This window comes from Chrysemys picta, chromosome 13 (assembly GCF_011386835.1).
Source record: "Chrysemys picta bellii isolate R12L10 chromosome 13, ASM1138683v2, whole genome shotgun sequence".
NCBI lineage: Eukaryota > Metazoa > Chordata > Testudines > Emydidae > Chrysemys > Chrysemys picta.
Genome location: NC_088803.1, coordinates 11280314 through 11396170, shown reverse-complemented (window position 1 = coordinate 11396170; position 115857 = coordinate 11280314). Strand labels below are relative to the sequence as shown.

The window sequence follows — 115857 nt, the reverse complement described above, 5'->3', positions numbered from 1 at the left end:
ACACACCCCAAATCACAGATAGTGTTGGACAGCCGGTTCCACACTGGCTGTGATTTCTTCCTGGAACTCTAGGAGAAAGCAGAGTTAATAAGACACATGCACCTTTAGACATACTACTGATTATATAAAAACTAACAATATGTTCCACATTCCAAGAACAATTTTTAACCAGTTGATTCTGGGAAACTTTCCCAGGAGAGTGTATCAGCCACTTTGTTAGAAGCCTCTGAAATGTATTGTATTTCAAAATCAAAATCTTGGAGAGCTAAACTCCACTGAAGAAGTTTTTTGTTATTCCCCTTGGCAGTATGAAGCCACTGTAGCGCAGCATGGTCTGTTTGTAGTTGGAAACGCCGTCCCCAAACATATGGGCGTAGCTTTTCCAGCGCATACACAATGGCGTAGCATTCCTTTTCGCTGATTGACCAGTGGCTTTCCCTCTCAGACAGTTTCTTGCTGAGAAACATGAAAGGATGGAATTCTTGATCCGGTCCTTCCTGCATTAAAACTGCTCCCACGCCCCTCTCGGACGCATCTGTGGTTACTAGAAACGGTTTGTCAAAGTCTGGGGCCCTTAGCACAGGGTCAGACATGAGTGTTGCCTTAAGCTGGTTAAAGGCCTTTTGACACTCATCAGTCCACTGAACTGCATTTGGCTGTTTCTTTCTGGTTAGGTCTGTCAGCAGGGCGGCGATTTGGCTGTAGTGTGGTACAAATCGCCTATAATATCCGGCCAAGCCTAAGAAGGACTGGACCTGTTTCTTTCACTTTGGAACCGGCCACTTTTGGATAGCATCCACTTTGGCCTGTAGGGGATTTATAGTTTCTTGACCCACCTGGTGCCCCAGGGAAGTCACTCTGTTTTGGCCTATTTGACACTTTTTAGCCTTAACAGTTAGTCCTGCCTGCCGGATGCGCTCTAAGACTTTTCCCAGGTGCTCCAGGAGTTCTGTCCATGAATCAGAAAAAATGGGCACATCATCGAGGTAGGCAACTGCAGATTCTCCCAATCCCGCTAGGAGACCATCTACAAGTCTTTGCAAGGTGGCGGGTGCATTTCGCAACCCGAAAGGGAGTACATTGAATTCATACACCCCTGCCTGGGTGACGAAGGCTGACCTTTCCTTAGCGGGTTCATCTAGTGGTACTTGCCAGTACCCTTTGGTTAAGTCTAAAGTAGAGATGAATTGGGCATGTCCCAATTTCTCCAATAGCTCATCTGTGTGTGGCAATGGATAGTTGTCAGGACGAGTTACAGCATTTAGCTTACGGTAGTCCACGCAAAAGCGTATTTCCCCATCTGGTTTGGGAACTAGAACCACTGCAGATGCCCATGCACTGTTAGAGGTGTGGATTATACCCATCTGTAGCATGTCCTGGATCTCCCTTTGTATAGCAGTTTGGGCATGAGGTGACTCCCGGTAGGGTGGGGTTCTAATTAGGTGAGCATTACCTGTGTCAATGGAGTGGTATGCCCGTTCGGTCCGTCCTGGAGTGGCTGAGAAAATTGGTGCAAAGCTTGTGCACAGCTCCTTGATCTGCTGTTGCTGCAGACGTCCAAGGGTCGCGGAGAGGTTCACCACTTCCACGCCACCATCCCTTTTTCCTTCATAGTAGACACCTTCAGGCCACTCCGCGTCATCTGTTTCCTGGGCTGTAAACTGGCAAACGTTTAATTCTCTGGAATAAAAGGGCTTAAGAGAATTAACATGGTATACCTTAGGCTTTATGTTGGAGGTGGGGGAGGCTATGAGATAGTTAACAGCTCCTAGGAGCTCCTGGATCGTGAATGGTCCTTCCCACGACGCTTCCATTTTATGGGCCTGGAGCGCCTTTAAGACCATGACTCAGTCTCCTACTTTGAAGGACCGTTCTCTGGAATGTTTATCATACCAGGCCTTTTGCTCTTCCTGAGCATCCTTTAGGTTTTCTTTAGCAAGGGCTAAAGAGTGTCGGAGGGTGCCTTGTAGGTTGCTTACAAAGTCTAGAATGTTAGTTCCTGGAGTAGGCGTAAACCCCTCCCATTGCTGCTTCACCAACTGTAATGGCCCCTTAACCTCACGGCCATAGACAAGTTCAAATGGTGAAAACCCTAGACTGGGATGTGGTACAGCCCTGTAGGCAAAAAGCAACTGCTGCAATACTAGGTCCCAATCATTGGAGTGTTCATTTACGAATTTACGTATCATGGCCCCCAAAGTTCCATTAAACCTCTCCACCAGGCCATTGGTTTGATGGTGGTAAGGGGTGGCAACCAAGTGATTCACCCCATGAGCTTCCCACAGGTTTTTCATGGTCCCTGCCAGGAAATTAGTTCCCGATTCTGTAAGGATGTGGGAGGGCCAACCTACCCAGGCAAAAATGTCTGCTAATGCCTGGCACACACTTTTAGCCCGGGTGTTGCTTAAGGGTACTGCTTCCGGCCATCGGGTAGCAAAATCCATGGAAATCAGTATGTACTGCTTTCCTCTGGGTGTCTTCTTTGGGAAAGGACCCAGAATATCCACAGCTACTTGCTGAAATGGGACCTCAATTATGGGTAGTGGCTGGAGAGGGGCTTTAACCTGGTCTTGGGGCTTTCCCACTTGTTGGCACACCTCACAAGACCGGACATAATTAGCAACGTCCTTGCCCATTGCCTCCCAGTGGAAGGACTTCCCCAACCGGTCTTTGGTTCTGTTCATCCCAGAATGGCCACTGGGATGATCATGGGCTAAGCTCAAGAGTTTTACCCGATACTTAGTAGGAACTACCAACTGTCTTTGAGGATGCCAGTCTTCCTGGTGCCCACCAGAAAGAGTCTCCTTGTATAAAAGTCCTTGTTCTACCACAAACCAGGATCAGTTAGAAGAGCTGAGAGGCGGTGGGTTGCTCTGTGCCGCCGCCCAAGCTTTCTGAAGGCTGTCATCTGCTTCCTTCTCGGCCTGGAACTGTTCCCTTGATGCTGGAGACATCAGTTCCTCCTTGGACTGTGGACTGGGGCTTGGTCCCTCTGGAAGCGATGCAGGTGCTGGGGCTGTTTCCATTGACTGTGAACCGCTGTCTGCTGGTGCACTATGTGGTATTTCAGGCTCTGGCTGAGCCTCTTGGGTAGGGTTATCTGCTGCTTCTGCCAGTTCAGGCTCACTGGTGCTCTCTGGCGTCGGCGTGGTAGACGGGTTTGCAAGCGCTGGACTCAGTGCTAGCAATGGTTCTGGTGCTGGTTGCGTTGCCAGTTCCGGTTCTGGGACTGGCTTTGGCTGGGTCTCTGGGATTGGATCCACTATGGCTATTGCAGTCGTTGGCAGGGGATCCGGTTCCACCACCTTTGTTTGGGTCTCTGGTAACACAGACGGGGCACTAGTGGACGGCTCAGGAACAGGGATGGGGGTGAAAGCTTGCTTAGCCTGGCTGCGGGTGACTATTCCCACCCTCTTGGCTAGCTTCACCTGGTTGGCCAAGTCTTCCCCCAGCAGCATGGGGATGGGATAATTGTCATAGATTGCAAAAGTCCACATTCCTGACCAGCCCTTGTACTCAACATGCAACTTGGCTGTAGGCAAGGTTACAGACTGTGACACGAAGGGTTGAATTGTCACGGAACCTCTGGGTTGATGAGTTTGGGGTCCACTAGGGATTGGTGGATAGTTGACACTTGTGCCCCAGTGTCCCTCCAAGTGATAACCTTCTTTCCGCCCACTCTCAAGGTTTCCCTTCACTCCGAGGGTATGAGAGAGGCATCTGGGTCTGGGGATCTTTGGTGTGATTGTGGTGTAATGAACTGTAATCGGTTGGGGTTCTTGGGGCAGTGAGTCTTTATATGTCCCAGTTCATTATATTTAAAACATCGCCCTGCTAAGGTATCACCGGGGTGATGTTGGTTGGTGGAGACTGGTGTGGTGGGGTGAGACGGCGTCTGGGGTTTCCCTTGGGATGTGGGTGGGGCCTTGGGTTGTCCCCGGTGGTAAGGTTTTGTTTCGGCTTCTTTTCTGCCACCTCCAGCCATTTGGCTCCAATCTACCCTGCCTCGGTTACAGTTTTGGGCTTCCCATCTAGGATGTACCTTTCTATTTCCTCAGGAACACCCTCTAAAAACTGCTCCATTTTTACTAGGGAAACCAGATCTTCCAAGTTACAGCAAACAGAGGTAAACACCCTAGTAAAAGGTACATTTACAAGTTGAGAAAACAAAAGTAAACTAACACGCCTTGACTGGCTGTTTACTTATGTCACTGAAATATCGGGTCCACCTAGCTGAGAGCCAATAACAGACAGACAGGGATAAGGAGGAGTTGCTTTATTCTGCAGAAGAAAGGAGAGCTTTGCACCTTGGTACAAAAACTCTGTCTTACACACATTTTACGGATCCTTTATACACATTCAAAGGTCCTTGCAGTGTTAACACTGGATTGGTGGTGGTCAGACCCGTGCTTTTGCTATCTGGTCAGTGAAAACCAGCTTGGGACCAGCTCCAACTACCTTAAGGCCTTGAAGGGAAAACAGTTGAAAAGTTCAGGCTACTGTGTTCTTAAGGTGTCTGCTTCCCCCTAATGGCCGCTGGCTAACATAACAACTGCTCTATTAACGGGGGGTCACTAGTAACTTTCACACTTACAAGTTTGAAATATGAGAGACTTGTTCAGAAAGATGTGGAGAGCCTGGATTGATGTCTGGTCCCTCTTAGTCCCAAGAGCAAACAACCCCCAAAACAAAGAGCACAAACAAAAGCCCCCCCCCCCCAAGATTTGAAAGTATCTTGTCCCCTTATTGGTCCTTTGGGTCAGATGTCAGACAGGTTACCTGAGCTTCTTAACCCTTTACAGGTAAAAGGATTTTGGAGTCTCTGGCCAGGAGGGATTTTATAGTACTGTACACAGGAGAGCTATTACCCTTCCCTTTATATCCAAACAGTTCTGATGGTGCCCCTCTATCCTGACCCTCAGCCCCTGCTACCACAGTCCTGGGCTCCCCATCACCACCGCAGCTCTCCTGGTGTCCCTCAATCCCAACCCGAATCCCCCCTTGCTATCCCACTTGCTAAAAGACATGTATGCCAGGTTTCACAGTGTAAGGAACGACAGATATTGGGTTGTTTCTAGTGTCACTGTTCCCATTGCACGGCCACCGTCTGTTTGTATCAATTCAGCCAATGCAGGAAATGAATAACTGGGGAATGAATGAGCCAATAGAGGGATAAATATGTGAGGGCATTTATTAATATATGGCTAAAGCAGAAGCTAGCAAGGCTAGCGTGATGCCTGGCTGTATGTGTGCTGAACTTCTCCTCATTGAGGGGTTAAACTAACAAAGAAGGGAAGGAATAAATAAATGACTGAAGAAAGAAAGTTATTAAACACACGAAAAGGGGGAGGTATAAATTAAAGGGAGAGAAGGATTTAATTAATACATGAAAAAAGTAATCTGTGATTAAAAGAATGAATGCATGGAAGTATCCATGAACTCATGGAAGAAATGAATGAACGCCCAGCTGTCAACATTGTCGTCAGGTGTTGGCTGCATGTTTGGTCTCTCTGTGTGCTGGGCTGGCTGTGGCCAAGATCTAACTGCCCAATAACCACAGACCGGTTTAGTAGTGAAGGTACCCGGCCAGGTTTGTTGTTAGCAAAGCACAGTCCTAACATCCTGCAGACTCTATAGGATCACTAACATAATAAAGGTTTTGTTTGTTTTACATGTCTCTTGTTTTCTGTAACCAATATTTAATACACAGATTAACTTAGTTTGTTTACAGTGCAATGGGGGCCAAGTATTTTATAACACAAACTATATTTTTGCAATTGTTGTATAGACATTCATTTTCACTTGAGGTGCATTACTAATATTTTATACTTAATATAGTGCTTAACTGCTAAAATAGATGCTCAACATCTTTTAGGTGTATTGCTGTTCACTGCTGAGCACTCTGTTTTAGCAAGAGTTAGCAACTGAATTTTTACCCAAGCTTTTTAGAGTTCATTTGCTTGTGATACCAATTCCACTTTTGTTAACTGTTTGGAAACACAAACTTCAGCAACCGCTGCTTCCCTTTAACATAACATAAAAGAGAATAAAAATTGAACAAAAATAAATTTTAAATGCTAGTCTATGTGAACACTTTGAGGGTATTATATTTTCATGACACTTTGTTGTCTTTGGGAGACAATGGTGGAAACCTGTTGTAATCATAAATTGTTGTTTTTAAATATTTTTGCCATGACATTCTCATATATATATTTTACACTTAATAAGGTGCAAATAAGTTTACAAAACCAAATCAAGAAATTGATGCTTTGTTCATATTACCTTTACCTCAATATTGAGGTTTCCCCTTACATTTTCTTCTTTGAATAAAAAAACCCCTGTGATTAATAAAAGAACATTTTTTTTTGTTTGCAATAGCATTATTTGTTGAGGCAGAAATATATGTATATATATTTATAATTGAGGCCTTTTTGATTTTTTTTTTAAATGGTATTCATAATATTATGATGGTTATACCCCAATCATAATATTAACATAATGTGGTACCACTTATATTTTTAAAAAAAATATAAAATTGATTCTTATTGCAACAAAATAAAAATAATAAAAAGTAGTCATGTGACACACAATACACAACATAGGACAAACTTACAACTAAAAACAAATGGCACAATAATTCTATTTATAACTATACAAGATAAAGCCTTAAACCCTTAGTTATTAAAGCAATGTAGTTTAAAAAAAAAACAGCCAAGTAAAAAAAAAAGAGTTAAACATTTAAATAAGCAAGTGATTACCTTTTAATTTAAACCTTTTAATAAACATTTATAAAAATTCATATTAAGTTATTTGCCAAATGTGTTGTATTGATTTAGTAACTTAAGGCTTTTCCATTACTTTATATTAACTTTCTTTTAAAACCCTGCTATATGCAAATAAGGAAAGCCCATATTTAAAGTGTCACTCAGTGGTTGGGATTAGACGAAGAGCCTGCATTTCTGTTGTTAGGCAACCCTATCTTCAAGAAAGTTACGAGTAATTCCAGCTGTTGCATTCCTGAAGGGTTAAAATAATTAATTTACTGGATTTAGTTAAAGTTTTACCTTGTTTTCTCTTTGTTTGATTGCTCTTTTGTTCTAGTTTCAATTACCTTATATTTTGGAGATTTCTGTAAAAACTATAACTTTTAAAACAAAGAGAGAGCTGAGGTGAGTAGAGGCAGGGAAGGAGCAGGGAAGAGCAACCTTGGAAGGTAGGGAGACCTGACCCAAGAGAGATTAACTCTATCAAGGTATCTTAAGGCAGTGGTTCTCAAACTTGGGCCACCGCTTGTTTGGGGAAAGCCCCTGGTGGGCCAGGCCGGTTTGTTTACCTGCTGCATCCACAGTTTCGGCCAATCGCGGCTCCCACTGGCAACGGGTCGCCGCTCCCGGCCAATGGGGCTGCAGGAAGGGTGGCCAGCATGTCCCTTGGCTGCACCGCTTCCTGCAGCCCCCATTGGCTTGGAGTGGCGAACCGCGGCCAGCAGGAGCCGCGATGGGCCAAACCTGCAGACGCTGCTGGTAAACAAACCAGCCGGGCCGGCCAGGGGCTTTCCCTGAACAAGCAGTGGCCCAAGTTTGAGAACCATTGTCTTAAGGTATAGGCAACAGCAGCAAGTTAGGAAACTGAGAAAGGATATCAAGGAAAACTTAACCAGTGTGCAAAAATGTTTGAGAAAGAAGGCTATAGTTTTAGTTCTGAATGAGTGGTGTGGCTGTGTGGGTTAAAGCAGTTGGGAACCCCCATCCCTGGTTTGTATCCTGGCTCTGGGAGGAGTCTGGAAGTTGTTACTTGCTCTTGTGAAACCTGAATTTGTTCCCCCATGTCCGTTGCTTTTGTGTGCATGCCAAATGGATTGCAAGAGTTCCCTCTTTGCTGCAGTTAACTGTTTTGGGCAACTCCATGGGATAATGCCTCAATTCTAGGCGTTGACCCGCTCAATTTTAGTTTTTCACTTTAATATTCTTTTTTATTTGCTCCCTGACGATAGTCACAGCTCGTCTCCTAACGTGCTCTGTGAATTGTTCCATATTTCCCGTCATCTGATTTACCAATCCAGTGACAGTATTGTTTGCTACTTCTCCCTCCTGGGCAGTCACTTCTCCCGTTCTGACAGGCACCAGTCTAAGTCTTGGTTTAGGTTTTGCCGGAACCTGGCGTTTGTTGTACGGTGGTGGTTGCACTGCCGTGACCCCCATTACATTTTAAATTTTGCTAAGGCTACCTTTTTTCCATGTCTGTCCCCATTCTTCAGGCACACGGTAACTACCTCAAGCCTGCTGTTCACCACCAATACGTATAACAGAGGACGGCACATCTCTTTTTGCAGATTCTTTCCAGCTGTTTCCAATGGTTTATTCTGTTGCTGTGCCTGCTGTAAGATATAATGTCTCTGGACTGCGTGCCGCCTTGCTGGGAGAGCGGGAGAGTTCCAGGGCTCTGTAGCTTCCCCTGCTTCTTTTAACTCTTCCTGTTTCTGTTACTTACCCTGCCAATGTTGTGGCATGTTCTCTTAACCATTTAACAGCCATGGCCATAGTTTGCAATATTCTACATTTCTTACTCTTATTTCTCAAGTCTCCAGTCTCTGTCCTAGCCTTACATGGTCCATTCCATGTTTTTTCCCCACTATCTTTTATAAATTCATATGGACATCTTTTGCTGGCAACCCAGCATGTCCAGACCTTATCAAATGCTGTGGGGATTTCCAGGGAGGGGCTAAGGGGTTTCCCTAGCACGTCGCTTTCTGCCATGTTAGATCATGATTCCTAGAAAGGGCAGCTCGCTTACTTACCAGATCAGCGGTTGAGGTCACCAGTGTTGTCAGATGATGGCTGCACGTGTGTTCTCGCTGCGTGCTGCACTGGCTCTGGCCAGATCGCCTGTCCAGCAAGCTCTGAACAAACTGCCCAATAACCGCAGACCCATTTATTAGCAAAGACACCCGGCCTGCTTTATCATTCATGAAGCACGGTTCTAGTACCCCGTAGACTCTACAGAACCACTAGCACATGTATGCCCATCACAATGGACCAGCTCAGTCAGTGGCGGGACTTTCCACTGCCCCCTAGGCCAGCCAGAGACACTCCCTCTGAGACTCCATGTTATACATCAATATAAACAAGCTACGTATTACCCCTCGGATGCAGTCAGTTACCACCCTCTGACTTGGTCCATTACCCCCATCTGATGCGGTTAGTTACCCCCATTTGATGTGGTTACTTATCACCCTCTACCTTGTACATGTTGGTTCAATCAAAACATCTCTAGTCATCACACTGTCATCCTGACCTTATCTTTAGCAGGGGTCAGTGTGTTCTTGTTATCTTGGGGGGGTGGGGTGTTTGTACCATATTGGGTATCGGGGTGTTATGGTACCACACTTCTGGAATGTATTTGCATGAGTGTCTTGTGTCTAGCACTTCTTAGGAATATGTGTATTTTTGCAGTCCCAGCTCTGTTCTTGCCACAGACAGAGCCGGCTGTATGCTCACAGCCTGACTTTTGCTAATTTTGCTTTATATTAGCAAGGCTTGACCACCACTTTAGTTCAGGCTTCAAGCCTCACACCAGATCTCTGATGCAAGGGCTTATGTCTCAGGTACCCTTTCTACTATAGCCGTGACTGAAGCCAGATGTGATGGCCATCAGGGATAAATGAGAAAATAATATAAATAAATGGACAGGTAAATAAATGAAGGAATGTAGAGAGAAATAAAGGAAGGAAAAAATAAGCAAATGCACATGTACATGAATTTATAAACACATATATAATGTGACAGACCCAGATCAGTGGGGTACAGGAGTCTGGTAGAGAGCAAATATACTGGTCACTGGATGGGTAGTTTTCTGTTCCCTGAGTGACCAGAGCAGGGGCTACCCCATACCTCTCATAGATGAGCTAGTGGACCGTCTGGGTAATGCCCGGTACTTGACTACCTTAGACTTGACAAAGGGGTACTGGCAGATGCCCCTTGCGGAAGACGCAAAGGAAAAGATTGCGTTCTCTAGACCAGAGGGTCTTTTTCAATATACTGTCCTCCCTTTTGGACTACATGGTGCCCCAGCTACCTTCCAGCGCCTCATGGACAAGGTATTACGCCTGCATAACAGTTATGCTGCTGCCTATTTGGACGATGTGGTCATTCATACCCCAGACTGGGAAACCCACCTGGAGAAGGTGGAGGCAGTTCTCGATACCTTCAGGCGAGCTGCCCTTACAGCAAACCCTGCCAAGTGCGCTGTAGGGTTTACAGAGGCCAAATATCTTGGCTACATTGTGGGAAAAGGTCTGGTAAAACCCCAAGTGAACAAGTTAGAGGCCATCCAAAATAGGCCCCGACCGAATCGCAACAAACAAGTCCAGGCATTCCTAGGTGTGGTGGGGTATTACCAACGATTTATCCCCCACTTTGCCACAAGGGCAAGCCCCCTGACAGACCTAGTGAAAGCCCGTGGACCTGATCTGGTGAGATGGTCTGACGCAGCAGAGGAAGCATTCACAGAACTACGGACTGCAGTAAGCCCGTACTGATAGCCCCTGATTTCACCAAGGAGTTTATCCTGCAGACGGATGCATCAGAAGTAGGGTTGGGGGCCGTTCTATCACAGATGGTCAGGGGGGAGGAACACCCAATTCTATACCTCAGTTGGAAACTCCTTCCAAGGGAACAAAAATATGCAGTGGTGGAGAGAGAATGCCTCGCTGTAAAATGGGCCATGGAAACATTGCGCTACTACCTGCTCAGGCGCAGATTTGTCCTCGTGACTGACCATGCCCCTCTTCAATGGATGCAGCGGAACAAGGAGAAGAACACAAGGGTGACCAGATGGTTCTTATCCCTCCAACCTTTCCAGTTCCGTGTGCAACACAGAGCAGGGAGCCGTCATGGCAACGCCGATGGCTTGTCACGTGTGCACTGTCTGGCGTCCCAAGCTGCCCAACCCCTTGGCGTTGAGCAGGGGGGAGGGATATGTGACAGACCCAGACCAGTGGGGTACAGGAGTCTGGTAGAGGGCAAATATACTGGTCACTGGATGAATAGTTTTCTGTTCCCTGAGTGACCAGAGAAGGGACTGCCCTAGAGTAATCAGGAACCTGCTAGAACCAGTTAAGGCAGGCAGGCTAATTAGGACACCTGGAGCCAATTAAGAAGAAGCTGCTAGAATCAATTAAGGCAGTCTAATCAAGGCACCTGGGTTTTAAAAGGAGCTCACTTCAGTTTGTGGTGTGAGTGTGAGGAGCTGGGAGCAAGAGGCGCAAGGAGCTGAGAGTGAGAGGGTGTGCTGCTGGAGGACTGAGGAGCACAAGCGTTATCAGACACCAGAAGGAAGGTCCTGTGGTGAGAATAAGGAAGGTGTTTGGAGGAGGCCATGGGGAAGTAGCCCAGGGAGTTGTAGCTGTCATGCAGCTGTTACCGGAGGCACTATAGACAGCTGCAGTCCACAGGGCCCTGGGCTGGAACCCGGAGTAGAGGGCGGGCCCGGGTTCCCCCCAAACCTCCCAATTGACCTGGACTGTGGGTTCTTCCAGAGGGCAATGTCTCTGGGCTGTTCCCCAACCCACATGGTGAATCTCTGAGGCAAGAAAATCCGCCAATAAGCGCAGGACCCACCAAGATAGAGGAGGAACTTTGTCACAATAATAAAATGTATAAATAATTGGGGAGGCCCTAGGGTGACCAGACAGTAAATGTGAAAAGTCAGGATGGGGGTGGGGGGTAATAGGAGCCTATATAAGAAAAAGACCCCAAAATTGGGACTGCCCCTATAAAATCGAGACATCTGGTCACCCTAGGAGGCCCTGATCTCAGTCTGGAACTGGCAGCACCTGGCACAATGGGGCCCTAATCTCAGTCAGGGTCTGTGCAGCACCCAGCATATTTGAAGATCTGACCTCAGTAAACCCTGGATGTTAGCTTAATTCATACAGTCATAGATTCTTAGATTCATAAATTTAAAGGCCAGAAACAACTGCTAGACCATCCAGTCGGACCTCCTTTATAATCCAGACCAGCGGATTTCACTCAGCTGCCCCCGTATTGAACACCATTACTTGTGTCTGACTAAAGCATCTTCCAAAAGGGTCTGGATCTGAAGACACCGAAAGATGGACAATCCACCTCTTCCCCTTGGGAGTTCATTCTAATGATGAACCAAACTCACTGTTAGACATTGGTGCCTTATTTCTATATTGAGTTTGTCTGGAGTTAGCATCCATCATTAGTTCTTGTTCTGCCTTTCTCTGCTAGACTACAGAGCCCTTTAGTGTCTGGTATTTTCTCCCTGGGAATGTCCTTTTATACCATTAGCAAGTCACCACTCATTGTGTTTTCTGAGAAACTAAAAAGCTTGAGCTCTTTAAATCTCTCACTGACAGCTTTTTCTCCAGCCCTCGGATTATTTTTGCAGTTCTTTTTGCCCCCACCCCTCCAATTTGACAGCATTCTTTTGAAAATGTACACCCCAGAGCTGGGCGTAGGATTCCAGTATCACTCTCACCAGTGCCAGGTACAGTGTCGGGTTCCTGCTCACTACAGCCCTGTTTGTACATCATAGTGAGTTGCTTGTATGCTCTGAGCCATCAATCCTTCTCTGACTCTAATTGCCAGGAGATAGTCCCCCGTTCTGTAGGCATGTGTAACTTTGCATTTTGCTGTACTCAAATACATTTTGTTCAAATGGGGCCTGATTCACCAACCAAGCCGGCTCACTCTGTGTGACTGCCCAAGCACTATTTACCACTCTGCCAATCGTGGTTTCAACTGCCTTCAATCACCAGTGATTTTATATTCACTTCCCTATCGCTGGTAAAGAGGTTGAATAGCCGCAGACCTAGATCCGATCCCGGCAGAACTCCACTAGAAACACCTCACGGGATGAGGAATTACCAATGACGACTACTGGTTACGATCTCTCCATTAGCCATCAATGCAGTTAACGTGGGCTCTATTGATTCTGCTAGTGCTAGCTTTTTCCAGAACGTTTTGCGGTACTCAGTTAAACGCCCGCCCCCAATACAAATAATAAATTATAATGATGTTGTGGGTCAATGTCAATCTTAAATCAAGTGGGGCTGTTTTTCCTCAAATTCAAACCAGCATGAATCCAGGGGACTCCCACGGCCTGTGTTATATATAGGCTCAGCAAAAGTCCATTTTTATTATCTAGATGGTCAATATCAAAGTTTATTTTAAGCACCTTTTTGGATGTTTAGCAATATACATTTTCACACAGGAAATTAGGGGGGAATCAAACAATGGGGACAATAATTATTTCATGATAGGAGATGCTGAGATTCAAAACATTCAAACTGTATAACCACTTAAATAAAAACGGTCAACATCACATGTCAAAATATACAAAGTAAATGTCCTTAAGACAAACACTAATAAGTTCTTAAGCAGCATTTTTCTTACTTTGCCTTTGTAAATTTGGATAATTATGCATGGAAATAGTCTGTCATCCGATTGTGTGTGTGCTTGGTGAAATCGACCTCAACCAACATTGCTTGATACAAATCTCACCTTTCCAAGCCTAATACAGGAGGTCCAACTATCAAAAGGATCACTTCTGGTGTTGGACTCTAGGAATCGGTGGCTGGGGCATAACTGCTGCCCCTCATTTAGGATAGGTGTGAGAGACAAAACAAAGGCAAATGTGAGTCCATCCAGGAATGGGAATTAAGTGGGTGGATGGCTTTGCTGGGTGTTGTTTGGGTAAGGGCGGGTGTTTGTGTGAGGAACAGGACAGAGAGATTGAAGGTGAAAGAAGCCGAGAGACTGAGCAAACTTTCAGGCTGGGGTGCTGGCTGAAAGAGGATTTGAGCAGTGATCAAAGACACTCTCTCCTGTTGTTTGGTTCCTCCTGTGTTCAGAGAAATGGGATTTATATGTTTTCTGTAACTATGCAGTATGGCATCAAAGAAATTATTGACTTCATCACCAAATTCCCCTCCCAACTGGAACCTTGATATTTTGGCTAAATGCTCGAGTCAACAATTGTAGGAATGATAATGTACCATGTGGGTGTGTTACAGGGATGGAGCGTGGAAACAGCACAGGGGTGATGGAGTTTGTGCTGCTGGGGCTATCCCAGACCCGGGAGATCCAGCTCTTCCTCTTTGTCTTGTTCCTCGTCTTCTACTCCATGATCCTCCCAGCCAACATCCTCATCATCCTCACCATCCAGGGTGACTCTCACCTGGGTTCCCCCATGTATTTCTTCCCGGCCAACCTGGCCTTTCTGAATATCTGCTACTGCTCCATCACCCCCCCGAAGATGCTGGCTGACTTCTTCTCCCGCCACAAAACGATCTCCTATGGGGGCTGCATGGCCCAGATCTTCTTCATCCACTTCCTGGGGGGATCTGAGGTTTTCCTGCTCATGGGCATGGCCTCTGATAGGTACGTGGCTATCTGCCATCCCCTGCGCTATGCCAGCATGATGAGCAGGGAGGTCTGCTGTGCCCTGGTTGGGGCTGCTTGGGCCGTGGGCTTCACACATTCTATCCTGCAGGTGGCGCTGATTATCCGGCTGCCATTCTGTGGCCCCAATGAGCTGGACAATTTCTTCTGTGACATCACCCAGGTGATCAAGTTGGCCTGTACCGATGTCTATGTGCTGGAGTTCTTCATGTTCTTCAACAGCAGCCTGTCCATCATGATGTGCTTCCTCCTCTTGCTCATCTCCTATGGGGTCCTGCTGGTCCGGCTGCGTGCGGGCGACCCCTCAAAGGGCACAAGCAAGGCAGCCTCCACTTGTGTCATTCATGTCATCATCATCTTCATCATGTTCAGCCCAGCCATCTACATCTACTGCCGGCCCTTCCGCAGCTTCCCCCTGGACAAGGTGGTGTACGTGTTCCACACCGTGGTCTTCCCGCTCATGAACCCCATGATCTAGACACTCAGGAACAAGGAGATCATCAGTGCCATGAAGAGGCGGCTGGGCAGACACAGGCTCTGCCAAAGGAAATAGAAGGAAGTAAAAATAAAAAAGTGCAGGATTTGGAATTATTTCAGGGAATTTATCTGACTTGTGTCTGACTAGATTATCACTATGGTCCCCTCTGCCCTCTGAACTGGTGAATTTATACATGTTTATCAATTTGAGAGGCCAGAATCTGCATTCAATTACACCAGAGTAATGCTAGAGTAATGTGGTAGGATCAATGGAGTTACAATGGAGCACATATGAAGTATCTATAGAGTAATTGTGGAGTAATTATACAGTATCTGTGGAGTAACTCTGTGATATCTACAGAGCAATTTTGAGGTAATGCTTTAATGTCTATGTGCTAATACAGTGATACCTATAAACTAAATTTCCATGTCAAAGGAGTAACTTTTTAGTAACAGTGTGGTATATGTAAACTAATATTGTAGTAATTCTGTTGTACATATGGAGTAACTCTACTGTGTCTGTGGAGAACCTCAGTAGTAAGTCCATAGTATCTATGGAGTAACTATAGAGTAACTCTGAATAAGCTATGGAGTAATTCTGCAGTAAATGTTGAATAAGTCTACAGTATTTGTCGGATAACTGTAGTATCTACAGAGTAATTCTGTAGTATCTATATAGAAATACAGTAATACTTAAGGATTTATTCTTTCATATCCATGGAGTAAACCTGCAATATTCATGGAGTAACATTGTAATGACTCTGTCACGTCTATGTAGATAATACTGATTTGCTATACAGTTCTTAAACAGACTTTATAAATTCACTACATAGATTCTACACAGGCATTACACAGGTTTTTCCCTAAAGTACTACTTATTTACTATAGGATTGTTCCACCAATATAAAAGAATTACTCCAGGTGTCCTACAAGGTTAGTATATATTTATTCCATAGACATACACGGTTACTACTGAGTTGCTCCATACATAATATAGAGTTATCTACATAGTAATTTTGTTGTAACTCTGTAGTATCTATAGAGTAATAACAATATAATAATTTTGTCATAACTGGGGAGTAGCTCTACAGTATTTATAAGGGAACTGTGTACTGATTGTTTATTACATGGGAGATGCTCTAGATTATTTCTGGAGTATCTTCTGAGTAATTACAGAGTTTACATCAGTTGTGAAGGTTGGTACATGAGAATTTCATCAAAAGCGTAGTGTGGGCTGAGAGAGGTGAGCAAAGAACTGTCAATATGGAACTATTTATAAGCAAATAAAACTTATCCCTTCAAATGTAACCTTTCCTCTGCCTCATGTGCCAATTTCTAGCAAAGTTTCAAAGCCCCAGAGAGCAAAGTTGCTTCTTTATATTCTTTTCCTTCTCAAGTATCCCTGCTTAAAACATAGGACACTCCATCCCACAACTGGCATTAAGAGAACATGAAGGCTGCACAATTAAAGACTCACAATTCAGGAAAATGTTGCACTAACCGTCTTAACTCTGCCCCCATGAGTCAGATTTTCAAAGCCACCTAGGAATGTGGCTGCCTCGTTCCCAGTAATTTTAATGAGATTGGGCCATCCATCTCCTTTACATGTCTTTCACTTTACCATTCACAGATATAATATATCACTGGTTTTCAACCTGTGGTCCACGGACCCCCCGGAGGTCAGCAGCCCATGTCTCAGATTTCCAAAGGGGTCTGCACCACCATAATTTTCCACAAATGAAAAAAGGTTGCAAACCACTGTGATAGATACAGGATCAGATACTCAGCTGGAGTAAACTGCCCAAGTTCCATTAAAATCATTCTTTCTTTTAGAATACCAGCTAAAGAAGCAACTAAAGATCAGCACCACCATTGTGCCAGGTGCTGCATAACCTCTGACTGAGATCAGGGCCCCCATCGTGCCAGGTGCTGCCCGTACCAAACCGATATTATGTTGGTTTTTGTGCTGGGCACTTTGCATGCATGGAGGTCGACTGGCATCAGCTTGCCCTGTGGCTACTTGAACTGGATGAATGGCTGATTTTTCAGTTCACAGGCAGTTTGGAAAAAGCTGGAGGGGAAAGAATTGGGCCAACCCAAAACGAGTTGAAAATTTTCAGAAAAAAAATGAAGTTAATTGGAAAAGTTGGGGTGCGAAAAAACCCACATGCAAGGGGAGGGTAGGTGGAAATATTTCGTTCAACCCGAACCAAAATGTGAAAGTCCCAGGTTCAAATCCCCCATCTCTGTGGTGTGAAGAAGGATCAGGAAGTTGGGTCTCTTGCTTTGTAGCAGCACAGCTACACCACTGGGCTATGGGATAACCTGGTGTGGGAATGTCTCCTGTTGAAGCCATTGCGTTATGGCCATTCCAGCAGGGATCAATAATTGGAGTGTGGGGACTGGACCTACTAATTCCCACCTCCAAAGCAGGATACCAGGATGACCAGAGGAGACACACAGGGGCCAGTGGCTTTCTCCTAACAGGGATCTTCTCCTTCGCTGCTCAGAGCCATCAGCTTTTGCAGCAAGGGATTTGAACACCTAATTCCCACCGGAACATCCTTGGGTTCTTCTGCAGCTCCCGGTGTCTCCTCTGCCATGCTGAGCATCCCACCTATCTTTAGTCCTCCTTCTCAGTGCTGGATATTGTGCCTCATGTATCACACCCGGATGACTCTGACCAGGGGGTTTGTGGGTGGCCAGGACATTTCGGGGTCTCCTGACCAGCTGGTAGAAGCTCCCTTGTTAGAGATTTTTTTGGCTGAGTTATGTCAGGCCCGGCTGCGAGGAGATGGAGCCTCAATTCCCATGGGGATATCACCACAAACATCACCCAGCCGCCACCTTAAAAGCCTACATCTCACATTTAGGCATCGTGAGATCCTAAAAAACCCCTGCTCAGCTGGCACCTAACCCCCTTAGGCAGATATGTGTAACAACCAGCAACATTCCCAAAGCACTGAAATATCTGCTGGTGGGCGTGTGTGGACGCGTCTTGGTCCTGATGCTACTACGGTGCTGTAGCTCACATCTCGGCCAGGGTGGGACCCTCCAGCTCAGTGTTGCTGTGGCTAGTTCGTCTCTGTGGCCAGTCCCTGGCCGTGCTCTGGGAGGGCAGAATTTTGTGGCTGGCTGCGCGGGGAGGGTGTCCCTGCTGCCCCTATTGGCAGGGTGAGCCCTGATCTGTCTGAGTGTGTCTGTCATTATAGCTCAAAGCCCCATGGGTTAAGCGCTCCTCTGGGAAGTCGGACCCCCCCAGTTGAAATTCCCCCTTCGGCTTCATTTGGGGCAATGACTTGTATTTAGTTGAGTGCCCTGGTTAACGGTTATAATGGCGTGGGGTAATCTCTCTGTGGGGTAATTAGGACTTCTGGGTTCCATTCCTGGGGCACCGTGACTTACCTCCCTTTCTCCGTGCCGCAGTTTCCCCACCTAAGGACAGCGGGACTGTGACACAGGGCCAGAAAGGGATACACAGCTAGCAGGCTAATTGACCTAGATTCAACCTTTATAGACGTATTAAAAGATATGTAAATGGTAATTAGAGCCATTCCATGTTACATGGACTAAAGCTTTGGAATGCAAACTTGTATTGTTAAAGAAGTGGAAGAAGATAGTGACGGTAGCAGTCTGTTTGCCTATATCTTATTAGAGGTTGACAATGTAACCAAATGGTTCCTATCGCTGTATTCTGTTAACATTTAGATGAACTGTGAATGTAGTAATATCATTGTTCTTGTTTTTCTTTGACGTATGTACTTAGCAACCAGTAAATGGCTGAAGATTGGTAATTACCTTATGTTAATCCAGTGATGCTTAGGAATTAGAGGTTACTTTAAAGCCACTATTGTTCACCCAAGGACTGCACAATAGCGATAGCCTGCCAGAGAAGTATAAAAAGGACTCTTGGGCCCTGATCCTTGCATCTAGGATCTGCTTAAGCTTCATCAGGAGAAGTTTGAGCCAAAAGACAGAAGTCTCCAGTCCCATCTGGATCACCTTGATATTGGACATTGGACTGTAACCTATGGACTAATTCTGAAATAACTCTTGGCATCTCTAAACCTCACCATCTCTATGATGAAACTGACCTAAGGACTCTACTCATGTCTGTTTGTATAACAATCTTTTAGCCAATACTCTCTCTCTTTTCTTTTTTAATAAAGTTTAGTTTAGTTAATAAGAATTGGCTGTAAAAGTGTATTTGGGTAAGATCTGAAATATTCATTAACTTGGTGGGTACTGTGTCCGATCCTTTGGGATTGGTAGAACTTCTTGTACGATGAACAAGATTTTCAGTAATCTTCATATTTGACTTGGCTGTCTGGGTGGGAACCCAAGGCTGGGTTGCCAGGGGAGCTGTGTTTTGGATTCTGGGTAACCAGTGATCTATTGTAGAAGCTGATTTGTTTCTGACTTGGGGAATCTAAGTATTAGAATAACCAGCAATTTGGGGGATTGTCTGCCCCATTCTTTGCAGTTTGCCCTAATTGAGCAATCTCAGCCTGGCCCCCCGGTACCCCGGTCACAGGGCCCACCTGACCGAACATGGGGATCGTGAGAGGAACAGCTCTGCAGCCTAGCAACATAGTTCCAGTCCCAGCTAACAAGGGCCCTAGGTGCTGAGCTACACCTGCTTCCCCCTCCCCACCTCTGCCAGCTCCCAGAGCTCCCATGGGGGCCCCAGAGGGGATATAGCAGGGGGTTGTTTGAGGGGAGAGGGACCGTGAGGCAGGCGGGGACAGAGATGGGACCTGGCCGTGGGAGGCAGCGCAGGGTGAGTGTCAGTCTGTCCTCCCATCTCCTTCTGCCCCCACCAGCCCTCCCTCTCCAGTTCTGGCTGCCCATCAGGCCCGACAGAACCCCCCTCCTACACTAAACCTCCCTCATCGGCTCTGCCAGTGCCCCTCAGTCCTGACCCACAGCCTCTGCTATCACAGTCCTGGGCTCCTCCCCAGCTCTGACAGTGCCCCCCACTCCTGATGCACAGCCCCCTGCTAGCCCAGCCCTGGGCTCCCCAGCTCCCCTCCCCTGCAGCTGCACTGGTGCCCCTCAATCCCAACCAAAATCCCCCCTTGCTATCCCAGTTGCTAACAGACTTGTATGCTGCTTCAGGAGGACAGATTTCAGGTTTCACAGCATATGCAACGGCAGATACCAGGGTGTTTCAAGTGTTGCTGTTCCCATTGCACGGCCACCGTGTGTTTGTATTGATTCAGTGAATGCAGGAAATGGATAACTAGGGATTGAATGAGCTAATGGAGGGATGACTATGTGAGGGCATTTATTAATACATGGCTAAAGCAGAAGCTAGCAAGGCTAGTGTGATGCCTGGCTGTATGTGTGCTGAACTTCTCCTCATTGAGTGGGAGAAAGAAAGAAAGAAAGAAAGAAAGAAAGAAAGAAAGAAAGAAAGAAAGAAAGAAAGAACAAGTTATTAAACACATGGACAGGGGGAGATATAAATTACAGGGACAGAAGGATTTAAATAATAATCAAACGAATGAATCCGTGATTAAAAGAATGAATGAAAGCTGGAATCCATGAATGCATGGAAGAAAAAATGAAGGAATGTTTAGCTACCGACATGTCGGAAGTCAGACATGGTGGCCGTCAGGAATAAATGAGAGAGAGAAAAAATAAATGGACAGGTAAATAAATGAAGGAATGTAGAGAGAAATAAGGGAAGCAACAAGTACACAGATACATAAATTAATTTATAAATACATGAATAATAGAATGTATAAATAATTTGGGGGGGGGGGTCTGATCTTGGTCGGGGTCTGTACAGTGCCCAGCACAATAGAGGCCCTGATCTCAGTCAGTGTCTGTGCAGCACCAGGCATATCTGGAGGTCTGACCTCAGTAACCGCTAGACGTTACCATAATTCATACATTCATTGATTCTTAGATTCATAAATTTACAAGCCAGAAACAACTGCTAGACCACCCAGTCTGAGCTCCTGTATAATCCAGACCAGTGGATTTCACCCAGTTACCCCTATATTGAGCCCCATCACTTGTGTTTGACTAAAGCATCTTCCAGAAAGGCTGCATTTGAAGACACCAAAAGATGGACAATCCACTACTTCCCCTTGGGAGTATTTTCCAATGATTAAACAACCTCACTGTTAGAAATTGGTGCCTTATTTCTAAATCGAGCTTACCTGGTATTAAGTTCCAGCCATTAGTTCTTGTTCTGCCTTTCTCTGCTAGATTAATGAGCCCTTTAGTGGCTGGTATTTTTTCTCCCTGGGAACATTTTTATATAGTGTAAGCAAGTCACCTCTCAATCTTCTGTTTGAGATGCTAAAAAGATCAAGCCCTTTAAATCTCTCACTGCCAGGCATTTTCTCCAGCCCTCGGATCATTTTTCCAGCTCTTTCTGCCCCTGGCACCTCCAATTTGCCAGCATCCTTTTTAAAACACGCACCCCAGAACTGAATGTAGGATTCCAATATCACTCTCACCAGTGCCGGTACAGAGGGAAGGACCCCTGCCTGCTCCTGCTCACCGCCGCCCTCATTATACTTCACGGTGAGTTGCTTCTCTGCTCTGAGCAGTCAATCCTTTTCTGTCCCTAACTGCCAGGCAGGGCCGGCTCCAGGCATCAGGCAACCAAGCACATGCTTGGGGCGGCAGCTGGTAAGGGGCGGCCAATCTTGGGGTGGTGGGGGGGCAGCGCAGCAGGGGGGCGGCACGGGGGGCGGCGCTCGGGGGGGGTTCCGGCGGGGGGGGGTTCGGGGGGCGGCGCTTTTTTTTGCTGCTTGGGGCAGCAAAAAAGTTAGAGCCGGCCCTGCTGCCAGGACCCAGTCCCCCATGCTGTAGGCATGTGTAACTTTGCATTTTGGCTGTATTCAAATACATTTTGTGCAAATGAAGCCTGTTTCAGCAGCCTCAGCATTATTTACCGCTCTGTACATCTGCTGTAATGATTAAGTTTATTTTTAAGCACCTTTTTGGATGTTTAGCAATATACATTTTCACACAGAAAATTAGGGCGGAATCAAACAATGGAGACTGTAATTATTGCATGACAGCAGATGTTGAGATTCAAAATGTTAAAGCTTTATAACTGTTAAAAGACAAATTGTCAACATCACATGTCAAAATATACAAAGTAAATAAGCTTACGTCAAACTCAAATAAGTTCTTCTACAGCATTTTTTTTACTTTGCCTTTGTAAATTTTGATTGTTATTGATGGAAATATTTTTCATCGGGTTGTGTGTGTTCGGTGAAAGCAGCATCGACTGACATTGGCCGATAAAAATCTCACCCTTCCAAGCCTGATACAGGGGATCCGACTACCACAGGATCCCTTCTGGCTTTGGGCTCTGGGAATCGATGGGTGGGACATAACTGCTGCCCCTCGTTTAGGATACATTGGAGAGACAAAACAAAGGCAAATGTGAGTCCATCCAGGAATGGGAATTATGTGGCTTTGCTGGGTATATTTTGGGTAAGGGGGGTTGTAAGGAGCAGGACAGAGAGATTGAAGGTGAAAGAAGCTGAGAGACTGAAAGAAGTTTCAGGCTGAGCTGCCGGCTGAAAGAGGACTGGAGCGGTGATCAAAGACACTCTCTCCCATTGTTTGGTTCCTCCAGTTTTCAGGGAAATAGGACTTTGCATCTTTTCTGTATATATGCAGGATTGCATCAAAGAAATTCCTGATTCGGTCCCCTAATTCCCCTCCTAACTGAAACTGCCTCCTAGACCCTGAATATTTGTCAAACTGCTTGGGTCCTCAATCGTAGCAGTGACAATGTACTATGTTGGTTTGTTACAGGGATGGAGCATGAGAATGGCACAGGGGTGACGGAGTTTGTGCTGCTGGGGCTATCCCAGACCCGGGAGATCCAGCTCTTCCTCTTTGTCTTGTTCCTCGTCTTCTACTCCGTGATCCTCCCAGCCAACATCCTCATCATCCTCACCATCCAGGGTGACCCTCACCTAGGTTCCCCCATGTATTTCTTCCTGGCCAACCTGGCCTTTCTGGACATCTGCTACTGCTCCGTCACCCCCCCAAAGATGCTGGCTGACTTCTTCTCCCACCACAAAACGATCTCCTATGGGGGCTGCATGGCCCAGATCTTCTTCATCCACTTCCTGGGGGCAGCTGAGGTCTTCCTGCTCATGGGCATGGCCTTTGATAGGTACGTGGCCATCTGCCATCCCCTGCGCTATGCCAGCATGATGAGCAGGGAGGTCTGCTGTGCCCTGGTTGGGGCTGCTTGGGCTGGAGGCTTCACACATTCTATCCTGCAGGTGGTGTTGATCATCCGGCTTCCATTCTGTGGCCCCAATGAGCTGGACAATTTCTTCTGTGACATCACCCAGGTGATCAAGCTGGCCTGTACTGATGTCTATGTGCTGGAGTTCCTCATGTTCTTCAGCAGCGGCTTTTCCACCGTGATGTGCTTCCTCATCTTGCTCATCTCCTATGCGGTGCTGTTGGTCCGGCTTCGGGCAGGTGACCCTTCAAAGGGGACAAGCAAAGTGGCTTCCACCTGTGTCACCCATGTCATCATTGTCTTCATCATGTTTAGCCCGGCCATCTACATCTACTGCCATCCCTTCCACACCTTCTTCCTGGACAAGGTGGTGTCCGTGTTCCACACCGTGGTCTTCCCACTCATGAACCCTATCATCTACACGCTCAGGAACAAAGAGATCATCAGTGCCATGAAGAGGCTGCCGGGCAGACACAGGCTCTGCAGGGGGAAATAGAACAAAGGCAGAGTAAAGAAGTGCAGGGTTTGGAATTTTTTCAGGGCATTTCTCTGTCTTGTGTTATACAGGAAGTCAGACTACATTATCACAACGGTCCCCTCTGACCTCTTAACTGATTAATCTAAATAGATTTATCAATGTGTGGGGCCAGAATCTGCATTGATTTACACCAGAGTAACACTGGAGTAATGCAGTAGAATCTATGAAGTAATGAAGGAGCAAGTTTCATGTGTCTATGGAGTAATTGTGGAGCAATTCTGTAGTACCTGCTGAGTAACTCTGTAATATCTATGGAGCAATTTTGAGCTAACTCTTTAATGTCTATGTACTAATGCTGTAATACCTATGAACTAATTTTCCATGTCAGTGGAGTAACTTTCAAGTAAGTGTGTAGTATATGTGAACTAACATTGTACTAACTTTGTTATACATATGGAGTAACTCTACTGTGTCTGGCGAAACTTAGTAGGAAATCTGTAGTATCTATGGAGTAACTATATAGTAACTCTGTATAAGCCATGGAGTAATTCTGCAATAAATGTGGAATACGTCTACAGTATTTTCGGGGTAACTGTAATATCTACAGAGTAATTCTGTAGTATCTATATAGAAATACAGTAGTACCTATTGATTTATTCTTTCATATCCATGGAGTAACATTGTAATGATTCTGTCACATCAATGGAGGAACTCTGTGTTATGTGTGAGGCAACACCGTTGTAACTGTAATGTCTATGAAATAAATATATACTAACCCTGTAGGATACATGGAATAATTCTTTTGTATCTGTGAAGCAATTCTTTAGTAAATAAGTAGTATCTCGAGGAAAAACTGTGTAATTACTGTAAAGTATCTATTTAGTAAATTTATGAAGTCTGTTTAAGAACTTTGTAGCAAATCAGTATTATCTCCATAGTAACTTTGTTGTAACTCTGTAGTATCTATAGAATAATAACAAGGTAGTTATTTTGTCAGATCCATGTAATAACTCTGTAGTATCTATAGAGTAACTGTGTACTGTTTATTTATTCTATATGAGGTAACTCTAGATTATCTCTGGAGTATCTTGTGAATAATTACAGACTTTACATCAGTTGTGAAGGTTGGTGCATGAGAATTTCATCAAGAGAGTGGTGAGGGCTGAGAGAGGTTACCAAAGAACTGTCAATGTGTACCTATTTTTATGAAAATAAAAAATCCCTTCAAATGTAACTTTTCCTCTGTCCCATGTGCCAACTTCTAGCAAGGTTTCAAAGCCCCAGAAAGCAAAGCTGCTTCTTTTTCTATTTTTCCTTCTCCAATCTCCCTGCTTAAAAACGTAGGACACTCCATCCCACAACTGGCATTAAGAGAACATGAAGGCTGCACAATTAACAACTCACAATTCAGGAAAATGTTGCACTAACAGCCCTATCTCTGCCCCTATGAGTTAGATTTTCAAAGCCACCTAGGAATGTGGCTTCCTAGTTACCAGTATTTTTAATGAGATCAGGTCATCCATCTCCTTTAGATGCCTTTCATTATGCCACTCACAGATATGATATATCAGTGGTTTTTGGCCTGCAGTACACAGACCCCTCGCGGTCTGCAAATTATGTCTAAGATTTCCAGTGGGGTCTGTACCTCCATTTTAAATATTTTAGAGGTCCACAAATGAAAAAAGGTTGAAAACCACTATGATAGATACAGGATCAGATACTCAGCTGTATCAAACTTCCCAAGTTCCACTGAAATTATTCTTTCTATTTGAGTAACGAATAAATAAGCAACCAAAGATCAGAGCCCCCATTGTGTGAGGCGCTGCACAGACTCCATTTGAGATCATGTCCTATTGTACCAGGGGATGCACAGGCCCCAACCAAGATCAGGGCCTCCATTCTGCCGGGTGCTGCCTGTACCCAAACCAATATTGGGTTGTTCTTTGTGGTGGGCACTATGCGTGCATGGAGAGCGAATGGCATCAGCTTGCCTGGTGGCTACTACATCTGGGTGAATCATTGAGTTTTCAGATCTCTGGCAGTTTGGAAAAAGCAGACGGGGGAAGAAATTGCATCAACCTGAACCGAGTTGAGAAAATCCAGAAAAAATTAAGGGAAATAGAAAATTGTAGGTAGGGTAGATGGAAATATTTCATTCAACTCAAAATGAAAAGTGAAAGCCCCAGGTTCAAGTCCCCCGTCTTAATGGTGTGAAGAAGGATCAGGAAGTTGGGTCTCTTGCTTTATAGCAGCACAGCTACACCACTGGGCTATGGGATAAGCTGGTGTGGGAATGTCTCCTGTTGAAGCCATTGCGTTATGGATTAATAATTGGATTGGAAGGGACTGGGCCTTCTAATTCCCACCTTCAAGGCACGTACCTTGACAAATCAGGCTCTGGAGTGAGGCTGTTGCTGTTGCTTTCTTCCTTTAGCCCAAGGGCTTCATATCAAGTCAGTTCATTTCCACAGGAGCCACTGAAGGGCTTCCGTGCCAGAATATCCCAATAGCTTTTAATAGCAGAGACCCAAGTTCAAATCCTATCTTCCCATCAGCAAGGGGGGGACTTGAACTGTGGCTCCCACAACCCAAGTGTGTTAAGCTTTGGGCTAACAGATAAAAAGGAGACAACAGCCCTTCTCCCTCTGGGCATTTGGGTGAATTCATGGTAAATCCATGGATAGCTTTGGGTCACTGGAAACTGCATTTTTTGGCTCCAGTGTCTCCAGGACTTCAATTCAGGGATCCTGGGTTCTGTTCTCAGCTCAACTGGTGGTGGGGTCCAGTGGTTAGAACAGAATAATGGGGTGCGGTGAGTTAGAAAGGGCAGTTTGGGAGCCAGGACACCTGGGTTCTATCCTGTCTCTGGGAGGGGAGTGGGGTCTAGTGGGTTAAAGTGGTTGGGGCTGAGATCCAGAAATCCTGGGTTCCATCCCCAGCTCTAGGAGGGCATGGGGATCGAGTGGGTCAGAGCAGTGGGGTCTGGGAGCAGTGGCGGATTAGTCACTGGTTTGACTTGGCCCATCCTCAGTGGCCCCGGCCAACTGGGGGCCCCAGAAAAAATCCACTGGGTGGTGGAAGCCCAGAGCCCTGGTCACAGGATGGGGGAAGCCCCCACACCCGACCCCACTCCCCAGCAGCAGCACTGGGCAGGGCAGTTGAAGCAGGGAAACCCTAGTGTTCCAACCCCATTGTCAGCACAAGCCGAGGAGCAGGGGAAGTCCCAGCCTAGCATGCCCCAACCCTGTCCCCAGCAGAAGCCGGGAGGGGCAGGGGAAGCCCTCACTGCCCCGTCCCTGGCAGAAGCTACAGGGTGGCAGGGGAAGCCCCTGCACCCAACCCCACTCTCTGGCCTAAGAGCCTGGCAGGTGGGGCAGGAGACACCCCAGGGCCCTGACCCTGGTCCCCTACAGAAGCGCTGGGGGTGGTGGAGGAAGCCCCAACACCAGGACCCCTGCTGCGGCCCTGGGACTGGAGGAGCTCTCGCTATCGACCGCAGCCTCAGGGCTGGGGAAGTTCTCACTCCCTGCTGCAGCCCTGGGACCATGGCGGGAGGACAGAGCTTCTCTGGTCTTGAGGTTGCAGTGTGGGGGGGACAGAGAGGAGCAAACGGGTTGTGGGGCCACGGTGGGAGGACCCTGGGTGGAACAGGGTGGGGCCCCAGGGAAGGGGCAGAAAGATGTGGGGCCGTGGGTGGGGACACAGGAGGAAGGGGCGAAATGGGCACGGGACTATCACTGCAGGTGCATTTGCTCTGGCCCAGGACCCCAAAAACCTTAATCTGCCTCTGGCTGGGAGCCAGGACAGGTTGCATCCCCAGCCCTGAAAAGGGAGTGGGGTCTAGTAGTTAGAGCAGAGGAAGTGGGAGGCCAGGCATCAAGTTGTATTAAGCACTGGCAGTGTGACTTGGTTCATCTCCCTTTTCTCCCCTGTCCCCATGTTTCATTCCCAGTCCCCCCACAGAAGGGGATCCTGCAGCACCCCCTGCTGGGGGGACACTGTCTTGCTGGAGCCCCGCTGGCCTGTCCATTCCCCATCCCGCTCTTCCCACCCTTCCTGGCAGCTGAGATCCCTGCTCCCCCCGGAGTTGGTGAGTTTGCTCAGTGCTGAATTAAGCGAGCTGCAGCTGCACACACCGCCCCCCCACCCCCCGCCCCCCCGCAGTGGGGATTGGTGACGCCCATCCCAGCCAGCGGGGATATAGCCGGGGGCCGTGTGGCTGCAGGGGATGAAGATGGCACTCGGCTGAGCACCTCTCACTCTACCGAAGGCAACTCAGGGTGAGTCTCCACCACTCGCCCTCTGTCTCTTTTATTCCTCCTTTGCTCTCTCTCCATCTGGCATGGTGCCCTCCATTGCCACCTGCGGGTGCAACTTCCCTACTCCTGGCCTCCTGCCAGCCAGGCATGGGCTGGGGGTAGTGCCAGCCCGCAGGATCCTGACAGGCCTGTAGTTCCAGTGCAAAGATGTGCTGCCCGGGCATGGCTGGGCATGAATTCACCAGTGCCCCCTGCACGGCCCCTACCACAGCCTGGGATCCAGCTGCTTCTCCTTCCTCCTCCCCAAAACTCCCACACATCCGCATCCCAATGGCAGTGCCTCCTGCACCAGCCCCCTGCCCGCCGGCCATTACAGCACAGCTGCTCTGTGTCCCCCTGGCTCTGCTCCCACCTCACTCCCAACCCGCAGCCCCTGCTACTCCAGCCCTGGCCTCCCCCCACCCACAGCCCTGCTGATGCCTCAGTCCCAACCAGCAGCCCTCTGCCCACCTAGATTCGCACCTGGGCTGCTCTGCGGCTTTGCCGAGTCCTGTCAGGACCATGCATGGGCAGAGGGGCTGCATGGGGAGCCCTGTGCCCCATCAGTCGCATGGAGATGTTGTCCATCTCTGAGCCCTGATGTTATTCCGGTTCCTCTCTACCGGAGCATCAGGTGCAGCCAGGACACGGGGCCAGCTGAGGGGACATGATGGCAGAGAAGGAGCTGAGTGTGGGGGGGCACCGAAGTGGGGACCTGGCTAACTGCCACCTGACTCCCTCTGCTCGACACACCCCTCCACCCACTGGTACCCACGGTTGTGACCCCGGGTTCCCCTCCTCAACTCCGCTCATACTTTCCCCTCCTGACAAGCTGCCTCCGTTCAATGGCTGAGACGCTGCGGTCCAGATTTCCAAAGGTACTTAGGGGCATTCAGATGCATTGGGACTTTTCAGAAGCAGCTCAGGCACCGAACTCCCATTGGGCGCACCTGGATTAGGTGTCTAAATCCCTTTGGTGTTCTGGCCCCAAAATGAGACAGCAAGTCTGTGGCAGAATAGGGAGTTGAACCCACAACCTAGGCTAGTGGCCTCACTACAGGGCTACCCTTAGACTTGGGGGGCTGGTTACTGAGCAACATCTTTGCTTCCTGTGCATGTGTGTGTCCAGCACGATGGGACAAGCAAACTGGACAGTGGTGACTACATTCGTCCTCCTGGGCTTGTCCCCTGCCCATGAAGTCCAGCTCATCCTCTTCTTCCTCTTCCTGCTCTTCTACACCGTCATCCTCCCGGGCAACGTCCTCATCATCCTCACTGTCTGGGGTGACCCCCGCCTGGGCTCCCCCATGTACTTCCTGTTGGCCAACCTGGCCTTCCTGGACATATGCTACTGTTCTGTCACCCCCCCAAAGATGCTGGCTGACTTCTTCTCTCGCCGCAAGACCATCTCCTACATGGGCTGCATGGCCCAGATCTTCTTCCTCCACCTCCTGGGGGCGGCCGAAGCCTTCCTCCTTCTCACCATGGCTTATGACCGCTACGTGGCTGTCTGCCAGCCCCTGCGCTACACTAGCATGGTAAGCAGGGGGGTCTGCTGGGCCCTGGTGGGGGCATCTTGGGCAGGGGGCTTTATTCACGCCATCATCCTGGTAGGGTTGATTGCCCAGCTCCCATTCTGTGGCCCCAACGTTCTGGACAACTTCTTCTGCGATGTGCCCCAGGTGATCAAGCTGGCCTGCACCGACACTGCCCTGGTGGAGATCCTGACCTTCTCCAACAATGGGCTGGTCATACTGCTGTGCTTCCTTCTCCTCCTGGTCTCCTATTCCCTCCTCCTGCTCAAGCTCCGGGCATGCTCTCCCCGGGGCCAGAGCAAAGTGGCCTCCACCTGCATCACCCACATCATCGTCGTCTTTGTCATGTTTGTGCCGGCCATCTACATCTACTGCCTTCCCTTCCGCGCTGTCCCCATGGAGAAGGTGGTAGCCGTGCTGCACACCGTGGTCTTCCCCCTCACCAACCCCATGATCTACACCCTCAGGAACAAGGAGGTGAAGTCGGCCATGAGGAGGATGGTTGGCAGATATGGGTCTTGGGGAAGGGAACTGAGCAAGTAATCATAGAAAATTGCAGACTTTGGGAATGTTTTTCGTACATGCATGGCCAGGGTCTTATTTCAGTTACAGCTGAGCATATTTGTACTATCTAAGGAGTAAATCTGTAGTAGTGATAAAGTTATCGTGGAGTAAATCACTAGTATCTATGGACTAACTGTCTAATAATTTTGTTCAAACTATTGAGTCATTCTGAAGAACCTCTGGAGCAATTCTATACTAATTTTGTAGGATATATACAGTGTAGCCCAGATCCTCAAAGCTATTTAGGTCCCTAACTCCCATTGATTTCAACAGCAGTAAGGAGCCTGGAGTTATTTGAAGATCTGTGCCTAAGAGTGCAGTGTTTCTGTAGTATCTACCGAGTAACTCATTACTAATTTTGTAAGTGTAGGGTCTGTAATGTTGTTTTCTATGTGTAAACTCAGGTTCTGGTCTCATTTACTTTGGTGTAACTCTTCAGTATTTGCTGAGTAACTCTAGATGGAGATAGATGGAGTAACTCCATAGTATCTGTGGAGTAGCGCTGTAGCAGTTACAGCATATCTGAAGAGCAACTCTCTTGTCCTTTCCTAATTGCAATGAAATAATTGTGTAGTATTTACAGAGTAACTCTATAGTATCCATGGAGATGACCTGTATGATTTATGGCATACCTCTGGTGTCATTCCAGAGCTAAACCAGCTCTGAGATGATTATTTATTGGCACGTTTCAGTTAATAGTAACAAGGTTTATGTTACTTTGACCACTCATGACAACACACAGCAGGAAATGTGGCATAGAGGGCATGTGTCAAGGACTAAGTATGTTTTTTCTGGAGTTTCTACCACCTGTAGACTCCCCAGAACGTCCGTGCCCTTGAATACCATGTTTCGCTCTTAGTGCATGTGTTGGGATCTTTCTATTTGCTCCACCCGTTCAGCTAGAGTCAGCAGAAGTAGGAAAACATTTGTCTAAATGTGGCTCTTCTTGCTTAGGACCAAACAGAGTTTTGCTGGCAGTTTCATGGGGTACAAACAAATTCCGGCTTAGCTCGAATAAATTCAGTATGGCCAACTCAGCTTCTGTAGCCAGCATGGATTCTGTATTGCAGGAATATGAGCAGTTTGATTTCATGACAAAATGCTTCCATGGGATTTATCAGCCAAAGATCTCAAAGCACTTCATGGATACTGATGTACTGAGCATTTAAAACCCTCCAGGAGGTAAGGAAGTGTCATTAGCTCCTTTATAAATGGGGAAACTGAGGCAAAGAGAGGGGATAGAGCTGTCAAAACATCACACAGAGGGTCTGTGACAAAGCTAGGATTAGAATCCTGGAGTCCAAGCTTCCAGCCCCATCATGCTTGAACTACTAGACCCCACTCCCCTCCCAGAACCAGCGACAGAACCCAGGAGTCCTGGCTCATGGCCTCCACGCTAACAGCTATAGCGCTCTCCCTATTGGCTATTTTAATTTCAATTATGAGGTACATAAATACGTTGTATTATTGTACAGTTTATAATTGTATTATTATTACTAAGAGCTGGGAGCTGATTTTCTTTCAGATGGGCTCCAAAATATCCCCTAGATCAGTGATTCTCAAACTTTTGTACTGGTGACCTCTCTCACACAGCAAGCCTCTGAGTGCGACCATCCCTAATAAATTAAACACACTTTATAATATATTTAACACCATTGTAAATGCTGGAGGCAAAGCAGGATTTTGGGTGGAGGATGACAGCTCGCGACCCCCCCACATAATAACCTCACAACCCCCTGAGCGGTCCTGAGCCCCAGTTTGAGAACCCCTGCCCTAGATCTTCTAAACGCTCCTAGTCCTGAAGTTTGGCCCCTGAGTCTGGCATAAATCAAGCATTTCAAACCAAGAAAGGGGCTGGTTTTGTTCGACCAGAAGGAAAAAGGGAAAGGGTGGTTGGCAGCGCCTCAGGCCGCCACTAGAGGGCAATAAACTACTGAGAAAAAACCTCGGCTGCTTCCACCCAGAGCGGCTAGTGACCGGTGCGTTTTGCAATCGGTCCTGAAACCGGCCTGGCCTCGGGGCTGGGAAACACGGATCGGGACATTCCCCAGCAAGAGAGGGCGTCTTTCTGTCTGTCTTTCCAATTTCCAGCCCAAAGGAAGGAAGAGACGCAGCTCCATAATGATTTCTTTCAAACTCGCATCCATCTTTTTCCTTTGTGGAATTCTCTCTGAGTGACCCGGTTGGTGAGGTGATAAGTTTTCTTGGACCAACATCTGTTGATGAGAGAGACACATAGGTTGGGCCAATAAAAGATATCACCTCACCCACCTTGTCTCCCTAATATCCTGGGGCCAACACTGGAACAACAACACTACAATCTGTCTATCTATCTGCCCATACATCCCATACATATCCCTCTATCTCACTATCTGTCCCATATCTACTTATTTAACTATCGATATTGCACATATCCCTCCTTCTTTCTCTCTCTCTCTCTCTCATGTACTTTATAGATCCATCTGTCTATCCAGTCATCCTTCCTAGGTGGAATTAGTTCAGTCGCTCTCTCTCTGTCCCTCTGTCTCTCTCTCTGTATCCATCCATCTATTGCTCTATGTGGTGTTATCTGTCTCTCTCGCCTATCTGTACTTATTCATCTATCCAGTTCACACATATCTCTCCCTCTCTCATATGTACTTTATCTACCTGTCTATCATCTTACTCTTATATTGTAGTATCTGAAGGAATACTTACCTTGGAAAGTTCCTGGTGCTAATATAATTAATTGAAATCCCATATCACTTTTTATTAATTTTGATCCTATTCCTGTTGGTTTCGTTTAGAGCTTTCTTTTGATGCATAGAGTTGTATAATAATTTTAAAATGCTTGTACTCAGCTCCAAATCATAAAAAAAATTGTTACATATATTTTAAGTGACCTCAGCAATAAAAATATACAGCTCTTTTAAATAAATATGCATTAATAATAACCATATGTATAAAGTAACCTAATTAATATCAATATATTTGATAATATGTATTAATAATCATGACTATAAAAATCTAAATAATAATGTTAATCTTTTGCAATCATGTTTCGATTACAATAATATTTATAAATCATTCAAATACTGTTCCAATTCCTTATAAATATTTATTAATAGCAAATGCATTGTTTACAGCTCAACCTACTGTTATTTCAAACTGTTTATGTACATTTATTTAAAGCAATCAATGTGTTTATAAAGCAGTCTGACAACACTTCAATCAGTTTCCAAGTGTTTATTAGAAGCAATCATATTATCAGTCAAAGAGCATTTCATTCAGTTCACACACACCCATTAAGAGCAATCAGGGTGTTTAAGACAATCTATTCTCATTTTTTCCTACTTCTACACATTAATTAAGAGCAAACATAATGTTGAAAAGAAATCTAATGATGCAGATCTTTATAAGCATTTATTATTGATAAGAAGAGGAATAATTAAATGCAAATCTTTAGTATTCTTCTTCTTCTTCTTCTCCCTAGCCCCAACTATATGTGGCTGGCTCTTTTCAGCTTGGAAAAGAGACGACTAAGGGGGATATGATAGAGGTCTAGACAATCATGACGGGTGTGGAGAAAATAAATAAGGAAGTATTATTTACTCCTCTGTACAGAATGTGTGAGAAAAACGAGTTCTCACTCTGAGGTTGGTTGCAACATCCCAGAGGCAGCTTTATTTTCTTTAACACTTCCAAGGGGAAAGTACTCACGGGCAGGTGTTCCCCTCCCGAGGCAGGGCTCCATTAGATAAATAATTAAGGCAAGTATTTATACCTTTTGTGACATACAGTAATGATCAACAACTGCATTTTGTTTATACATATTCCTTCCTGATATTTTACTTTTTTCAGCAGTTCTTGCTATAGTCTGCGTTCCATTCTTATCTAACACAAGGTCAAAACAACCTCTCTTACAGTTCTTTTCCACTAACCCAGTCCCTGCATTAAAGTCTCACATTATTAAATAGAAGAGTTAGCCTGACTCTTGCTCTTCCTGGAAGACTAAGATGTGTGCGCTTTTCCCAACTTCCACAAGAAGAACTAAGAGTCACCAAATTAAATTAATAGGCAGCAGGTTTAAAACAAACAAAAGGAAGTATTTCTTCAACAACGCACAGTTAACCTGTGGAACTCCTTGCCAGAGGATGTTGGAAAGACCAAGACTATAACAGGGTTCAAAAAAGAACTAAATTCATGGAGGATAGGTCCATCAATGGCTATTAGCCAGGATGGGCAGGGAGGTGTCCCTAGCCTCTGATGGCCAGAAGCTGGGAATGGGCGACAGGGGATGGATCACTTGATGATTACCTGTTCTGTTCATTCCCTCTGGGGCACCTGGCACTGGCCACTGTCGGAAGACAGGATACTAGGCTAGATGAATCTTTGGTCTGACCCAGTATGGCCATTCTTATGTTCTTATGTTCTAATAACCTGTGTGTTCTGTTATAAACACATATTGGTAATGCTAGTATATTTACAACCCAATCTAATGCGCCTTCATCTGTTTATACACATACATTAACAGTATTCTCACTTTTATAGCTCATTAGAAATAAACCTGGATCTCTTCATAAATATAAATCAAGAATTAGGTTGGCATAGCAATCTCATTGAATTTAGATCTCTATGTCAATAAACATGAATTACATGAATTAATAGGTGCAGAGATATCTTAATAACAGCATTTTATTAAATAAATAAATGAATTAAAACAAATTTAAACTAGTACAATTTAGATCTCGTTATTACTGCTTAGATTTCTACATAAATGCATATTTCTCCTTATTATTTGATCTTTACAAACTATAACATCAGATGACAAAGAATATAGACATTAGTACTTGTGCAATTAATAATAATAAATAATAATTTCTTTTGTGATAGCAAAAAGGACTCAATTGTTATTATTTCAAAGCTATCTCTGTCTAATTTTCATTCAAGCCAGTTGGGATTATATTAGAAAAGAGATTTTATTTTTACAGCATCCAAATTGTACTATTTATTTGCTAAATCAAATGCTTTCCAGATGAAAGATTGTTACCAAGTTCAATAAAAAGCAGCCACCAACTCTGATCATTTATATAGAACAAAAGCTCAGAGAAAAATGAACTTTTAACATTTATATTTCCCATCCACCATGTGGGATAACTGGTCCCTGCAGAGTCACAGATCTCTGTTAATGTTGTTTTATTAATGATCTTTTATTAATAATGGCTAGTTATGAATGTTAATCATTAACTACTAGCTCCTGATGAATGAATTATAACAAATGGCAACAAATCAATTGATAACTGATATGTGTTCATTATTTGATAATGGATGGATGGTCATTAACTGATCATTAATCATTAATCCAGAACAATTGGTATTCATGCTGAATAATATGATTGCAACATATTGATGTGATCATTCCCCTCTATTCAGCATTGGTGAGGCCTCATCTGGAGTACTGTGTCCAGTTTTGGGCCCCACACTACAAGAAGGATGTGGAAAAATTGGAAAGAGTCCAGCAGAGGGCAACAAAAATGATTAGGGGGCTGGAGCACATGACTTATGAGGAGAGGCTGAGGCATAGGTGCTGACTCCGTGGGTGCTCTGGGGCTGGAGCACCCAGGGGGAAAAAATGGTGGGTGCTGAACACCCACCGGCAGCCCCCCTATCAGCACTTCTCCCTTCCTCCCCGCACATCCCGCGGCATGCAGGAGGCTGGGGGGAAAGGAGGAGGAGTGAAAATGTGGAACGTTTGGGGGAGGGGCCAGAACGGGGCGGGAAGACGTGTAGCGGGGGTGGGAAGAAGTGGGGTGGAGGCAGGGTAGGGGTGTGGCCTTGAGGGAAGGAGTGGAGTTGGGGCGGGGCCTGGGGCACAGTTGGTGCTAGTCGAGCATCTCCCGGCACAATGGAAAGTCTGTGCCTGTGGGCTGAGGGAACTGGGATTATTTAGTCTACAGAAGAGAAGAGTGAGGGGGGATTTGCCTTCAACTAATCAAAAGGGGGTTCCAAAGAGGATGGATCTAGACTGTTCTCAGTGGTGGCAGATGACAGAACAAGGAGTAAAGGTCTCAAGTTGCAGTGGGGGAGGTTAAGGTTGGATATTAGGAAAAACTTTTTCACTAGGAGGGTGGTAAAGCATTGGAATGGGTTCCCTAGGGAGGTGGTGGAATCTCCTTCCTTAGAGGTTTTTAAGGTCAGGCTTGACAAAGCCCTGCCTGGAATGATTTAGTTGGGAATTAGGTCCTGCTCTGACCAGGGGGGTGGACTAGATGATCTCCTGAGGTCCCTTCGAACCCTGATATTCTATGTTTCTATGATATCTTTCATGAAGGATGCAGAGTTAATTCCAGATTCAGAACGCGTCCCTCATAGTAACTTATCCACCCTAATCATTTATAATGTGCAGTTAGTAATTAGCAGCTGATCGTTAATTATTAGTGAGTAATAATTTTGAAACTTACTGGTCATTAATGATTAGTTTTCTGATCTCAAGGGTGGTGTATTGCTAAGCATTGTTTATTATAGTCTTACAAGTATATATTAGAATGATAAGACTCATTAATGAGGATTCACTTTCATTTATTGGTATTAATGGGGTGGTTAAGGGCATCAGTGTCACAGAGCCGGAAAAGTCCCCAAGGCAAAAATCTCATAAACTCACAAGTCTGCAGAGGTTGCACCTGGGATCCAAATTCAGCTACTGCTACCAAGGGAGAGAATGTTACCCTCGCTTAGTAGAAGTGACGTTCACATTAATCTGGCTCATCCCAGCGGACAATGCCTACGAAACCGTCTCCTGTTTAAGACTGAAAAATGTGGAGAGCTCAAATTGTAGGCGATTGCTTCATTCGCTCAATGTATCTGGCACAAATGGCTCCGAATTCAGGCTGGCTGCCTTTCTGGAGCATGCGTGAGTCAAACACAAGTTATCGGGCTCGGTATATGGGGAAATGGGTGAAATTTGCCAGCCCGTGCTATAGAGTGGGTCCAACTGGATGATCTAATGATCCTCTCTCCCCTTAGACTGATGAATCTATGTGAACAGGGAAATTCAAATCTCAAGATGCCATATTGTCTCAAAGGACTTCATAATAGCTGTGGTAACAATCATTTATAGTAATACATAAAGCGCCAGATCCCCAGATGGTGTCAACTGGTCGTAGCTCCATTGGAGTCAACAAGCCAGTTCCCCCGCTGGTGTCAACCAGGTGTAGTTCCATTGGAGTCAACAAGTCAGTTCCCTGGCTGGTGTCAACCAGGTGTAGTTCCATTGGAGTCAATGGGCCAGATCCCGGCTGGTGTCAATCGGCCATAGCTCCATTGGAGTCAATGGGCCAGATCCCAGCTGGTGTCAATCGGCCATAGTTCCATTGGAGTCAATGGGCCAGATCCCAGCTGGTGTCAATCGGCCGTAGCTCCATTGGAGTCAATGGGCCAGATCCTGGCTGGTGTCAATTGGCCATAGTTCCATTGGAGTCAATGGGCCAGATCCCGGCTGGTGTCAATCGGCCGTAGCTCCATTGGAGTCAATGGGCCAGATCCTGGCTGGTGTCAATTGGCCATAGCTCCATTGGAGTCAATGGGCCAGATCCTGGCTGGTGTCAATTGGCCATAGTTCCATTGGAGTCAATGGGCCAGATCCCAGCTGGTGTCAATCGGCCATAGTTCCATTGGAGTCAATGGGCCAGATCCTGGCTGGTGTCAATTGGCCATAGTTCCATTGGAGTCAATGGGCCAGATCCTGGCTGGTGTCAATTGGCCATAGTTCCATTGGAGTCAATAGGCCAGATCCCGGCTGGTGTCAACCGAAGCTCCGTTGAGATACAGGAGCTCAAGAATTTGGCAGAGGAGTTTTATACAATTTGTCACACAAAGAACACAAACACTTTACCACTGGGGAGAGACACAAAAGAAGTTACGAGACTTGCTCAATGCTGCATTGGAATAGAACCCAGGAATTCTGCTTCTAGCCCCCCTCCGTTCTTTAATCATTAGACCCCACTCCCCTCCTGAAGCCACCCCTTCTCTAACCAGTACCTAATTTCATAGCAAGTCATCTATGACACCCATTCCTCTTTCTATGCCACTTTCCAGATCCCAGCGCAGAACCTTGAGGATCTCCTAAGTCCCAAGTCCTCAGTTGAGATGGATACCCCAGGTGATTATCACTCCCCACCCTCTTGGTTGCAATCTTACCCCAGATTCACCCGATGGCAAACGTCCCACCCATGTCCCAGTGTCCATTGGTTTGCCGTTACATCAGGGACATGGCCAAGCCAATGAGGAGCCTCCACCTTTCCCACCAGTGGCCAGATTTGAATAGACATCCTCATAAGACGTAGCTTCTCCCTGGATCATCTCAGTTCTGCCCTAGAAACAGTGGGACGGTCGGCCATCCATCCACTCCAGGGACTCCTCCTCAGATGCTTCTGTTCCTCCCCATGCCCAGAAGAGGCTGTGGATTCTGGGGCCAAGGACAGCCCAGATAAACAGACTGAATGAATGATGAAATCTATCTATCTATCCCCATACAGCCCCTCTATCTATCTATCTATCTATCTATCTATCTATCTATCTATCTATCTATCTATCTATCTATCTATCTATCTATCTATTTTCAAAATCTCTAGTTATCTACTGATCCTACAATCTGTGATATCTCCACATCTAAATCTCTCTATCAGTCCATCTGTGATATCTCCCTTTCTCTCTCTGTCAATCCACCAATATACTGCTCTGTGCTGGGCAAAAGGAGTACAGATAATGTTCTGGTGTATTATGTGCACCTAGATGGTGCCAAAACATCTCCTTCAAGGACAGCTATAATGAATAAAGGGCATTAGGGGGCAGCAGAGGGTGAGGAGCAGGAAAGGGGCTGTTATACTGTATAATGGGCACTAGGGGCAGCAGAGGGTGGGGTGGGGAAGGAGCGGCTATACTGTATAATGGGCACTAGGGGTAGCAGAGGGTGGGGGTGGGGAAGGGGCGGCTATACTGTATAATGGGCACTAGGGGCAGTAGAGGGTGGGGGAAGGGAAGGGGCAGCTATACTCTAGGGGGGAGGGATAGCTCAGTGGTTTGAGCACTGGCTTGCTAAATCCAGGGTTGTGAGTTCAATCCTTGAAGGGGCCACTTAGGGATCTGGGGCAAAAATCAGTAGTTGGTCGTGCTAGTGAAGGCAGGGAGCTGGACTCGACCTTTCAAGGTCCCTTCCAGTTCTAGGAGATAGGATATCTCCATTTATTTATTTAAAATGGGCACTGGGCGCAGCAGGGCCAGGACTAAATACAGCTACATATTTTCAAACCAGTCCCAGACCCAAGCAAACCAGGCCGTAGATTTCCATCCCAGGCCCGTGAGTCCCAAGGCAGTACAGTGCCTGACAGCCCATGCGCAAGGGCAGGGACATGGGGTTGGCCCAGCCAGCCCCACCCTGCAGCTCACTTGTCAGCCCTGAGATCTGGTCTCTCGGCTGAACGACCAAGCGCTCCAAGGCCCACCTGGTGTTTGTTTTCTGGGTGTTTTTCTCCTCTTCTCGTTCAGCCCTTAGTTTATTTTCTGCCCTTCTCGGTGTTGTTCTGATGCGCAGGGACTTCCCGATGGACACCTGCTTCTCCGGAGCAGGGCCGAGGGGACGCCCCGGCACTACAAATAGACCCTGTTTTCTTCCGGGAACTGACATCGGGAGGGGGCCGGAAGGCAGAGATGAGACCAGCCGAGATACCACAGTGACCGCAGGCAATACTCAGTGGCCAGCTGCTCTCTCATGATGGGGCTCGTGTCCTTTGCTTGTCAGGGCCACGGCCCTTTGCTGTCAGTACGCCAGGGTCAGCATCACATTCCCATGGGATCCTTGTTTCCAGATACCCTGGGAAATCTCAGTTCAAGCGGCCATGTGTCTTCTCATCTTTCCCAGGGCTTGGGAGAACTTTGCCCCTTTTTCTGTGGGTTCTCCATGGGTTTTGGGGTCCTGACTCCCAGAGACTTCCTTGGAACTCCCAGCCACTGACTCTGACCTTCACCCACGGCTTGGAGCCACCCCACTGGAGTGATCAGAGCATAGGATCTGCTAAGCCCAGCATGCAAACTGGACTGCAAGGTCTGAGTGGAAGGGGCAGAGCCACCCGGCGGGTTTTCATAAGGCACCAGAGCAGCATTCGGAATTGAGATACTATGAGATCATTCCCCGGCGCGTGTAAGGCAACGAGTGGGGAATTCCTGCTTCCCCCGTGACATCTGCCATCGGCTCTGATAGTGTCAATGAAAACTCATAGGATGTGGCCTGCTATCCAACCAGGCCTAGATCATGGGCTGGGGACTACAGACCATAGGGACACGTCACTGCAGCAGAATTTCAGCTCATTTTCATATACAAAGCAGTTTCCAGCTGGGGGCCAGGACTCCTGGGTTCTATTCCCAGCTCTGGGAGGGGTTAGAGCAGGGGGGCCTGGAAGCCAGGACTCCTGGGTTCATCCCCAGCATTGAGAGGCGAGTTTTGGCTAATGGTTAGACCAGGGGGGAGTCACTGGGCACTGTCATTTCTCTGTGTGACCTGCTGCCCCTTCTCTGTCCTGTTTGTGCCTCACTCTCACCATATTTATTTCCCCATCCCACACAGAGGGGGTCCCGCAGCACCCCTTGGGGCTCAGATCCTGGCTCCCCCCCTCCTGGGAGTCCCACTCACAGCTCCCTGGGCTCTGTGCTGACCCCTTCACTCTCCCTGGCACTGAGTGTAGTTTTGCTCCCCACCCTCTGTGCCCCACAGCTCCACCCTCACCCACCCCCAGCCACAGGGACACCAGCTCCAGCCCAGCCAGAGGGGACCCAGCTGGGTGCAGGAGCGGATCTGCATGAGGACACACACACACACACACACATGCTCCAGCCAGGACACCAAGGAGCAGGTCTCTCCAACTCCCCTTCCCCAGCCCTCTTTCCTTCTGCCCGATGGTTCTGTCCCACCAGATGCGGTCGCCCCATGGGGTAGATTTGGAGCCGCGTGTCACAGTCTCGGTTCAGGGGCCGACATGCCTGAAGGATCCCGATCTGCCCCGACACTGAGCAGTGGGGAGATGAGAAGAGTCCCCAAGTCTCAGAGGGGCCCGGACCCATGATGTGGCAGAGGAATAGTCCAGGGGGAATAACCCATCAGGATAACCCTGAATATTGACGGGTCTGTGAGCTAGGGACCCCTTCCCCCATGGGAAAACACAGGTGACCTCCTGCTCCATTGGCATCCATTGGAGTTTGGCCATTGCCTACGGTGGGGCCAGGACTGGCCCCCCTGTATCTGATCCCAGTGGCTCTGCAGACACCTCCGTCCGAGGGGCTGGGGGGAGAATGTTCCCTGGGCCACAGATGGGTCTGAAACAACAACAGCCCAGAGGAAGGAGGAGACGCGGCTCAATACACCCCGGGGTGATTAGCAATAACAGCACTGAGCGCTCACCCCACATGGTGCCCCTCCCCATAGCACCAAGACTGAGCAGTTAGCCAGCACAGCACCTGGCAGCCAGATACAGGACAGCTAATATCCGTCTGTCCGTTCTCTCTGGAATTATGTCTCTCTAGCTCTCTGGTTGCGTATCTGTGAATCTATCCATCTGTCTGTCATATATGGAATTATCTAACGGTCCCCATAAACACACATCTATTTATCTATCTGTCCATACTATGTGTAATTACATCTATCTATCTATCTATCTATCTATCTATCTATCTATCTATCTATCTATCTAATGTGGAATTATCTCTGTCCATCTGACCATGCTATGCAGAAATATCAATCCATCTATCTGTGCTATGTAGAATTATCTATCTGTCCATGTTCCTATACTTGTATTTTTAGTATCTGAGTGAACATTTGCCTTAAAAAGTTCCTGGTGCTAGTCCAATTAATTGAAACCCCCGTCTCGCTTATTGTTCTTTTAATCCAATTGCTTTGTGTTGGATTTAGAGCTTTCTTTCGTGAAGAGATTCCTGCAACACATCACAAGTGTTTGTAGAGAGATTTCAGTCCAAATATTTCACTTAGGTATTTTTAAAATGAGGTAAAGGATGGTACATGTTACGCAGTTCTTGTAAATAAATATTTATTAATAATGACTATCTTTATAAAGCAATCCTGTTCATATCAATAGCTTTGAAATCATGTCTTAATAGTTATAACAGTTATGAAGGAAGCTATAGGTCTACATATTGATCTCTTGTAATCATACAAGATAACATAACATCATGTTATAAACCAGTAACATCACATATATTATAAACCAATAAAATAACATCATATTATAAACCAGTCAGATAATATTCATTTTCTTTATAAATAAGTTTCAGTAGCAACTGTATTGTTTATAAACCTAATACTATACCTTTATTAAAAATATCATTATCATTGAAACAATCTACTATTATTTCAATCTCTTTCTACACTAATAATAAATAATAACATTTGATCTTTTATAAACACACGCTGATAACAGAAATATATTTACAGAGTAATCTGATCTGACTTTCACTTTCTTCTATGTAGCCACTAAGATTACTTTATTTTTCCTATATCTCTTCTGAAGTAAATATGGATCTCTCTATAAGTATTTATTAATAATTATAATGTTGTATATGTGGTACATATGCTTATACAGAAATTTCATTTTCCTTAGTTCTCTATATGTTAATATGAATTCTCTTACAATTAATATGTATAAAGAGATCCTAATCACATTCAATGAAATAGAAAATACATTCAAATTAGAAAACTAAAATTCCAAGTTAACCTAATAAAATTTAGATCTCTTTTTAGTCTTACCACTTAGATTTCTTTACGCAGATACCTTTCTCATTAATTTTTAATGGTTATAACATTGTAAAATCAGGAGAAAAAAAGAAAAAGAGAAAATAAAATTATTATTATTATTATTATTATTATTATTATTATTATTATTAAATAACGAAGAAATCACAAAATAGCAAGAAGTAGATCATGCTTTTTTCCAACCTAGCTCTTTCTAAATCACTTCAGAACAATAAAGATTCTATTAGAAAAAAGATTTGACCGTTATTGTCTCAGCATCTAGCCGATAGTATTTATTTTCAAAATCAAACTCTTTCCTGAGAGATTGGGACGAAGAGAGATGCAATGTGATCATTTTCACGCAGCAGCATTTCAGATTGAAATGCTCTTCAATCATTTATATTTCTCCTACACATAATGGAGTCAAACTAACACATAGGGTCATCGATCTCTGTTAAAATTATTTTATTTGTGATCAGTTAATAAGAATTGTTAATCATGATCTTTAACCACTAATTTACTAGTTTATTAAAGAAAGATAAGGCATTTCCCATCACGAATTCAAAACTCATATGCAATGATTATTCAATAATCAAACTTTTATTTTATTTAAATATATTTGGCATTTATATTCATACTTTGTAGTAAGATTGTAGCATATATCTGGCCCAATAATTCTATCTCCTATTCTTGATGTGTCCCTCATATAAGGGACTGAAGGGGGTTAATTAATAATGATAAAATTATTATTAATAACTAAAAAGTAATGAAGCATTCATAATTTTGTTGTACTTTAATTAAAACATGTTGGTCATCTATTATTATTTCCTGTTCTCAGTGATATATACGTAAAAACATTATTATTATTTTATTTCATGTTGATATTATATGTATATTATGTATTAGCTATTAATGAGGAGCTAATATTACCAATTATGATTATTCATTTATTAGCTATCAATGGTATTAGCCATTGTGGATCTCACCCCAAGTGCAAGAGACAAGCAAGTTATGAACAGACACAAGGATCTTACACTCTTGGGATCCTACATACATCCCCAGTTTGACACCAGTTTAACTGGTAACTGTTTCAGCTAGTTCAAAGGGAGGGAATTCCACCCTTGCCCAGAGAGGGATTTTGGCATTAAGCTGTGTCTCAAATGCCTTCTGGGGTTGAAGAGCGAGAAGACAATCCCTGGTTTGATGCTGAAACACACCGAGGGGTTACAAACAGTGAGAAGAATTTCTTCACGTCTTCACTCTATCTGGTACCAATGTGCAGGGCTGATTAAAATCCCCGCTACAGCACCATCCCTATGGGCCGCCACACAACGGTGCTAGCTGCTCTTTAGTATAATAACAAAAACATTCATTGGGCTGGATGCCCAGCCGGCGTGAATTGGCCGCAGCTGCGTTGGAGTCAGTGGACTGGATCCCCAGCTGGTGTCAATCAGCGGCTGAGTGACACCGCTTGAGGAGTTGACCCTATATTTTATACAGCACTTCTCGCCCAGTGAACGCCAATGTGTTCCCAACAGGGACACGGAGACACCAAAGAAGTTATGTGATCTGATCAAAGCTGCATCAGAATAGAGCCCAGAGGACCTGTCTCTCAAAATCCCCTTCTCTAATGCATAGCCCCGCGCTCCTTTCCTGGTGGTGAGCATGGAACCCAGGCGTCCTGACTCCCAGCCTCCCTGCTCCACCCAGGAGCTAATTTCCCAGCTCATCGTCTGGTATCATGAAGCCCGTTCTCTGCTCTCCAGCTCCCGGGGCAATACCTTCAGGATCTCCTAAGTCCCAAGTCCTCAGGCTGATAACCCAGGTGACTTTGGCTCCTCAACTGGAGGGTTATAATCTAAGCTCAAATACACCCAACGGCAGCAGCAGGGTCATTTGTGGACATGACAGACAGAGACCGTCCAGCTCAGCCTGGAGGAACCCATAGGCAAATCTCCCACCCATGCCCCGATGCCCATTGGTTCGGCTGCTGCACCAGAGTTGCGGCTGAGCCAATGAGGAGCTTCCTCGTTTCCCATCGGCAGCTGGATTTGAATACGCGGCCTCATAAGATACGGCTTCTCTCTGGACCATCTCAGCTCTGCCCTGGGGACAGCGTGAAGGTCGGCCATGCATCCGCTCCAGGGACTCATCCTGCTGCTCTCACTGGCCTGTGAGTAACCCCCATGGACACTCCTGCTCCTTCCCCTGCCTGGAGGAGGCTCTGGATCATATGGTCCAGAACACCCAAGGAAATCTATCTAACTACTAATCAATTTATCTATCTATCCCCATGCATATCTCTCCCCCATCCATCCATCCATCCATCCTGATGCATATCTATCTATCTATCTATCTATCTATCTATCTATCTATCTATCTATCTATCTATGTGCAGTATTTATTTTCCATCTCTCCATCTCCAGAATCTCTAGCTATCCGTTCCACCTCTCATTGGTGATATCTCTCCATTTCCATCTATCCTTCCACCCATCTACAGTCTCTCTGTCAGTCTACCAACCTACTGCTCTGTGCATGAGCAAAAAGGAGTTTAGATGACGTTCTGGTTTCTCTCGTGCAGGTGGACGGTGCCAATATGCCTCCTTCAGCCAAAGCCCTTCTGAGATCTCGGTGTCTCCTGGACAGACGGTGGCTCTGGAATGTGCTGTGGCAAACGTCACAGCGGACAAGGTCAATATGAACTGGATCCGGCAGAGCCCTGGACAGAAACCTGAAGGGGTGCTGTTCTTCAAAAAGGATCTGTCCATTTACCGAGCTCCGGGGATCCCGGAGCGATACGTCCCCTCCAGAGACGCCTCCAACAAGAAGTTCCTGCTCACTATCCGTGATGTCCAGGAAGGAGACGACTCCATCTATTTCTGCTTCGCCTTTTATACAGAGGGAGTCCAGACGTGGGGAGAGGGGACCCGTGTGCGTGTGCTGAGTGAGTATGAATCTGGTTGCTGTCATTAGAATAGAAGGATGATCCAGGGGTCAGGATCTGGCTTTGGGAGATCTGAATTTGATGCTGCTTCTGCTACGGCCTCCATGTCTAACCTTGGGCCAGCGTCTCTGCACCTCAGTTCCCCCTCTCAGCAATAGGGAACAAGCCCTTCCCTACCTCCCAGAGGTCGCGTGGCTCAGTGAATTGGAGCATCTCCGATATTAGGGTGATGTTGGTCAGACAGGGACCTGTCCCTTATATGACCATACTGAGGTTGGCGGAGGAGGTCCAGGGGGGTAACAGAGGCGTTCTCCATAGCGCCCATAGAAACCAGACCAGGAGTTTCTGTTATGGACAGTGTTTCTCTTGCTCTCCCCTCCCCCGAGAAGATGGACGAGGGGGTCGGACTGGGTCGCAGTGCGGGAGGGGGGTGGCGAGCCATTGGTTCTTCCTACATGTATTTTATCTTCAGCCTATGTCACATGCTCTTCAGAGAACTGCTGGGTTTGTTTATTCCATAGAGATATTTTCAAAAGACGCCAGTGGGTCCGGCTGGGGAGAGCTCACTACTGTAATGTAGCCAAATCTAAATAAACTACACAAGTTAATTAATCGGAGCAACAATAACGAACCCATAATTAAGGGAGGGGATATTGGTCTTGTCATGAAGACAAAGCAGTGAGAGGCAAGACATTTGAGTCTGGGAGGAAGGAGGCGTCTAGTGCATTAGAACAGAAAAGGGCGGGGAGCCAGGACTCCTGTGTTCTTTCCCCGGCTTTGGGAGGAGAGTGGGGTCTAGTGGTTAGAGCGGGCAGGCTGGGAGCCAGGACTCTATCCTGGCTCTGGGAGGGCAGTGAGGTTGAGGGGTGTGAGCCAGGGATGCTAGCTGCTGTCTCCAATGTCCTCTCTGTGTGTTTGCAGGGAGCAATCTGCCCCAGCCCCGAATCCAGCTGTTCCCTCCAGCCCAGGAGGAAATCGCCACCGGCTTCGCCACCCTGACCTGCCTAGTGAGCGGCTTCTTCCCCGGCTACATCGATGTGCTGTGGAGGCAAGACTGCCAGACCCAGGCCCAGGGGATGAGAACGGGGCTGGTGGCACTGGGAGAGGACAAGACCTACTCTGTGAGCAGCTACCTAACGGTGCCGGCCAACGAGTGGGGCTCGGGTGCCAGCTACAGCTGTGTGGTCAAGCACGAATCGCTGGCGTCAGCACTGGAGAAGAGCATCAGTGCCAAGGACTGCAAAAGACAGTAGCCCAGCAGGGAGCCTCTTCTCCCAGATCCCAGGGTCCCTGTCAGGTTCAACCTCCCCCATGCCCATCTACCAGGCTGAGAAACCCCCCTCGGCTTGGAGGAATACGGTCCCTCATCCAGAGCAACCTCCCCCCATGACCTGATACTCCCTGAGATCCCACCCAGCAGCACTCCTTCAACAGCAGTGGCTCCATTTCTGTCTTGCTTTTGGGGTGGGGGGGGGAGGATCCAGCCTGGGTTGGGGGCAGAGCTGAACCCAAGATGCAAAGCTTCAGTCCTGGTTCTCCAGACCATACCTGGTTCCTTCTGCAATTCTGTCTATCCTACTGTCCCTTCTCCTACCCTGCCGTCTGTCTGTCTGGCCCCTCTGTTTCTTTTCAAACACACTCATCCCTCCATACACAGCCCCCCTCTCTCTCCCTCCATCCATGTACACCCCTCTCCCCATGGTTTTACGGATCTACATATCAGTGCTGCTTGTTTCCTCTCTACCTATTCATCTCGCCCCATTATCGACCCAATGTACACATCTATTTACCTACCAATCGGTCCATCCATCTAATCTCAACGCATGCTCCCTTCTCAGCAGCAGCATAGTAATCCAGCATTTATAAAGTGGTAGAAAAAGCAAAGACAATAAAAGAAAACTTGATACCAAATTAATTGCTTTGTACTTTTTTTAAAGCAAGACAAACATATCGCCAAATGGATTATAATAAAATATTCATTTAAAGCATATCTGTGGGTTGGCCATGCTGTAAAATGGCCACTAGGTGCAGCAGAGGGTGGGGGCGGGGAAGGGGCAACTATACTGTATAATGGCCACTAGGGGCAGCAGAGGGTGGGGGTGTGAAGAGGCGGTTGTACTGTATAATGGGCACTAGGGGTAGCAGAGGGTGAGGGTGAGGAAGGGGCAACTATACTGTATAATGGCCACTAGGGGCAGCAGAGGGTGAGGGTGAGGAAGGGGCGGCTATACTGTATAACAGGGGTCTCGAACACAGGGCCCGCGGGGTGATTTTCTGCGGCCCGCAAGCCTCTCGCAGCCCCCCCGCCCTCCCCCAGTGTTTACCAGAGCGGCTCTGGCCGGACGTGCACCAGAAGCAGGGCAGGCTCCCTGCCTGCCTGCCCGCCCCTGCTTCTTTTCAGACTTCCCGCAAACCTCTGATTCGCGGGAAGCAGGGGAGGGGGAGGAGCAGGGGGCGGAGCGTTCAGGGGAGGGGACGAGGGGGAAGTGAGCTGAGGGCGGGGTGGAGAGCTGCGGAGCGGGGCCCTCTTAGCGCGGGGCCCAATTCAGCCGAATCGGCTGAATCGGCCTAAAGCCGGCCCTGGGGGCAGGAGCGGGGCCTCATGGAAGGGGTGGAGTGGGGATGGGGCCGAGGGCGGCGGGGGGGGGAGGTGTCAGTAATGCGGCCCTCGGGCCAATATACTAGTCCTCGTGTGGCCCTCATGGTCATTTGAGTTTGAGACCCCTGCTGTATAATGTCACTAGGGCCAGCAGAGGGTGGGGGTGGGGAAGGGGCGGCTATACTGTATAATGGGCACTAGAGGGCAGCAGTGAACAGGGCAATATTCAACTAAATAGCTGCCACCCCTTGTCCAGACCCTTTAAAGGAGGAGTTCTCAAACTTTTGTACTGGTGACCCCTTTCACACAGCAAGCCTCTGAGTGTGACCCCCCCCTTATAAATTAAAAACACTTGTTTATATATTTAACACCATTATAAATGCTGGAGGCAAAGCGGGGTTTGGGGTGGAAGCTGACAGCTCGCGACTCCCCATGTAATAACCTCATGACCCCCTGAGGGGTCCTGACCCCCAATTTGAGAACCCCTGCTTTAAAATAACCCTGTATGCTCTCATCCACCCTCAAACCTCCCTTGCCTAGGTCAGGATGGGCCCTTCCCCCAGGCAGTGCCATGACACACACACACACACACACCCCTGCCCTGCGTAGCCCCATCCCCTAGGGCAAGACCAGCCCCAACGGGCAAGTCCATCCTTCCCTAGGGAGATGCCCTCAGACCCGTTGGCCCTGTTGGGGCCAGTCCCTGCTCTCCTTCTGCCAGCCCTATTCTCGTTCCCGTCCCACCACAAACTGCCCACGGGAGTTCCCACCTCTCTGACTCCCATGCTGCCCTCCCCCTGCCCATCACTTTGCCACCCCATCTGTTAATTACCTGCCAGAATTAGCTCCCTGGCTTGGGCCCCATCGGGGCGTGGTACTGGCTGGGGGCCCTGGCTGGCGCCTCTGGGGCTGAGGGCTGGCACCGGCGAGAGGCCGGTCTGACAGCATAGCAGGGAGGGCCTGCCCAGCTCCCTGGGAACAAGTCGGGCCAGGTGCCTCTGCACAGCGCAACAGCTGCCACTAATGTAACCGCCCTTCATTCTCCTGGCTGGGCCTGCCTGACCCCTCAGTCCATACAGCGTTCATCTGTCCAGCTAACCGCTGCATCCGACCTCTATCTATCGATCTGTCCCTCATTCCAGCGCCATATCTCCCAGCTCTGTCTGGCTAGACGCTGCGTATCCATCTGTCTGAGCTCCATCCATCTGTCCATCCGAGCTGTGCCTAGCTCAGCGCCGTCCGTCCATCCATCCTACCCCATATCCCATTCTCCAGCCCGTCCCCCCGCCTGGGGCTGGATTGGAGCTGGCTCTCCTGTAGTCTATTCCCTGCCCCCTGGAGCCAGCCAGTCCCTCTATCCTGGGGCTGGATTTGAACCAGGACGCCTGGGCTCTATCCACAGGACTGGGAGGGCAGCTGGGTCTGGTGGGTTACAGAAGGGGCTGCTGGGGTCAGAACTCCTGGGTTCTGTTCCCAGCTCTGGGGGAGGTGTGGGGTCTAGTGGTTAGAGCAGCAGGGACGGGACTGGGATCCAGAACTCCGGGGTTCTATCCCAGCTCTGTGAGGGGAGTGGGGTCTAGTGGTTAGAGCAGGGGTGCTGGGAGGCAGGACTCCTGGATTCTATCCCAACTCTGGAAGGGCAATGGGGCCTGGTGGGTTAGAGCAGGGGCACTAGGAGTCAGGACTCCTGGGTTCTATCCCAACTCTGGGAAGGCAATGGGGTCTGAAGGGTTAGAGCGGGGGGTGGGGAGCCAGGTTCCAGGTCCTACAGAGGATACTGAATGACTCCAGCCTGGGCCGTGTGCAGGGTGCACGTTCCCAGGACTTTCCAAGATCTGGTTTTCACCCCAGGCTGGCGACGGCTGCATAATAATTCCCCCTCCCTGCCCGCCGTGTAAACCTCCCCTAGCCTCAGTGCCATGCACCTGTTCCCAGCACAGCTTCCAGCTAAATATAATCAGGCCAAGATAAAGACAGAGCAGAGTGTGCCTGGCCCCAGAATCCAGCCCAGCCAGGAACCAAGGACGTCCCAGCATGGGGCCTCTGCTCAGATACCACCCGCCTCTCACCCTGCACATGGGGGTTGGGGGGGTGAAGAGCACAGCTAGGGACACCAGCAAACACCCAGCTGGGGTCAATCAGCTGGTGGGTGCTTGTTAGAATTGTAACCATCCAAACCTGCTTCCTGGAGGGGGTGGGGTCTAGTGGTTAGTGCAGGGTGGGCTGGGAGCCGGGACTCCTGGGTTCTACTCTTAACTCTGACCCTGACTCACGGGGTCACCCTGGTCCAGCCCACTCTGTGCCTCAGTTTCCCCACATGTAATAGGGGAGAAAATCTACCCACTCACAGAGGGGTGCTCTCTCTTTAGGGCTGGCTGGAAGGTTGGGGCTGCATGGAGAGACCCACGGGGGAGGGGGGGTTGGAGGGGTGTTTATTCTGAGCAGACCAGATCAACCAGATAAACCAGTTTGGGATCAAGACAGAGTTTGTGACATCACAGGCCCCTGGGGCAACAGATGCTCTCCAAGCACCACTGGATGCCACTGGGGAAGCTGGGGGGGAAGCACTGTGATCTGATCACTAGACCACACTCCACTCCCAGGGCCCAAGGGAGAACCCCGGAGTCCTGACCCTCAGCCCCCTTCACTAAACCCCACTCAGGACTCCTGGGTCCCATCCCTAGCTCTGGAAGGAAAGTGGGGGGCTAGTGGTTAGAGCAGGGGTGGGGGTGGGGGAGGTCTCCTGGGTTCTATCCCCAGCTCTGGGAGGGGCATCCGCAGAGCTGTGGAAGGTGGGGGCAGGGCTGGGATAGCAGGGGGCTGCGGGTCGGGAGTCAGGGGCACCGGCAGAGTTTGGGGCCCAGGGCTGGGCTAGCAGGAGGCTGGGGGTGGGGAGTGAGGGGCACCCGCAGGGATGGGGGGGGCTGGAGGCAGGAGAAGGAGAGAGGCAGGGAGGGGAAGAGCGAGTGCGGGAGGAGGGGAGGGATAAAAATAGACTCTCCGGGTCTCGCCCCTTGCTCCAGATGGACAGACAGACTGGGGACTGGATGGACAGACACAGGGACGAACAGACAGATGGGCGGGTGGATGGACGGACAAACAGGCAGACAGATGGTGGGTCTGGAGGAACAGATACAGGGAAAGACACAGGGATGGACGGACAGACAGGCAGACAGGGGGCTGGATGGACAGACTGGAGGCTGGATGGACAGACACAGGGACACACATAGGAACGGATGGACAGACAGGGGGCTGGAGGGACACACAGGGATGGATGGACACATGCGGGGGGGGGGGGGTGGAGAGGCAGAGGCAGGGATGGATGGACGGTCATGGACAGACAGGCAGATAGGGGGCTGGATGAACACACACAGGGACACACACAGGGCTGGATGGACGGACAGGCAGACAGGGGGCTGGAGGGACAGACAGGGGGATGGATGGAAAGACGGGGCGCTGGGGGGCAGAGGCAGGGATGGATGGACGGACAGACAGGCAGACACACACAGGGATGGATGGACAGACACAGGAACACACACAGGGATGGATGGACAGACAGGCAGACAGGGGGGCTGGAGGGACAGACTGGGGGCTGGAGGGACGGACAGGCAGACAGGGGGGCTGGAGGAACAGACGGGGGTCTGGAGGGACAAACAGGGGGATGGATGGACGGAAAGGCTGCCAGGGGACTGGATGGACAGACTGGAGGCTGGAGGGACAGACAGGGGGGCTGGAGGGGCAGAGGCACGGATGGATGGACGGACAGGTAGACACACACGGGGATGGATGGACAGACAGACAGGGGGCTGGACGGAGCGGTGTAGGAGTGAGATGCTGCCCAACCCAGCCCGTAGCCCAGCCCCTTGTGCCGGGGACACCACGCCCTGGTCCCGCCTCCCCTTGTCCGTCTGTCCGTCCCCCCCATCACTTAGGCCCTGGCTCCGGCGGCAGTCACAGCTCCCAGCCCGGAGGGGGCGTGGGGGGGCGGCGATGGAGGGGGGCAGCCGGGGCCGGGACGGGGGGGGCGCCCCCAACCCCTTCGTCCACGAGCTGCGGCTGACGGGGGCGCAGAGAGCCAAGGTGAGGGGGAGGGAGGTGGGGCTGGGGTGTTTGGGGGGTGTCTGTGTTGGGGGTGGGGTTTGGGGATGGGGGTGTATTGGGGGGCTCCCAGGCTCCGTGGGGGGATGGGAGGGGATGGAGGTGTATTGGGGGCATCCCAGTGTCTGGGGGGGGGGATGGGAGGCGATGGAGGTGTATTGGGGGCATCCCAGTGTCTGGGGGGGATGGGAGGCGATGGAGGTGTATTGGGGGCATCCCAGTGTCTGGGGGGGATGGGAGGCGATGGAGGTGTATTGGGGGCATCCCAGTGTCTGGGGGGGATGGGAGGCGATGGAGGTGTATTGGGGGCATCCCAGTGTCTGGGGGGGATGGGAGGCGATGGAGGTGTATTGGGGGCATCCCAGTGTCTGGGGGGGATGGGAGGCGATGGAGGTGTATTGGGGGCATCCCAGTGTCGGGGGGGGGGGAGAGTGTTGCGGTGTCTGGTGGGCACCGGGTGCTGGGAGCCCCCTCCCCTGCAATGCGCTGGGGTCTCCCCTCCCCATTCTCGGGGGTGCGGATGCGGCAGCCTCCCTGGCTGGTTTTTAGCCCCAGCCGGGCCCAGCGCAGCGCGGGAGGAGCCGGGCATCTGCTTCCATTTCCCTTTCTGTTTCGTTTTCCCCTTATTTACTTACATCCTGTTTCTCTAGAGACTCTACCCAGGGCAAACTCCCCCCTAGCCCTGCCCGTGCCCCTCACTCCTGACCCACAGCTCCCTGGGATCCCAGCCCTGGGTTCCCCCCCGCACACAGCCCCAGCGCTGGGAGTATGTTCCCACAGGCTGTACAATGGTCCCTTATATGGCATTAGTATCTGTATGTATCAGTTCTGCTGGAGGGTTTGGCATCTTTGGCTTAGGGGCCTAGTGTCTCCAGCCAGTGCGCTGAGGGCCAGATCCCCGCGGTGTGTGTGTGTGTGTGTCTATCTCTGTGTGTGTGTCTGTGTGTGTGTGTGTCAATGGGCCCTCCCTGCACCTGGGTCCAGGGACCAGTCTGGACCAGCTGAGCAGCTGTCTGGTTTGCTTCATTATTTTACTGTCACTAGTATTGTATTATTTCATATTAATCCAGCCATCCCCCTCTGTCTGCCCCCATATCTATCTATCTATCTATCTATCTATCTATCTATCTATCTATCTATCTATCTATCTATCCCCATTCACCCCATCTATCTATCTATCTATCTATCTATCTATCTATCTATCTATCTATCTATCTATCTATCTATCTATCTATCACTACACACCCCCTGTATTTATCAATCTAGCTCCATGCTCAGACTCTCCATTTCCGCCTCCTAACTCCCCATATCCTCCCTCTGTCCCCCCTCACAACCCTCCTTGTAGTACCCTCCCTTCCCCTGCTGGAGAGGGCTTGCTCTGCCCTAACAGGTCCTCTGCTCCAGGGTTACTACAGGTCAGAACTTGAGGGGGGTCCTTCAGGGGGGATGTGGAGAAGCACATGCCAGGGATGCTGCATTCCTAATTAGTAGCCGTAATATATAGGTCTGGGAGTGTTGCTATGGGGCCTAAGTGGTTTAGGTGCTATGGGAGCCTGGATTATATCTGCTGGGAGTAGCTGGCTCCCATTCCAGAGAATCCCTATTAGCAATAACCATAGATTATTATGACAGGTTTCAGAGTAGCAGCCGTGTTAGCCTGTATCCGCAAAAAGAACAGGAGTACTTGTGGCACCTTAGAGACTAACAAATTTATTAGAGCATAAGCTTTCGGGGGCTAAAACCCACTTCATCGGATGCAGAAGTGGGCTGTAGTCCACGAAAGCTTATGCTCTAATAAATTTGTTAGTCTCTAAAGTGCCACAAGTACTCCTGTTCTTTTTATAGATTATTATGAGCAACATATTAATATTATTCCAGAAAAAATATTTTAGAAATAAATAAAAAAATCAAATGTACTAATTTTGACAGTTTTGAAGCAAACCGCTTCAATCTTTCCAGGATTCCCAGGGTGCTAGCTGCGACTGACAGCCAAAAATCTCTATTAATCGTAGAGATTAATACAGTCATTAATTGTATCATTGCTTTAATTTGCAGCCATTGGGAGCAAGTCAAATCCTAGAGTTTCCATATTAAGAAATTATGGAGTTTCCCTATTCTTAGCCCTAATAAACAGATTATTTCCATTTGCCATTAGCTGGGAAATTCCCATTATTAATAAATAGGGTTAGTATTCATACTATTAGTTCATTTTTTGCAGACTTGGGTAGCAAAACTCTGCTCACATAATATTGAGGGCTAATCCTTGATTTAGTACCCACAGGGGCTAAGTCAAATCCTAGAGATCCCCTATTAATGGTGAATTAGCCTTAATACACCAATTATTTCCATTTGGGGTCATCTAGGATCCCACTGTGTAAAATCCCTGTTAATAGTCATTATTTCTCTTATTCGTATTGCTGTTTCATTTTACATCATCTGACATTGATGCTAAAGATTCTGCCCTGGTAATATTGATACTTATTCATTTGGTTTGCGTCTCTTGGGGTGACATGAATTATTATTATTTATTAGGTGTATTATGGTAGCACTGTCAGACTCAGTCATGGCCCAGGACTCTATTGTGTCCGACTCTGTACATTGTTTATTAGGTGTATTACGGTAGCGCCTAGGAACCCCAGTCATGGATCAAGACCTCATTACACTAGGTGCTGTACATTTTTTATTAGGTGTATTATGGTAGCGACTAGGCACCCCATTCATGGCCCAGTACCTCATTGTGTTAGATGCCGTCTGTTATTTATTAGGTGTTTTACGGTAGTAGCTAGGCACTCCAGTCGTGGCCCAGGATGCCACGCACTGTACGTTATTTATTAGGTGTATCACGGTAGCACCTAGGAACTCCAATTGTGTCCCAAGACGCCAGGCACCGTACGTTATTTATTAGGTGCATTACTGTAACACCTAGGAACCCCAGTCGTGGCCCAGGATACCAGGTGCTGTACATTTTTTATTAGGTGGATTACAGTAGCATCTAAGAACCCCAGTCATGGCCCAGGACGCCAGGTACCGTACATTATTTATTAGGTGCATAATGGTAGCACCTAGGAACCCCAGTCGTGGCCCAGGATGCCAGGCACTGTATGTTATTTATTAGGTGTTTTATGGTAGAACCTAGGAACCCCAGTCGTGGCCCAGGATGCCAGGCACTGTATGTTATTTATTAGGTGTATCATGGTAGCACCTAGGAACCCCAGCTGTGGCCCAGGACGTCACGCACTGTATGTTATTTATTAGGGATATCACAGTAGCACCTAGGAACCCCAGTCATGGTCCAGGACACCAGGCACTATACATTATTTATTAGGTGTATCACGGTAGCATCTAAGAACGCCATTTGTAGCCCAGGACACCAGACACTGTATGTTATTTATTAGGTGTATCATGGTAGCATCTAGAAACCCCAGTTGTGGCCCAGGACACCAGGCACGGTACATTATTTATTAGGCGCATTACGGTAGCACCTAATAGCCCTGGTCGTGGACGATCTCTGTCCCAATGAGCTCAGAGTCAATGGTTCTTATCTAATGACTCGGGTTTCTGCACTAATCATTATTAACCTTAATATTCTTATTATTGCCATTGGGCTTCAGCTGGTCTGGCATGTCTCACCGGGCTGCTATTAATGACAGAGAGGGAGGGTTGGGGCATTACTGAGTCTTATTCATTTGCGTGGCATCTTTGGGAGTTGACCGGGTAAAATCGCCCCAGAGTTATTAACCTCTCCCTAACCCATCTCCCAACCCCGTGCTAGGATGACTCGTCCTGTTGATGGGCATGGGCTGCCCACTTTCTGGAATACAATGATTTATCGTTACTATTACCAGTGTTCATTTCCACTGCCAGGCTGCAAACGCTTGGCCACAGGCTCACCTTTATGGCTGCTAGTAACGTTCAGCTCGTGCGTTGGTGCGGGCAGAATTAAGCATTTACTTTTGCGTCCACTGAGTTGGAATACGGCAAATCCTGGAGTGTCTCTAGTCATAATTATTGGCCTTGATATTAATATAATTTCCATTTGCCATTAGCTGGCATAGACTGTCTCCTATTCTGAGAATCCTCTAGTATTAATAACTGTTTAACTTTGCATATTATTATTATTATTATTAGCTATTAGCGTATTAATTTGTTAGTTTTGCAGACAGACAAACTGAACAGCCCACACCTTGGAGTGTTACTAATCAATAGCTTGATTATGAATCTTATTTCATTTTGTTTTGGTTTAGATCAAGGGCGGAGAATCAACCTTAAAGTTAATCATACTAATTATTCTTGGTGCTAATTAGTCATGCATCTTCAGGAATCAAATGGGTCATATCCTGGAGTTTGTGTATTAAGGACAATTATCCTTAAAAACAAATATTTCCTTTTGGAGTCAAAGTACATTAACTATTTCCTATTCTGATGAAATTGAACTCATAATATTTATCTTTATTACGAACATTAGTACTTCATGTTGTGTCAGATGGGACTGGCCACAATGATGCTGAGTTTATTAATTAGTATTAGAGTTGGGTTTTCAGCTGACTCTTTGTTCCAGTGAAAAATAACACTGAAATATTTAGTGGATTCATGTCAATTTGACTGAATTGTTTGTTACAGCAACACACAAACCAAACAAATAAAAATCAAGTTGGTTCATGCTGACATTTTTGAAACACAATGTTTTGATTTTCTGGGTCTCGCTTCAAAAAGTCCTTTCATTTTAGTTTCTTGTTTTGATTTTATTTTTATTTTAGAAAAGAGCCAAAAGTGTTTAACCATGGTCAAAATATAAACAAAATGGGTCGTTCAACCCTCAAAAAAAAAAATTGTCATTTTTGGTCCAACCGAAACATGTTACAGATTGGAGGGGATAGCTTAGTGGTTTGAGCATTGGCCTGCTAAACCAAGCGTTGTGAGTTCAATCCTTGAGGGGGCCCACTTAGGGATCTGGGGCAAAATCGGTACTTAGTCCTGCTAGTGAAGGCAGGGGGCTGGACTTAATGACCTTTCAGGGTCCCTTCCAGTTCTAGGAGATAGGTATATCTCCATATATTACTTTTCCCAAACAGACGCCCAAATCCCTAATTCTTCCAGTTGTAATTATTATTATTAATCATTTAATTCAACAACCGCTAGGGTTGTCTAGATCAAATTATGAAGTTTCTCTATAGAAATGGACTATTATTATTAATTATGAAAGCTCAGTGCTGCAAAGATGTAGTCAAAGTATATAAAGTTAGGAACAAGGATGAGATTTCGGAGCCCTTAAAAATGTATCCTTTGGTGCCTCAGTTTCCCTCTGTGCCATCATTTAAGGTAGTTTAAGGCAGTTCTGACTATAAAAAATGAAAAGTTATAACAACATAAAATACACAGCAAGTACCCCAGAGTAGGTTGTATTGACAACATCTATTGTTTTATGATTATTAATGCTAATAAAGTTTTGTGTGAATTGGAGGTTGATCTAATGATAGCCGAGAATTTCTATATTTATAATATTTATGATGATGATTAGTACAGGCCCTGAATTAGCAAAGTACTGATGTAAGCTTCTTGAATTATTAATCAAGTATCAGAGGGGTAGCCGTATTAGTCTGGATCTGTAAAAGCAGCAAAGAGTCCTGTGGCATCTTATAGACTAACAGATGTATTGGAGCATAAGCTTTCGTGGGTGAATACCCACTTCGTCGGATGCATGTAGTAGAAATTTCCAGAGGCAGGTATAAATATGCAAGCAAGAGTGAGTCCGGCTAAAGATAACAAGGTTAGTTCAATCAGGGAGGATGAGGCCCTCTTCTAGCAGTTGAGGTGTGAACACCAAGGGAGGAGAAACTGCTTTTGTAGTTGGCTAGCCATTCACAGTCTTCGTTTAATCCTGAGCTGATGGTGTCAAAATTGCAGATGAACTGAAGCTCCGCAGTTTCTCTTTGAAGTTTTTTTGCTGCAGGATGGCTAGAGTTACTATGGTGCGGTGTGTAGTTATTGTGAGAATATGCTTCAGGTTGGCGGGTTGTCTGTGGGTGAGGACTGGCCTGCCACCCAAGGTCTGTGAAAGTGAGGGATCATTGTCCAGGATGGGTTGTAGATCTCTGATGATGCGTTGGAGAGGTTTTAGCTGAGGACTGTATGTGATGGCCAGTGGAGTTCTGTTGGTTTTTTTCTTGGGCTTGTCTTGCAGTAGGAGGCTTCTGGGTACATGTCTGGCTCTGTTGATCTGTTTCCTTATTTCCTCATGCGGGTATCGTAGTTTTGAGAATGCTTGGTGAAGCATTCATTTACAAAATCTTCAACAAGCATTCTGAAAACTCTAACTCAGGAACCAATCCATGCAACAAACCTCGATGCCAACTCTGCCCACATATCTACACCAGCGACACCATCACAGGATCTAACCAGATCAGCCACACCATCACCGGTTCATTCACCTGCATGTCCACCAATGTAATATACACCATCATATGCCAGCAATGCCCCTCTGCTATGTACATTGGCCAAACTGAACAGTCCCTATGTAAAAGGATAAATGGACACAAATCAGATATTAGGAATGGCAATATACAAAAACCTGTAGGAGAACACTTCAACCTTCCTGGACACACTATAGCAGATTTAAAGGTAGCCATCCTGCAGAAAAAAAACTTCAGGACCAGACTTTGAAGAGAAACTGCTGAGCTTTAGTTCATCTGCAAATTTGACATCATCAGCTCAGGATTAAACAAAGACTGTGAATGGCTATCCAACTACAGAAGCAGTTTCTCCTCCCTTGGTGTTCACACCTCCCTGATTGAACTAACATTGTTATCTCTAGCCTGACTCACTCTTGCTTGCATATTTATATGCAGCCATCCTGGGCCTGTAACACCTCCCTGGGGCTCCCCTTCTCTGCCCTGTGGGCGTCAGCCCCAGGACAGTACCCACTAAGGAGACGATGCTCTGTGTGTTGTGTTATGGGGAGTCCTTGGGCTGTGATCCTTTCAATGAGGCCAGGCCCAGGAAAACCTGCCAGGCTGGGTGAACTCTGTGTGTATGTGTGTGAGTGTGGGACCCTGCTGCCCCCTGCTGGTGGAGATAAGTCCTACAATGCTGACCTGAGGGGATCCTGTGACCCACGCTGCCCGGAGGGGCCCGGGCAGTCAGCGTTGGGGGGTTGACGTCTCTCCCGTTGCTTCACAGTTCTACCTACTGGGGATGGTGTTGGCCCCGCTCCGTGTTGCCCTGGCCTTCATTGTCCTCTTCCTCATCTGGCCCTTCGCGCTGCTCCAGGTGCTGCACCGGTCTGAGGAAGAGCTGAAAGAGCCGCTCACGGACTGGAGGAGGTAAGAGACCTCCCCACCCCCTATAGCTCGCTGGTGCCCCTCTATCCTGACCTGCAGCCCCCTGCTAGCCCAGCCTTGGGCTCCCCCTCCCCAGCTTTGCCAATGCCCCTCAGTCCCGACCCACAGGCCCTGCTATCCCAGCCCTGGGCTCCTCCCACGTCCACCGTCTCCATCTATCCCGTTTCAGCTCCGTCTCCCACAGCTCCGTTTACCTCCTGAGCCGCCTGATGTTCTTCCTCCTCGGCTTCATGCGGATCCGGGTGCGGGGGCAGCGGGCATCACGCTTGGAGGCCCCGATCCTGGTGGCCGCCCCCCACTCCACCTTCTTCGACCCCATCATCTTGCTGCCATGTGACATTCCCATGGTGGTCTCCCGCACGGAGAACCTCCACGTGCCTGTCATTGGAGGTAAGGGGCTGGGAAGATGGGCCATTCCATTGCATGGTCTGCCAGTTGGATGATGCCATTGAGGGACCTTGGGGTCATCAGCTGGAAGGGCCCATGCTAGAGTGGAGTGGGATATGGGCCCTTCCATTGGATTGTCTCCCCATTGGATGGTTCCCCCCCTGGGACCCTTCCAGAAGGGGCATCCCAGTCATGGGGGGGGAATGGGGAGCAGGGTCCATGGGGCTCCAGCTACAGGGGATGAGGCAGGAAGTGGGTGTTACCAGCTTTGCCCATTACTTTGGGGTACGCTCATTTATTAGGGTTACTCTTCTGCGGGGGGGGGTTGTATTTCTATCAATGTACTGCTTGTGTCACTTGTGTTCCCATGCGGAGCTCTACTTCTCCCTGCTGCAAGTTCCCTCCCAATGGAGTTGTCCTGCAGGACCTAGGTTCCCCAGGGCCGGGTTCTCCCAGCCCCAGAATCAGACGAACACACACACACACACACACACACACACACACACACACACACACACACACACACATTAACAGAGCATTTCTGAGAGTACTGGTTTAATCAGCACTCCCAAACTGACCCCTTATATGCCCCTGGACTTAGCAGACTGGGTCGAGCAGCACCTCCAAGCTGTCCCCCTCATATGTCACAGGCACCGCACCGGACTAGAGCCCACCTGAGCAGGCTGGGTTGAGCAGCATTTTCAATCTGACACCCTCCTATGTCCCAGGTTCAGCACGTCCCTATCCCCACTTTCACGTTACAGTTGTTCTGGTAGTAACCCACTTGATGAGCAAACCCCACAGGCTTTTTGGGCACTGCAGGGATCTTTTAGCTTAGGTACGAGGAGCATTGCTGCAGAGCAAATGAGGAAACCAAAAAAACACCCCGGGGGCGGTGGGGGGAGAGAGAAGCAACCAGCTTAACCATGAAAGTTATTTATTGCCAGGTAATAACAACAGGGGAGCCAAACAAACAAAACAGTTATAATATTAAATCTAACTTAATTTTGATTATAAAAGTCAGGTTTAGAAAACGATAACTGATCACACAAGTCAGGGTCAGAAGGCTATACCGAGAGAGAGAGAGAGAGAGAGAGAGAGAGAGAGAGAGAGAGAGAGCTGGGTTCTCACCACTCCATGAAGCTTGAATCGGTGGCAGCTGAAGGTCCAGAGTGCTGGAGACAGGCAGAGCCCCCAGCATGATCACTCAGGAGAAGATGAAGTCCCAATGGAACTGATGCAGATTTTGGATCCAGGCATCAGAACACTTACTTGAGCGTGGATAGGGGGTTTTGTAGAGAAACAACAATGGTTCAAGGGAGAACACTAGATTTGTTTATGTGTAAACTGATGGCTCAAGGGAGAATACCACAGTTGTTTTGTTCAGGCTAGACCAGGGGTTGGCAACCTTTCAGAAGTGCTGTGCCGAGTCTTCATTTATTCACTCTAATTTAAGGTTTTGCATGCCAGTAATACAGTTTAATATTTTAGTTCTCTTTCTATAAGTCTATACTATATAACTAAACTATTGTTGTATGTAAAGTAAATAAGGTTTTTAAACTGTTTAAGAAGCTTCATTTAAAATTAAATTAAAATGCAGAGCCCCCCGGAGCGGTGGCCAGGACCCAGGCAGTGTGAGTGCCACTGAAAATCAGCTCGCGTGCCGCCTTTGGCACACATGCCATAGGTTGCCTACCCCTGGGTTAGACAATGGGAGCTGATCATTCCTGGCTTTGGGCGGTGTTCCTTGGACGGAGCTCACAATGCAATTAGGGAGCTTCACCATTTTGGCTACCAATAAAGGATTCATTACTAGAATTGGTCTGATAACTACTGAGCTGGGTGTGTGCAGGCGTGGGTTCATTAAGATCTGGAGCAGAGATCCCCCATCATGCAGTGCTTCCCTGCTTTGCTGGTCCCAGAGTTCCGTGCGGTTCTTGCCTTGGAATCTCTGTTCTCCATTCTGTAGCTAATGGAGATGCCTCCTTGTCCCATCTCCGAGGCAGGGGCCAGGGGAGTTTCCTTAGTCCTGTCACCCTTATCCCAGGGGTTTAGCTGTGTCTCCCACGGCCTTTTCATTGCTTTTTGTTTTGGTTCAAGCAGAGGCTGGGGGATGGGGGGGGGGGGGGGAGGTCAGACAGGCTGGGTACTGCACCCTGGTTCCCCAAGAACACAGAGCTGATAGGTAACAGTGGGGTATAGAGCCGGATCCGGCGATGTCCCATCCTCCCCATTTTGGTGGGTCTCTCCACTGATGGAGACAGCGCCATGGGTTTGGGGCAGGAGGAGGAAGGAGGAGGAGATGGGGGGTGGGGAAAAGAAGGGCTTGTGGATAGCAGCGGAGCAGAGGAGAGGAGGTGGGAGAGGGGATGGGGAGTGAGGGGAGGTGGAGGAGGCGGCCCCAGGGTGAGGACCTGTGGTGGCTCCATTGGGGTTGAGTGGCAGCAGGTGGTGGTGGGACTTTCCCCCCTCACCCATTTCTCTGCCCCCTCCACTCCCCAGCCTTGCTCCGGTTCAACCAAGCCATCTTGGTGTCCCGCCACGACCCAGCCTCCCGCAAGAAGGTGGTAGAGGAGGTGAAGAGACGGGCCACATCCCAGGGAAAATGGCCACAGGTGAGACTGGTTCCCCCCTCCCCCAATTCCCACCCCTCCCCTGGATCACCCCCCCCGCCTCCCCCTCCCAGTGTATCTGACACTCTCCTCTTTGCTCTCCCCGAGGTGCTCTTCTTTCCCGAGGGGACCTGCTCTAACAAGAAAGCCTTACTGAAGTTTAAGCCAGGTATGAGGCCCGGAAGCACAGCCTGGCTCACACAGGGGTGGGGGGAGTAGGGCGACCCCCACCCTGGGACCCCTTTCCCGCTGGTCAAGCAGGGCCTGGGTGTAATGACTCTCGAGCCCAGAGACTCCTCCCTGCAGGGTTGGGACTGGGGGGGTGAGATGCTCAGGCGGAGCTGCAGGAAACTCCAGTGTGAGCAGCGCAGGTGCGCTGGGTGTGAAGCAGGAGGAAACGTTGTTGTGGAACATGATGTAATCCCCTGTATATGGTAAGGGTAAACCTGGAGTAATCTGCAGCGTGGATTGAGAGTAGCGACACAATTTGAAGCACAGAATAAACCTGGAGTAACACATTGTGTGTATTGAGAGCAGCTGCTCTGTGTGAAGCACAGAGTAAACCTGGAGTGAATGTTGAGTAACATGCTGTGTGGATCAAGAGCAGCAGCTCTGTTTGAAGCACAGAGTAAACCCAGAGCAATCATCAGTGTAAATGTGGCCAGTCTCAGGGCAATCCTAGAGAACCAATCTATGTAAACTGAAATGTGAACCTCAATGTAAATGTACCCTTAGTGTAAACGCTGGCTAACCCCCAATATGTGAACCTAGAAGAAGCAGAGAGTAACCTCATTGTCAATCTAGAGTAACCCTCCAAGTAAACACTGCAAAAATCCACTGTAAAGCTAGAGTCAGTGTAACTCTGGAGTAACCATCCGAGTAAACACTGTGTAAACTTAGACTTACCAAAGTGTAAACCCAGAGCAAACGACAGTAACCCACAGGGTGATCCTCAGCGGAAAGGCTGTTAACCTCTCTGTGTGCCTGGCATAACTCCTTGCATGTATGCAGGTGACACTGTTACAGCCTACACCCCTCTCTGCACCCCCGTGTAAATCCAGAGTGAAAGCCTTGGTGTAAACCGGTTGTGACTCTCTCTCCCAGGTGCCTTCATTGCCGGGGTTCCTATCCAGCCCATCCTCGTCCGGTACCCCAACAGCCTGGTGAGTGTCTGGCAGGGATAATGGGCCGGGTGGATGGCGTGGTCGGGCCGCACAACCAATGCCTCTGTTCTTCTCTTGGCAGGACTCGACAACCTGGGCGTGGCAAGGCCCCGGAGTGTGAGTTATGCATGGGGGAGGGATCTATCTGTCTGTCTGCTGCCCCTTGCTGGAGGGAATGAGCCCTGCTGTGTATCTGTCTGTCTGTCTGCTGCCCCCTGCTGGAGGGAATGAGCCCTGCTGTGTATCTGTCTCTGTCTGCTGCCCCCTGCTGGAGAGGATGAGTGCTGGTGTCTGTCTGCTGCCCCCTGCTGGAGGGGACAAGCTTTGTTGTGTGTCTGTTTGTCTCCCTGCTGTATTCTTGAATGACTAACTTGGGGTGTCATGTCTCTCTCGCCCCACGCAGGCTCAAAGTCATCTGGTTGACGGCATCGCAACTCTGCACCACTGTGGAAGTGGAGGTGAGATTGCACAGCGCCCCCTACTGCCGTGCCAGGGCAATAGGCCAACACCTCCCGGCTGAGCTCCCCTCACACTCCCTGCTGCCCCCTAACCCCCTTATCTCTTCCAGTTCCTCCCCGTCTATCAGCCCAGCGCTGAGGAGAGTGTCAACCCCACCCTTTACGCCAGCAACGTGCAGAGAGCCATGGCCCGGTGAGTGGCCCTGGTGGGGGGCCGACTTGGCTCCCCTTCGGAGTCGCTACAGGGGGTTAGGATGGGGGGCACCCATGGGGGTTTTGCAAGGGATATTGGGGTAAGGTGGTGGTGCGGAGGTTGGCGTGAGGCGCCGGGGGGTGGGCCTGGGGTGTCTGGGGCACGGGAGGAGCACATGGTACCAGGGAGTTGGTGTGGGAGGGCCCTGGGCAGTGGTTGTCACAGGATCCCTGGAGGCAGGTGAAGGGAGCACAGAGGGGGCTGGCGTGGGAGGGCATGGGGGGTTGGTATTTGGGGCCTCAGGGGATTGGCATGGCCACAGTGTGGGGGACGGTGGGTTATCAGGGTACTCAGATGGGGTTGAAGCAGGGGATATGGGGGTTGGGGCCATGTACAGGTACTCAGATGAGGTGGTGTGGGGGTTCTGGGGGGGGTTGGCAGGGGAATAATGGCCCCATGGAGAGTTTTTGGGAAGGTTATGGGGGGTCAGTGCTCTGAGGGTATGTGGGGGGTACGTATGGGGGGTTGGAGGGAAGTACATGGGTTGTTGAGGGTATGGGGGAGTCGTGGCACTGTAGCAGGTACAGTGAGATCAGGGGCACTTGGGGGGGTCACAATGGGGGGCTCGGCATGGGGGGGGCCCCTCAGTCTGACCACTCCCTGCCCTTGTCTCCCCGCAGGGCGCTGGGCGTCCCGGCCACCGAGTGCGAGTTGGTGGGAACCCTGCCGGTGCGGGCAGTTGGGCGCCTGCGGGTGGCGCTGGAGCCCCGGCTCTGGGAGCTGGAAAGGGCGCTGCGGAGGGCCAGGTGAGGGGCTGGGAGACAGGGAGGGAGGAGGAGGTGGGGGGAGGGGAGGGATGGCAAAAGGGGCAGGGGAGGATGGATGAGCAGTAGGGGAGGGACAGACCGGACAGTGCTGTGTTGGGGGCTGTACTGCCCGTGTCTCTGACCTCTCTCCTCCCCCATGGGGATCCCCCTGCAGGTGGGTCGTGGGGGGCCCCCTGCCTGATGGTGGAGCAGGGACTCTGGGGTGCCAGGAACTTGCCCGCTGGCTGGGGCTGCCCCACCCTGAGGCACCTGAGGAGCTCTGTGCCTACTTCCAGCAGGTACCGGGGGGCAGGAAGGGAGTGGGAGAGGGCTGGGGAGGAGAACGCCCCAGGAGCGGGGAGTGGAAGGGGATTGCCCCGGGGCTGGGGGGGAATTGCCCCTTGGTGGAGAGAGGAGGGGAATTGCCCAGGGGGTGGGGAATTGCTCCAGGGGTGGGGGAGCGGGACTGACCGGGGAGGATTGGGGGTGGGGAATTTCCCCAGGGTTGGAGGAGGGGAGGTGAATTGCCCCAGGGATCAGAGAGGGGAATTGCCCCTGGGGGTAGGGAATTGCCCCATGGCTGGGGGAGGGGGATTGCCCCAGGGTGCATAGGAGTGCACCCCTGGGCAGGGGAGGGGTTTGTGGGGGGCTCTGTGTCGAGAGGTAACCCACATTCGTGTGTCTGTCCACCAGGACATGGGGGGCGCCGTGGACACCCGGGCGGTGCGGCTGGCCCTGCAGGCGCTGGAGGGGGGACGCAGCCCTGAGGAGCTCACGCGCCTGGCCTTCGAGGTGGGGGGGGCAGGGAGTGTGAGGTGCAGGGGGAGGAGCTCTGGCAGGAATAGGGCAGGGATGGGGATATGCGGGGCTGGGTTGGGAGTATGTGGGGAGAGGGGTCTGGGTCTAGGAGGGTATGTGTGGGGATATAGAGGGTGGGGGGAGGAGACTTGGTTGGAGGATGTGGAATGGGGGAGTATGTGGGGCGAATATGAAGGGTATCTGGGAGTCAGGGGGTTCTAGGGGCTGCAGGGAGATATGGGAGCTGTGGGTGAGGGTATTTGGGAGATGTGGGAAGATAATGGGGCTGTGGGGAGATATAGGGGTTTTGGGTGGGGCCACGGGCGGGGGGAGTATAAGGGGACTGGGGTGTATGGGGGACTGGTGGCATGGGGATTGTGTGGGGTCTCTCTCCCACTCACACCGTCTTTCCCCTTCCCCACAGCTGTTCTGCGAAGCGGGGGCCAGGCGGGGGACCCCACGCCTGCCCCAGGAGGGTTTCTGTGCCATCCTGCGCCTGCTGCTGGGGACGCCCTGGGCCGACGGAGCCGAGCTCTATGCTGCACTGGGCGGGGCTGAGCCCCACCACGGGCTGAGCATCGGTGAGCGCCCCCAGACAGATGGGGGGACCCGACAGATAGACACACACAGACAGACCGGGGAGGGAGGGGGGAACCCGGCAGATAGACAGACAGGAGGAGTTCTGGCAGACAGACAGATGGGGGGGACCCAGAAGACAGACAGACAGATGGGTAGACAGAGAAACTGACACGTGGGGAAGAAGAGAGAGAAAGAGAGGGAGGCTACACATGCAAGGCAGACAGACAGACAGATGAGAGGATAGGGCAGATAGATGGAGGGAGAGACAGATGAGAGGGCAGACAGATGGACGGTCAGACAGATGGATGCAAGAGAGGGCAGACAGACAGAAGGGCGAATGGGCAGACAGACGGACGGGGGGGAGGGGCAGACAGACGGACGGACCAACGGGTGGCTGAGCCAGCCCAGTGGCTATTTCACGCTCTCCTTCGTTCTCTCCCTGCCAGGTCAGTTCCAGGATTTCGCCCTGCGCCACCCCGACTATGCTCCGCTCTTCAGCACCTACTTGTGCCTCCCGGTGCCCACCCACCGGGCCCCCACCCCCTACGCCAATGGCCTCCCCCACACCAAGAGCAAGGCAGACTGAACCACGCCCCTCCCCCACCATACAGTGACACCCCTTCCCCAGCACACTCGCTACCCGGGACACACCCAGCAACTCAGGGCTACAGGAAATGGGGAGGAAACAGCCAATTTTGGGGGAGGAGGATTTATTTTATTTTAATTATTTTGGAATTTATTTTATTTTTTGGAGTGAGGCGGGTGGGTTGCGTTTCTTCTTCTGTTTTGTAAAATGTAAACAAATGCTATTTTATATATCAAATATCTATATCTCTATGAAAATATTATATATATATATATACACACTAACTTTTAAAGCAAAGGTGGTTTTGAGCGGTGTTCATTGGAAAAGAGTGTGTTGGAGGGCCCTGCAGCTGGGCCTTCACATTTAATACAGTGGTTTCAAGGTCACCTTCATGCCACATCGTGAAACTTCAGTGGCGGTTTCAAGGGGGCCCCTTGGAACAATACTGAGGAATTTCCAAATCTAAGGTAATTACCCCGATCCAGCCCCAGCGCAGGGGGCTGGCTGGCTCAGGGAGGCGGGAAAGGGACAAAGCCCTGGGGAGCCCCCTCAGCAAGACCCCACTCTCAGCTCTGCCCTAGATGGAGCCGGATCCATGCCATCATGATTGGGGCCAAAACATTGATCCAAATCCCTTTAATTGACTCAGTAAATGACAAGGTTGCTCTGCCCCTGCCACCATGTTTCCTAATGGTGCCACCCATTCAACAGGAAGCCAATCAGTGTCCTCCGCTTCACCTTCTATGTTCCAGGAGGCGGGACTTTGAGAGTAGGTAGGAGTCGGCCAATGAGGGCCCTCACTTCCATCCTCAGCATGCCTGGGGACGAAGCAGTCTTCCAGCCAATGAGGACTCTCCATTTCATCCTCAACGTTCCAAGGGGCAGGGGCTCTGCCAGAGTGCTCTTTGTTTCATCTCAAAGGGGTGGGGCTTTGGGGGAGAGAGGGCCCAGCAATTGGCTGAAGAAGGAATTTAAGGCACCCACAAATATCCCTAGCTGAAGCCTTTCAGCCACTTGCAGTCAACCCTCATCATGGCTGCCCTCTCTCATTGGCTGCGCAGGCGCTTGCTCCTCCTGGCGGCCATATTGTTGCTCCTCCTCTTATGGCTGAGCCGAACGCCAGTGTCCATGGCATGTGACCCATCTGGGCACAGCCGTGTGGAGCGTCTCCTCATGGGATCCCATCTCACTGTCTCCCAAGTCGGGGAGAGGGCTCTGCTGTGGGGCCCCACTTGGTCCCTCAGGGCAGGGACAGAGCCAACAGGTCCCTCGGGACTGGAGAGATGGAGTTTTGATGCCAGCAGAGAGGAAAAAATGGACAGTTCTTCATCATCTTCCTCATCATCATCATGTTTCCCAGCATCCTCCATGCCCTCCGGGGGAAATTCTGAGCTGGCAATTGTGGCCATCTTGGAAGGGCCATCACCCATGGCTGAACTGGCCTCTCCCGCCTCCTTTCCATCATCCCTTGAACTGGTCCCATTGCCACAGCCCCTGGTAGCTCCTGCCTCACATTGTTCTGGATCTCCAGGTCCGGCCATGGTTCTGACTCCATTGCCTTCACTGTTGCCACCATCTAGGAAGTGGGGCTGTCTTGACCCCATCTCTATTGCAAATCTCCATTCTGGCTCTGCTCGGCAACTGGAGTCAGCCTCTAAAGCTGCCCGGGCCTGAGTAGGTCCCTTCAGGCCACTCAGGCCAAGGGGAGGTGGGTCAGGACGTTGGCCTTGAACGTTGGACACTGGTGGCAATTCACCCTCCCCTCGCCCGTCAGCACCCAGAGGGCGAGCAAAGAGGCTTAAGGGCTGCCCATTGGCCCTGCTGAGTAGTAACACTGTAGGGTGGCCACCACCCACCCTAGACTCCAGTTTGGTTGGTTGATCTGCTTGACTGCCATCTTGTTCTCCAGGCCTAGTGGGAGTTGACGCTGGGCTTCCTTCTCTTTTCAGGTTGTTCCCACTCAACTTCATGCTCCCAGGCTGGAGATCATGCTCTCTCAGGGTGGCTTCACTCCAATCAGCCTCCTCCTTGTTTTGACCTCTAACCTTCCCTTCTAGGCCACCTTCTTGTTTTCCATGTCCATTGAAAGTTGACTCTAGAGCTCTTTGTTCCACCAGGTTGTCCCTGTGTGACCTCACGATATTGGCTTGGCCTGTGGCACTTGGGATGTCTCCCAGTGGTTCCCATCCAGCCTGGGGTTGGCCTTTGACCGTCTCTCCTTGGCAGCCATCTTGTTGTCCATGTCCATTGAGACCTGACTCTAGAGCTCCAGCTTCCACCAGGTTGTCTCCTTGGCAACAACACTTTGTTCCCATTGGGGCATCTCTTAGTCCTTCCCCATCAGCATTGGCTTCAGATTGACTTTTGACCTTCCCTTCTTGGCCACCATCTTGTTTTCTGTACCCGCTGGGAGTTGACGCATGGTTTGCCGGTCCTACCAAATTGTCCCCTTGTGATCTGACACTCCAGGCCTGGCTGCCAGGTTGTATTGTGCCCAGGGTAACTGCTGATCCTTCCCTTCGGCCTCCATCCTGGCCCTGCCCCTGAGGCTGCTGGGACACCCTCTCAACTCGACTCCTCAGTGAGGCTAATAGTCTCCCTTCACTGCCACATTTGCGAGGGGACAGACATCTTGGAGCTGCTGCATCTCCTGGCTGCCATTGGCGTGGCTGCGATGGCCGCACAGGTGTGGGGGTTGGCACCTCTGGTTGCTCTGCCCCCAGAGCCCTGCCCTTGGCCCCGCTGCCCCTGGGGGGTGAGGCTCCGCTCATGGCCTGCTGACGGCTGGCCGGTCCCTTTTGGCTGCTGCCTTCATCCTCCTCTTCGGACTGGGAGGGGGTGGAGTCCGAATGGGGGGCTGGGCACGCCAGGGGGCTGAGCTCGTCCTCCGAGAGGGCTAGGAGACGTTTCTCAACCAGCTGTGGGGAGAGAGGAAAGGCGGTCACTGTGGGGGGTGGTTTCTGTGTAAAGGGGGCAGAGAGACAACTACTCTCCTTGGGTCTAGCTCCCCCTCAGTGGCCGTGTGGGGTGGTACCTGGCTTGGGGTGAGTCCCAGCTCTTGCTCCAGCTCCTCGCTGAGATCCAGGGGGTCGCATCTCTTCTCTGGAGAGAGCAGCTGGGCCAGGAACTGGGGGTGGATCACGGCTTCCACCTGCCGGGCCAAGGGGCGGGGGAAGCGGGGTGAGAGCGAGGCCCTGGTGCGGTGCTGCCAACCTGGATGCCTGGGTCCCATCTCCTGTCCTGGTCTCCCCCTCCCCCGCGGGTTGGGAGCTATGGGTCCTCCTTGGGATGAGCACCTTACACTGCCGACCTGGACACCTGGGTTCCATCTCCTCTCCTGGTCTTTCCCCATGTGGGCTGGGGAATATGGGGCACCTTGAGGGTGAGCACCTGGCACTACCATCCTGGACACCTGGGTCCCATCCCTATCCTGCTCTCTACCCACAGGGGCTGGGAGCTATGCGGCCCTGCCCTGCCATCCTGGACACTTGGGTCCCATCCCCGTCCCAGTCTTTGCCCCCTGGATGCTGGGAGCTGAGGGCCCCATGGGTGGGATGTGGCACCCCCCCGCGGGAGACACTCACCTTGCAGACGAAGCTCTCATCCTCACAGAGCTGCTCAACGTACTGCAGTAGTGCGGGGTCTGGGAGTGTCCCCTGTGCCTGGCTCTGGGGCTCGCCGCACCCGCCAGCCTCCTCCTCCGAGCTGGGCCGCAGCCCCTCCATGATCTCAGTGTACTGCCGCACGGCCTCAGGCGGGATCTCCCGTGGCTCCCCTGGGGCCACCGGGCCAGGCAGGTGGCGCTGACGGCGCCTGGGCTGGCGCCCCTTGGATGCCGCCTTTTTGGGGATGTATACTGCCAGGGAAAGGGAGAGCGCCATGCAGGGACTGTGGGGATGTCCACTCAGGAACCCCACCCAGTGACCGAGCACCCTGTATCCCCAGGGATGCCCCCACCCAGCACCACCATGGACCACCCACCCAGCACCCAGAGTCCTTGGGATCCTCCACTCAGCACCCAATGCCCCCTGGTGGAGGGATGTAACGTTGCCAGTGACCTCCACCCAGCCAAAAAGAACACTCAATGGCACCAGGTTAGTAGGGAAAAAATGTACAAAGGTTCTGGGTCTGTGCAAAAATATCCTGTGCGAAAGTGCTGGATATATGCAAATGTTCTAAGTATGTGCAAAACTGCAAAAGTGCTGGGTATGAACAAAAAAAAAACCATGCAAAGGTTCTAGGTCCATGCAAAAAAAAAAAAACCCATGCAAAAGTGCTGGGTATGTGCAAGAACTGTGTAAAGTTCTAGGTACATGCAAAAATGTAGAAAGGTTCTAAGTATGTGTAAAAACTGGGCAAACACGCTGGGTATGTGCAAAAACTGCAAAGCTTCTAGGTCAGAGGTGGGGAAACTACGGCCCGCGGGCCCATCCTGCCCGGCCCTTGAGCTCCCAGACAGGGAGACTAGTCCCTGGTCCCTCCCCTGCTGTCCCTCCACCCCTGCAGCCTCAGCTCCCCGTGCCGCCAGCGCTCTGGGTGGCGGGGCTACGAGCTCCTGTCAGGCAGCGCGGCGGCGTGGCTGGCTGCAGCTGGGCGGCGCAGCTGCCAGTCCTGGTGCTCTGAGCGGCATGGTAAGGGGGCGGGGAGCGGGGTGGTTGGATAAGGAGCAGGAGGTCCCGGGGGGCAGTCAGGGGACAGGTAGCAAGGGGTGGTTGGATGGGGCGGAGGTTCGAGGGGTCGTCAGGGGACAGGGAGCAGGGGACAGATGGATAGGCGTGGGAGTCCTGGGGGGCCTGTCAGGGGGCGAGGGTGTGGCTAGGGATCGGGGGAGTAAGGAGACAGGAAGCAGGTGGGGTTGGATAGGAAATGGGATCCCAGGGGGAGGGTGGTTAGGGGCGGGGGTTCCCGGGAGGGGGCAGTCAGGGGACAAGGAGCGAGGGGACTGGATCGTTCAGGGGTTCTGAGGGGGGCAATCAGGGGGTAGGAAGTGGGAGGGGGCAGATAGGGGGCAGGGGCCAGGCTGTTTGGGGAGGCACAGCCTTCCCTACCCAGCCCTCCGTACAGTTTCAGAACCCCAATGTGGCCCTCAGGCCAAAAAGTTTGCCCACCCCTATTCTAGGTAGATGTGAAAAGTGCAAAGGTTCTAGGTACTGTAAAAGGTGCAAAGGTTCTAGGTATGTGCAAAAACTGGGCAAAAGGGTATGTGCAAAACATGCAAAGATTTTAGATGCATAAGTGCTGGGTATGTGCAAAGGTTCTAGGTATTGGAAAAGTACAAAACTGCTGGGAGTGTGCAAAAGTCTAGTTACATACAAAAACTGCAAAAATGCTGGGTATGTGCAAAAAAGAGAGGAAGTTCTAGGCACGTGCAAAAATCATGCAAAAGTGCTGGGTATGCACAAAATAACCCAGGCCAAGTTGCTAGGTACATGCAAAAAACTGTGCACAGGTGCTCTGCACGTGCAAACATTCTAGGTATGTGCAAAAGCCAAAGGTGCTGGGTGTGTGCAAAAACCATGCCAAAGTGAAAGGCTTGTGCAAAAAATAATAATAATCAGGGTATGTGGGGGGAACCCTGCAGTCAGTCAGTGACTATCTCCTGTCACCTGTGAAGGGGTTTCCCTCCACCCCAGGGTATTGTGGGGGTTTAGGAGGAAGGTACCTTGCTGCTGGCCAACATCGAGGGCTGGCGGGCCGGAAAGCTTGGGAGGGTCGGTGGGTGGGGGCTGGAATTGGGAGCTACTCAGGAGCTTCATTTTCTGGATCTGCAGCTCCTCTTCAGCCTCGAACTCCATGAACCTGAGGAAGAGGAGGAGGGTTGGGCTTAGAGCGGGGGCGACATCCCCAGGATCTCCAGCGCAGTACTTGGGCGGCAGGATGCCCAGGGCCAGCCCCACGGGGCAACACTCACTTCTCAGCCATCTCGTAGAAGATCATGCGCTCGAAGTTGCTGCTGCGCTCCCATTCCTGCACGGCACGTGGCACCCCCTCCTCCAGAGCCAGCTCGGGGCGCAGGCGGGTCAGCGACCGCAAGACGGGGCTGTGGGGGAGCCTGGGTCAGCGCCGGAGGGAGCTCCACACTCCCAACCCGCAGCCCCCTGCTAGCCCCGCCCTGGGCTTCCCCTGCAGCTCTTCCGATGCCCCTCACTCCCGACCTGCAGTCCCCTACTAGCCCAGCCCTGGGATTCCCCCCCACTCCAGCTGTGCCAGTGCCCCTCACTCCCAACTGCAGCCCCCTGCTGTCCCAGCCGGAGTCTCTCCAGGCTCTCACATGAAGAAGCAGGCCAGCGCCTCGGCGTCGGGCGTGCCCGGGAAGTGCTGCCTAGCCAGGGCTTTGTAGCACTGCCAGCGCCGATAGTTTTCGTAGACACCCTTGGAGGTGCAGGAGGCGGAGGGGTCGCTGGTGGGGGGTGCCCGGGCTGGAGGGGTTTCCCTGGGCCCTGGTTCCTCACTGGCTTTGCTCAGCAGGACGGTCCTTATCCCGGCGGCCAGCTGGAGCCGGACAGGGGCCCCGTCCCGCCGCGTGGGGGGCCAGCCCGCCGGCGCCCCCGTTAGGATGATGGTCTGTGCCCGGGGCGGCTCCTGGGCCCCCTCCGGCTTCAGCTTGACAATGAGCTTGCCCCCGGGGACGTCGGGTGAGGTCAGGAGCAGGGCAGCACCAGGGAAGGTAGGCAGCAGGAGAGGAGGCAGCAGGGGGCCCTGGCGGGGCTGGGAGGTCATGGCAAGGAGGGGTGAGAAGGTTGGAGAGCATGAGCGGGGAGGGAAAGGGGAGGCCGTTCTCTGCAGAGGGTATCGGCAGCACCCGCCGAAGAACAAGGGCTGCTGGGAAACTCACGCCCCAATCTGGCCCTGGCACCACCCCCCACCCTCGCCCCCCAGCTGCCAGGTTGAATCAAAACAAATCTGGAACCTGGAGACGTCGGGAGTTCTGATGGGGGGGGGACATTCAGAGCCTGATCCTAAGGTTCTCTTTCCCCAGCTCTGCCACTGCCCCTCAATCCTGACCCGCAGCCCCCTCCTACCAGACCTGGGTTCCCCATCCCCCAGCTGTTCCGGTGCCCCTCAATCCCGACTCATCGTCCCCTGGTTTGCTCCTGTGGCTTTGGGGTAAACATTAGAGAAACCAGGACACCCCGCAAAAAACTGTACCCAGCTGCCAGGCTTTCAGTGTGGCCCCTGATACTAAGGAAAGGAGCCGCATGGACATGACTTTTGCTCATACCCAGGCCATAAGGAACCATTGTGATGATCTGTATTAGGGTAACTCAGAAAAGGTCCAGTCGGACCTATTTAAGGACACGCTGGGGCCCAACAGATTTCACAGACCAAGGTGCTGACACTTTGATGCATCTCTTTGCTAGAAGGCAGTTTTTTGCCTGTGCAGAACATTCAGGGAGTCAGTCACCAAAGATCTAAAAATGGAGAAGACTGAAAGTTTAGTAGGGAGCTAGTACCTGCATAAGAACGGCTTGAATGCACAGGACATCCATGAGAATGGGGTGGGGGTGGGGGGGATGCTGGGAGATGGTGCCACTGTAAACAATGGGGCTGCTGAATTTAAGCAAGGGCGGATCAGCACAGAGGATGAGCCAAGGTCAGGACGTCCCAGAGATGCCACTATACCAGAAGGAAAGAAGATCAACAGTCAGGTGCATAGTTAACTGAAGACTCGGGCACAAGAAAAGGGTCAACAAGGCAGGTGCCCCGAACGTGAGAGCACGATGTGGCGTTTCCAGGAATACTCTGGAGCTTTTTGGTTCTCCAAGACAATGTGTCACCTTAGACGTCCCAGTGGCCACAGCTAGCTAATGTGGCTTTCAACTGCTTCCCGTCCAGCCTCTCCAGCAGATCTGGCTCCCTTAGATGTCCACCTGTTCCCCAGATTGAAGGAGGACCTTTGCGGGTTGAGTTTCAAATGCAATAAAGAGGTGGTTGCAGCAGTGGAGGCATTTCGGCCATGCATGGCAAGTACTTCTCCAAGATGGGCCCGTGCATTGGTGTCAAGGGGAATTATAATAAAAATAAATAAACAACAGAATGCAAATTGGATTGTTTTTGATTTGTAAGGCCAGAAACTTTCTGAACACCCCTTGTATAGCATGGGCCAGAGAACGTCCCCCAAATAATTCCTAGAGCGGATCTTTTAGAAAAACATCCCAACTTGAATTAAAAGTCGCCAGCGATGGAGATTCCACCATGACCCGTGGTAGTCATTCCGGTGGTTAATTACTCTCACTGTTAATTTACGCCTTCTTTCCAGTCTGAATTTGTCTAGTTCCAACTTCCAGCCATTGGATCCTGTTAGACCTTTGAGATCACCATTAAATATTTGTTCCCCTTATAGGTACAATGTAATCGAGTCCCCCCTTTACCTTCTCTTGTTGAGCTAAATAGCTTGAGCTCACTGAGTCTTTCATTCTAAGGCATGTTTCTAATCCTTCAATCATTCACATACCTGCTCAGTGACTATTCCCTATTTACAGTATAAGGCTAATTAAAACAGGATTAGGGGATGACAACTCTCACAGGGCATTGGGAAGGGGGAGATACTACAATTCCCAGAATGCACTGGATGTTAGTGACTACAACCCCCATGGAGCAGTGGGAGCTACTAGACTACACGTCCCAGGGTGCACTGGGGAGCCATTTGTTTGGGGAGCTAAAAGGGGGTAAATGCATAGGCGCCAACTTTCCCCAGCGCCGGTGGGTGCTAGCGCCCCCACACTCCGACTCCACCCTTTCCCTGCCCTGCCCCCATTCCAACCCCTTCCCCAAAGCCCCCACCCTAACTCCGCCCCCTCCCTGCCCCTATTGGACCCCTTCCCCAAATCCCTGCCCCAGCCTCCTCCCCTGAGCACACTGCATTCCCCCTACTCCCCCCTCCCTCCCAGCGCTTGCCATGCAAAACAGTTGTTTTGTGGCGCAAGCGCTGGGCACAGGGGGGGAAAGCAGGCACAACGCATGCACAGGGGAGGAGGCGGAGGTGAGCTGGGGCGGGGAGGCAGGGCAGGGAGCTGTCGGTGAGTGCAGATCACCCACCAATTTTCCCCTGTGGATGCTCCAGCCCCGGAGTCGGCGCCTATGAGCGAATGGTTTAGGTCAGAGGTGGGCAAACTATGGCCCACGAGCCATTTTAAGCCGGTCCAGTGACCCTCACCACGCAGCTCGGCCCCACTCCTGCCGGGACGCTGGATTGGGGGCCGCACCATGAGGCTCGGCCCCCCTTGGTGCTCCAACTGGGGCACAGGGTTGAGGGCTGCACCACGTGGCTCCCAGATAGGGTGACCAGACGTCCCGATTTTATCGGGACTGTCCCGATATCTGCTTGTTTGTCCCGCGTCCCGACTGATGTTCGGCCGGGACACTGGACAAACTAGGGTGACCAGATGTCCCGATTTTATAGGGACAGTCCCGATTTTGGGGTCTTTTTCTTATATAGGCTCCTATTACCCCCCACCCCCGTCCTGATTTTTCACACTTGCTGTCTGGTCACCCTAGGACAAACAAACAATTTTGCCCTCTGCTCCGGCGCTTGCGCCCCCCCGCCCCCTTCTTCCCCCATTGGATCCCTCCCCAAATCCCTGCCCTGAGCCCGCCTCTTCCCCAAGCACTATCTGGGCACGCTGCAGCCAGCCCAGTCTGCTCCCCTGGCCGCAGCTGGCTCAGCGTGTGGGGCGGGTGACTGAGGAGGGACTGGAAGCCGGAGCTTGGCCGCTGGCGCACAGAGCCTCTTCCTCAGGGGGTGGGGGAGCCGGTCCCCTGCCCGTCCCGCCGCAGGGATAGGTAGTGAGCGGCGGCGGGAGGGGCCCGGCCTGGGCTGGGGAGAGCGAGACGCGTTTGCAGCTGCCCCGCTGGGGGTTCCCGAGGCGAGGCAGGAGCTCAGCCCCTCTGCGGCCACACGTCTTCCCGGACCTCGCCTGCCTCTCAAGCCGCCCCGGGGCCCGTCCGCCGGCAGCCGAGCCCAGCCCAGCCCAGGCCCGCAAACGCCGCGTCGTAGCGCCACTCTCCGCGCCCAGCACTGCCCGATCCCCTCCAGCCTGGCCCTGCACGCCAGCAGTCAGAGCAGCCCCCAGCCCAGGAAGGGGTTTCTCAAACCTGCCCCCGCGGGCCGCCCAGCCCGAGACACCTTCCACGCTGGGCTGCGCCTCCCTCCGGCTCTGCGGGCCTAGCCACCGCTGGAAGTTGGCCCGGAGCACTGCTTCCTGGGTGTGTTGGACTGAAATCTGGCCTGGGGTCAAGTCCCGGACAGTCCAGTGGCCCCGGGGAGCCGGAAAGGAGGACTGGCTTTCCTCACGGGGTGCACAGGGGTCGGGGGTTGGGGAGCTTTGGTCTGGGGACACCAGAGCTGCTAGCTGAGAAAGGGGCTGGTCTAGTGACTAGTGGAGCTGTGCAGGGCTCTGTGTGTGTGCGTGGGCAGGGGTGACCGGTGTCTGTGCAGGGGGGTGTGTGTGTATGTGTTTGGGGGGGCAAGCCGGGCGGGCACGGGCCCACGGCGGCCAAGACGGAGCAGAGGCAAGCTGGGGGGCGGGGCGTGGAGCTCTGGCGGCTTTTTTTTTTTTTGCGCCCCCCCCGTCCCGATATTTCACCTGGGTGATCTGGTCACTCTACTCCCAGAAGCCATGGCATGGTCCCGTTCTGGCTCCTACGTGCTCCAATGGAAGCTGCAGGGGCGGCACCTGCAGAGGGGGCAGCATGCATAGCTGCCTGGCCATGTCTCCATGTAGGAGCTGGGGAAGGGACATGCCACTGCTTCCGGGAGCCGCTTGAGGTAAGTGCCCCTCTGAGCCTGCACCCTTGAGCCTCTCCCCATGCCTCAACCCCCTGTCCCAGCCCTGATCCCCCTCCCACTCTCCAAACCCCTCGATCCCAGCCCGGAGCACCTCAAACCACTGATCCCCAGCCCCACCCCAGAGCCCACACCCCCATCCGGAACCTGCACCCTTTCCCCAGCTCTGATCCCCCTCCCACCCTCCAAACCCCTCAGTCCCAGCCCAGAGCACCCTCCTACACCCCAAATTCCTCAGCCCCAGCCTCACCCCAGTGCCCGCATCCCAACCCCAATTTTGAGAGCATTCATGGCCCACAAATCTATTTCTATTCCCCGATGTGGCCCTCGGCCAAAAAGTTTGCCCACCCTGGTTTAGGTCATGGGGGTGGGACACGAGCTGTACTGGGAGCAGGGAGGTTAGAAGCTCAGAAAGGACATATCCCAAAATGCACTGGGGTGCAGAAATTTGGAGTACCGGAGGGCTAAGAAACTACAACTCCCATAATGCACCTGGCTAGCCAAACAACTACAACTCTCTGAAGGTTTTGAGGGCAGAAAGAGAATGGCTCCCAGAGTTCATTGGGGCTGGAACACACTACAGCTCTAGTAGAGACCCTGCCGCTCTCCTAGGGCATTGGGGGCAGAGTGCACTATAACTCCCAGAGTGCATTGGAGTATACACCCTCCATCCCTCCTAGGTCACTGGGGCTTGAGGTCCCTCTCCTATAGTGCATTAAGGCACAATTCCCAGAGTGCCCTGGGGTAGAGACCCTGCAACTCTCCTTGGGCATTGGGGCTAGACTGAACTACAACTCCCAGAGTGCACTGCGGGCAATGGGCGGTCCCTCTCCTAGCGTACATTGGAGTTAGAGCGCACTACAGTTCCCAGCGTGCGCTGGGGCTGGCCTCTTTCTGGTGCAGGGTTCCGGGATCAGCAGCACGTGCGTTGCAAGGCGGTCCGGCTGTGCAGCATGTTCCTGCAGTATTATCTCAACGCGCAGGGTGACAGGGTCTACACCCTCAAGGTGAGCACTTCCCCCGGGGTGCAATCCGGATGCAGGGTTGGCGACTTCTGTCCCAATCCGGATCCTTCCGAACCTTTCCTACTGTCCCTACTCCCGGCCCTGCCCCATCCTACCCGCTGCCTGGCTCCAGGGCTGGGCTAGGAGGGGCTGCGGGTCAGGAGTGAGGGGCACCGGCAGTGCTGGGAAAGGGGCGCGGGGTCCGGGCTGAGCTAGCAGGGGTTGTGAGTTGGGAGGGAGGGGCACCCGCAGGGCTGGGCTAGCAGGGGGCTGCTGGTCAAGAGTGAGGGGTTCTGGCAGAGTTGAGGGGTGCAAGGCTGGGCTAGCAGGGGCTGTGAGTTGGGAGTGAGGGGCACTGGCTGGGTTAGCAGAGGGTTGCAGGTGAGGAGTGAGGGGCTCCGGCAAGGCTGGACTAGCAGGAGGCTGCAGGTCAGAAGGGGTGGGCAGACGTGGGTCAGGGGAGCACAGGGCTGGGATAGCAGGGGGCTATCGGTCAGGCCCAGGGTGCTCTAACATGTCTTCCTGTGTCTTGTCCTTGGCAGAAAGTGGATCCCTCTGGCCAGCTGACCTGCTCCGCACACCCTGCCCGCTTCTCCCCGGATGACAAGTACTCCCGCCACCGCATCACCATCAAGAAACGCTTCGGCGTCCTGATGACCCAGCAGCCGCAGGCCATCCTGTGAGCCGAGCGCCCAGCTTACTGGATCTGCGGCTGAACTGAGATGGGGTCTAGCTGCTCCCTGAATCCAGCCCCTGGCTCCCACAGACCCCGTGCTCTGCGAAAACCCGGGTTAGATTGCTCATATCGAGCTCCAACTGGATATGCTGTTCCTCTGGGGTGCAAATAAATTGTCTTGATCCCACATCATCTGTCAGGTTTTGATCAGAGACCCTAGATTTCAAGGCCAGAAGAGATCGTCTATTCTGGCCTTCCGGGTAACACAGGCTGGGGAACGCTCCCAAAATAATTCCTAAAAAACCTGCCTAGTGGTGATGCTGGGCTGCTCAGTTTCATGCTAGGGGATTTCTGCTGTGTTTAGCCATGGGTGGGCCTGTAGGGGAAGGTGTGGGGCAGAGGGGGTTGACTTTCCGACTCTGGCGAACTTTATAGGGAGAGAGGGTTGTTTTTCACAGCAGATATGCTCTAGGTCAAGCAGGAATTAATTCTGCCTGTGTCACCAGTTGGACTAGACCAGTGGTTCTCAACCTTTCCAGACTACTTTGGAAAGTAGTCTGATTTGTCTTGCGTACCCCCCAAGTTACACCTCACTTGAAACCTACTTACTTATAAAATCATACATAAAAATACAAGAGTGTCCTAGCACACTAGTACTGACTAATTGCTTACTTCCTCATTTTTACCATATCATTATAATATAGATCATTTGGAATATAAATATTGTACTTACGTTTCAGTGTATAGTATATAGAGCAGTATGAACAAGTCATTATCTGTATGAAATTTTAGTTTGTACTGACTTCGCTAGTGCTTTTTATGTAGCCTGTTGTACAATGAGGCAAATATCTAGATGAGTTGATGTACCCCCTGGAAGACCTTTGTGTACCCCTGGTTGAGAACCACTGTACTAGACAATCACCCTCTGTAGGAAGCGCTGATCTTGGCCTTAAGGATTGTCAAGGCTCCTTCCCCACTCTGAACTTTAAGGTACAGATGTGGGGGCCTGCATGAAAACTTCTAAGCTTAACTACCAGCTTAGATTTGGTCTGCTGCCACCACTCTCGATGCTAATTCCCTTCCCTGGGTAGCCTTGAGAGACTCTTCACTCATTCCCTGGTGAATACAGATCCAAACCCCTTGGATCTTAAAACAAGGAGAAATTAACCATCCCCCCATCTCTCTCCCACCAACTCCTGGTGGATCAAGATCCAACCTCCTTGGATCTAAAAAACAGGGAAAATCAATCAGGTTCTTAAAAAGAAGGCTTTTCATTAAAGAAAAAGGTAAAAATCATCTCTGTGAAATCAGGATGGAAAATAACTTTACAGGGTAATCAAACTTAAAGAGCCCAGAGGAACCCCCCCCCCCCCCCCGCCTTAGGTTCAAAGTTACAGCAAACAGAAGTAAACACCCTAGCAAAAGATACATTTTTCAAGTTGAGAAAACAAAGATAAAACTAGCACGCCTTGCCTGGCTGTACTTACAAGTTTGAAATATGAGAGACTTGTTCAGAAAGATTTGGAGAGCATGGATTGATGTCTGGTCCCTCTTAGTTCCAAGAGCGAACAACCCCCAAAACAACACAAACAAAAGCCTTCCCCCCACCAAGATTTGAAAGTATCTTGTCCCCTTATTGGCCCTCTGGGTCAGGTGTCAGCCAGGTTACCTGAGCTTCTTAACCCTTTACAGGTAAAAGGATTTTGGAGTCTTTGGCCAGGAGGGATTTTATAGTATTGTACACAGGAGGGCTATAGCCCTTCCCTTTATAGTTATGACAAGGATTATAGAGACTGGCAGCGTGTGCAAGCAAATTTGAAACAGGAGAGGGACTGGCAGGGTGAGGGGCTGGTTTGGGGCAAGGTGGCTGGACTGTGGGACCACTACCGGGGGGATCTATGGGGAACGCTACAGGCTTGCTGGAAGGGGAGGCTGAGGGGGGATTTGGATAGGCTTTCTGGCTCGGCTTATTTAAATTGTGGAGAGAGAAGTAAATTCATCTCCATGTCCCACATCTTTTGGGGAATGATGGCCTCCTGCAGGGGACAGCATCTGCCTGGCATAAATGGAGATGGGCATTTCGGGCAGAGCACAAATCCGGCAGTAGGAGGGTTTAAAAACAAGTCCTGGTTGCTGGTGACACGGCAGATTAATGTATGGCAGGGCATAGGATGGAGTAGGAGCGAGCATGGAAAGCGCTGCTTGATCTGCTGCCCGAATGGAGAGAGAACCTAGGAGCCTGGTTCCCAGCCCCCTGAGCTGGCCAGGAGACCCCGCTCCTCTTCCCAGTGCAGGGAACGCAACTGGACATGTCCCACATGCTTCGTCTGCTCCCTCTGGCCCTGGGCCAGCTCTGCCCATTTCAGAGGCAGCGTCGACGGGCCCAGGGCTTGGCAGAGAATAAAGGGGCAGCACCTCGGTCCCGGCGCCATACCTGGCACCAGAAGGCTGCGGAGCTGTGGGGGAAAGCCCAGGGCTGGGATAGTAAGGGGCTGCAGGTTGGGAGTGAGTAGCACCAGCAGAGCTGAGGTGGGGAAATCCCAGGGATCTGTGGGTCAGGAGTGGGGCACGGCAGAGCTGTGTGGGGTGGGGGGGATCGGGGCTGGCAGGAGCTGTGCTCCTTGCAGTGCCTTGCACAGGGCCCCAGGACACCCTTTGATGGCCAGCTGGAGCTGTTGGCGGCGGGTTCGCTGCCTCGGGCCCCTCGGCAAGCGCCAGCAGTGGAGGTGGCGTGGCAGGGGCCCTGTGAGCTGTGCCAGTCCGGCTCCTGCCGGAAGAGGAGTGAGGGTGGCATCCATCCTTGGCATGAGCAGGAAGGGGCTCAGCCTGGGGCCCCTCATGGGACAGCTCACATCAACGGCAGCCTGATCTCTGGAGAGATCACGGGGGTGGGGGCACCACTCCCACCCTCCTCTGGGGGTTGGGGGGCATCAAAACCCTGTCAGGCTGGAGGCAGGAAGTTGGGGTGACCCCCAACTACCCCTCCCCCCACACCCTTCTCCCCCATCTCTCCCCAGAGACTGCCAGCTCCCTAAAGCCCCCCACGTTTGCCCTTCCCCTCCTCTGTCCCCCAAATCGCTCCTTCTGCACAGTTACCCCAACTCTCCCACTGCCCCTCACTCCCCTCCTGTATTTGCCTTTCCTTATCCCTCAAATGCCCCCTCCTCTAATTTGCCTCAGCCCCTAATGCCTCAAATACCCCTTCCCCCCACATTTGCCCTTGTAATGCCCACCCCCTGAATTTGCCCCTCCCCATATTTGCCCCTCTGCTGTGCCTCCAAATGCCCCCCACATTTGCCCCCCATTAATCCTGACCCTTAATGCCCCTTCCACATTTGTCATTGCCCCTAGCCCGCCCCCTCCCTTCAGAAAACTACGACTCCCAGCAGTCCTCGGGCTACGGTATTCCCCCTCCACTCATGACCTCTGACCCCGCTCCTCCCCCGCCCATAAAGAACTAGACTGAAGCCCGGCAATAGCCTTAACTCTCCGGGTCTGCGCATGTGCCGAAAAAGGGGTGGGGGAAGCGCGCTTCCTCCGAACCATCCCCTCCTCTAGTGAAGCCGGCAGCTGACAGCGCGAGCGGCAGCAGGAGCTGCAGCCCCGGCGCGCGGGGAGCCTGTGGAACGCTGTGGAGCTGAGGCCGGCGCGCACTAGAGGTAAACAACGGCTGCCCGGGGCTTTTCCCGCGCTTTCGGGCGAGGGGGCGCCGCGGGGCGGGGGGCTGCTGCGCACGCGCAGTGTGAGCCCCCCATAAATAAGTGGGCAGTGTGGGACTCCTCACACCATCGCCCCGCCCTCGGGGGAGGTCTTGTACAACCCCTTGCACCACTGACTCTTGCAGGTCCCTCCCCTTATTGCACCATCATGGGGCTCTCACACATCCCTTGCACCATCCGGTCCCCATATGTGATTTGCACACCCATTACACCATTGCTCCCTCACAAGGCTCTTGCATGCTCCTTGCACCGATGACCTGTGTGTGAAGCTCTTGCACACCCCTTGCACAATCACTTCCCCATATGTGGCTTGTATGTCACTTGCACCATCTCCCCCCTCACAGGGCTCTTGTGCAGCCTTCGCATCAATGATCTGCACAGGGGGCTCTTGCATACCCCTTGCACCACTGGTTCCCCTACATGTGGCTTGTGTGTCCCTTGCACCATTGCTCCCTCACAGGGCTTTTGCACACCCTCACACTATGGACCTGTTCATAGGGGTCTCGTGCCTTTGCACCACTGGTTCCTCTTTCCCCCCCGTGAGACTTTTGCACGCCCTGGCACCAATTCATAGGGAGCTTGCCTGATTTCTGCACCCATTGATTCCACTTATGGGGTTCACACAACCCTTCCAATAGTGACTTGAGAGACCCACATCCCTTGCACCATTGTTTTCTTCACAGAACTCAAGAATGACCTTTCACCAGTGATTTATTCATAAGGGTTTTAAACATTCCTTGCACCATCATTCCTCCTTTTTGGGGATTGAGCACAATAATCCCACTCACTAGGATTTTGTATATCCCTCACTCTATTGCTGCCCCAGCATACTGGAGGTTTTGCACCATCATCCCTGTCCTGCAGTGGGTTTGCATGCCCTTGCCTCATTGACACATTGGTGATATGTATGCCCTTGCATAATTATATCCCCTGTATGTGGACTACATGGGGGCTTCACATGTTCACATGTGGGATTTTCTCACCCTTGCATGACTGCATGCCTTCATGTGAGTTTCATCAGGATCCTCTAGGGAGTTTGTGGGCCCTTGCCCTAGGGTCCTCTGGAATAGCCATATTGCCTTGTGCTATTGTGTGTCCTTGCACTAGGCTGACATTTAATAGTTGTCTTCTCACCCCAGGACCCTGTTGAAAAGTTGTACGTTTTTGCACCATAACCCTACCAGGACCTCAAGGAATAGTTTCATATGTCCTTGCACCAGGACTCTGTGCAATAATCATCTCTTTGGACTAAGATACTCCACCTTCTTGTACCAGAACCGTGTAGAATAGCTGCCATCCTGCACCAGGACCCTTGAGCTATTTCACCTTCTTGTTGCACCAGGATCACGTGGGATATTTGCAGCAGAACTCTTTAGGATACTTGCTTTCCTTGCACATTACACCAGAAACCGGTGGGTAATTCTCCTCCTCGCACCTGGATCTCGTGTTCTCTTCTGCCCCCATCGTTGCACTAGGACCTTGTAAAATTCTTTTGCCTCCTTGCACTGTCTCATTTCCATAACCAACAGACCCCTTCCTCGAACCACCTTCCCTGCAGGATATTGGCAAACAAGTGCTTGCCCCAGGACTTGTGAGACATTCTCCTTGCACATACTGGCCCTGCAGTGCACTTCTCCAAGGATTGTCTGCATGCCAAAGCCTCGGGCTAGGGCCTCCGACAAACAAATTGTTGACTAAATCAGGCAGCTGTGAAATATTTGCACGTTAAACCATGGGTCACCTCCCGTGCTCCACCTTTAGCCACACCTGTGGAAAACTCACTTGATAACCACTGGATGTCTGGGCACCACATCGCACCAGACCGCTGAGACTCCACCCTAGACATGAATCCACTTGGTGGTGGAGCCTGCTGTTACCCCACTCATTCCGTTACCCTCCTAAATTATCGTTTCCCTTCTATTTGTTATTGTTTCTGGATTATTAGAATTTAAAGCTTCCAGGAAGTTTACATTTCTCCACGCACGCATGCACCAACGCCAACGGTCTCCTGCCAAAATGGCTTCCGTCCGGTTCATGGTGACCCCTACGAAAATTGATGACATCCCAGGCCTCTCTGACACCAGTCCGGACCTCAGCTCCCGCTCCAGCTCCCGGGTCCGCTTCAGCTCCCGGGAGAGTGTCCCTGAGACAAGCCGCAGCGAGGGCATGAGTGATTTCTCAGGGGCCACCACCTCTGGGGCCACTGTGGCGGGCGAACCGGCTAGCGACAGGATGTCCAACCCCCATGACACGGCAGAAGGTAGGTGGTACTTCGCCGGTTATGTGCATGAGCACGAGAAGCTGGGAAGTCACCAGTGTTGATGTGGCTACCACTGTGGTGGTTTGGGAGGGTGGATGGAGACCTGGGTGCATTGGAGGTGGACATCTTGTGGGAGAGTGATGAGAGACATGGATGCAATGAGGTGGACAGTTTTTGTGCATTGGCGCTAGAGCAGGACATCTCCAGGGGATGTTGGATGCGTCCACTGCAACTTAGGGGTGCACTGGAAGTGGAGGAAGAAACTTTATGGGTGCATTGGAAATGGCACACTCAACTTGCAATGCATCTATCTGTTGGCCAACTTGCGGTTGCGCAACTGCTGGGTGTGCTGGAGATGGAAGGAGACCTCTTTCAACTGCATTAGAGAGGGATGACTCATGGGTGCATTGGAGATGGAGGGGGATCATTTATGGGTGACTCCATAATAATTCATGGCTGCAGTGGGGTGGGCCAGTTTATGGTGGCTAGTACATCACCAGGTGCAGTTGGTCTTGCCAGTTCTCTGTCACTGCCCATCAGGTGCCTCCTAAATGCTTTGGTCTTCCCGTTTGTTGTGAGCAAATGGGAACACACTTCCAGCTTTCATTTTGGGGGTGAGGTGTCTTGGTTGCCAGCTTTAAGATAGGTGTGGCTGGATGGGGTTGTGTTTTCACAGAGGGTTATAGTGCATTGACTCTATTGCTATCACTGACTCAGCCAGTATCCTTATTTCTTCAGCCTTTTTCTTGCATGGGAAATGCTGAGCAAGACTCAGCGGAAATGACTCGGGAGAATTGAACTTCCCTTTAATCCTGTTGATTCCCTTTTTCATGCAGACTCAGATGAGAGATGAGTCCTAGAACTTGGTGGTGGGGCTTTGGTCACCACTGATTCAGAGTCACGGCTCCTCTCGGGGCCTCCCAGCGTGGGTTATGTTACAGGCCTGATAATGCTGTGATCTGCAGTACGTGCGCATAAATGCCGTGTTTGTCTCATAGGATCTGTGCGCAGGGATTGCTCACCCTGTACTGAAATGCGTCGACTTCTGGGGTGAAGCAGCTGTGTAACAGTGCCTAATAATGATGCACAGTGCTGAGATGCAGCTGCTTCTGGTGTGGAGCATGGCTGCTGCTTTAACAGCACCAAGAGTTTAGGACAGGAAGTGAAGGAGGACTTTGGATTGGATTGAAATTGCAAGGAGAGATTTAAAGTGGGCGGAGGTGACTCTTTAGAGCTGGGATTTGCTGGGACGCTGGGTTCATTCCCAGCTCTTGCAGTGAACATGAGTGTGCAATTGTGAGTCCGCCCTGGCACCAGGTCTGTTCATCTCCCCCTTGTCATAAGAGGCTCATGGATGGCCATGCTCCGGGGCAAAGCTGATCAGCCTGGGGTCAGGAAGGGAGAGCTGGTTTATGGATATTGTCCAGCTCATACTCACATGCCTATGAGCCTTCTCCACTGGCGCATCCTGGACGGTCCTGTGCTCCCCGTTCCCTCTGTGGGATCACTTGCGGGACAGTACCCTGGTAACGTCATAGACGTTTCACAAGACATCAAGGCGGGTGTGTTCCTCGAAGGGGGCCCTTTTGTTGCCATCAGAGGCCTGAAGCCCAGTGAAGCAGCAAAACAGGCGCTGCAGGAACTGGAGAGCACGAATGCGTGTGTGTGTGGCAGGCCTGCAGCAGGAGGACAGATGAGCAGACAGCTAGCGCCTCGGGGACTTAATGTCCCCAGCACCTCAGCTGTTTATCTCCCGGGAGAGGCTGGCTGTGCTTTTCCGGACGTCCTTTGTCCTTGGGCAGAGAGAGAGCGGATGGGAACTGGGGAGGAGGTTGCTGCATGGTCTGATGTGGCCCCAAGGCTGCGATGAGCGAGAACACGGACAGACAGACACACACAACTTCCTGGATTTTTTCAGTACATGCACAAAGACACAGATGTACAAGCTCACACGTGTGCATGGGGTTGACTTGTTTTCAACAGCGGCTCATGCATGCACAGAGACAGGTGCATAGAGCTTACGTGATCTTACGCACCCACGCGTGCGTGTAGTGCTCTGCTGTTGTTCATCATACACTCGTGCATGGCAGCTGCTTGACCCACCGACATGAGTGCCTGCTGCCCTCCATGCTGAGCTGTCTCCCCACTTGTTTATTTCACCCACAGTCCCTGTCTCATACAGCCCCCTCCTTCCCATCATCCCATGACAAATGGCCCTTCGCGGCTCCTGCCTACGCCTGTTCTCTGTTTCTCAAACAGTCATAGGGCTGGGAGAGCTCGCAGCCTGTGAGGGTGGGGATGGAGTGCTGTCCTGGGCTCCCTCTGTGCTAGGGGCTAGGTCCTGATACCCCCCCCTCCCAATCTCAGATTCTCACAGCTGGCTCTCTGGCCCTCCCTGTCCATTGATTCCTCTGTCCAAGCTAGATGGATGTGTCTCCTTTCTGTGCTATGAACAAAATGGAGTCGGGTCTCCACTGCAGTCAGAGGTGACTCTGGATTGACTGCAGGGGGAGCGGAGGCCTGGAACCAGTCCTGATTCTGTGGCAGCCGAAGAGAAACCCAGGGGGGTGACACCAGTTCTGCCCCATAGTGTGTGATCTGACCTCACCCCCTCTCTGTTCTAGGACATCGCACAGCTGTGTGGGCATGCGCGACTGGGGCAGAGATCAGCGGAGGAGGAACTGAAAGGGCATAACTGGAACAGGAGGTGGGGCTCTGGGTCAGGACTAGAGGTTGTTAGCAAAATTACACCCAGCCCCCAACTATCCCAGCCCTGGCCGCTGGTCTCTCCCTCCCACACAGCTCTGCTGGTGCCCCTCAGTCCTGACCCACAGCCCCTTGCTATCCCATTCCTGGGCTCCCCCACCTCTGCTGGTGCCCCTCAATACCGATCTACAGCACCTGTTGCCCCAGCCTTTGTCTTCCCCCAACCCAATAGTTTTGCTGGTGCCCCTCAATCCCAACCTGCAGCCCCCCGACTATTCCACTTGAACATATACAGTGGTGTAATGTGTGGTTTGGCCTGTTGATGGCAGCAGAAATAAAGTTAAAAGATGCCTGACAGGGGAACGCGAATTGTCCCTAATAAGGGAACTGAGGCCAGGTCTACACTACATACTTAGATGGACGTAAGGCAGCTTATGTCGACCTAATTATGTCTGTGTCTACACTACAGTGGTGCTTCTGCCGAAATAAGTAGGCCCACTACACCTCCACGAGAGGCATAGGGCTTATGTCGATGTAGTAAGGGTGATGCAGTGTCTGTGTAGACACTGCGTTATTTACGTCGGCTGTTGGCTGTCAGCCCCAAGCTGGGCTGACAGCTGTTAGCACCCTCCAGCCCTCCCCGTGAGGGATTGGAGGGGTGGGGAAGGAGAGCATGATCCTGGGCCCTCCCCCAGTCTCTCACTGGGTGGCAGCAGGGGGGCTCCAGGTATCAGCCCCAGCAGTGGGGAGGTCACAGTGGGAGGCTCCCCCCGCTGCCCCCAGGCTGACGGCCAGAGCTGTGAGCCTGCACCTGTCTTTGTTTCACAGCAGGGAGCCTACCAGCGGTGAAATTGACATCCTTGTTAGTTTCACGGCTGCTTTTATTTCACATTTCCTTTCCATCTCCCTCTGTCAGCTCAGGGGGGAGGGGACTCCAGCTGTGAGCTCCCCACAGGCTGACATCCCCAGCCCAAGCCAAAATTTGAAATAATAGCAGCCATGAAACTGACAATAACGTCAATTTCACTGCTGGTAGGCTCCCTGCTGTGCAGTTGAGTCCCCTGTGGGCTCACCCTTGGGGCTGTCAATGCCGGGGTGGGGGGGAGGCCCAGCTGTGAGCCCGGCATCCGCCTAACAGCTGTGGGAGGGGCAACTGTGAGCCCCATGCCTACAGTTGAGGCTGTCAGCCCCAGGGTTGCCGGGCTCCAGCTGTCCGTATCTAGCAATGTCCCTTTTCAATCAGTGGAAGCGCCCCTGGTGAGATTGTGAACCACCGCTTTAAATACTGCGGTGGCTGTATGTCCACTTAATTTAAGTCGACTTAATTTTGTAGTGTAGACAAGCCCTACATTGCTCTGTCCCTAATCCCTTTTCCCTGATCATCTCAAAGCAGTTTGCTAAACTAACTAATTCACCTGAGCCAATGCAGGGGATGGGAAGCCTCAACAGAGAACTGAAGGGGCCACTATGCCAGGGCTCTCCTCTGCTTTCCGAAGGGGTCATTTCAGGGCAGGGGTGCGTGGCTAACCCCATTCTGGAGTGGGAAGTGGTGTGGGTCCAACCCAGTGTTTGTGTCATTCACCCTCGCCTGGAGTTCCCCGTTTAGGCATTTCCTGAACTGATTAAGACCTTTTCCCTAATCTCTGCTCCTTCATGGTATAAATAAAGAGGGCGTGGTATGTAGGGAAAAGGCCACCATGCGCTGGAGTTTGCCCAGCTCCACCTCTCCTGCTGTAATCCACTAGCCCCACTCCTCTCCCAGAGCAAGGATAGAACCCAGGAGTCCTGCCTTCCAGTGCCCCTGCTCTAACCCACTGGACTCCACTCCTCTCCTAGCGCTGGGAACAGAACCCAAGGGTCCTGGCTCCCAGCCCCCCTGCTCTAACCTACTAGACTCCACTCCTCTCTCAGAGCTGGGGATAGAACCCAGGAGTCCTGATCTGATTCCATCCTGCCTCTCTGAAAGCCATGCTACAGCTCAGGTGGCTACAGACTTCTCCATCCAGACAGTAGCTGTGGGGCTGTTACCTAGAGCTGGCTGCATCACAGTGCTGGGCCCATGCGGGTCCCTGCCTCTCCCATGTTGCCTGCTACAGTTCAGCGGGAGAGTGGAAGTGGTTGTAGGTGGAGCAGTTAATCCTCTTAGTGCCAGTAATACACCCACACACACACAGCAGGGGAACACGCCCTCCCGCCCCCCCCATCCCGCCTCTTCCCGTGGAGCCTGCCGGTCACCTGATCCCGGTGCTTCCAGTCCCTTTCTTTGCTGGTGCTGGGGGGAAAAGTTAGTCCAGAAAATGCCTCACTTCACTGTTACCAAGGTGGATGATGATGAGGAGGGTGGGGTGGAAGAAGGGTCCCAGGAAGGAGCCAACAGGGCTGGCATCTGGATGCCCAGAGAGATCACGGTATCAGGTGAGCCGTCATGTAAACACGCCACATTAATCTGCTTTACCTGCGTCTGTCTCTTGGCTGCTCCTCCCCTACCTGGGCTGCCCCCTCTGTCTCGGGGGGGGGGGGGAAGGGGGTACATGGGGGGGGGCAGTATCTCTTTATTGTCTCCTTCCTCCTGATAGCTCCCCAGATCCAAGCACCCTCCCCAGCCTGCCTTCCTCAACCATCATAGCAGCCTCCCCTGGGCTCTTCCCAACCCGTTGCATGATCTTCAGTTAAACACCAACCACAGCTCCACTACTGATTAGTGAAGGAAGTGCGCTCCAGTGGTTAGAGCAGGGGCACTGGGATCCAGGACTCCTGGGTTTTGTTCCCACCACTGGAAGGGGAGTGGATTAGAGAGCAGGGGAGCCAGGACTCCTGGGTTCTTCCTCTTTGTAGCTGTGTGCTTTCTGTGCTGGTTCTTCCCCTGCTCTGGGCCTCACTTTCTCTGCTGTGTGAGGATGTGGGGGAACTGTGGAATGTGCTGTGGGGTCTGATCCTGAGCCCTCCAATCTCGGTGGAACCTTTCCATGGATTTGGATCAGGCCTGGAGACCCTGACAGAGAACGGGCCGTGGGCCTGCCCTGTGCTGTTACCTGTACAGGGCTGGTGTGCATTTGGGTCCAGTGTGGATCTGGACAGGCAGTTTTTGGGAAGGGATCTGCGGGGTGACTGTCCCCTTGGGGATTGATGCAGCTGATGATGGGCACTAGGGGCTTCTGTCATAGCAGGGGTGATGGGGGTAGTTAAAGGGGGGGGTGCTGTTTTTGCTCAGACTCTAGACAGTCCCTGCCACCAAGAGAGAGGGAGCGAACCCCATTGTCCTGGCAAATTCAAGCTCTGGTGATTTTGTTCTGGTCCAAGCCACATGGCACCCTCCTTCACTGTCTGTCCCAAACCTACATGGCAGCGCTGTGTGGCTGTTACCCAACCGCTCCCACCCCAGAGGTGGCCGCATCTCAGTCCCAGGCGAGCCATTTGTGTGCAGTCTCTCTGTGCGATTGTTATGTAGCTGTCAATCCGCACCCTAGAGGTGACTGTAGAATCTTAGCACTGGGTGAACGATCCCAGTGCAGCGTTGCTGTGTAGCTGTTACCCAGCTGCCCTTCCCCAGAGGTGGCTGCATCTCAGTGATCCCAGTGCAGTGTTTTTATATCCCTCCATGCGCGTGAATCTGGATTCATTGAGAACCTCATTAGATGGCAAACCTCCCCTCCCCGCCACCACCCATGTGCTTAACCCTTTCCTTTCTGCCTTGCTCCCTGTGGTTCCTAATCAATAATCAGTTACGCTCAGTGGCTGGAGCACTGGGTTTGCACTCACCTTTGGCACAGAGACTGGCCTCCCCTGTCGACCTAGAGGGGGCGCTTCTAGGAGAGGGTGCACACTAGGGGAAGCTCTCGCTGCATCTGCCCCTGCTCTGGGCTTGCACAGAGGAGTCGGTGCTGGCTTGGCTCCTTCCCCTGGCAGGGAATTGCCTTCCATTTCTCTGACATTTTCATTCTTTCCTCCTGTCTGACTTTTTCATTCTTTCTTTCTTTTTCCCTGCTCCCTCTTGTCTAAAGCAGGCTCTGTGCAGCCTGGGAAATACTGCCTGCAGTATCTTCCACCCACTGTGCCCGGATCTCAATTGGGCATTGCACGTGGCTGAGGTGACTTTTCTGAGCTGCAGCTGGAAGACTTTATACAAAGCCCGCGTGTTAATCCAGCTCCCTAGTCAGGACTCCTGAGCTCTCACTGTGGCTCTGGGAGAGGAGTGGTGTCTAGTGGTTGGAGCAGGAGGGGCTGGGTGCCAGGACTCCTGGGTTCTATCCCAACCTCTGGGATTAGGGAGATGGGGAATGTCCAGCCATTCCCCCACCCTGGGGCTGGATCAGGGCAAGTGCCCCCTGAAGGGGAAAGGCCCCATGTTCCTAAATACGTAACCACCACCCCCACCCCCTGGCCCAGTGGCTGAGCCGGAGCAGGCCTCATGTCACACAGCAGCCCAGCTAATTCGATTTAGCTCCAGCAGGGAGGGCAGGCTGTAGCCTGGGCAGCGTCAGGGATTATATCCCAAGCCTAGCCCCTGGCTTCCTGCCAGTCCGCCCTCTGCTTGTCAGGGCTCATGCTGCCTGTCTGCTAGATGGAGAGGAGATGGCCTATGAAGGTACTCCCAGCTCTGGGCAGCGCAGTTACAGCCACTCAGATGGCGTGCAGAGAGCCAGGACTCCTGGGCTCTGTTCCTGCTCCCAGAGGGCAGAGGGTCTAGTGGTTAGAGCAGGAGGGGCTGGGAGTCAAGACTCCTGGGTTCTTTTCTCAGCAGAAAATATAAATGTGGGATGGGGGGTCAGTGACAGAAAATCTACCTAGCTCTGTGGAGTGGGAATGTAATGCAGCTCAAGCACTGGCCACAGGATCAAGTGTCTGTAAGTAGGGATAGAACCCAGGAGTCCTGTATGGTGTCCTAAGGCACTGACCCCTGGTATTGCGGGACCCTTTTTCACACCCACAGGTGGTCCAACGCCTTGCTTTTCTCTCTCCCTGCTCCCCAAACAGGACCACCTCTGGGGCAGGGTGTGAATTGGAGTGGAGCCAGCGTTGGGACAGATCTGTTCTCTGGGTGGCTGGAAAGGGCAGGATCCCAGCTGCTTCCATGTAAACCCCAATTATCCTGGGCCGTTCCCCGACCCAGCGAGCGGGGACAAAATCCCCAATCTGGCGCCAGACGCTGCCTCATCGGCTGGGCAGCTGAGCAGCAGGGCCAGGGGACAGACACAGCCGGGGGAGCTGTGGGGTTGGACTCTTTTTCTCTCTCTCTCTCTCCCTTCTTTGTCTCTTTCTTTCCCTCCCGGCAGCACGTGGGCTGTGGTGAATCCTTCTTCCAGAGCCCCCGGCTGTGGCGGGGGGGGGAAAGGGGGGGCTCAACAAAGGATTGATTCATAGCCTGACCCAGGGCAACCGTCGCCCAGCCACCCGCCTCCCTCAGTCTTGTTGCTCTCTGCTGCTTGAGGGTTTAGGTGACAGGGAAAGATCTGAGGAGTCCGATCTTGGGATACTGGTGCTCTGTGCCCCTCTGGGGTCCAGCCTATCGTGTGTATGTCTGGGCGGCAGACTAACAAGTTTCCTACCCTGCTGCGTAGAGCACCCTGGAATCAGTGCCCACTAGAGGAAAAAGGCCTCATCTCCCATTCCTGACCCCTGTGAGCCAGTCAGTCCCCCGCTCTGGGGTCAGGTTGCAGCTGGTGTCTGTTAGAGGAGAAAGGCCCCATCCCCCACTCCCTGAACTCTGCTATATAATTGCGCTGGTTTCTTTTTATGTTATTGCAGCTACTTTTTGGTTTTGAAATCATGCTCTAAAACCCCCAGATTCTTTGCTCATTTCCCTTTCTTTGCTAACATGTATCAGTGGGAGGAAATATATTTTATCAGTCTTTTTTTGTTTGTTTTTCATTCCTTTTTTTTTTCTTTTGTGATTCATTTTTTCCCATCTTCTGTTTGATTTTCAGACGTGAGTCAAACCTCCATCACAGGGGAACAGTGTCAGCTCTTAGGTATGGTATTGCTAAGGAGTCCTGTGTGTCTCTCTCTCCTGGCCAGAACGAGCCTGTGTGTGTGTCCATTTGTGCCTATCACCTCTTGCTGGAGGGGATGAGCCCTGCTTTGTGTGTGTCTGTCCCTGCGGCCCCCCTGCCGAAGCCCTGCTCTGTGTGTGCATGTGTGTTTCACCCCCTCGATTAGACTACCCTAGGGAGAGGGTAATTTACATACCCCTTGCTACTAATTCCCCTCTTTCCTGGTACCCATCTGCTCTTCCTTGGATCATTGCAGGCACCTGCAGCCTGAGCACCAGGCCCAGAACTGAGGTGTGACTTTGTCCATGGTCCTTCTCAGCCTGATTTCACACTCAGAGAGGCGTTCTGGTCTGTTGGAACTGGGCGACAGGACTCCTGGGTTTTATTTAAGCCACTGGGGTGTTGGGGAGAATGCCCCAACGAAGCCCCCACCCTGCTCCCTGCAGCACTGCACCCCCAGGGGCCAGCACTGACTGGGAGGGGAGAGCGCCCCCTACTGAGCCTCTGATCTCTGCAGTACAATGCCACCTAATGCCATGCTGAAGTAGTCTACTTTGGCTTTTCCTGCCGGGGAGCCCCCAGCCCGTGGATTGGGTGCCGTGGGGCTCACTTGTTAGTATCTTGTTCTCCGCTGACCTTGTCCCGCATCAGCGGTTGGCTGGTAGCATGGCTTTCCCTGTGCTGTGTACAAAGCAAACACCGAGGCCAGCTGAGCTGCTCAGGCCCTGCCACCGGCAGCTGCACAAACAGCAGTGCCCATGGGGGGTGACCTTACACTGCCCCAGAGCGGTGCTAAGGGCGCTGTGCTCTAGGGAGTGGGGCGGGGGCTCTCCCCTGGCAGTCAGTGCTGGCCCCAGTTCCCCAGTGTGGCACTGGGGGGCTCTGTGCTCTAGGGAGTGGGGTGGGGGCTCTCCCCTGGCAGTCAGTGCTGGCCCCAGTTCCCCAGTGTGGCACTGGGGGGCTCTGTGCTCTAGGGAGTGGGGTGGGGGCACTCTCCCCTGGCAGTCAGTGCTGGCCCCAGTTCCCCAGTGCAGCACTGGGGGGCTCTGTGCTCTAGGGAATGGGGTGGGAGCACTCTCCCCTGGAAGTCAGTGCTGGCCCCAGTTCCTCAGTGTGGCACGGGGGGGGTGCTGTGCTATAGGGAGTGGGGTGGGGGCTCTCCCCTGGCAGTCAGTGCTGGCCCCAGTTCCCCAGTGTGGCACTGGGGGGGTGCTGTGCTCTAGGGAGTGGGGTGGGGGCACTCTCCCCTGGCAGTCAGTGCTGGCCCCAGTTCCCCAGTGTGGCACTGGGGGGCGCTGTGCTCTAGGGAGTGGGGTGGGGGCACTCTCCCCTGGCAGTCAGTGCTGGCCCCAGTTCCCCAGTGTGGCACTGGGGGGCGCTGTGCTCTAGGGAGTGGGGTGGGGGCACTCTCCCCTGGCAGTCAGTGCTGGCCCCAGTTCCCCAGTGCAGCACTGGGGAGCTCTGTGCTCTAGGGAGTGGGGTGGGGGCTCTCCCCTGGAAGTCAGTGCTGGCCCCAGTTCCCCAGTGTGGCACTGGGGGGCTCTGTGCTCTAGGGAGTGGGGTGGGAGCACTCTCCCCTGGAAGTCAGTGCTGGCCCCAGTTCCCCAGTGTGGCACTGGGGGGGTGCTGTGCTCTAGGGAGTGGGGTGGGGACTGGGGGCACTCTCACAGTGAGAGCCGTGCCAGGCGAGCTAAACCTGGGCAGTGTTCTGCCAACAGCCCCAGAGGCCCATCCCGAGCCGTGGGCAGCAGAAGGGGCCTGGGGAGCTCTCTGGCACCCTGCCCCTCAGGTAGTAGAGAGTTGTTATTCCTGTGCTGCTGCCTCCCTGCTGAACTGCGGAGGCGGCTGCAGGTTCATACTGTGCAGGCATCTGCCTGGGATTTCATGGCCTGGGGGCCTGGGCTGGGCAATAAAGGAACAGGTTGTTGTTCTGCCCAGCCCAGCTAGGAATCTTCCTTTGAGCAGGCAGCAGCCTGACTGTTGACTCACCTCTCGCCAAGGGGCAGAGAGAGGGTGAGACCACAGGTTAGAGCCCGGGGGGGGGCTGAGTGCCAGGACTCCTGGGTTCTACAGGGAGGGATAGCTCAGTGGTTTGAGCATTGGCCTACTAAACCCAGGGTTGTGAGCTCAATCCTTGAGGGGGCCATTTAGGGATCTGGGGCAAAAATCTGTCTGGGGATTGGTCCTGCTTTGAGCAGGGGGTTGGACTAGATGACCTCCTGAGGTCCCTTCCAATCCTGATATTCTATGATTCTATGATTCTATCCCCAGCTCTGGGAGGGGAGTAGGGTCTAGTGGGTTAGAGCAGGGTGGAATTAGGAGCCAGGACTCCTGGGTTCTACTCTTAATGCTGTGTCTCAGTCTCCTTCCATTCCAGAGGAGTTGTAGAGGTGTGAGTGTCTGTAAATTGGTGCTGCGGCCCCCCCTGCCAGGAGGGAGCGGTGAATGGCTGGGCTCTTGGAGAACCCTGGTAAGCTGGTACAGGGCTGAGACCCCCCAGCTCATTGCACCTCACACTGGGTTCTCCTTGTCTCCCTTGTCTTTCCTTAGACCCCGGGCGCAAGAAAGACATCTATCTCAACAACACCAGCTACGAGGATGGAGATGAGTACTTCGACAAGAACCTGGCGCTCTTCGAGGTACCCCCGGTGGAATCTGCTCCCCACAGGCAGGGAGGAGAGGGCAGGCTCACTCCAGGGCAGAGCAGGGAGGGAGTCATTTGCTGCCCCCTGGTGGCCAGTGCTAAGAGGCTGAAGCCTGGTTCATGTCCATCCAGGAGCTGTGATGCAGCCCTGACCCCTGATGGGGTAACAGGGCCTGGGGGTTTGACCCTTCCCCCAGAACTAATCCAGCAGCCAGGGTCCACTGTGCTCATCCTCTGACTGGTTCTCTGCTGCTGGGATAGGGGTGGCGGGGCTTCAAGTTCACACTCCTTTGAGACGCACGTAGGCAGTTGACACCTCTTGGAGCAATGGGCTCAGGCTCAGGCTGCATCCCAGCGACAGGCTCAGGCTCTCTGCAGACTCAGGCAGCGTCGGTTGCACGGGGACAGCTCCCCCTTTCACCCCCTCTCATCCTGCAGGAGGAAATGGATACCCGGCCAAAAGTGTCCTCCCTGCTTAACCGCATGGCGAACTACACCAACCTGACGCAGGGGGCACGGGAGCACGAGGAGGCTGAGAACATTACAGAGGGCAAGAAGAAGCCCACGAAGGTGAGGGGCTGCGGGTGGGATTGAGGGGTATTGGCCGAGCTGGGACCAGGCTGGATCCCAGGGTTGGGATGGCCTGGGGCTGAAGGGTGGGATGGAGGGGCACTGGCAGGGTTGGGGGCAGTGTGGAGAGCCCAGGGATGGGATAGCAGGGGGCTGCGGGGTGAGATTGAAGGGCACCGGCTGGACTCCAGCCCTCTTAGTCTATCCCCTCCCAGAGCAGAGTCCTGCCTCCCAGCACTCCTTGCCCTAACCACAGTCTCTCTCTTTGCAGACGCCCCAGATGGGCACCTTCATGGGTGTCTATCTGCCCTGCCTGCAGAATATCTTTGGGGTCATCCTCTTCCTGCGCCTCACCTGGGTGGTGGGCACGGCCGGTGTGCTGCAGGCCTTTGCCATTGTCTTCATCTGCTGCTGCTGCGTGAGTGTCTGCCCTCAGTGGGGCACTAAGGGGCACTGGCACTCTGCCCTTGTGGGCAGTGCTGACTCTAGCATGGCACTATTGGGCGCTGTGCTACAGGGAGTGTCCCAGCCACAAGAGTGTAGTGAGCTCTCTAAGGATCGCGAACCCTGTTGCCCTACCCAAATCCGGCTTCAGTCGATACAGTTCTGCCTCCCCCGGCCTGCCCTACATCCACCATTGGCGATGTCATTCTCCACCATTTCTGGTTCCAAGCCCTTGTTCACTGGGCCTCTCCAGCTGCCTCATCCCACCCCAGAGGCAGCTACATTCGGTGCAGGCCATGCAAACCTGATGTCTGCTACCAATTCAGTGCTGTTCCTCTAACAACACTGCCTGCTCTCCTCTTTTACCTTCTCCGCAGACGCTGCTAACTGCCATCTCTATGAGTGCCATCGCCACCAATGGAGTCGTGCCGGGTGAGTGGGTCAGACCATTCTTCTCTCCTGGATTGGCCAGCGTCCCCATCCCATCAGCCAGGCCTCAGTTCTTCCCTGCGGTGGTTGGTTCCTTCCTGACCCCCATCTCAGGGCATCTCCTGCCCTGGCACCTATGAATGGGGAGCCCTCGGGACACACCCCAATCTCCTTAGCTGCTCCCTGACTGTCTCTGTCCTCTCTCTCTAGCTGGGGGCTCCTACTTCATGATCTCCCGGGCGCTGGGCCCTGAGTTCGGGGGTGCTGTGGGGCTCTGCTTCTATTTGGGCACCACCTTTGCCGCCGCCATGTACATTCTGGGAGCCATCGAGATCTTCCTGGTGAGAATGCTGCTCCCTGGAGGACTGGGGCCTGTGATGTGTGTGTGACATGTCCCCATTCCCCACCCCCGTGAGCCAGCCGGCCCCCTGCCCTGGGGTGGCTTGGAGCCGGCGCCTCCTGGAGGTGACATCTCTCTCTGCGCCCCACACAGATGTACATCGCCCCCGAGGCAGCCATTTTCCGCAGTGCTGACGTGCTGAAGGAGTCGGCAGCCATGCTCAACAACATGCGGGTCTACGGCTCGGCCTTCCTCGTCCTCATGGTGCTGGTGGTCTTCGTCGGCGTGCGCTACGTTAACAAGTTCGCCTCGCTCTTCCTCGCCTGCGTCATCGTCTCCATCCTGGCCATCTACGCCGGGGCCATCAAATCCTCCTTCGCCCCGCCCCGCTTCCCGTAGGTGCCGGCGGGCTCTGCGGGGGTGCTGGCAGGCGGTGCGGGGGGGATTGGCACTCCTTGGGGGTGGGACTCACTAAGGGCTGATCTCCGCTAGGGGTGTGTGGGGGGCTCTGTGCTCCTAGGGGGGTTGCTCAGGACTGATCTCAGCAGGGGGCTCTATGCTCTGGGGCTCTGTGTCTATCTGCCTTCCCTCCCGGCACAGGGTCTGTATGCTGGGGAACCGCACCCTCTCTGGCCGGAACATCAACGTCTGCGCTAAGACCCAGGAACTGGGCAACTTCACGGTGCCCACCCAGCTCTGGGGCCTCTTCTGCAACTCCAGCAAGCAGCTAAACTCCACCTGCGATGAATACTTCACTCACAACAACGTCACCTCCATCCAGGGCATCCCGGGCCTGGCCAGCGGCATCATCACCGGTGAGGGCCTAGCATGGCTGGGCGGATCCTCCCACCAGCTGGTGGTGATGGGAGCCTGCCAGGGCTGCAGCATAGTGCCATCTGGGCACGAGCTCTGCCAGCTACGGAGCCCCTCAACCCTCTTTCTGAGGCTCCCGGATCAGCACTGACCCCCAAGATACTCCAGTATCTTAAACGCAGGCACTGCAGCTCGGGAGATTAGGAGGGAGAATGGGACCCACACATCAGGGATGGCAGCGTGGGGCGCTCCCAGAACCCCAGCCAAAGGATGGGCCAGCAGTTTTCATGGTACTGGCTAGAATTCCTGGGTTGTACAGACAGACGCCCGGGTGCCGACTCAAGAGACCCTGGTGGCTGTGGGACGGGATAGTCCAACCCCATGTGGCTTCACCCCACTGCCCTGCTGACTAGCCGCTTCTCCCTCCCTGCAGAGAACCTGTGGAGCAGCTACCTGCAGAAGGGGGAGATCATCGAGAAGCCCTCGGCCCACTCTGTCGACGTGCTGGGGGCCATGAGCCAGGAGTACGTGTTAGCCGACATCACCACCTCCTTTACCCTGCTCGTGGGCATCTTCTTCCCCTCCGTCACCGGTGAGCACGGCTGCCGTGGGGGATGGGAGCCGGGGGACCCTGGTGTCCGAGCCGGCAGCACAAGGCGATCACCGCTAGGGAATAGGACCCTGGTGTCCAGGATGGCAGCGTGGGGCGATCACCCCAGGGGGCCCTGCAGGCTCCCACTGCTAGGGAATAGAACCCCGGCGTTTGGGACAGCAGTGCAAGGTGCTCACCTGGCAGCCGTTTCTCCTGTGCCAATATCTGCAGGGATCATGGCTGGCTCGAACCGCTCTGGAGACCTGAAGGATGCTCAGAAATCCATCCCCATCGGCACCATCCTGGCCATCCTCACAACCTCCTTCGTCTGTATCCTGCCAAGGCGGGTGGGGTGGGGTGGGGTGGAGGGGAGGGCTGGCACAGACGGGGCAAGGGCAGGGGAGGGACATGCCTCGCTCAGGGTCAGAGCATGCCAGAGCCCACACGAGGCTGGGTGGAGAAGGGCCCCCCCCATGGGGTGAGGCTATGTGGGGGGAACCCTGGCCACCCTGCTGTGACCCTGGGGCCGTGGCCGCCTTGACTCCACACTGCCATAGATCTCAGCAACGTGGTTCTGTTCGGGGCCTGCATCGAAGGGGTGGTGCTGCGGGACAAGTGAGTATTGAGGGGCCTGCCCTGTGGTGTCCCCGCTGGCACCTGCCACTGGGGCTGCCCGTCCTCCCCATATTGCCTCCTTCTCAGGGGGTATGGGTCCCCCTACCCTTAGTCCTCTTTCCTTGGGGTCCCCCCAAGCCCATAACACCCCTCGACTGGATCCCCCATCCACTGGGTCCCCATAGTGCCTCTCCATTGGTTCCCCCCCCCAGCCTGTAGCACCCTTCTGCTGGACCCCCCCATCCACTGGGCCCCCCCCCCCCCAGCCCATAATACCCCTCCACTGAGTCCCCATTGCCCCTCTTCTCATTGGGCCCCCCTCTGTGCGGTCCTCCTGTCTGTAGCCCCTGTCCGGGGCTCCTCCCCGCCCGGTTCCCCTGGCTGACGGTCCCTCTCCGGCTGGCAGGTTTGGCGACGCTGTGCACGGGAACCTGGTTGTTGGGACGCTCTCCTGGCCCTCACCCTGGGTCATCGTCATCGGCTCCTTCTTCTCCACGTGCGGGGCTGGGCTGCAGAGCCTGACCGGCGCCCCCCGGCTGCTGCAGGCCATTGCTAAGGACAACATCATCCCCTTCCTGCGGGTAATAGCGCGCTCCGCTTTGCTCTCCCTCCCACAGTACCCAGCTGCCCCACCCCAGAGCTGGCTGCATCTTAGTGCTGGGTGAGCCATCCCTGTGTGGCTTTGTGTAGCTGTCCCCCAGCTGCCCCACCCTAGAGCTGGCTGCATTCCTGCCTTCCTGAAGTGGGTTTCCTGTGTGCTGTCGCCCTAGGTTTTCGGCCATAGCAAAGCCAACGGGGAGCCGACGTGGGCTCTGCTCCTGACAGCGGGTATCGCCGAGCTGGGCATCCTCATTGCCTCGCTGGACCTGGTGGCCCCCATCCTGTCTATGTAAGGTCCTCGCCGAGCCACATGGGGGAGGGGGTGGGCAGGACTCTGTGGGGGGGGAGATTTGGCATCCCCATCCCAGAGTGGGGAATCTCGTGGTGGCATGTCAGCCTGTGCCCTAGAGGGAGCTCCCGAGGCACCACCCCCTGACTGTCTCTTGTCTGTCTGGGTCCGTAGGTTCTTCTTGATGTGTTACCTCTTTGTCAATCTGGCCTGCGCCTTGCAGACCCTGCTGCGCACCCCCAACTGGAGACCCCGCTTTCGCTACTACCACTGGTAAGGGAGCCTAGGGGCCTGGGTTCTGCCCCAGCACCAGGAGGAGAGTGGGGTCTAGTGGTTAGAGTAGGAGGGGCTGGGGTTCTATCCCAGCCCTGGGAGGGGTGTGGGGTCTAGTGGATTGGGGGAGGGGGGGCTGGGCAACAGGATTCCTGGGTTCCCTCCCCAGCCCTGGGAGGGGCCTGGTGGGTGTGAATGGGGGTCCAGACTCCTGGGTGTTCTCTCTCTCTCTCTCTCCCTCCCTCCCTCCCCCTGCAGGGCGCTCTCATTTGTGGGCATGAGCATTTGCCTGGCGCTCATGTTTGTGTCCTCCTGGTATTACGCCATCGTCGCCATGGTGATCGCCGGCATGATCTACAAGTACATCGAGTACCAGGGGTGCGTTGTCTCCTGGAGGACCTGACACTCCTTGGACTGGATCTCCTGGGTTCACCCATTTCCTCCCTGACCTCGGGGAGTTCCCCACCCCCTCTGCCTCGGCTTCCCCATCTCCTGCCCGCTAGGGAGCCGAGTGGGGCTTGGGCTCCATGGGGCAGGCAGCCCTTGCCTTCTTGGTGGCCACCAGCCAGGGGCCTGTGGGCAGCTGTGGTAATGGGAGACATCCCCTATCCTCAGTGGTCACCCTGCCGGGATGTAGTGCTGTGGCTCTGTACAGGAAGACCTGTCTCATGGGTTAGAGCTGAGGGAGCTGGAAGCCAGGACACCTGGGTTCTGTCCCAGCTCTGGGTCGGGAGTGGGGTCTAGTGGTTGGACAAGGTGGGTTGGGAGCCAGGACGCCTGGGTTCTGTCCAGTCTGAACTTGGCCAGATCCCTTCCCCTGCCTCAGTTTCCCCAGCTCTCTCACGTGACCCCGTCTCCTCGGTGTGGGGTGGACGGCTTTTGGCTGAGCACCGTCTCTCTCCCCCCACCCCAGAGCCGAGAAGGAGTGGGGCGACGGCATCCGGGGCCTGTCGCTGAGCGCTGCCCGCTTTGCCCTGCTGCGCCTGGAGGAGGGCCCCCCCCACACCAAGAACTGGAGGTAGGAGAGCCCCCCCACACACCCGCTGCACCATGGGGTGAGCACCCTCTGGCCCCTATGTGACCCCTCGCTCCCCACAGGCCCCAGCTGCTGGTGCTGCTGAAGCTGGACGAGGACCTGCATGTGAAGCACCCGCGCCTGCTGACCTTCGCCTCGCAGCTCAAGGCGGGCAAGGGCCTGACGATCGTGGGCACCGTCATGGTGGGCAACTTCCTGGAGAACTACGCCGAGGCGCTGGCGGCTGAGCAGGTCAGGGAAGGGGGAGAGAGCAACCCCTGCTGAGCTCCACCCTGCTGTACGGTGCCCCCTGCTGGACGCTCTCCCCTCCCCGCAGCAGCATGGTGCCCCCTGCCAAGCCACCCGGCCCTGCTCCATGCCACAGTTCCTCCATTCCCCAACAGCTGCCTGGTGCCCCCTCCTGAGCCCCTGCCCCCAGACCCTTGCTCTGTGTGCCACAGTGCCCCCTGCTGTGTCACACCCCACTGCATGATACCCCTTGGCAAGCGCCCCACCATCCTGCTCAGTGTGGCACAGTGCCCCCTGCCGAGCGCCTCCCCCATTCCAGCAGTACGGTGTCCCTTGCTGAGCCCCAGGACAGTGCCCCCCCGTAGAACCTCCCCTGGCCCCTGCTCTGTGTGGCACAGCATCCCCTGCCTCCTGCACACACCCACCCCCTGCTGAGCGCCCCGGACCCTGCTCTCTGCGGCACGGTGCCCCCCAAGTGCTGTGGCTTCCCTTGCAGAGGCCCCCAGCAGCACAGCGCCCCCTAGCTGCTCCCCTGTATATGTGTCTTGCAGACCATCAAGCACCTGATGGAGGCAGAGCGCGTGAAGGGCTTCTGCCAGCTGGTAGTGGCAGCCAAGGTGCGGGAGGGCATCTCCCACCTCATCCAGTCCTGTGGCCTGGGCGGCATGAAGCACAACACAGTGGTGATGGGCTGGCCCAACGCCTGGCGCCAGAGCGAGGACGCCCGTGCCTGGAAGACCTTCATCAGTACGTGGGGGTGTGGGCTTGGGGGGATCCCCCCCTCTCTCCCACTGGTGCCCTCTGACCTCCGCCCACTTTTGTCACCATAGGCACTGTCCGAGTCACCACAGCCGCTCACCTGGCCCTACTGGTGGCCAAGAATGTGGCCTTCTACCCAGGCAACGCGGAGCCCTTCGCTGAGGGCAACATCGACGTGTGGTGGATCGTCCACGATGGAGGCATGCTCATGCTGCTGCCCTTCCTGCTCAAGCAGCACAAGGTGCCAGTGGGGGCTCGGTGTGGGGAGGGGGGACTGGGGCAGCAGGATGGAGAGCTGACCTGCGGGTGCTGACCCATCCAGTGCTTGGTTTCTCTCTCTTCTCCCGTGTCCCCAGGTGTGGCGTAAATGCAACATCCGCATCTTCACGGTGGCCCAGCTGGAGGACAACAGCATCCAGATGAAAAAGGACCTGGCCACCTTCCTGTACCACCTGCGCATCGAGGCAGAGGTGGAGGTGGTGGAGATGGTGAGAGACTTGAGGGGGCAGCTGGGGGGAGAGCACCATGCTCTGTGGCCCCCCTACGGGAGTGGGGGAGACTGCATATGGGCAGAATGGCCCCTAGGGGGCAGCACTGCCACAGCTGAAGAGTGGAATCTCTCTTGGGAGCCCCAGGTATAGGCCCCATTTCTTCACATGGGACAGCTTTGTACAGGGTTTGGAGCGGGAGGGAGCTGGGACTCCTGGGTTCTAGGCCAGCTCTGGGAGGGGGGTGGGGCAGGTTGCACCTCTGGCCTCAGCTCACCCCACACATGCCCCATACAGCATGACAGCGACATCTCAGCCTACACCTACGAACGGACCCTGATGATGGAGCAGCGCTCCCAGATGCTGCGGCACATGCGGCTCTCCAAGACGGAGCGGGACCGGGAGGTAAGTGGGGACTGAGGGGTGGGGGTGGGCTGCTCCCCTCCCCCATGGGGCACCCCTCCACTCACCCCCAGGCTTCCCGCAGGCCCAGCTGGTGAAGGACCGCAACTCCATGCTGCGCCTGACCAGCATCGGCTCTGACGAGGACGAGGAAACGGAGACGTACCAAGAGAAGGTGCAGATGACCTGGACTAAGGATAAGTACATGGCGGCCCGCGGGCAGAAGGCCCGGACTCTCGAGGGCATGCAGGATCTGCTCAACATGAAGCCGTAAGCCCCTCTTGGTTCCCATCAGCCCCTAGGGACCAGCCCCTCCCCACCATCCCTGGAGGTGGTGATAGAGCTGCCCTAACATGAGACTAGAAATGCTTTCCTCATCGTGGGGGTGGCATCAGGACACCCCCCACCCATGGAGCCACCCTGCACTGTCTGGCTCTCCCCTACCCGGTGGCCGCTGCTAACCCTCCCGCCCCCTGCAGGGACCAGTCCAATGTGCGGCGCATGCACACGGCCGTCAAACTCAACGAGGTGATCGTCAACAAGTCGCACGACGCAAAGCTGGTCCTGCTCAACATGCCGGGGCCACCCCGCAACCCTGCAGGCGATGAGAACTGTATCCTTGGCGTGGGGAGCCAGGGGAGTAGGTGGGGGGAGCGCTATCTATCTGTCTTGCCAGTGTTGGCTCCTTAATCCGTCCCCCAGACATGGAGTTCTTGGAGGTGCTGACTGAAGGGCTGGAGCGGGTGCTGCTGGTGCGGGGGGGTGGCAGCGAGGTCATCACTATCTACTCCTAGAGTGCCCCTCCACTGGCCTCTGCCACTTCATTCCACTGCTGCCCTCTAGACAGGCTGGGGGGAAGAGGCATGCCAAAATTCACCAAGGGCACACCTCCATGCAGCAGTTACCCCACCTCTCTACTCCTACAGGGCAAGAAAGGGGGTGGCACCAAAGGGACTGTGGTATTAGACCCAACAGGGCCGGGTCACCATGGGGCAACCCTCACAAAGCAGGGATGGGAGAGATTTCCCATGATGCCCGTCACCACGCAGTGCCAAAGCTGCTTTGCTTCCTTTCCCTTTTCAGCTGCTGTGGAAGGGTGCAGGGGGGTTGTGGGCCTCCTCCCTTCTCCCCCCCTTTTGGGTGCAATCAGCATGGTTGCTGTAATGGGGCCTGTTCGGGGCAGGGCAGGCCAGTGCCAGTCACTGATCCAACTTCCTAGGCCTAATGGCTGGGATGCCCCTTGCAGGGGCCAGAGTGGGGTTGAGAACCAGAAGAAACCACCAACTCATCACACTTGTGGCTTAACTTTTTATTTCACATTCACTCCTGCCCCATAGCCATAGGGCTGCTTGGGGGGTGGGGTTGCTGGATCATGAGAGGGTAGGGACATAAGTTTCCCCCTTCCCTCCCCCTGGCTGCTGTTGTCTCAGCACTAATCATGGCAGGCTGGACAAGCGGTTTCTGGAGCCACTGACCCCCAGGGCAGTCTTGAAACAGGCAAATCCAATCTCCTCTCCCCCTATAGCTTCAATTGGAAGGCAGGGCCTGGCACCTACTACTTGATCTTTGGGGAGAGGGGGGCTTTTAATTTATTGGGGGTCAAGCCCCAGTTTACAGTATTGGGGGGGGGAAGAAGGGATTTTTTTTTTGCTCTGTACCAGAAATGTGTAAAGAATAAAATTTTATACATTAAGTGTAGCTGTGGGGGCTGGAACTTGCACATGGAAGGGAAGATTCAGATTGTGCTTTTTGCGTGTACTCTGCCTCCCACCCCCCACAGCAGGCAGTGGAGGCACCTCTGCACAGCAGCTTTATTTATCCACCTCTTCCCTTCCTCCCGCCCCGCCCGAGGAGGGGGAAGGCTAGAAGAGGGTGGTGGGGCTCAAAGCCCAACAGGAGCTGTAGAGACTCCAGGTCCTCCTGGAAAACCTGCAATCACTCCAGGGGCAAGGGGCGTTGGTCACAGCAGCAGCCCCCCGCCGGTGTACTCCATCCGCTGCAATGAGAGGGGAGAGGGGGTCAGCACAGCCCTGCTAGCCCCTACCCCATCTTCCTGCATGCCCCCCCGGCTGCCCAAAAACCTCTATACTGTACCCAGGAGCTAAGCCCCCTCACCTCAGGGGGTTCGATGAAGGCCAGCCAGTCGGAGGCATGGGTGGGCAGCAGCCCCATGGACTGGCACTTGTAGACAGCCAGCGCCAGCCCCAGCAGGTTCCCGATCAGATACACGAGGCCCTGCAGGAACTTCTGGCTGGAGCTCTCCAGCAGCTTGAAGGCTGGGGGTGGGAGAGGACAGTCAGACTTGGGGGCAAGAGCCAGGGTTGTAGGGGGGCTCCAGCCACCAGCCCAACCAGGAATCTGGAGCAGGGTGGGGTTGGGGGAGAAAATCTGAGACTGCATGGAGTCACTAACTGGCCCGGATTGGGGGAAATGGTGAGGGGTTGATACTCACTGGTTGAAATAGCCATAGGGGGGGCCAGAGGTAGGCAGGCAGTGGGAGCAATGTGAGGGATACTCACTAGCAGAGATGGCCAGAAGGGGGTGCTGGGAGGGAATGGTGAGAGGAGACAGGGGATACTCACTAGCAGAGATGGCCATGAGGGCCTGCAGGGGGCGCCAAGCCATCATGCACACCATCATTGTGGGGAAGATGGAGATGGTGTTCCCAGCCATGTACATGATGAAGAGGTTCATGGGGATCTGCTTCAATGGCCCCAGCGCCACATCCCAGCACCGCTGGGGGGGGAAGAACATGTGTCAGAGGGGCCTTGCGCGTGCGCCCCCTCCCCCCCCACCAGCACTCTGAGCCCTCCACTCCATCCTCTTGGAGAGAACCCAGGTGTCCCACACCTGCAGACAGAACCCAGGTGTTCTGGGGGTTCCCATCCCCTTGCTCTTGGCCCCCACAGTACCTTCTCCACCAGGATACGGTCAGTCTCCTGGACGCTGGTGTCAGGGACCTGCTTGTCTGAGTAGCCCACGGGATAGAGGGATTCGCCTTGGCCACTGCCCCGGTCACTGCGGCCCCTGGGGGGAGAGAGGAGGAGGAGGAGGCGGGAGCTTTGTGTACCTAGCGGAATACAGCCAGCTCTGGGGTGGGGCAACTGGGGAACAGCTACACAACGCTGGAGGGGGACAACTCGCTTGGCTTGGAGATGTAGCCATTAATAAACTGTGGTGTTGTGTGTGTGTGTGTGGGGGGGGGACATGGTCCTATTTTCTCACGAGCCCCCCATGCCTGGCCAGCCCCTTGCAGGCTGTGAGGGGATCCCAGCCTCTGGATCCCCCAGGATTTTCAAGCTCCTGGAGTCTGATCTGGGGGTCCCCGGGCAGACCCTCGACCGGCCACCCCCTCTCCGTGGGCAGGAACCCGCTGCCAGCCGCCTGGCCCCACACCCGCTGTCCCGCCCCCCGTAACAAGCCCCCGGCACCTCACCTGCCCCCGCTGCCCGGGCCGCCCAGCTCGATGGCCCACTTGAAGCGCCGGCCCCGACTGGCCACCAAGGGGGTCCCCATCTCCGCCTGCAGCCAGGGGAGAGACAGAGACCGAGTCGCAGGGAACCCAGGCATCCTGCCCGCCCCCTCCCTCCCTCCCCCGGAGCCCAGACATCCTCCCCCCGGGAACCCAGGCGTCCTGCTCGCCCCCTCCCTCCCCCGGAGCCCAGACCCCCGGGAACCCAGGCGCCCTGCCCGCCCCCTCCCTCCCCCGGAGCCCAGACATCCTCCCCCCGGGAACTCAGGCGTTCTGCCCGCCCCCGCCCCCCCCCCCCCCCCGGAGCCCAGACCCCCGGGAACCCAGGCGTCCTGACCCCCCCGAAAACCAAGGTAGCCTAGCCCCCTCCTCCCGAGCAGGGGACCCAGGCGTCCTGACCCCTCCCCCCGAGCAGGGAACCCAGGCGTCCTGACCCCTCCCCCCGAGCAGGGGACCCAGGCGTCCTGACCCCTGGACACTCTCACCCAACCCGACGCCCCCCTTGGAAACAGCTAATTTCCGATCACAGAAAGCGACTTCCGCCTCTGTACTGTACGTCACTTCCTGTCGCCGGGGCAGAGGCCGCTCCTCCTCCCCCAGGGGTGGGGCTGCCTGGCCAGAGTGAGGCTGGGGAACTTAGAACCGCTCCGGCCCCAGCCCGCGGGCCTTAAAGGGGAGGTTGGGGGAGCTAAAGAGGAATTCTGGGGGGGAATAAAGGGGAGTACTGGGGGAATTAAAGGGGAGGTTGGTGTTAAAGGGGAGTAGTGTGGGAATTAAAGGGGAATGCTCAGAGAATTAAAGGGGAGGTTGGGGGATTAAAGGGGAGTATGGAGGATTTTCAGGGCATTGGGTGGGAATGTGAGGGGGTTGACGGGGAGGCTGGCAGGAGTTAAAGGGGCGTGCGGGAAGAGTCACAGAGGAGGGCGGGATGGTGAGGGCATTAATGGGGTGTGAGGGCCACTAACACAGGGTTGTTAGAAGACATCTGGCGGCCTGGGCAGGTTCTCGGGCTGTGTGTATGGGGGACGGGGGCATGAGGCTGTCCATGTAGTGTCTATAATTCTCCCACCCAACCCCACCCATGACAATATGAACCTTTCAGAGCAGAGACACCACCATGATCCCCTGCACAAGGGGAGGCAAAGGGAAGGGATCGGGGGATGGGTGCATCTGTGCCCCCTGGTCCAGCTCCACATAACACCAGGCATCCCGTCCCAACAGCAGGGAGCACTGGGAGGGGGGTGGGGTCTAGTGGTTGGAGCAGGGACGCCTGGGAGTCAGGACTCCTGGGTTCTCTCCTGGCTCTGGGATGGGAGTAGCATCTAGTGGTTAGAGCGGGGGGGGGGGGGGGAAGGGGGAGATCTGGGAGCCAGGACTCCTGGGTTCTGTGCCTGGCTCTGCTGTGTCATTTCTCCTCTGTTGCTGCATAGTCATAGCTCCCAGCTATAGGGTGTCACAGAGGCTGCCACATCCCCTTCGTGTGGTCACAGATTCACCGGTGGGCTTCTCAGAAACCCTCCTGCCGCAGTTGCTGTGATCGAGGCCCATGGTTTGTCTTCCCACCCTGCTCACAGCTGGGCCACCCTGAGAAAGATCAAAAGACCATGTTCCCACCCACCACCCAGAGCAGTTGCTGTCACACACGGCCCCCAGCACAGAGACACGGGCAGGGAGCTGAGCGATGATGGGCCCAGATGAGTAAGAGCCCCAGATGTGCCCAGCTGTGAGCCAGCACCCGGAGCAACCCTGGATCCTGCAGGACACATCCCCCCACCGGGGTCTTCTCTGTCCATCATCCATCCAGCTGTGCAGGCACCCAGTTGCTGGGCTGATGCACGGCCTGTCTTTCCCCGCAGCCTGTGAGGTCAGCTGTGGTTGAACAGAGTCTGAACCTGCCACTCAGATGAGTGCGTATACGTGACCTGCAGGTTTCCTGCTGGGTCTATAAATCACCTAGGGCTGAGGCAGATGCACCATCCCCTTCCCCAGATGGCTCTGATAATGCAGTTTCTTCTCCTGCTCCCCATGGCTTTTTTCCTGCCTCGTGGGGCTCTGGCTGGTGAGTACGGGGGGAATCGGGACCCGTTCAGTGCTGTTGTGGCTGTTAGCACATCCTGGCTCCTCCCCAGAGTCAGACACTTCCGCCTTGGGCGTTGTGCTCACCCTAGGACTCAGGTGGGATGCCATGGATTGGAGAAGGCTGGGCCCAAGTTGGTGCCATTGCTAAAGTTGCTTAGCCACAGGGGGAGATGCAGGGCCTGTGTCCACATGGACACAGAGGTGTGCGTTGTTCGTGAGTCAAGCTAACCTGCCCAGAGGCTGACCTTAAACCTATCCTGATGTGAGGATATCTCCGCCAGGGTGGATCACTGGGGGAAAGGAAGCCCGGTCTCACTCCAAACCCTACATGGCTTTCCTCAACATCAGCATGAAGCATGGGCACAAAAGGTGTGGAGGATTCCTGATCCAAAAGGACTTTGTGCTGACGGCTGCGCACTGTGACCTAGGGTAAGTGCCTGCTTCTTGACCCTCAATTTCAAAGTTGTTGCCTCCTGGGGAATTCCCAAAGAGGGGTAAGCTGTGGCTTACTGCCCGTGGGGGTAGGTGGGAATGTTTACACTGCCTTGGTGGCCACTAAAGTGGAATTAAGTGCTGATATTTAATTTGTCACCAGTAGGGTTCAGAGTTAACGGCCTGGCTGAGATGAATGGAGGCAAGGCTATCATTCCAGGCTGTCTCTGTGGGCGTAAGTCAAGCTCATGGGCAGGCGTTTTTAAGCCACCTAGGGGAGCTGGACAACTCATTCCCATTACACCAAACCAGAAGGGTCCAAATCTCAGCCACAGAGTTCTTTGTCCTCCCAGTCCTAGGGAGGACCAGGAAGTGTTAATAAAGTGGGGGACTTAAGGATATCTTTGCAGCTGCTGGGGCTAGATGATTAAGTTTTTTTTATAAATGGCACAGTTTGCTTGATCCTGTTGTTTCCTGATTTGCAGGAATTGCATGAATTTTGCTTTTCAAAGAGATAAGATGAGATTTTCAAAGGTGCCTAAGAGATGTGCACAGCCAATCCCCATTAAAATTAAATGGGGGGCCTAAAATCCCTTGACAGCTTTGCAAATCTCAGCCCATGTGAGGTTAATTATAATATCTAGCTCTTCTCATCTGGAGATCTCAAAACACTTGACAAAAGGGGTTGGGATCATTATCCTGGGGATGTATAAAAAGGGGAATTTCGAGTAGGAGTAGAGGGGTTATTTTATCCCTGGATTTGGCCCTGGTGCAACCACTGCTGGGATCCTGTGTCCAGTTCTGGCACCCCACAATTCAGGAAAGATGTTGACGCATGGGGAAAGGGTCAGAGAAGAGCCACAAGAATGATTAAAGGATTGGAAAATCTGCCTTAGAGTGAGTGACTCAAGGAGCTCAATCTGTTTAGCTTAACCAAGAGAAGGAGTTTGGACTAGATGACCACAGTGGTGCCTTGTGGCCTTGGAATGTACAAATCTCCATTCTACAGATGGGGAAACTGAGGCACAAAGTGGGACAGTGACTTGTCCAAGGTCATCCAGCAAGCCTGTGAATAGAACCCAGGTCTCCTGAGTCCCCTTCCGGCACTCTACCCACTAGACCATACTGCCATAGGGTAACTCCTCATGCATGACTTGACAATAATAGCTCCACCCTCATTCAGCTCCATGGAGATGTTAATTCTGAGCCCTACTGACACCAATTCCTCTCTCTGTACGTAACTGTTTCACTGCAGCTGCTTTTAGTGGCTTTGAAAATCTCAGGCTCTGGTTCCTATTTTAACACCCCAGAAGGTTGGGGCAGCATGGATGGGTTTTGGGTAGGGGAGGCCAGTGGAATCTAGGAGCGCCCAACCCTAGCCCATTCCCAGCCACGACTCTCTGCCTTCCTAGAAAAATCATGGTGTATCTGGGAGCTCACAATGTGACCAAGCGGGAGCGGAGCCAGCAACGCCTGGCCGTCCGACGGAAAATCCCCCACCCGAAATACAACAACAAGACATGGGAGAATGATCTCATGTTACTCAAGGTACCAATGACTGATTTTCTCCTATTACATCCCTGTTTGTCTGTCTGTCTCTCCTTCTTGTGGCTCTTGTCTTAGAGCGTCAGCTCTTTAAGGCATGTACTGTCACTTCAATCTGTGTTTGTGCAGTGCTTGGCACAATGTGCTCATGGGTCATGACTGGGGCCCCAGGCGCTACCGTAATACATCTAATAAATAATGTACAGCACCTGGCACAATGGGGTCATGGGTCATAACTGGGGCTCTAGGTGCTACCGTAATACACTCAATAAAGCATAATAATAATGACCCCACATTCAGGGTATTCACATTTTTACTCAAGACATTTTTTGTTTGTTTGTTTTTTAGTCAAAAATGGGGGCTTTGCCTAACTGCTCCTGTAAAAAAATAAAAAAAAAATCAGAATGATAAAATTATGAAAGAAATTTGTTTTCTGTTTTTTTTTAATTATTATGTTTTGAAACACTGTAGAAATTTTCCACCTTTCACCAGTTTTTACTCCTCTGCCTCCAACACTCAGTTAGAGATAAAAGATAAAAAAGTGAGAGGGAGTGACAGAGGAAAAAAAAATCTCTACCTTATTTATTTTTCCCCACTGGCAAAAAATTGGGACGAAGTAAAAAACAATAGGCATGTTTTCTTTTCCCTCTATACTATAAAAATGTAGGGAAAGTGGGGGTTCCCCCCCACATTCCCACACTCGAGTCCTTTTTTGTTTCTTGGTTTGCTTTTCACTGCAAGAAAAAAGTTCAAAGCAACAGAAAGAATCTCTGAAATTTCAAAATAGATTTTTTTTAAATGAAATTTTTCATTTTGCATCTGATTTTTTAAAAAACATGAAAAATTCTGAATGGGATGAAATATTGGTTTCCCTCCTGTAAATTGATCAGTTATTCCCCTCTCCAGACATATACCGGGCAGGGATCTCATCCCCTCCTGCAGAAGGGAGCGGTGTCTTTCTCACATACACACAGTCTTGACCCCCCAATATAAAATCCTTCAAAAAATGTGGTTTCAGAAGTTATTTGTATTATGGTGGTACTTAGATCAAAATCAGAGCCCCATTGTGCCGGGTGCTGCCCAGACCCCAAACGAGATCAGAACCTCACTGTGCCAGGCGCTGCACAGACTCTGACCAAGATCAGGGCCCCATTGTGCCAGACACTGTACAGACCCCGACTGACATTAGGGCCCCATTGTGCCTGACACTCCACTGACACAGTGAGGCACAGCTCTGCCCCAAAGAGCTCACACTATAAATAGACAAACAGTTGGCAGGGAAACTGAGGCACAGAGCGGGGCCGTGATTCGCCCAGGAGCAGACACCAGGTCTCCTGACTCCCATCCCAGTGCTTTTTCCACTAGACCTTGCTGCCACCTTTTCCCTTGCCCTCTCTCCTTGCAGCTGAAGGGCAAAGCGAAGCTGACAAAGGCTGTGCAGCTCATCCCCCTGCCCGAGGACGGTGAAGAGGTGATGCCAAGAGACATCTGCAACGTAGCGGGCTGGGGGAATACCCGGGCCAGGGGGTTTTCCCTGCCAAGCACGCTGCAGGAGGTCAACTTGAAGGTGCTAAAGGCGGACAGGTGCACGCGCTACCCCCGTTTCGTCCCCAACTCCATGATCTGCGTGGGCGACCCCAGGGAAGTCGAGAAATCATCCTTTCAGGTAAATATCCCTCTTGCCCTACACACGTCCTCCCAGCTCGGCCGAGCAGGGGCGATGCTGAGACTCTGAGCTGTACCAAGGGACACGCACCCGTGGGAAGGACAGCTGAAACCAGCTTCAGCACCTGGCGTTTATTTCACAGGGCGATTCCGGGGGCCCTCTGGTCTGTGACGGGACGGCCCAGGGCATCGTCTCTTTTGGCAAAGATGACGGGTCCCCCCCAAGGGTGTTCACCAGGGTCTCGGCGTACATCCCCTGGATCAAGAAAACAATGAGAAAGCTGTAGGATTAACCTTAGACAAGCACTTTCTTTGCTCTCTGCCTCAGTTTCCCAGCTGTAAAAGGAGTATTACAATCCTCACTTAGCTCCCAAGTGATAAATCCATACAGCTATGTATGGAGCCTAGTTACTATGGTGATGGGCTCATGGTAAAGCCAATCAATAAATAGTGTCTTCTTGGTGTTTCCTGTTGCACATTATTTTAAAACCTTAAACAGGCCCCATCAGTCATTGGAGGTTTTAGCTTTAGAGACAAATCGCCGGGTCCCAGGATATTAGAAAGACAAGGTGGATAAGACAGGCTGATTCAATTAAAGATACCACCTCAACCGCCTTGTCTCTCTGTGATTCTGTAAAGCATCTTCTAGAAAGTCTGACAGTCTGAGTTTGAAGGTATCAAGACCTGGAGGTTTGTTCTGGTGGTTAAAGATTTTTTCATTTCATTTTTTTGGCGATTGCCTCAAACGTTTTCAAAACCCTTTCCCCCTCCCCCCCTTGAAAATGTATGTTTTGGTCAAAAAGGTGGATGGGAAATTTCTGATCCATTCTACAAACTGCTCGACTTGACCGAAAATTAAGGGGGAAAATGTCATGGAAGTTTTGTTCCTTTTTTGGGGCATGGGGGGAGTAAAATTTAAACTCCAACAAAGAATTTCATCCAGATCTGAAAAACTCCCACTGAATCTTCTTCGATGACATTTCCCCAATACTCCCCCCTACACACTGCCAATTTTCAACCAATTTAGAGCTGGTTGAAAGATGGGGAGACAATTTCATGAAAGCGTTATCCCCAAACCCCTCCTCTTTGTGTTTTTAAAGCAACATATGTCCAAATATTTGCATCAGAATTCCGAAATTTGAAAAAAAAATCATCCAGTTTTGTAGTTGGTCACAACCTGTATGACATTAAATTTTCCAGAGAACAATCCCAACTCTTGTCAAAATAACAAAAAAATTAGAAAAACCTGGACATTTTCTAAAGCTCGTAGCATTTTTTGCTGGAAAAATTACTCAAAATGTGTGTGTGTGTGTGTGTGTGTGTGTGTGTGTGTGTGTGTGTGTGTGTGTGTGTGTGAGTGAGTGAATGGGCTGACTCACACATGCACCGGGTGGGGAGAATCAGGCTGGATTTTTGAAACAGTCCGATCGGCTTCAGGGCTGGTAGGAAAGCAAGGAGGAAATGTGGTTGCATTTTTGTTCCCATGTGGTCAATGAAATTCCTGCCAAAAACAGTTGTGAGATGGATACAAAAAATAAGGAAAAATATTAAAATTTAATCAAAGATTTGTCCAAAAATAATTAGAGACAAGGTGGGTGAGGGAATAGCTTTTATTGGACCAACTTCTGCTGTTGAGAGAGTCAAGCTTTCAA

The 115857-nt window shown here is 52.2% G+C and overlaps 10 protein-coding genes across 18 annotated transcripts; 8 read left to right on the top strand and 2 right to left on the bottom strand.

Annotated features, from left to right (window-relative positions):
• The first annotated feature begins 14043 nt into the window (after positions 1-14043).
• Positions 14044-14907, top strand: LOC101939623 (olfactory receptor 4M1-like). Its single transcript, XM_005312775.2, has one exon. It carries the CDS (start codon positions 14044-14046, stop codon positions 14905-14907), a length of 864 nt encoding a protein of 287 aa, XP_005312832.2.
• A 7792-nt stretch (positions 14908-22699) lies between these two features.
• On the top strand, positions 22700-23638 carry LOC101939901 (olfactory receptor 4M1-like). The gene has a single exon (XM_005312776.1). The coding sequence runs from the start codon at positions 22700-22702 to the stop codon at positions 23636-23638; it is 939 nt and encodes a 312-aa protein (XP_005312833.1).
• Positions 23639-29051: 5413 nt separating this feature from the next.
• LOC101940177 (olfactory receptor 4N5-like) lies at positions 29052-29996 on the top strand. The gene has a single exon (XM_005312777.1). The coding sequence runs from the start codon at positions 29052-29054 to the stop codon at positions 29994-29996; it is 945 nt and encodes a 314-aa protein (XP_005312834.1).
• Positions 29997-44841: 14845 nt separating this feature from the next.
• Positions 44842-47622, top strand: LOC101940439 (immunoglobulin lambda-1 light chain-like). Its single transcript, XM_024113060.2, has 3 exons — positions 44842-44962; positions 45371-45733; positions 46655-47622. The coding sequence occupies exons 1-3, from the start codon at positions 44920-44922 to the stop codon at positions 46984-46986; spliced, it is 738 nt and encodes a 245-aa protein (XP_023968828.2). The 5' UTR covers positions 44842-44919; the 3' UTR covers positions 46987-47622.
• A 4526-nt stretch (positions 47623-52148) lies between these two features.
• LPCAT4 (lysophosphatidylcholine acyltransferase 4) lies at positions 52149-67646 on the top strand. The gene is made up of 14 exons (XM_024113061.3): positions 52149-52412; positions 59607-59749; positions 59937-60157; positions 62657-62769; positions 62875-62935; positions 63871-63929; positions 64012-64046; positions 64333-64387; positions 64498-64580; positions 65261-65386; positions 65562-65685; positions 66080-66178; positions 66609-66765; positions 67210-67646. Exons 1-14 carry the CDS (start codon positions 52164-52166, stop codon positions 67347-67349), a joined length of 1665 nt encoding a protein of 554 aa, XP_023968829.3. The 5' UTR covers positions 52149-52163; the 3' UTR covers positions 67350-67646.
• A 324-nt stretch (positions 67647-67970) lies between these two features.
• On the bottom strand, positions 67971-81410 carry NUTM1 (NUT midline carcinoma family member 1). 5 transcript variants are annotated; one of them, XM_065565421.1, is made up of 7 exons: positions 81303-81410; positions 74804-74966; positions 73261-73389; positions 73012-73148; positions 70934-71205; positions 70384-70500; positions 67971-70267 (listed from the first exon to the last, which is right to left on the bottom strand). In XM_065565421.1, exons 2-7 carry the CDS (start codon positions 74833-74835, stop codon positions 68396-68398), a joined length of 2559 nt encoding a protein of 852 aa, XP_065421493.1. In that variant the 5' UTR covers positions 74836-74966; positions 81303-81410; the 3' UTR covers positions 67971-68395. The 5 variants fall into 5 exon arrangements, with proteins under 5 accessions (XP_065421493.1, XP_065421490.1, XP_042701776.2 ...); XM_065565418.1 differs by lacking the exon at positions 81303-81410 and adding an exon at positions 78484-78555; XM_042845842.2 differs by lacking the exons at positions 74804-74966; positions 81303-81410 and adding an exon at positions 73621-74160.
• On the top strand, positions 78983-80002 carry NOP10 (NOP10 ribonucleoprotein). Its single transcript, XM_005312768.4, has 2 exons — positions 78983-79142; positions 79682-80002. The coding sequence occupies exons 1-2, from the start codon at positions 79089-79091 to the stop codon at positions 79820-79822; spliced, it is 195 nt and encodes a 64-aa protein (XP_005312825.1). The 5' UTR covers positions 78983-79088; the 3' UTR covers positions 79823-80002.
• Positions 81411-83334: 1924 nt separating the features above from the next.
• On the top strand, positions 83335-106705 carry SLC12A6 (solute carrier family 12 member 6). 4 transcript variants are annotated; one of them, XM_005312771.4, is made up of 26 exons: positions 83335-83474; positions 84674-85794; positions 94425-94469; positions 97041-97129; positions 97573-97704; positions 97976-98122; positions 98526-98580; positions 98788-98918; positions 99071-99312; positions 99518-99732; positions 100164-100322; positions 100554-100652; positions 100880-100937; positions 101344-101518; positions 101708-101826; positions 102001-102099; positions 102358-102477; positions 103013-103117; positions 103198-103366; positions 103915-104110; positions 104194-104363; positions 104479-104610; positions 104908-105015; positions 105098-105282; positions 105492-105625; positions 105715-106705. In XM_005312771.4, the coding sequence occupies exons 2-26, from the start codon at positions 85521-85523 to the stop codon at positions 105804-105806; spliced, it is 3450 nt and encodes a 1149-aa protein (XP_005312828.2). In that variant the 5' UTR covers positions 83335-83474; positions 84674-85520; the 3' UTR covers positions 105807-106705. The 4 variants fall into 4 exon arrangements, with proteins under 4 accessions (XP_005312828.2, XP_005312829.2, XP_065421488.1 ...); XM_065565416.1 differs by having other exon boundaries at positions 83336-83474; positions 85480-85794; XM_005312772.4 differs by lacking the exon at positions 94425-94469.
• Positions 106307-109109, bottom strand: EMC4 (ER membrane protein complex subunit 4). 2 transcript variants are annotated; one of them, XM_005312769.4, is made up of 6 exons: positions 108970-109109; positions 108449-108534; positions 107925-108039; positions 107595-107748; positions 107128-107288; positions 106307-107008 (listed from the first exon to the last, which is right to left on the bottom strand). In XM_005312769.4, the coding sequence occupies exons 2-6, from the start codon at positions 108526-108528 to the stop codon at positions 106973-106975; spliced, it is 546 nt and encodes a 181-aa protein (XP_005312826.1). In that variant the 5' UTR covers positions 108529-108534; positions 108970-109109; the 3' UTR covers positions 106307-106972. The 2 variants fall into 2 exon arrangements, with proteins under 2 accessions (XP_005312826.1, XP_065421494.1); XM_065565422.1 differs by having other exon boundaries at positions 108954-109019.
• A 111-nt stretch (positions 109110-109220) lies between these two features.
• On the top strand, positions 109221-114669 carry LOC103306959 (mast cell protease 1A-like). Its single transcript, XM_008176639.4, has 5 exons — positions 109221-110543; positions 110845-110992; positions 112408-112543; positions 113946-114206; positions 114349-114669. Exons 1-5 carry the CDS (start codon positions 110453-110455, stop codon positions 114490-114492), a joined length of 780 nt encoding a protein of 259 aa, XP_008174861.2. The 5' UTR covers positions 109221-110452; the 3' UTR covers positions 114493-114669.
• The last annotated feature ends 1188 nt before the right edge of the window (positions 114670-115857 follow it).

Coding starts and splice junctions, on each gene's coding strand:
- LOC101939623 (XM_005312775.2), top strand. CDS start 14,044: ATGGAGCGTGGAAACAGCACAGGGGTGATGGAGTTTGTGCTGCTGGGG.
- LOC101939901 (XM_005312776.1), top strand. CDS start 22,700: ATGGAGCATGAGAATGGCACAGGGGTGACGGAGTTTGTGCTGCTGGGG.
- LOC101940177 (XM_005312777.1), top strand. CDS start 29,052: ATGGGACAAGCAAACTGGACAGTGGTGACTACATTCGTCCTCCTGGGC.
- LOC101940439 (XM_024113060.2), top strand. CDS start 44,920: ATGCATCCGCTCCAGGGACTCATCCTGCTGCTCTCACTGGCCT. Junction 44,963..45,370: donor CCTGCTGCTCTCACTGGCCT/GTGAGTAACCCC, acceptor TCTCTCGTGCAG/GTGGACGGTGCCAATATGCC. Junction 45,734..46,654: donor GACCCGTGTGCGTGTGCTGA/GTGAGTATGAAT, acceptor GTGTGTTTGCAG/GGAGCAATCTGCCCCAGCCC.
- LPCAT4 (XM_024113061.3), top strand. CDS start 52,164: ATGCTGCCCAACCCAGCCCGTAGCCCAGCCCCTTGTGCCGGGGACACC. Junction 59,750..59,936: donor CCGCTCACGGACTGGAGGAG/GTAAGAGACCTC, acceptor ATCCCGTTTCAG/CTCCGTCTCCCACAGCTCCG. Junction 66,179..66,608: donor TCACGCGCCTGGCCTTCGAG/GTGGGGGGGGCA, acceptor CCTTCCCCACAG/CTGTTCTGCGAAGCGGGGGC.
- NUTM1 (XM_042845842.2), bottom strand. CDS start 74,069: ATGACCTCCCAGCCCCGCCAGGGCCCCCTGCTGCCTCCTCTCCTGCTG. Junction 73,390..73,620: donor GCGCTGGCCTGCTTCTTCAT/GTGAGAGCCTGG, acceptor GCTCCCCCACAG/CCCCGTCTTGCGGTCGCTGA. Junction 70,268..70,383: donor TGGGACTCACCCCAAGCCAG/GTACCACCCCAC, acceptor CTCTCCCCACAG/CTGGTTGAGAAACGTCTCCT.
- NOP10 (XM_005312768.4), top strand. CDS start 79,089: ATGTTCCTGCAGTATTATCTCAACGCGCAGGGTGACAGGGTCTACACC. Junction 79,143..79,681: donor ACAGGGTCTACACCCTCAAG/GTGAGCACTTCC, acceptor TGTCCTTGGCAG/AAAGTGGATCCCTCTGGCCA.
- SLC12A6 (XM_005312771.4), top strand. CDS start 85,521: ATGCACCAACGCCAACGGTCTCCTGCCAAAATGGCTTCCGTCCGGTTC. Junction 98,123..98,525: donor TCTTCATCTGCTGCTGCTGC/GTGAGTGTCTGC, acceptor CCTTCTCCGCAG/ACGCTGCTAACTGCCATCTC. Junction 101,519..101,707: donor ACATCATCCCCTTCCTGCGG/GTAATAGCGCGC, acceptor CTGTCGCCCTAG/GTTTTCGGCCATAGCAAAGC.
- EMC4 (XM_005312769.4), bottom strand. CDS start 108,528: ATGGGGACCCCCTTGGTGGCCAGTCGGGGCCGGCGCTTCAAGTGGGCC. Junction 107,749..107,924: donor ACCGTATCCTGGTGGAGAAG/GTACTGTGGGGG, acceptor TTCCCCCCCCAG/CGGTGCTGGGATGTGGCGCT. Junction 107,289..107,594: donor CCTCATGGCCATCTCTGCTA/GTGAGTATCCCC, acceptor TCCCACCCCCAG/CCTTCAAGCTGCTGGAGAGC.
- LOC103306959 (XM_008176639.4), top strand. CDS start 110,453: ATGCACCATCCCCTTCCCCAGATGGCTCTGATAATGCAGTTTCTTCTC. Junction 110,544..110,844: donor GCCTCGTGGGGCTCTGGCTG/GTGAGTACGGGG, acceptor TATCTCCGCCAG/GGTGGATCACTGGGGGAAAG. Junction 110,993..112,407: donor GCTGCGCACTGTGACCTAGG/GTAAGTGCCTGC, acceptor CTGCCTTCCTAG/AAAAATCATGGTGTATCTGG.